This window comes from Gymnogyps californianus, chromosome 2, assembly GCF_018139145.2.
Source record: "Gymnogyps californianus isolate 813 chromosome 2, ASM1813914v2, whole genome shotgun sequence".
Taxonomy (NCBI): domain Eukaryota; kingdom Metazoa; phylum Chordata; class Aves; order Accipitriformes; family Cathartidae; genus Gymnogyps; species Gymnogyps californianus.
Window position 1 is genome coordinate 124,411,154 of NC_059472.1, and position 144,179 is coordinate 124,555,332.

At 41.6% G+C, this 144,179-nt stretch overlaps 1 protein-coding gene across 1 annotated transcript; it reads right to left on the bottom strand.

Moving 5' to 3' along the window:
- Nucleotides 1-37,683: 37,683 nt before the first annotated feature.
- On the bottom strand, nt 37,684-85,473 carry LRRC3B (leucine rich repeat containing 3B). The gene is made up of 2 exons (XM_050892305.1): nt 85,333-85,473; nt 37,684-38,930 (listed from the first exon to the last, which is right to left on the bottom strand). The coding sequence occupies exon 2, from the start codon at nt 38,765-38,767 to the stop codon at nt 37,988-37,990; it is 780 nt and encodes a 259-aa protein (XP_050748262.1). The 5' UTR covers nt 38,768-38,930; nt 85,333-85,473; the 3' UTR covers nt 37,684-37,987.
- Nucleotides 85,474-144,179: the final 58,706 nt, after the last annotated feature.

Consider the following 144,179-nt stretch of genomic DNA (forward strand, 5'->3'; position numbering starts at 1 on the left):
ACCTCTCACTGTTAAGTGTCATAATTGATCACCAATTCCCTCCTGGAAACCTTTCCTCTTCCCTATTCAAAACTGCGTTGCCAAAGAACACAAAAACCTCTGCCTTTGCACAATTTCCCACAGGCTTGCTGAATTTCAACCTTGTCTGCTCTGTGGCTCTTGATTCAGAGCACACAGGTGGAAAGGCCCAAGATGGACCCTACCAGGAAGAAGCTGAGAGGCCCTGGTGAAGCAAGGTGACGTCCAGGCTCACCAGTTGGGAAGGACAGAGAAGGCTCGTGCAGGACTGAGAAAGGAGTGTGACAGAGCATGTGAAAGAAGGAAGTTACAGAAATTTGAAATTATAAGAACAAACAGAAGTTTGAAATGCCATTAGATGTTTGCCTGGTTTTAGTTGTTGAACATTATACATCCCATTCTCTCCATGAGCTTGCAGGGGTACCCAATTCCTGTATCAATTACTGGTTTTATGGCATACTGGGCACACTTACTTGTGCGTATGTGCTTCAGAGCTCACCAAACTGGAAGCCATGACGGGAGGTTTGCTCCTTGCCTAATAGGCAAATCTGGTCTTGAAGAGGGCTGTTTGGCTGTTGTAGCAAGTGATGCAGGCAAACCTTGTAAAATGAAACGTTCAATATTCTGTGTGTGGAATCATACCCTTTTTCACAACATCTAGAATTATTCCCCTGACTTTTCAGGGCTCTTTAGCCTAAATGCTCTGTGAAGTCTGTGAGCAACTAACAGTCGCTGCTTTTTTTCTGGAGCGGGAAGAGAATGTACATTTTTGCATCCATTTGTGTGGCTTCTGGGACTTTTTCTGCTTTTAACATTCTCTGGCAATGCCTCGTGCTGAGTCTGCCTTTGGCGGCAGCCACTGCACCGAGGGACCATGCAGAATAAATAACGAGGCAGTGCTGAGAGGCCTTCCTTGATACAAGTTGCTGTAGGTAGGGAAAAGAAGGCATATTTTCTTAGCGCAGAAAAGGCCCCCACGGCTGCTGATGTAAGAAACTGATCCATTGTTGTTACTCTCTGTTCTGGGAAGGGATGGAAGAGCTTTTTGATATTCTTTGGTTTCTGCTGTGTAGTCTGCCACAGCAGTCAGTATTAGCAAAACCAGACCTGTTCTCATCTGTTCAAAATATCGCTATTATTTCTGAATGCTGATTACTCAGGAAAACTGCAAGGCAGAGCTGTGTGAGTTTCAAAAGCAAGGCAACAAATTGTTGTACTGAAGTGGCAATGACACGGAAAATGGAGGCAGGGTACAAGCAACCCACTTAAGGGACCTGGAGAAGCTGTGGAGAAAAAGGATTGTGGCTGAAAAAGAGCAGTTAGCTGAAGAAAGCATTTACTCAGCACTTGCTAGACCCCATCTAGAGTACTGTGTCCAGCTTTGGACCCCCAAGACAAGAAAGGCACCGATGACTTAGAGTGAGTTCAGCAGAGGGCCTCCAAGATGATCAGGGCAGGAACACTTGCCCTGTGAGGAGAGGCTGAAGGAGGGGGGCTTCTTCCAACAGGAGATGTGATGGCTTTGGAGGACTTAACAGCAGATGTCTGATGCCTACGAGGAGGTCACTGAAAAGATGGAGCCAGGCTGTTCATAGTGGGACATGGCAGGTGGACAACAGACAGTCGGTTTCCAACTAGATATAAGGAAAAACTTTTTCACTGCAAGGACAGTCAGGCAGCAGAGCAGGCTGCCCAGAGAGGTTGTGCACTCAGTATCCATCCTGGGAGGCTTTTCAAGACCCAACTGGATACATCCTCGAGCAACCTGGTCTGAGTTCAAAGTTGATCTTGCTTTGAGCAGGAGCTTGACTAGAGACCTCCTGACCCTTCCCACCTGAGTTACTCTGTGATCCTGATTACCAGCCACTCCATCACACTAGATGTAATGGCAGCTCTGCACAGCTCACTGTACACCTCAGTCAGCACCCAAAACTCGCAGCCACTGCACTGACTCCTAACCTCAACAGGCAAATGCTCAAGCCTCCAGGCTCTAGGACCCTTGCAATATTTTCATTTTCTTAATAGAGAAACCTTGAAAAGTTGACCTCAATGTCTTCAGTAGAGTCACAGCAGTTTAGGGCTGCAGAGAGCCTGAAACAATGCTTTCAACCCAGTTTTCCCTACCTATGCTATATTAAGCCTGAAACCTCCTGCTCTGAGGGTGTCGATCCTCTTAAGGGTAGGCTGGTGTCGGGTGCTCTACATGGCTTGGGTGGGCCAGCAAAGCCAAAGATTGGGGTGCCAGGAGTGATTCGAGATGCTTTTTTCTCTCAGACTATGACAGAAGAAGTGCTTTTAGTCTTTTCACCCCCTTTGGCTCGCTGTTATCATACAGACATAATGGTTACCTGCTTTAAACCTCCTAATGTAGTACAGAAGTAAATGTAAGCCACAGAGTTAGTGCTATGTAACAGTGTTAAAGAGGGAAAAACAACACCTATCAGAATTTAAGCACTGTAGAAAACACATGAAGGAAGGTAAAGAAATTACAGAAAAAATGTCTGCCAGGTTTAGGACAAGAAGGACTTTTTGAGCCATAGTACAAGCAAAAGAAATAATAAACGACCACCTTTGCAAAGTGAAAACAGGACCATTCATAACTGCAACAGAGAAAAGAAAGAAGCCGTCCATAGATATTTCTGTTCTGTACTCAGAGAAAAGCAGATAATACGCCTATGCCACCTTAAACGTTTTCCAGTCCACTGGAAAGCAAGGAAGGTGCTACCATCTCTTTAAGATGAATGTTTAAAAAGCATCAAACCTGGGTAACTTCCATCAAGATACAGCCAATTACTTCGATCCTCTGGTGATGGTACAGTAAAAAGGAAAAATGGGTTAATATAGGCAATCACCTTGCTAGCCTGACGTATGTCCCTTGCAAAATAACAGAAAAACTGAAACAAGATTTAATTAATAAAGACTTAAAGAGAGATAAAAGGTGTGAATATAATTTCATGATAGTCAATATTATGCTATTAAAAAAATTAATCTTGTCAGAACAGCCTGATTTTCTGGGGAATTACATGTTTGACTGATAAACACTGTTGTGTAGACATAAAAGATTTCTATGGTTTAATGTGTTCTGTTTGCTGCCATAGGATAATCTGAGTTTTTAAAAAATGAGCAACTGCAGGGTAAGGTTGCAAAAATGAGCAATTGGTGTCAATAAAGCTTGGATAAGATGAATTTAGAACTTGCTAAATGGCAGATTGCAAAGCTGTTGCTAACATGACATTTTCTCTGAATTAGTCTGTTTCTAGTGGCGTCCCATGGTGGTATGTACTAGAAACAATGTTGACCAACCAATTTCATCAGTGATCTGGAAATAAATGCAACATTCTTGTTGATTTATAACAAATCTGTGAATATCATCGCATATGCTGGTGGACTAGAAATAATGATGAGGACATGACAACTATATGAAATGGTGATTGGGTGTATGGAGTCTAATCAAATAAAGCTTTTTAATACGGCTGAGTTACACAAGCATAGACTGTAGGCTGTATCTGCAGAGTTGGGGAAGCAGCAATGCCGAGAAGAGTCTTGGGGTTGCCACAGTGCAAACGGAGCCCCACTGTGATGTTCTGGCAATACAAGCAAATGTAATGCCTAGCTACATAAACATGAGATAAACAAGTAGGAGCAGGGAAGTAATTTCACTGGAACTGAAATACTGCATGAAGTTCTGATGCTGGCGTCTTGAAAAAGATGTTGGAAAATGAAAAAGGTGCAGAGATGATTTGAGGCCTGAAGAGTTTGAGAAAATGTTTTATTCTGAGAGGGCTTGATCTATTTATTGTGAAGTGGCTTGATAACAGCTGAAGTAGGGAAAAAGGGAAGATAGGGCACAGTGAATCCTTAATCTAGTGAGAAGAGTTCTCTCTAGAGAGAGAACAAGAAAAAAGAACAGGGGGTTAGCAAGCTCAAATGCTGGAAGCCAGAAAAGGTTATAGTACAAGAAGATGCATTTTTTTTAACAGTGGAGTATGAATCGTTGAAAGAAATTACAAAAAGGGATGGTGAATCTGTTTCTGGATCTTCATCTCTAGCAAGAAGAACATATTTTGAAAAATAGGTTTTAGTCAGCCAGAGGTCCCTTGGTGCGGTAGAGGAGAAACTCCTTAAGCATTAAGTTGATTAAACAGACAAGAGCCACTCTGAGATCTTCCCTCCTATTACCCCTTAGGTCTCTTGGAGATGTCCAACAGATGGGCTTGAGAGGGTAATTTTATGCTTGTGATTATGTTTTTGGTTTCACTGCCTATAGGGTTTACCCCCAGCTGTGGGGCTGGCTGTGCTCTAGCAACACTGGTCATACTCATCCTTTTTGTTGCATGCCGTATGGTTATCACAGTCTTCCTTTTCTGAAATGAGAAAAGCCATGTTTGTCTGTTCCCAAGGTCTCCTCTGTGCAGGGACGAACAACCAGGAAAATATTCTGCAAACAGAAATTTGTTTTCTGAAAGCTGGAAGTAAGAAACTATTTGGGAAAGAAGTATGAGCCATTGTGTTTTCTCCCTGGAAGGATCCCTCTCCATATTGCTGAGACTGGCCTTATTACAGCCATCTCCAGCTGGCAGGAAAGTTATGTATGTACTCAATAACAGCAAACATCAATGAAATGAGCCTTTAGAGCTACACTTACTGTGCTTGACTCACCTTTATTGATGCAGTGGGATGCAAACTGCATTTCCAATAGCAGCAGCTGATGGACCTCAGGGCCAGCCAGGAGAGGCTGCCTCACATTGGGGAGAGCAAATTTAACCTGTTCCCAGGTGCCCCAAAATAACCTCTCAAGGGGCCATGGTTACAAGAGGACAGGCAGAGCCTGTACCACTACGGACATTACCCAGCCGAAGTGCACTTTTGGAGTGGCACTTTATCTGCCTGAATAAAATGGGGATAGGAGTCATCGACCTAAATGTAGGTCACCTGGGCTGCCTGGTGACCAGAGGAGGTGCCTGGACAATAGTGAATAGAGTCCAAAGCGTGATTCAGCCCAGCCTAAAACAGGCATCTAAAATAAGGCAGAGGTATGCTCCCTAAAAGTGCCTTCTCTCTGTTGGCTGTGTAGGGAATTTGCTAAGTAGCTCAGCTACAGACTACTGTGCTGCAGATGTCTGCCTTCATTAGCTTTTGGGGTCTTACGACCAACTCAATTCCTGCCATCTGTCAGTGCTGGGAAAAGGCCCTGATGGGCCACAGTCACACTCGTTGTGTACCATGAAAAGGAGCAGATGGGATTTCATTGTCTTCCACATGCACAAAACACACGTTCACACTGGCTGATGAGCACTTACTGCAAGCAGTGCAGGGAGGCGGTCCAGGCTCTGATCATCCAGCCTTTGTTAGCGATCTTTGGACACCACTTATAAGTGAGTGAAAGTAATTTCTGAATTTTTTTCCTGCTCATTACAAATGAGGATTGATCCAGCATTGATATCAAAAGGCGACAGGCTCATTCCACTTACTAACCGAGGGCAAACCAAGAAAGCCAGTTTGAACTTTGCACCAGAGACATGTGGATAACGTGGTGGTACAGTTTGTCTGTGCTTTCTGATTATAGACTGCATCATAAAGTTAGGGTAGGGCTGCCACATTATGAGAACCAAAGTGTCACCAGTGGCATTATGAGATGGCTGAAGGAGGAGCAATAGGCTGGGTCCTGTTGCAGCTCAATGCCAGGAGGCGATAACAGCATTACTGGAAAATTTGCACAGAGCTCTGGGACTATCCATACTCTATGAGATGCAGCGCTATTTTTGAAAGCTATAAAACTAGTCAAGTGTCCTGCAAGCATCTCATTATTTCATTCACTGGGAAAAATATCCTCTCCATCAGAGATGGACTGTAAAGCAGTATAACAGAAGCCAAGATTAGTTCAAGATTCCTGGCATTTATAGGAGTTGGATAAAATTTTATTTGTATGACACTATTCCCTTGCAAATGGAAGACTGAGGTTACAATGTGATGGAAAAGAGGAGGGGTATTTGCACTTGACTAACAGCATAATCTGATACCAAAGCAAAGCCTGGGACTTGCAGATTTACACAGTTCAAATAAATGATAAACTGCCCAGTAAGCCTCTTAAAATGACAACAGTGCTTGAAATGGGTTAACAAACAGTTGCCATGTAAATAATGGCACTGTAGGTGACATCAGAAGCAGCCCTTTGAGAAACTTCAAACAAAAACAGAACACCAATGAATTTTTACATGAAAGAGGACCTTAGTTTGCTAATACAGAAGTAACACATGGCCTAAAATAAATATTTTTCTCTTTCCAACCTACATTTTCTGCCTTCCACTGTGATTCTTGCTTTCACCTCTTGGCTAAGACCAAATTAAGAGTCAGTTGTAAATATCCTTTTTCTGTTGTCACATGCCACATTGTCCTGGTTTCAGCTGGGATAGAGTTAATTTTCTTCCTAGTAGCTAGTATAGTGTTACGTTTTGGATTTAGTTTGAGAATAATGTTGATAACACACTGGTGTTTTAGTTGTTGCTAAGTAGTGCTTATCCCAAGTTAAGGATAAGTTAAGGATCATTGAGTGAGCACTATGCTTAACAATGTCTTCATCTTCTGAGATTAGACATAGAAGATGTGTGATGGAAAGAACCCAAGCGCATGCATTATTCCTGTAGTGAAATAAAACCTGCAGTAGTCCTACTAGAGGCAAGCATCCTGTTGATGGTATCAAATAAAAAGGGACAACTATATATGGCAAGTACAGTATGTCTAACAGAAATGTGAAACAGGACCCTTTGACCCACACTCTGTAAAGTGAGTCCCAGTCAGCAGGCGATGGAGGGTACACACAGGCGAATCAGCGGTGACGTGCAGGATCTGTTCCAGTGGAAGTGAATATTGGACGGGGCCTTGTTACATGGAAGCACAACTGATTACTAAAAACTGCACTGTTGTGAACTGTAGAAATTGCTAATGCAACTCAGTCGCGTGGCCTTTACCATTTGAGTTTATTCCCAAAGGCATCTGCTGGAGCCAAGATGCGGCTCACACATCTTCAGTGCAAAGGTAAAACCTTTTTCCCTGGGAATTGGTTTACTTTTAGTTCATGTTCCCAAAGCCCTGCTCTGTGCGATTTCCTCCTCTGCCATTTGCCCTCAGTGTATTCTTCTCTCCCCCCCAAGTTTTGCAGTATCGTTGCTGTGAAATCACCAGTGTGATCATACCCGACATTATCCTGTCTGTTTTTTCTTCCTGACTGCCAGTCACAGGAAATTCTCACATGAAGGAGGATTTGTGAAGAGACCGTCATCTCTGCATGTTGCCTCTGACTTGTTCCCTTTTTTCAGTTCCTGCCACAGCTCCTTGCTGCTCAATCTCAGTTGTCTGCTGAATCTAATCTGTATCTTCCCCCTGCTCCTTGACTGAAGGTACCTTCAAAGCTGTTGCTCAGCATACAGCAAGGGATTCAGCTCCACCTTATTACCCTCTTTTAAAAGCAATAGCTCTGTGTATAATGTTTTCTTCCCTTTTAAGTCACTCCTTCCTTTGCAATTTGAGGCGGGGTCCTCATTTCTCAGCCCAGCTTTGGACCCTGGGCCTTGGAGAGAACTGACATTGCTGTCACCTTTCCCTCAGCCACCAAAGTCATCTGTGCCTTGATCTGGAAAATGTATATGTTCTCTATCCCGGTCAAATCCAGTAAATGCCTTTCGCCTGACTGTAAGTGCATGTCCATTCCCAGTGAGGTAAGAGCTTGGAGGTAGGGGTCAGAGGATTCACCAACCTGCCCCTACATCTTTCCACCATGAGACTCCAGCAAGTCCCACGTTTTACTGCAGACCCACCCCTAGCCTGTGGTTCCTCTCAGGTCAACTGGGCAGTGTCTCCAGCTCCTCCATTCAAAACCCATTTGTTTCGTCAAAGGGTTTGTTAGCAGGAGTCAAATAAACCCCTTCAACACCTCCTTCAGACTATTTCTCATTGAAAATACCTCTTTTTTTCCTTCTAAAAAGGAGATGCCACAAATATCCTTTCACTTCTTAGTACCGCAGCCCTTGCTGGCAGCTGCTTCCTCAGAGCCAGTGGCATTTGCCAGTGTGGATGTGGGGGACAACCACGCTCCTCGGGGTCATATGGCTCCCAGCCAAGGTGTGCAAATTCCCCTCCTAACTCCACTCGCATGCTGAATCATCCATTACAGGGAGCTGGGAGTCGAGTAGCAAGGGGCAAAAAACCTGCTTAGTGAGGTGCTCTGTGAACAAATTTTTCCCTGCAACAAAGTAGAGAAGATGCTGAAATGTGAAATGATCCTCGCGGCTCCTACTAGGGTTCACAGTGTAGCTGGACTTTATTTTTAGCTCTCTAGCTCTTTTTTTGGCCATTTATTATTTATCTCACAGCTTGGGAGAGGTCACTCTTGCTCATCACTCTCTGAACTTTCAGGTAGTCAAAGACTTCAGCTCGTGCCTTTCCCTGCTTCGATTAGGTATGGTCCAATAAGCCTGACTAATGCTGGCAGACTCCCAAAGCTTGGTTTGCTAGAAAATAAGCCTAATGCCCATTATTTTATCCCCAAGGTCCTTCAGGTTTCCAGACAGCTTTCAAATTTGAGATTAGGAGGCATGAACAAGCCAGTTGATTAATTACAAGAGGTATTTTATACATCAGATTCCATTTTCAGCTGCTAAGGAAAAGGGAAACCTCTTCATCTGCCAGAAGTGTGCCTGTTTGCTCATGTGGCTACTTAGCACGGGAGCAGGCTACTCTCTAAAAATTCTGTTAACAAAGAGGAAAGATTTTCCAGTATTTTTTTCCTCCTTTACATGCATAAGAGAGAGTTACACCTTAAAATCACAAGCATCTCGTTCTGTCATGTGGGTACATGGGGAGTGGGGAGAAATTACACCCCCTTTCCTTTAGTGGGAACCAAGCTTTTCTACTCCAGGCTAGAAAATTAGCTTTGAATTTCTGGTGTCAGTAAGCATGCCACATCTGCCACAGCATGGAGGGCACAATTCAAGGTGGACTTAGAAGCAATTGCATTCTCTGGTATTTGTGACCTGCATGAAAGATGGATAGTTTGTGGTTCACTCTGAGACACTAGCCAGCCCTTATAAGGAATTTTACTTTACTTTTCCTCCCTAGTCTTTTACTAGACAGCAAAGACTTGGTTCAGTATCTGGAGATCTCCAAAATAAAACATTTTGAACCCATACGCACAAAGGCAGGAGGATTCAAACAAACTGCTCCCCCTGCCTTTTTTTTTCCATAGCAGATTCTTCCCTACTTACAAGCACTGAGTCCCTACTGAGTTGACTTCATTAAAACCATAAGAAATGTCTAGCTAATTTGAGGAAACAATGAAGAATGAGCAGCATGAGGCTAAGAAGCAATATGCCCACCCCCACTGTCCTTGCCAGTGATCTTCAACTTTACATCCTGGATGACCACCCAATGAACCAACGTGCCTTTCGTATATTGCTCTTTATTTCCTCAACTCGATTTGTTGGAGGCTAACAAAACCTCAGCATCAAATGAGCACAGCCAGAGTTCATCTTCACCGGAGGGAGGACGGGAAAGCCTGTCACCTGTTTTCCATGAAGGGATGCTGACCTATAGTGCCAGCAGTCATTCCCAGAGTTCGTGTTGTTCCCCTGCTGCCTCTATAGTGGTGTCTCACCCCAAGGCTGCTCAGCCTCCCCACACCAGTGACAAGCTCAGCCTAACCGTGGTGTTAGCAATGGCATCATGGGCATCCCTCAGTGTCTGTCAGGTTACTGTCAGAGCTGCTGAGGTCCTAATCTCTCCCTCCTAACATGGGTCTTCGTGACTCCTGCTAGTACTGACTTCATGGGATTGGGACACCCTTCCTCTTCACGCAGGAATGCTATCCTTGCAGGTGCAGTCTGCTGGTCTTCCTCCATCTCACCAGCAAATGCCCCCCTCTCTCAGCAAGCCCCAGTCCCAGGCTGAGAGATACAGAAGGACAAGGGAGGATCATGCCTACAAAGGGTTGATGTGTGGCATTTCCCTAACAGCATCCTATTCATTTGAGCAACTTCTTGCAGCATTTCCCCGTGGACAGAAGTTTTTAGTTGGCTTGTAAGAACATCATTTTTTCACTAAGTGAATTGGGTTTACTACCAAAGCAGAAGAGGTGGCAAATGAATGACATCTGTTAATTTCCATCCCTGTGTAATTCCCAAGTGCTTAGAAGCTCTGAGTGCAGAAGCCAGCAGGGAAGGGGGCAGGGCAACTGAGCAATGCCACGAAAAATGAAAGCTATCTTGATACAGAACATTAGACTATAATTGAAAGCAGCTGCACTTTTTAATTTAATGCCCATCCTAGATACAAAATGAAAACAGTAGCTACATTTGTAATAAAATAAAGTCTTAAAACAGTCCTAACTAAGAGTGAGATGTCAGATATCATTACAGACCTGGTCTTCAGCTGACTTCTGAAGAAAGGTACCAGGGTCATTTGGCAAGTGCCAAGTGATGTCATATCCTAACATTTCTAAGAAACTCTAGTACTATAAAGCTTAACACTACAATAGCTACAAAAAGGTGTCTGAAAATGTTATGAATGACTAAATGTTAGAAGTTGGAGATCTCAGGAGAATAGATTAATGGTCTGTGCATAGTAGTGAGACATACATGTAGAAAAATTAAGTACATTAAAAAATGAAATTAAATTAAATAAAATTCAAAATCAAAGAAGAGATTGCAGTAAAACACACACTCCCCTCCACCGCCCCACCCAGCTCTGCTGACATAAATGTCAGAAACCCATACACTGGAAAAAAACCCTATGTCCGCTAAAGCAAGGTAACAAGCTAGACATGGAAGACCGTGCCAATGAAGACACTGCATCCATATTTCAAGTGTTCTCGTGACTGATGATGACAGATCCTTTCCTGGCTATGAGTGGTCTAAGAACTAATTTTCTTTGGCTTTCCTTGGGCATACAGAAAACAAGGCAATGAAGCATAGATAATATGGTTGGCAAGTGTCTTCTCTGAATATTCAATAGGACAGATCTTTAGCTTGCATATATCAGCATAGCATCATTGCCTTTATATTAATTAAACATCTGCCCCAGTATATTAATGGTTCTGTTATTGTTCTTTTTAATGGACATTCATATATATTCTAACAAAGAAATCCCCAAAAGAGCTGTCTTAAACCAATGGACCAAAACAACCCACTCCATAGCGGAAAGAAATATCAGAATGGTATTCAAGGGCTCCAGAAACAACTTGAGTAATTCAGCCCGGGATTTGTTTGCAAGAAAAATGAAGATTCAGGGCATGGTTTATTTTATCTCTGCCAGGATGTGCCTGCCATTATTGTACCTCCAGTGTTACCATAAATTCAGTCGCAAAAGAACCCTCTAAGACTTAGTTTGAAGTTTTAGAAGGCAGGCATTCTTTATTACGGCACCGGATGCATGGGGGATCACTCTGCCCGACGTGCATGCCGTGTGTTCCATCAGTTAAAGCTTGTATTACCCTATCACATACCTATTCATCAAATTTCCCGGAACTGATTACCATATTCACATAGTTATTACGCGTGTGTGTTGGGTTGATAAGGGTCTCCTTCGGTGGTCTCTGGGCGTCGTGGAGACCCCTGCCGGTATTTTCATGGTTGTCCTCTGGGTGAACTCTTTGTCTTTTATTCCTTATTTGGTAATCCTTGTGCAGCTTGCCAAATCTTGAACAACTTCTTGTAGGTCAAGATAACCTAATCACTGATGCTTCAGGTCTCGCATCATTCCTATCTTAATAGCCCCATTGTTTCTAGTATTCCATTGTTTCAGGCACTTCACGACCTCTTCTCCGATACTTATCCAACATCATCTTTTTACTTTGGCATTAAAATAAAGCTTATGGCCTAAGGTATCACTAGCCTCTATGCATGCATGCCTCTGTGTACTAAATGAAATCCAGTAATAGTATTCAAAATCACTCCCCAATACGACAGGACCATGGGAGTGCTTAAATTAGATTAACCATCACAGAGCAAGCATGTGTCTCATCCTTTACTTGGGTTCTTCTATTGATCATAACTATTTCTTGTTTTGGTATTCTCTCCAAATATATTCTAAATATAAAATGCTGTGTTTGGCAAGGACAGATGAGGAATCGGGGGTGGAGAGTAGGGGTTGTCATGCTTCTCAGTCAGAAACTACTAGCTCTATATGTTCCTGCCCATCTGATTGCCTCTCCTTGGACCTGAGAGCATTCCCTCCCACAGGCCCTGAAACCTGCACATTTGGAAGCCATAGCAATAATGTCTAGGAACAAACCCTTTTATTATTTCTTTGGGTATTGAAGCTTGCCTCAAAGATCCACATCTTTCTCTGCTATTTATTACCTACTTAACTATTGGCTGTACCTTGGCTCTCCTGTCCTTCAGGCCACTGGAAATTCATCTGCTCTTAATGAGGTGTCAAAAATGATTGATAATGCCTCTGTAATTATCTCTGCCTGCTCTTTAAGAACATTCAGGTGAGACTATCTGTCCTTGCTCATATATGAGCATTTAGTTTGTCACCATCATTTTCTTCATTCTTTTTCACCAGCCCAAACAACTGCTTCCTTAATTGTTTTCTCACCAACTGTATTCTAAGTACAGCTTCGAATACAAAGCAACAAATTCTGTACTTGCACATACCTTGCTTGTGAAACCTCACTAAGGTCAATGTTAAGTGGAAGATACAAATCAGAGCACACCTTAGCCTTAGAGAAATGCACTCTTGTATGCTTCAATCTGTTACTTCCACTTAATATGTCCGGATCCCAAATTAGCTTTGAATCCTGTGCTTTCATCTGATGTGCCAGTCTGTGGGCCAAGTTTCTGTATTAGAAGCCAGATTCTACCCTTTGATGGATGCAGTTTCACTCCTGAAGGCTTTTGTTTGAACTCCATGCACAAAGCAGATGGTAAAATCAGATTTACAACCCAGGACCTTAATTTGGTGTGCATGGAATGCTCTAGAGCACTGAATTTGCAATGAAAAGATAAAATTATTTGCTTTTGAGCTACGTAGGGAAATTCTATCCATTTATTCAGATTATGGTGCCTTGGAAAACATCATTACAAATTAAGTCAGAGGCATGAGTGGGGCTGATAAGGCCCATTTTCACTGAAAATGAAGTTTAAAATAGATGTTGATGTATAGGATATCAGAAAATTTATTGTGGGTTTTATCTTCATAGGAAAGTGGTAGACATTCAAACAAACACAAATCCATTTACTTCCATTTCCCCTGGTTGTAGGTAAGAACCTTATGACTGCATCATTTTTTCACTGAATTTTTAGGAGTGTAAACTGCAGTTTATATCAAATAACTGAAAAATTTAAGGCATTGAAACTGAACAGCAAAAAGTGCATGACATAATTTTAAAACCATCAGGTCCAGTTCGTAGGAACTCATTAGAATTCTTTCCATAGGCTTTAGTGCACAGAAGCATCCATCCAATGTATGTGTTCATGCATAAACATACCAAGGCATATGTAGTGAGCTCTTCAGCCTGGTATTAGAGAGGAAGCTTCACTGATTATGTGTATTAGGTACTCCCCAAGTAGGCTTGTCTTACCCAGTTTCAGACATTTAAAGCATAGACATCTATAATAAGTAACTCACTGTATTCTCCCTCCAGTCAGTGGAATGAGATAGGCATGGCCTATCTGTCACTTAGGCATTGCCTTCAGAAGAGGAGGAACCGTTCTCTAAAGCATCTCTTTTCCTCCCACATGGGAGATGATAACTCCATTTGGTCAAAAGGATCCTTCAGAGTTTTCCTCCTCTGCATTCGCTTGGATTTGATGTAAAATCTGAGCTGGTCATATAGAGATAGGATTTTCCTTGGTTGTTTCAGAAGTCTGGTTAGGGTCAAAAGAGAGATCTGGACAAGAGGCTAATGGTCGTCTGTTTTATTGTCTTACTTGTGGAATAGGAGTGCTTCTACTGGTAATAGATGGAAATACAGCTCTTAGCACCCTTGCTGCCATTCTAAAAGGGAATCACTACTACAGGACGTCCTGCTGTTTCTTCTGGCTCAAGCCTAATGAAATGTGCACTAGAATTTATTACATTGATCCTTCCCTCCATCCCTTTTAAGATCTGTTTTTGCAGTTCAGACGGAGCACTACAAATAATGGCTACAGTTTCACTGCCATCATTTTTTTTTTCATTAAATTCACCCAGTATTATGCAGTAATTGGGTTTCCTGATTTGAAGTCCTGAAGGTTTTCAAGATTCTTTCAACCTATCAGTCATGCTAATGTCCATACCCAAATACGGCTTGTCTGGCCACTAGCACAGATCATTATGCACCCTGCACTTCTGCCCTAGGCAAGTCCCTAAGCTCCCCTTCTATCCTAATCCGGTTACCCCTGGCATAGATGAATCTTGCAGCCATTCTAACTACCCAGTCGGTAAGCAGAGAAGGATCTAACATTGGCACCAATGTGACTTTTGTACATACCACTTTTTTTTCCCCACAACTGGAGAAAGCACATTAAACTACCATTGTTGGTTGGAAGGATGCCATCCTGAAAACAGTATGCTGCTATGCACATTGCTCTGCATAAGCAAGGGGACCTGCCCAAAGTGATCAGCTTCCCGTCTGGTAATTTTTGCAAGGACAGTGATGAACTTTATAGCAGTTATCCATGCTGGAAACATAAACAGACATATACTAGGCACTGAAAAGGAGTGTTTAAATGATTTTTCAACACATCTAGTGATCTTGACTTGTATAAAGGAAAGACAGAATGTTTTGTTCACATGAAGCCAGGCCTGGGAACGTGCTATTTCAGGACAGACATCTTAAATACCACTTTTATGCACAAGTCGGGTGGTGGGGTTTTTTTATTTTTTCTAAAGCACAGAAATACTCAAAAGTACATTGAAACTTTTTAACCACTTAGCTTAATGCTTAACCATTTTAATGCTTTCTTTATTCACTTCAGGTTTTGCTCTTGAAGCAGACATCTTGGGAGGTGGGAGATCTTTCCTTGTGTTTTTTGAAGAGATTTAGATAAATCTGGGACTAAGCATGAAGAGCCAGTACAGATTAAATCGGTGCTTGTTATACCTTCAATAAAGAAGGCAAGAATTTTCTGGACCATCTTAGCCACGAAGGCCAAACTGTTAGAAACCAAAGAAATTCCAAGTAGGAAGAAAAAAGATACACACTCATATCAGCACAATGAATCCCCCCACACACCTTGTTCACTCAGCCTGAAGCAGCTACAAACTACCTCATGTTTGCCACCGGTCATAACACCCACACAATTACTGCAGGTCCCCTGCAGTACGGTAGCTAATGAGGTGCTGATAATGTATGTTCAGAAAGCACCATCACCTTATTGAACGTGAGATTTCAGGGCCTCCTGCACTGAGAACACCTGCACTGGGAAGGTGCCCCAGGGCACAGGGGCACAGCTCTGCCACCTGCTTTTGGGCATCCCCTCAGCCTCTGGTTTTCATGCGAGGCTGCGACTGCAGCTCAGCGGAGCAGAAGTTGCCTGGCACTTCCCAGGCCTAAGTCCTCAGTGAAATATTATAGATATTTTTGAGGTGCAAACGTAAAGCTTCCTCTCTGCTAACTGCAAGTTCTTTAGCTTTTGGCAGATTGTTGCTGCAAAAACAGGCTTTGGAAGCATTAGCAGTAGAGTAAATAGTGCTGGCGTGGTTTAACCCCAGCCGGCAACTAAGCACCCACAGCCACTCGCTCACTCCCCTGCAGTGGGATGGGGGAGAGAATCGGAAGGGTAAAAGTGAGAAAACTCGTGGGTTGAGATAAAGACAGTTTAATAGGTAAAGCAAAAGCCCCGCACACAAGCAAAGCAAAACAAGGAATTCATTCACTGCTTCCCATTGGCAGGCAGGTGTTCAGCCATCTCCAGGAAAGCAGGGCTCCATCACGCATAACGGTTACTTGGGAAGACAAACGCCATCACTCCAAACGTCCCCCCCTTCCTTCTTCTTCCCCCAGCTTTATATGCTGAGCATGACATCCTATGGTATGGAATATCCCTTTGGTCAGTTGGGGTCAGCTGTCCCAGCTGTGTCCCCTCCCAGCTTCTTGTGCACCCCCAGCCTACTCGCTGGTGGCGTGGTGTGAGAAGCAGAAAAGGCCTTGACTCTGTGTAAGCACTGCTCAGCAATAAAGAAAACATCTCTGTATTATCAACACTGTTTTCAGCACAAACCCAAAACATAGCCCATACTAGCTACTGTGAAGCAAATTAACTCTATCCCAGCCAAAACCAGCAGAAGTGCTGAGAAGGCAAATGTGTTACTCTGAAAAAATAGTATGTTATTCAACCACCGGTGTGACTGAAATGTTTTTTAACTTCAGCACTTTCTTGTTTTAATTAAACATGCCCCTTTCTTTCTTTCACGAAGAGAATGTAGGCTAAGAAGCATAATGGTAAAAAAAAAAATTATTCAGATTTGCTGAGGGCAAAGAAAGACTTCTTTCTCAGTCAATTTACAGTGAGTCAGTCTGCCAGGGCCAAGAATTAGCACTAAGTGCAAAGAAACCCAAGTGGGTAATTAACAGCAGTAACTGCAACACCAGAGATGGAAGCTCAAAACACCAGAAACATAAATGTTCTCCAGGTGCTGTCTTTGTTCAGACTGGCTTGAAAACAAGAGCAGTGCACTTTTTCTTCAGAAACTCAAAGTGAACCATTTACCCTTGCCACATAACTCACTCCAACCTTACTCTCAAGTCTTAATCTATCTTAGACACACACCTTCACAATCAAAATTGTAATTGCATGACATTGTTGAGAAATAGATAATTAGATACAATGTTCCTAACGTGTCAAAATCACTGCCATATTTGGGAAGAAGGCTTCAGCTATCACTAGTAAAATTTTATACCCACTACTTACTATTTTATTCCTATTTTCCTCACTGTTCTTCAACAGGGTATTAGATGTTCATTTCATTGTGGGATCCAAGAAGTCATGCTAAGGCTGGCACAGCTCAAATTTCAGCTCAATACCCACAGGAATGACACTTTATAGGTAAAGTGAGGCAGAATCAAAGACATAACATAAGAAACTGATAGCCTTATCTTGATCATGGTAAAATATAGACTGAATACTGTGGAGAATTCTGATGCTTGAATAGCCTGTAATTACCTGAAGTATACTGCAGCCCATCCTAGTACAATAGCAGATTTTTGGGAAGAGCTTCTGTTTCTTGAAATTTAAGTTTCTTTGTGCATATGAAGTTACCCCTATAAATCATATTGGAAATACGTTTAAAACCAGCCACACTTGTGAGTGATTCTAGTTTTACACTGACACAGATATATCAGTAATGCTTATTTTTAAGACTAAACTATAATAATTAAAGAAAAAAAATACACTGCACAAATAAAGCCATATATGACATATAATAAAGTAGATTAGAAACGGTCAGATGATAACAAATCCTGAATATATGCCAAAACCTCCAAATACTCATTCAGATATTAACTGGGTACTTCACACAGAAGACCCTTGGCTCTTGGCCATTACACTTGACAGTACAAACTTGGTAGCTCAAAGTGAGTGTTTTTTGAGGGTCAGGTGGTTGCTGCTTTGGTTCCCTTCCCACTTCTGTCACAAGCAGCCACTCCTACTGCAGACAGAGACCAGAGCCACATCCGTGGCTCTTCCCCGCTCCTCCAGCATCTCGTCATGCTTAGCTGGCAGCCACCTTGCGAATCAAGTGACTTCTGTCAGCCCTTTCAAGAAATGCAGAAGCTGGAAATTAGGAAGGGAAGGCAGCCCTTTTTGTCCTCTCCTGGTGCTAAGGATCCCTCCTGGAGTCAGGCAGAACCTGGCTTTCCAATAAATACTCTTTTAAATATGGTTTTGCTCTCACCAAAGGTTGCCAAAGTAATACTTTTGTGCACAGCATTCAGAGTAAAATAGGATCTTACCATTCATCACCTCATTTAAAAAGGAAAGTATCCTCTTTCTGTGCTTCAGGATTTTGCCTTGGCTGGGGTTAACCCATAGGTCTCCCGCTAGCATTTTCTGCTCAATTAGTTCTTTCAAAGGGATTATTGAATCTACACAGATATTGTGTAATCTAGGTTAAATCAGGAAATAGTATAATGAGAAGCAGTTATATGGGGAAGGGAGGTCAAAAAAAGCAGCAACAGGAACTCAGAAAATATGAGGATATAAATAAAAGGACAGATGCTATCTTCAGTCATGTAATGTGATGGGGACTCAGTAATTGACCTAAAAATAGAGGAGACTAAAAGAAAACATTCTGAAAAGCGCAGTAGAGGCCATAACCTCAGCTGGTGTAATTCAACGTACTTCCACAGAAATGAGTACAGAAGTGAATCACTACAGCAGAATAATAAGAACTTATATATTAATAGAAGAAGTGGCAAAAATAGCACTTGTCAGAAAACATTACTCAAAGCTAAAGAAAAATGCTTATCGAATTAGACCACATTCTGTGAACAGAGCTGTGATTACTATATTATGCTTACAGTAAAGGCAGGCGATGCATAGACTAGGTTAATTTTAAATACAAGTTAAGCAAGAAACATTTGGTAACTACGATACAGATGGTAACAATCCTAAAAAAGAAGGGATCATGTTTGTATTTTCCTCCATGGCAGTATTTTTGGAATGACAATGGCTAAATCAGAACAAATACTTAAGTGGATCATGCTCAGCTGGATATATCTCTGATCAGATTTCAAACCTTGCCAGTTTTGCCTTGGATATAATTATCTCAGGCTCTGGAGAATTACTCAAGGAATTTTACTTACCAGAGGCAACTGGTGATTTTAAAGGATGGGCATTCCCCATCAGTCTATGGACAAAAAGACACCAAAGGCTAAGATTGCCTCAGACAACCTAAACCTGAACTTTAGCTTTCTTGCTTTGAAGCAGGATATTAGATCTTCATTTCTCCCTGTTTCAAAACAGCCCTGCTCAGCTTGTTCTGGATCCCATCCCGAGCAATTTCACTGTTGAGAAACCTTGAAAGACAGAATAGATGAGGAAATGCTACTTTTCTCTTTGGTTGATTTTTTTCACTTGAATAAAAAACTTTCATAAAGTTGGAGAAATTCTGCTCCAAAAGGAGTAAACAGGAGGAGAAACATGCTTTCTGGCTGGTATCATGCAGGCCAAGAATACTGCTAAATCTGTGCTTTAATCACCGACATTTTATGCAACCATCTATAATTAAAAGCAGAGTTTTCACCCGAAATGTATCTTATGCAAGCAACATATGTTTTGTGCAATTGAGTTTAACTGTTCCTATCCACTGAAGGAGCAACTTCATTCCTGGAGAGCTGAGACCGGACCGTTTCCTTACAATGCTGCTGTGCTTCCGGAAGCCAAGCTCAGCATTACCATTGCCACGCTCGTAAAGACTGAGCACGATACCCTTGTTGTTGTTGGAAATTAGCATAGCACCATGAACTTTCACAGTACTGCACAGATTTAGGCCCACTGAGACTGTGACTCCTGTTTAAGCAGGACCATTTGACTGCTGAGACTTCACGCAGCACCAGGATAATTGCATCCAGAAGTGGTTTTCTCCCACGGTGGCTAAATGCAAAGCCCTGTAGCGGAGCCAGCTCCTCAGATGCATTGCTGGGTCATTACATCCATTTTGCACATTCATAGGTGAGCAGCCTTGTAGGAACCATTTCAGAATGGTGCACTTTAATACAACAGAGTAATGATAAATGGTAGAAAGTGCACTATTTTCTGTTGCAATAAGGCTAAGGAATAATTTGATAGCACAAAAATCACACTGTTTAATTGAAACTTTTAATAGTTTTGAAAATATGTTTATTCACAAAATAGAGTTCCAGCCTTCCCAAAGATCAATGAAATCTGTATGAGTGTATTATTTCTTTGAGAACTAGCACAGCCAGAAAGTGTTATGGAAGCGTTATGGTTATTGGCTTTAAATGGAAGCCAGCAAATTTTAAAGCAGCTAAACCAACAGCTTTGATTCACTATGCTTGTTTTGCAGCTGAATAGGCTAAAATGAAATAAAACTAATATATATGCCTCAAGGTTACAAGATAATTTTTCAACAGAGCAGTAAAGTAACATACACAGTTTTCTTCAAACAGAGGAACAAAAAAAAAAAAAGCAGGAAAATTTCAACACTACTTGGAGCTGTTTGCAAAATATCAATGACTTCTCCAGAAAAAAAATAACTTTTTTTCACATCATTTTGAACCAGCTCTCCTCAAATGCTTAGAAATCTCTTTTAAGAGCCAAGCAGAGAGTTGGCACCAACTTGAATTCTGTGCTGCAACATCATGAAACACAGTGCAGTGGGATAATATAATAATAACAACCCTTCTTGTTCTCTTAATATTTTCCCCTTGGTTTGTTTTGCCCAGAAACGTCCTAGAGATTTTTTTTCATTATTTCCTTTTTGCCTGAAATACTGATCTGTTGCTCATCTGATCTGTGAACCAACTACCTCATCCTCCAACACGTGTGTCATCAGCTGTCACTGTAAAGCTCACAGGATGGTGCAAAGTGCTACTAACAAGTCTGACAAGCAGCAAAAATGTATTAACGGTGTGATTATTCATTTAATCATTTTAGAAATATCTGAAACCATGCAACTAGTTACACACTGTGTCACCACTTTTATTACATCCTATTAATGCAGACTTTGTTCAAGTCTTTTCTAGAGTGAGCCTGTACATACATACATGAGTATACTCTGCCCTCTGTGCACAAGAGTCTTCTTGTTCCTCACTGGAAGCTCTGCTATTAACCTTGCAAGTGGTCATGAGAAATGTGCTCAGGATTGTGCAGTGGCACAGAAATGCCAAGGAAGCCTCACTGTGTGTTTGTTTCTCTCCCAGTAGAGACAGGAGTGTCTGAGGCTCTGCAGTAATACAAATTGCAGACCAAGTCTGCAGCAATGCAAGATCTGATTAGCAAATCTGTACAAACTTCTTTGGTTAACAATAGGCAAACTCTTTCTGACCACTTAGTGAAATACATTACAATCGGATTGTTTGAAATCCCACTTATTACATATTTACCAGTCTGTGTGTTCTCCATTTTGACAGAAATCCCTGTCTTAAATGTTGACATTGGACTAGAACAAGATTATCTAGCAAAGTGGCCAGTGGAGTTGGGGATGTTTTGAGACAGGCTCTTAAAACAAGCAGTTGATTAGTCACCAGTGTTCTCCTCTGCAGATATCAATATTGGGAGGATGATGAATACTATTTGTTCTCAAAAGTTGAAAATACTGCATTCATTTAAACAGCAACAGCATTGTTTTAGCTGTCATAATATAAGGCCTCTGGCAAGGTACGTGGGAGGAGCTGACATGTTTTTGTAGGCCAACTGACATAATTGGGAGAAAAACAAACAAGCAAGTATTTTTTGCAGTTTCTGCAGTTAGCAGGAGCTTGTCTGTTGGGTTCCCCCCACCCCTTTTTTCTCAGCTATATCCACAAGTCTAAGAAAAGACAGTACCTTTTCACTTTTATAACAGGCACATTAACAGGGGAGAGAAAGTGCAAATGTGCTTGAGGACTTAGAGAAATGTAAGATCTTTGATAATTTAATTCAAAACCAACCAAGCAAACAGAAATCTTTGTGTGAACTTCAGTGTTCTTTTATGGCAGATAGAGATGATCAGGAAGAGCATACTGCATTCCCCCTTATATAAAGTTTTGCACTTGCTTTGCTCAATGGCATACCCGTAACCAGCAGTGGAACATCTTAGCAGATGTTCCCAACACTGACAGATCCTAGGTGAGAGAAAATAGTTTAGACAGCTGGGTACATTAGGGGACCACATAAAACACAGTTTATCTTAATCCTAAAATTCTGCCACAGAGTGTACATTTTATCCTAGTCTTTCTTAAGGTTTTCTGTTGTTTCCCCAACCTCTTTCCCAGGATAACTGCAAAAACAAGAGAGGAAGGTGAACTCAGAGCCTCACACACCATGTAACAAGCAGCAGAAGTTTGTCTCTGAGCAAACAAGCCATTCTGTTGTCAGCTACTTTTGAAGAGCTTGCAGATGCACAAATTGATCTTCACGCTGAATTTGATGAGCAAAATGGAAGGACTTCAGTATGTCACATATTTCTAAAGCTAGACTTCCCTGGCCAGCTGGTTAATACATAATCCATTAGGATATGATGTCTGACACCAAGACCTTTAGTTGTAATGAGTGGCCAAGCATTCAGATATTCTGAGCCCTTAATCCTCATTCGAGTCACTGAAGTAAATGTAGTTTTCCCCTGGAGACAGGCCTAGAAAACATGATATAAAAGCAATGCCCTCTCTTTAAAAGCGGACATTAGTAAGCTGCATGCATTTTAGAGTTCTTTAGGTCTTGTTCTCACAATGCTGTAGCCCCTCTAACCACATGCACAAGAGGTATAGTTAACACACTGCATTTAGAAAACAACGTCCTCAAAACATGCAACTCCTTTTCCAAACACACTTCCTCTCATTATGGTTCTGGCATGAATGGGGAAGACAACTATTTTGCAGAGCTTGGGTTTGCATATATCTGCAGAGCACCCCCCAACTCTTAGACCCTACTGGGGCTTCTCATTGTTCTGTATTGATCCAGAGGACCGAATCTCGCCTTCAGTGACTGGCAGGAGGAAACAAAGCAAAGTGAAAAGGAAAGAAACATTTGTCACAAACATCCCCATACCTAGGGGTGATCTGGGAGACGAACTGGGTGAGCACCATACCAGCCCTGTGCATGGTGGGGAAGGTTCAGGGCACGGAGGCAGGAGCAGCGCCAACTCTTGCTGATGACCAGATTGACAATCCCCCACACTGGCTGAGAGAGCCCAGCCCACACCTTGCCCTTGCCCCAGCTGGAGCTAGAAAGAGCAGCTCCTATCTGCTCAATTCCCACCCCGCTGGCAGCAGTATCCCCATAGACCCTCAGCATCTGCAAGCACCATAGCTCGGCACAACAAGAAGGGGTCCTGGGCTTGGCTTCACTCTCCCAGGCTGGCCTGCACTTTCAAAATGAAGAATTATTTTTATTATTTTAAAGAAAGATGCTTTGATTTCTGTCTTTTACCTTCTTCCTAAACAAGCTTTTCTAAACTTAGGGTCTTCATTAAGAAGATGCTAAAGAAGCCTTGTTCTTTAAGACAAGTTTTTAATCCCCTTGACTTCTAAAACAATCCGAATAATCCAGCTCTAAGTAAGTCCCTCATTAAGGCCAGATTTATAGAATCTCAATCAGACTTTTGCTTGAGGTTTTGTAAATCTGGTCCTAATACAGATACTTAGAGTTGGAACACAGATCAGCTTGAGACTTTGGGGAATTAAAAGAAATTAAAGCAGCAGATAAAACCTGTACTGCAAATGTTCCTTCCATTGTAGCTGACATGAGAGAACATATATATTTTGTATGGAGCTTGTCTTCCCCGTCTATTTGGTGGCTAAATTATAGCTGCTGGGTAAAGTACAGATGAAGAGAATAAAGCTAAAACCTTCTTGATTTTCTTTTACTTTTACTTTAGACCTATCTGAAAGATCTTTAGTCTAGTCTTTGAAAGACTAGTTTAGTCTTTCAAACTTTCGAAGCCTTGATAAAGGATGCATCAGGGATGTTTATTCTGAGTTCTTGCATCTCCATGAAGAAGCAAAATTGTTATTTAAGACTTTAAGATCTCTTTTATCGGATGTTAATTAGCCACCGAAAAAAAACTACATGCTAGCAGAGTTTGAGATAGTCTGACTTAAAAAACCTTTTCCTCTCTTTTATTAAACATCATCTCATTTGGCTGTGGTAATTCACCACTTCGCTATTTCTCCAGTCACTGTAAAATTTTGCAGCCCTGGTAGGACTTCAATTTCAAAAGTGAAAAACAAGCAAGGGGAAAAAAATAAAACCAAACCATCTGTTTTCTGAACACCTTTCCAGGCATCCTCCATACATCTTTTCCTTCACAGGTGACCTTTACCAAGGTATATTTGTCTAAAAGCTGAGCAACACTCCTGTGTTTCATCTGGAGTTTCTCAGCCTTTGTTGATATCAAGCACCCCAGCAGACAGGTCTCCCGTCCATACTATTCACATCTAAGAATGATGAGGTCCTAGAAGAGGCCGGCAGCAGGCAACAAGGGTTTACATTTATGGTACTCAACTATATTTCATGGAATTATAGTGATAACAGCCCCAGAGAAATTCTCATTTCCTTGACAATGATAATGATCTTAGGTAGAGACAGGAACTGTCTCTAAAACAAGTTATGTATGCCTGCAAAACAAGGTTATTTTTAAATGCAGGATGCCTGCTTGCTAACTATTTCTCTGTAAATTCCTCATAGAAGCAAGGGACATAATACTAGCATTATAACCACTAGAGTTAATTAACCTCTGGTTCAAAAGTACAGTTTTTAAGTTAAGACAAAGCCTGAGACTGATATTTTAGAAGTTGTTTAAATTTTTTAAATCTTGTTGGGTGAGGGAGGTACCTCCAAACTAGGAGGGAGGTATGTCTTGAGTCAACTGAAGAACATTTTTGCATTTTAGCATGAAAGGTACAGCGTCTCACAAGTTCAGTTTTAGAAATTTGCTCATCAGACCCCGTTCACTGGCAAACAATGTGACGTGAAAAAAGGTCGGGGAAGATTTAGCTACAGCAACATGCTAGGAATTGGTGGGAGGGTAAGAAACTTGGAGAAAAATATCAGAAAATATGGTTCAGTACACATCATTTTGCACTCACAAGATACCACTCACCCTGCCATGTATGTGTATGTATTCACACACAGAGAGACAATTATATATATGTGTATATTTGGGTGGACTCATTGCTCCACTGTCAACTTTCCAGAGGATAAATACATAGCAAAACTAACAAACATGGTCATAATAGGCCTTCTGAACACACACAGGCTTCTCGCTTCTTCTGCCTCCATGTCTTTGTGGTATACTAGCATGCTCTTACAAGAAGGAGCAGAGACACAAGTCTCCACCTATCCCTAGTACTTTCTAGTTAGATTATAACTGCTCTTTCTTAGCCCTGCTTTACTGGCCTTGCAGTGCAGCAATAACATTTTTAGTATTGTACCAGATAATTCTAGGGAAAAAACAAAAGTCATATTGGCCTTCCCAGGCTTTGGGCTAAAAGCCAAGAATGCTGCTACCTTTAAGGTGGGAGAGGAGTTCATGTAGAAGCTCCTTGTCCTTCTATGCACTGATGAAAGAATATGACCTTTTCAAAATTCACTGAAGATCATAATTAAAATTAGATTCTCTTTGTTATCTACAAAGCCTTGAAGCTCTCATCATTTGAGTGCTATTCTTCTTGATCTACTTAGCCCTGACAGCATAAGTCAATGCTGAAATAAACTTGTGCCAACTCAAACCCTTGTATCAGTATCTTTTTCTCTGATAGGAATCCCTGGGCACAAGTGAAATAGGAACAACAAGCACCTTCAAACTAGACGGGCTAAATATTTCCCCCAAATTACCATGGATTTCTTTCCCTCATGCTCAGTGAGGATGCTAGCAGTTAAAAATGCTTTCTGCAAGAGGACCTTCACTGTGATAAATGAAACAGCTCCTTTGATTTTAATAGAATTACATTAAACTACTGCAGGTAAGGATCTGACCCTCTATACTTTTGGATTTCACCCAGGAAGGCGTTACAGTAGGGTAGGTGGTGTCCCAGCTTATGAATTTTTAAAAAGACAGACAAAGCAGGGAGAAGCATGCAAGGGATGACTTGATTTATATAGCCTGCTCCCTTCTTCACTACATCTTCCCTGCATTTTGAAAGACAGGTATAGCTGGTTTAAACACCTTTCTGTGGGAGAGCAGAGCATGGACATTATTTACAGTTCACTGCCTGAAAAGAAAAATATCTTTCCTCTTCAGAGCTGATGAGGGCCGGGCAGGGAAGAGCCAAGCATCAGGCAAGCTGTGGGGTGGCAATGTGGCAGTGGCTGATCAACTCAGCAAGCCACCGCAGTGGTTGGCACCTTTTCTCCCCCATCCCACTCAGTGGGAAGCAGCCTCGCAGCAGGAGCAGGGCCAGCAGTGGGATGCCTCCTACCAACCCAGGTCACCATGCCACGGAGGCCTCAGAGGCTGCAAGGGGCAAGGGAGAAACACTCTGGCCAGGCTGGGTCGGACTGGGGAACTGATCTCATCAGAAGCATAAGCATCCTAACACCCCTCTCTCCCAGCTCAGCTTTGCCCCCAAATGGCCTTTGCGGAGCAGGGAGCAGCGTCAGTGGTGTTATGGGAGGTGGAAAACAAGTCATGGTGTCAGCAAGGGTCATGGTGACTGAATGGGGAAATTCCCTCTGCATCCCCCTCTCCCTCCCCAGCAGCTGCCTGAATGAATGCATATCCCCATGCAGAGCATCCTCTCCAGGTAGTCATCTTACCTCAGCCTCTCCCACCCCTTCCTTTCCTCTCTGCAGAGAGATCAGGGCTTCTCCCATAAGAGACTACCAGGTTTCTGGGTTTTACTGGCTTTTCCAGGCATTCCTGTAACCCCTTGCTTCAAAACAGGTCCTCCTTCATCCACCCCAGCTACTCCTTTCTCCCTGGGAGCACAAGGAGCAGATTCCCATCACCCCTCGCCCTGCCCCTCTGCCTGACCTCTGCTCTCCAACAGGAAAAGAAGTTTACATGTGGAAATGCATAACGTCTGAGAGACAGGTGGGAAATGCATAACGTCTGAGAGACAGGTGGATAGTTTGCCACTGAAGGACACGGAGAACCCTCCGGAGCGTAGCTGTCAGGTGAACAAGGTGTGTTTTGCTCAGAGGCAGGTGCCCCGCAGTCAGGCAGGGATGCACCGAGAACTTGGCTGACTCCTTGCCCTGGGGAAGTGGCCTCAGACAGAAGCAACCTGGCAGGCTCTGATGTGACATATAACATGCAGTAATTAAGTGCTTCTGCATTATGCCAGTGATAAGTAATGATTTAATTACCCTGCCTTCATTTTTACAGAAAAGGTTCCAGTATTAGGCCAGTAAGAGAACAGAAGACAAAATAATCACGAACCTTTTATATCAATACTGGAACAGCACATGATCATGGCGAGTACTACGTGACCCCCTCCCACCCACTCTCCAACAAGCCTGTGGATATCTTCCCCGGGATATTGCTGCCGCCCAAGCCCATCATCTGTATACGCACTAACCCACAATGTCAGGCATATAAATCCCCGCTCTCCTACCAGCAAGCCCTAGCTGAGTTGAATGTTACAACACCCATGCAAGTGCACACACACATGCATGGGGACAGGAGGCTGGAACAGCTGAAGTCCATGTGTCATGAACGAATGTGGTTTTCCACAAGGGATGAGAACTGGTGTTTCAAACCAAGTTCATCAGAAACAGCTTCATCAGGCCAGCAGTGAGGGGTGCCATCTGCTCACTCTCCAAATCTTCAGCCAGACCATGCAGAGCCTTTCGCCGGCATCTTCTCAGTTTATGCAGAAAAGTCGGTTCTCCGTTGTGCTCAATTCAACACCTGCAGCAGAAGGAGCACACTCATCAGACACCCAATACCGTGCTCATGTAACGTGAGCAGTCATCATCCATACGCCTCTACCAGCTAAAACTGACTGCCATACGTATAGTCATCACCATGCTGTGTCAAAACAAATCTACTGGCATCAGAAGGAAAAGCATTTCAACACTCATTAAAGACTTGCCTGCAGGATTTTCCAAATGTAAAGCCTATTTAATCATTGCATTTCTGTGGGTTTTCAGGAAAAGCAGCTCAGCTCTGAATGACTCACCCTTCTCAGCCCAAACCATTTGTTCTCTGTGCTAAGTATGGCATCTATTTACTCGGGCAGTCAGGGGCCAGGCATGAAATGTGTGTCAGGTCTCCTCAGGTCCACAATTATGTACTGTAGTGTTTTTAATGAAAGACCTTTCCTCCACACCCTCAGGAGAGCTTGAAAATTTAGAGCTTGTTCCTTCCAAGACAATTCTGCTCACCTCCACAGTGGTGCTCACAGAGGACACAATGGTGCAGAACAGCAGTAATTGTGGAAAAACACTGGAATACAAGCATTTAAACAATAATGGTGGTGTCCTTGTTTTGGCTGGCATAGAGTTAATTTTCTTCTTAGTAGCTGGTACAGTGCTGTGTTTTCGATTTAGTGTGAGAATAATGTTGATAACACTCTGATGTTTTAGTTGTTGCTAAGTAGCGCTTATCCCAAGTCAAGGATTTTTCAGTTTCCCATACTCTGCCAGCAAGCAGGTGTGCAAGAAGCTGGGAGGGAGCATAGCCAGGACAGCTGACCCGAACTGGCCAAAGGGATATTCCATACCATAGAACATCATGCTTAGTACATAAACTGGGGGGAGTTGGCTGGGAGGGGCGGATCTCTGCTCGGGCATCAGTCAGCGGGTGGTGAGCAATTGCATTGTGCATCACTTGTCTTTTCTTGGGTTTTATTTCTCTGGGTTTTTTTTGTTATATTCCTTTTCATTACAATAATAATAATATTTTTTATTATTATTATTGTTAGTACTATATTTTATTTTACTTTAGTTATTAAACCATTCTTATCTCAACCCATGAGTTTTACTTTTTTTCCCGTTCCTCCTCCCCATCCCACTGGGAGGGGGGAGCGGCTGCATGGCGCTTAGTTGCCGGCTGGGCTTAAACCACAACAGGTGGTTATCTTCCAGAAGCTTGCTCACTCTAGCAATTTTGCTGTAAAGTAACGTTGTGGGTGATATTGGCTGAACTGTGACCCATTACTTCAAGATAACAACATGCAGTCAACATGCTTAAATACCATTTTTTTTACACTGAAAAAGCCTGCCCTTGTACAAACACACTTACAGATTCCAGAGAGGTCTATGTACAGTCAAATACAAAAAGACACCATCTGTCTTTTATCATATAAACAATAAAAAGACAATCGTCATTGCTGTTCACCACCAGCATAAGGAAAGGCTAGTCCCTCATTGCCACTCCAGAAGTCTGAAGGTGCACCACTGCAGAGCTGTGTGATGCCATTATTTAGAGGTTAAACCCACATTAACCCCTTCAGTACAAAAGCAATTGCTGGAACAGTCACTCAGTTCACCCCATATCAATAATGCATTTATTGCAGAAATGCTGATCCCACTGAAGGCAATGGCAAAATTTCTGTTTTACATACAGCCCAAAGTGCATTCCTGGATTTGGGAACGAAGTCTGCTAACAAAAAAAGCACAAATTCAGGTTGAGCCAGGAATTTTGGTACATCACAATGTGAGAACCCAAGATATTGATTGATTTTCTTTTCTTATCTAAAAATAAATTATTTTCAGCATTGCAATTTGCATCTAGTATAATGCAACTAAAGTTTCAGGGTTGCCACAGTTTTTGAAGAGAAATAAATGTTTCAAGGTACCACAGAACTTGTCTTTTGAAAGAATACCTTTATACGTTACCCAGCTCTTCTAGATTGTTTTTTTCTACTTCAGAACTTCAGAATAAAATACAGCAAATTTCACTTTGTTCATTTATTGATCAGCCATTTTTTAAAAAAGCTTGTGTATACACATCATATCTCATTTTCTTTGCAAAAAACCCTAATATATTAATCAGTTCATGAATCTTGTAAAAACCATAAGAAAAGACTAAATCTATGCTCACCCATGCACGTATTTCCCAGTGAGGTGTACCATTAATAGCAATAGGAAATAATTTTTGGTAAGTGAAAACAAGCTTGCTGAAGATTCAATATGAAGAGCTATGAAGGTCACTCAACCACAAAAGTAATATTAAACAACAAAAGACTAAAGAGAGGGGAAAAAATGCTAACATTTTGAGTATAGCTGCGATGTGATTAGACACCCCTTTCTTGAAAATCAAACTGGCTGTGCTGGTGTTTTTCAGTTTATAGTACTGGAGAGTTTGATGTCCCAAAACTAATTTGTGTCATTCAGTAGAAAAGTAGCCATGAATTTGGCTTACCCAGGTAATTCAGCTTCATCAACATGTCAGGATGCCCCATCAGAAAAAGAAAAAAAGTGCCCTATGCTATTAAGGGACGAGGTGTCTGGGATCCTGAGCTGTGGTGTATCTGCTACTAGTGGTAACCGAGTCACTTCAAGAGAGTTCACAGATGTCATCCAAACAGCAGTTTCCCTCCTTTTACATACGGCCTAAAACAATGCGGCTGCCAGTGCTGAGGTGGGACTCTGAGCAAACTGCTCTCAGGGTGGCATTCCCCAGGTATGGTGTTTCCCAAAGCGCTCGTCCTTAGTGACTGCACGAAGAAAGATCTAAGAGGTTGTGTGTTCTGTAATAGCAACCAGAGCTGTCGCTTCTGAAATAGGGTAGCAAAAAGGTGTGTTAGTTGCCCCATATACAGCCACGTTAAGAATATAAAAGACAACATCTACTTGAGAGTCTGAAATCTCTCTAGCATTACCTTAATTCAACATCAACTCTTTTCCTTCGCCACTAAATTTAATTAACAGGGTACAGAAATATTGTCTAGAGAGCTTATTTGTTGCATTCACAATTTTTTTCAGCCAACTTTATATGCCTCAGTATTCTCTGCTGCCGAGATCTCCACTTACAGGAGACTTTGCTGAAAGTGAATGTTAATCTGACTTAGGTACAGAAATAAAAAGTTGGTAAGCCACGAAATGCAGCATTGAGCACAATGCTAATCCTCAAAGGAAGAAACAAGAATAGGTTGTGCTAGGGCTTTTTTTTCCTCCTTTTTGTCCAGCTTTGATTTATGAAGAGGACCTGAAAGTTCTGGAGTTTGTTTTTCCTTTCCAACTTTTTCCTTGCTTTTTTACATTAAAAACTTTCAGAGCATATCTGAAAGAGCATGGTCTCATAGCCACACCTATGTAAGGAAAATGTATAATTTTTAATATATACCTAAATATTTTTATGTAGATATGCAAATGGGCATACAAACAGACTTCAGCGCAGATGAGATTTAGGTAATATGTTAAACTTCAATTGCCTTTTAAATACTAGTACTGCCAGGTCAGCTACTACCACCGTTAGGGCAGATGTGTTTAAAAAGACCTGTTTTTCCAAATTAAGATGGAACTATGAAAAAGTCTAGTGATCACAAACCCTTTGCTTATGAGGCAGAGACTAATAGTTGTGAAGGATAAAGACATCCAAACAGACTGTTCAACATACGGACTTTTTTTGCTGGGTTTTTTTTCCCTCAATGCCCAGTTTAATCTGCCACTAACAGGCTTTGGAGATTGTTGCATATTTATGAAATCTGCTTGCAGACTGCCCCACCAAACCAGAATGACGGTCACAATATGCATTTGAAACCTCACAGCAGCGTTAAGAAAAATACAGATGTTTGAATTCCCAAATACTTAACTGCTTCTCAAGTTTCCCTGCAGTAGGGAAAGCTTAAAACCATCTCATTTTTCATTCTGGAGATTTTGTTGGATTTAGCAGCTGTATTCGGACTCACAACCATCTCAAGAAATCTCTTCCAAGGGGCATAACTATGTCCTAGGAGAAAAACACAGCCAAACACACTGTAATGCCAAGAACCTACTCATTAACAAGTGCAAAAGAGGAGAACAGATCCAGGGACACTAGCCACATTTGTACTCTCTGGCTTTTAGAAACAGGACTGTTTCTTATGAGCTAAAAGGCATTACATCATCCACCTAACCATTTTTCTTTCTAGAAAATCATATTGCTTTCTGTGAGCCAGAAGGAAAACAAAAGGCTGTTCACAAAGGTCTGTAACAGCTTTACATGGTAACCAATGGATTTGACTAAGGATCTCAGAAAGAGGATGAGCTGTGCCAGTGTCACCCCATTTTCTTTCACGTCATGTGCAGCTGGTGCTGGGACCAGGGGGGCATTGTGAAAGGCTGAGGACGGAGGTGTACTTGGCTCAGCAGCAGTGTGAATCATGACTTCAAAGCAACAAAGCAACCTGTTTCATGATTAAATAGGGGAAATGAAAGCATCCAAAGGAGTTGCTGTTTTATCCACGTGCACATGTGTGTACACATATCTGATGCACTCATGCACATGACTAACCACAGGGAAATATGAGTGAATTTGAGATGTATGGATGACCTGCACACATACATACTCCTGTATGTATTGGCATGCAAAAACCACGTACTTCATATATTGCCATGGTACGGCATGTATACTCTGTGTTTAATACTTGTTGGCTGGTTTCACTCCTCAAATTAACTGACTCGGGCAAACCAAAACTAAAGATGCCAGAGTATTTCCCTGTCATAAGTGGCACTGTGAAGTACTCATACTTTCATTAAGTCATCACACCAGTTTTCACCTGAAGAAACAGACAATGATGAAGGGATTTCGTTGTGAAAAACAAGGTTTTAGCCTTGTTTTAATGAAGAACCTATAGGGAAATCCCCATCCTTTTTAGATGGACCACCAGGTGAGCTGTAAGAGTGGTATCAAAGCACCTTGATGTGTCAGGGAAGATCTCTGAATAACTTTCCCACAGGTCCCCAATGAAAAGCTGTCACTCCTTTAGTTAACACAGTCTTGGCACAACTCAGCACGGAGCGCCCGAACCCTGCCTGGCAGTTAGTGCTCTAATTCACAGCGAGGAGACACCAACAGTTAAATGTGATTTTGCTTTTCCTGGGCTTCATTCCCACTCCATGCATGTGAAACCTCCTGGTTTGCACAACAAATGCCCCCTCCTGCCTCACAGGGAGGGCAGTGCAGCACGGTTTGCATCCCGCCAGACGGATGAGAGCGTCGGTGCCATAAAATCAAGCCCACCTTCCCTTCTTCAACAAACACCCACAGCAGCACCTCAGAGAGAATAAGAGAAGCACAGACTTGTGAGCCTTTCCTAGGGAAACCATCCCTGCTTCCTGGGATGAGCAGGGCTTTCCTTTTTGAGAATTTTATCTACGTCAATGTTAGCAGCGTTAAATAACCTCTGGCAACCTTGACTTCCGTGAACTTGTGGAGTCCTACCTTTGAATGTGTTTTCTTCTCTACAGTATCCTGTACTTTATCATTTAAATGCATGCTCTCTAACAAAAAATATTAAAAAAACCCCAAACCCAACACCTGCTGCCTGCTATTGTTTAATCAGAACTGCTCTATTTTCTGTTGCAAGAAACAGAGATCAGTCCTTCTCAAGTCACCTTTTGTGTACTACTCCAGTTATTACCATGTCTTCTTCTGGCATCTCATCCCCATGCTTGGGAATGTTTGATGTCTTCTCCTATGGAAACAACTTCATATCCTTGATTATCTTACTGCCTTTCTCTACATCTTCAGTAGTTTGGAGACTGCAGATCATCTTTTTTGGAGATGAGGAGAACCTGAACTGAATGCAATGTTCCAGATGTGGGTTCATCACAGATTTTATTCAGTGGTTTATCATGCCATTCCACCATGCTGTTTGGCTATCTCCCTCCTAGTAATTTCTGGTGTTTGTCATCGAGGAGCTTCCCACTGTGCCTCCAAGGTGTTTTTTCCATTTGATTATAGCCAATTTAGAGAATATCCTTGTGTTCATAGCTAAGGATGTGCCATCTGCAGTACTTTGCAATTATTCACACCAAATCCAACCTTCATTTTATTATCATCTGCTAACTTAGAAATGTGAGAACCTTCTGTATTTCTTCACAGTTAGCTGTAGGTTGGATTGCCCTCAATAACTGTTTATCATCCACAAATGTTATCAGCTCATTAACTCCCTTTTCCACATCACCCAAAACCACATTGTACAGCATTTGTCCCATTCTGAGATCTTTGGGACACCTTCACAGAAATGTCAGTAACCATCCTCCTTCAAGAAAACAATTTCTTCTTACTTTTGTTTCTTATCTTTTAACCAGTAACTAATTTGTAGGATGACTTTTCCCCTTCTCACATGCTAGCCTAGTTTCTTTCAGAACATTTGCCCAATCTATCCACAGCGCTCCCTTAGTACCCGATTAGCTCTTGGCCCTTGCTAAGGTGGGATTCCTGTTTCTGATTTCCTTAGAAAAAAAAGTTCCCATTTGTTTTGGCTATACTATGGCTTTACATCTAACCCCACCAGAATTTACAGCCTCTTCTATCTTCCTTCTTCAGATTTCACTCCTACAATTTAAATACTATGTTTTTAACTCCTGAGAATCTTTTACTCTTGTTTAGCAATGCTAGCTTTTTTCCAGGTGTGGGAGTAGAGGGCCACGCTTTTTAAAATTGATTTAGATTCACTCTGAGACCCCACTGCACATCTAAACATGCTGCAAGTCTCCACGATACCTTCAAGCATTTTAGCCTCCAGCTGCTCCTTTTACTTTCCCTTTTTTTGCTTGCTTCCTAATGCTTACGATTTGATTTGCCCTTTCAAACTGAAAAACACTGCGGTGGATTTTCTGTATGGCATCTCTTTGGTAAACCAGAATTCTCCTCTTTCCTCCCTGGGAAGACCAAAACCTGCACCACCATGTTTTCTGTTCGTGCTCAGCCCCTGAAAGTTATGGCAATTGTGGTGCAAAATCTTGCTATTGAAGACTTAAAAACATAATGTATATTAATGGTGAAGATATCTGTATCTAATTCTGTACAAAACTGAGAACAGAATAAAAGTATAAAGTATGAGCCTAAATACAAACAGCCCAAATGCACCATCACAGATCTTACCCACAGAGCATAATAACACTAGAAAATCAGCAGAGAAAAATCAGCATTAGTTTTAAGAAAAAATTAATGTTGAGAGAGTTATCGTTTACCCTTTAGAAAGAAAAACTAGGAAAGTTTCTTAAAAAAATCAGGGTAGAGAAATTGATCACATTTAAGTTATTGAGCCCTAGCTCTACTTCTCCTGAAGCATCTTAATTTAAAAAAAATTAATAATCACTGTGTTATGCATTTCCCTCCTTATTTTCTGTCATATGCTATCTCCTGTGAATATGGAAACATCCATTTCCTCTCATCTGTATTTATATGCTAAGGTATCACAGCTAAAAATATATGAATTTACTCATTTTTGAGCAAAACTGGTTTTATAAATAAAATAAACTCAAAGTTTAAAAGTTTGTGCCATTGACTTCAAAGGGCAGCATGTAGGCTTTTCTACAGACAGTAGTTTTGGACAGAAAGGTGTGCAGTAAACATAAAACCAAGTATCTTCTTATGCTAAAGGTTTTTATCTTTCTTTTCTGTTTCTTTTCAATGAAACAAAGAGATATAGCTCAAATATTTGAGTTGACAGGAATACGAGCACTGTCAAGTCCACATAGCTGAGGAACAGTGACGTAATTCATTTTCCTTGTCAGATAAATTTCGCTTGATGAGTTTGCATCTATTGGTTGTCAGAGCATTGCCTTGATTCTCAGATTTTAAACAGAGATTTCAGTATTGGCTTTAAAAGAAGAAAGGAAAAGTTTTGTGAGGAGAGATGTTTGATAGGAAATCAATTAAAGAAAATCAGTAGACCTGGAGAACTGATATGAAACCATCCCTCCACAGCCTTTCTACAGAGTACTGCTTAACTTGGTTTAAATTGTTTTTGGTCAAGATTTAAACATGTAGAGTCAGAAGCTCAGCTGGGGCAAAACTGTACCAGCTCCAGAACCAGTCTTACAGATCAAGTAGTAAAGTGGAAAAATGGAAAAATTAAAGATAAAATATTTATAGTTTTGTCAAGTCAGTTTTGGGGAGAGCTTTAAAAAAAAAAAACCAAAACACACTGCTTGAAAGCAAATTTTAAAAACCTGCGTTTTTAAGTGTTTTAGGATTGCCCAGATTTTTGTAAATGTTGCTGTTTAAATAATTTTGTCCAAATTTTGTGGAGAAATTCCTGCATTTAGTTGTGAACAAACAGCACTGAATTCTTGATTAAGCTAGTACCTCCAGCTCAGTCCCTTCTTTTAGCTAGTCTCCTCTGCTTTTTCCAAAAGTAGCATAATAGCTGGGATCCGAAATATTGCTTGGGGAACACAGCAAAAGAAACAGGACAAATTTTACCCTGAAGGAGATTTTAGAGAAATTAGGAGAATTACATCAGGAATGAACTGGCTCAGCCTACACAGAGGCACTACATGTCCCGTTCAGCCGCGTTTGTTATATTGCCAGTACAATATAACATTTTATCTGCTCTCTTCAGATTCACATGTGTATTTAGCCCTACTGCTTTTGGCTCCTGCAGGAGGCCACGCAGAGCTCGGGGGGCTAGGGGTGGCACTTTGGCGATGCTGGAAAGTTCAGCAAGATAGAGCTTGAAAAAAGGAAGGTATAAAATGCAAACTAGGCAGGATGTGCAATCAACAGCCTCCTCTCCTTAGAAAATAAAATTTTTACTTAATGGGGGGGGAAAGGGGGGAGGCAGAAATATCAGAGAGCAGATATTTTTTGGACTGACTGTGCCCTTTACAAACATTAACATTCTCTTAATATGCCAAAACCTGTTCATTGAGATAAAACCATGCAAATAGCTAAGTCGGTCACAAGAACAGCTACTCAGGCAGGACTCAGCCCACAAAGATGACATAAAAAGTTGACTCTATGCACATTTAAAACAAAAAAAAGTATTTTTTTTCCTGTTCTCTCACCTGCTTTGAAACAAATTTTAGATATTCTTTTAACAATGTTCTGAAAGAAGATAAACAAGCTTGTGCCCTCTAAAATATAAAAGAGTGTAATTGTAACAGAAATAACGGATCATCAATGGAAGATATGACTCTGGAGGTTTTTTAATTTTTTAAGGCTGTCCTTTAACATTTGTTTTTGCAAAGCAGCATTTTATACATTTTTTAATCCATCCTTCTGCAATCCATATTCCAATGTCAGTTAGACTGGATCTATAGGGACCCAGAGACAAGTATCATTTTTTTATGGTAATAAAGGACAAGAGGAATACATTCTTGTGAATTTGTTCCCCTTGAAACCTTTATCTATGAAAAGAGAAAACTATCATGTTTTTAAAGACAGCAGAGCTTTAAAATATCCATTTCATATCCATTTATCTGCATGGGCTTTGTATTTTCCTAAGCATTTATCCATAAAATCATACAAAAATATTTTCTAACACACAACAGAATATGCCCAGCCTATATATTCACTTATTTCATTCAGCTTTTTAAAAAAAGCTGCACCCTAAAAAATAAAGCCACTTTTAGTTACAAACCAATATACAGATTAAAAAGACTAATTTTATTTAACTTTTTTTTTTTTTTTTAAATCATCGCTAGTGGTACTCTACTTTGAACAGTATACTAAGTTTGCTCTTGCCTTCTCTCTGTCCTCCCCAGTGCTGGGGACACCTGCCTGAAGCTCATGAGAGGCAGTAAGTGGGTGTAAGACGAAAACCCGCCGCATTTCCCCACTTACCTTTCTTTGATGTCCTGCAATGCAGCTCCTTCATGTTGGCTCCTCCCCAGCGCTGCTGAAATGCCCTCCAGGGTCTTACCCAAGCATGGGTCCCTTACACCTGTAGTCAGGGCACTCTGCTCTCCCCACACTGCACCCCTCTCCCATCACGGCAAGCAGCCCCAAAAATGGGCTACTATTCACCAGCTCTTCACCTTGCACCCCAAGGAGAGAAGTGCCCTTCGGGGACCCTCCGCTCCCGGACCTCTCACAGCCCACTTCATCATCGCTCCTCTCTTCTACCTCGCAAGCACTGATCAAATCAAGTGTGCTCTGGCACTGGACAGGTTTCTGATCAATAAATTACTCTGTTTTACATGGTTTAAATTTAAGCTTTTATTTGGTTTTTAAATTAAAAAAATAAATTTCATTATTAAATAGTGGAATGGGTCTAAACTAATGTTTACATATTTCACTTGCTTTAGGATACCACCAGAGAAATAATTAAAGTATACCACCCAGACAAAACTTTCTGTTAGAAAGCTCAACAGTGGCGTAATTCAGTTAAACAGGAAAAAAAACCCAAAAGTCTTAATGTTTACAATGAACGTTAGAAGTAAACCTCTGGTTTTAGCGTCATCCAAATCTAGTTTCCGTCACAAAGGCAGTCATTGTATTCAGAATACTATACCACAGTGCTAATGTCGTCGGCTTCATCTGGTTTCTTTTGCCTGCTTGGCAGGGATTTCAAGTACTCAAGGTGCCTCCTTGCATCCTCCTGATTTTGCCGGACGTAATAAACCACATATGAGATCACCATGGTGAACCAGCCAAACATGGTGACCAGCATGGCGTAATCGGTAGTCTTTTTAGGAAGGTTGCAGAGGTCAGCATCGTTGGCAGCATTGAGGAACGGTCTCCCCGCGTGTTCATCCAGCACAGAAGTCTTGCAGATGACATTGTTGGCCGTCTCGTGGTTGGAGGCCATGCTCCTCAACACCTGCTGCAGCGTGCAGTCACAGTGCCAGGGATTGTTTGCAATTCTGGCTCTGGCCTTCAAGTTGTTGAAAGCGTTTTTGTGCACGCTTTGAATTCGGTTGTCGGACAAATCCAGAGTCTGCAAGGTTTCTGCCACCCCTTTAAAGGCATGTTCATCTATAAACTCAATCCCATTTTTTGATAAATTGAGGACTCTCAGTTGGTGCAAGTCCTTAAAAATTTCGTTGGGGATAGACGTTATCTGATTGGAGTCCAAATAAAGTAAGACTGTTTCTGGAGGAAGATCTCTGGGTATTTCCTTGAGGTTTGCATTGCTACAGCTGACGTTCAGACCTCCGGAGTGAGAACAGAGGCAGCCTTTCGGGCACATACTGGCAGAATGAAAGCACAGTATCATGAGGACAAAACTTTGTAAGAGCAGACACATGGAGAGGGAACGAGTTAACCACAGGTCTACCAAATGCATGCTGGGGTGTCAGCATAATCACATGACCATTTCTCATTCAGCCAACAGTGGTGGGAAAAGGATCGGCAAAGCTGAAACGTGGCTTCATTTTCTTCGGTGGGATTAGTAAAAACTGACTAATATGTGGGCTTCCTCATGGTCAATACTCTTCTTAGAAGCACACCTACAGAGAGGAAGGAAAAAAGTTCCTTATACCATAAACTCCAATCCCAATTTTGTTTTCATTAAAAAAACAGAAATAAAATGAAGTCAAAGTGAAATGCAACACTAAATAAATGATCTATTATCCCATCAGTGCACCAGAGGACTTATTTAGGTAACTCCTATTAGCATTAATCTGAGTTTAGTACATAAATCCCCAGGACATTTTTAAGAGGACAGACTGCACTTATTACAAATTGCACAGGTTTGGGCTTTAATACTTATTAGAAGAGACACTGGTTTGTTTTTATCACAGACTTTTCTAAAACAGCTATAAAACTAAATTACATTTTCCCTTGCTAAGGTAGAAGATGCCTTAACAGGAGCTAAGAGTTGGATCTCCAGCAACAGCGACAGGTAAGTGAGGAATCTGTGGTGGTTAATGTGAACTTATGTCAAAATAATTTATGCTCTTTTAAATCCAAATCAAAGTACTTCAGCAAGGAAATATTTTTACTATATCAAGGAACAGAAATTCAGTAAACCAAATGCTGCTGCAAGACACCACAAACATCCACCATCTCCTTGTTTGTCTCCCCCTCCTCTTCTGCTTTTGAACGCTGGATTTCCTGTACCTTCCAGCATTTTGTGAGACCCACAGAAATAATTTCTACTTCCAGTTTTCTTGAAAATTTTCTTTTCATTTCACATAGAGAAAAAGAAAGAAAGAAACGTAACAATTGCCAAAAACTCACACACCCCACCTCAAAACCAAATAAAATTCACACAAACCTATGTATGAGTCAAACAAAAAAAATCTTATTCACGGCATGTAATTTGCTAATAGAATATATGAAAAATATTGTTTCTGCTTCTCCCCTCTCAAGTTGGCTTAAAAACAGTAAATATCCAGAAGCTTTTCCATTTTCTCCTTTAATTGGAGCACAAATATAGAAGTCTGAAATGCTGACCTATAAGGTTTCAAAGACAACCTCATTTATTTTTTCCCCTATTATGGTAAACTATGAATTTCTAACCACAACAGGTCCATTTGTTTTCATGTACATGTCCTCTGTCTTTGTAGCAGCTTGGATATTTGCAGCCTTCAGGTTGTATTTACATATAAATGAATTTTTTTTTTTTCCAAACCCACACTGTAGTCCACTGAACAACAAAATCCCTGCAGGGAGGATATGTGTGATTTTACAGAAAAAAGAAGAAATTGCATTGCAATCATTTTTGCTTGCAGAACTCACATACTAACTCTAGTTTCTGGCACATTGCAGTAATGTGGATCAGATGTGTCATGAAGAATTTCAAACTCATAGCTCAAGTTTTATTTAACCCTTTTCTGGGGCTTAGTATGTCAGTAAGCCCACAGAAAAAAAAAACACCAACCCAAACCCATCTTAATAGGATGTACATTATGTGTGATTACTCCATTGCTATGGCTCGGGAATGGCAAAAGGTCAGCACACTCTCACTGCAACTACTGCAAAGAGTAGTGTATCACCAGTACTCTTCAACTTATTTATTGATCAAGAGAGAGATTGCCCAAGAACCTAAACAGAAAGTTTACACTTGGAATCCATAAAACTTCTACTCTAAAATTAAAAAGAAAGGAAATTGTTAGCAAAGAGAAACTGTGAAGTTAACCCTGGAAATGTGAAACCATTAAGAAGGGAAGTAAGCAGAGCACGAAAAGCTCCCTTGGAGGATAGAGAGGTGAGGTAGCACCTCCACAATCAATGAAGTCCTGCAGGACCTCTGTGGAAGAAACAGGGTTTACGTGAAAGCAGCCTGTTGCACTGGGTGCATCGTTGCCATTTCTCCCTGCAGCTCTTTGGTCACTGCAGTGTCTGGTCTTCAGATCAGATAGAAATCGGCTACAGAAGTAGACAAGCTCCAGAAGTTGTTTTTTCCCAGCCTGCCCAAAAGTGCTAAGTACTTGCTAAAATGTGCAGCTCATTCGGAGCCCAAGCTGGAGCTGGCAGCTGCTCCCCCTGGGTGCTGCGGGAAGAAGGCCCCTCCCCTGGAAAAACAGCCACCTATTTTCTTTTCCCTTCATGTTTACGTGTCTCACTACTGTGCTGCACCAAAAGAGTAGATGAGTGGTCCAGCTCATCACCACCAAATGAGCATCATCTCATCACCTACTACTTGTATACAGTAGCTTCCCACCAACGATACTGGGGTCCTACCGCAGGAATGGACTGGGGTGAAAGAGCGAAGACCTGAAGTAGTCTCAGATGCTTAATTTTGTAGACGCATAAAAACCACACTGTTCTCACCGGAGTGTGACAATTAAGTATCATATTTGCTTCATTACAGGCTAAAAAAACCTTGCCAACCTGGAATTACACCATGGATCCTGCTGAGTCCTGCATAGCGCAGCTATGCCACCAAAGACCATGTGTCAAAAAGGCTCCAAGCACCAAAGACAATGTGGAACGTCTTCATCCCACTGAAGACAAATGAAGCTCTTTTTCTTCAATGTATTAATCTGTTTGGAGTGGAAGAAGTAGGATCATTACAGACTAAGCAGGAAAGTGTTTAATGAAGCAATGCCTCTTCAAAAGAGATAACTAAGTAAATGCATAAAGAGGGAGAAAAACTCCCAATGTTTTAAGTTGTTAGGAAGAGCAAATACAAGCTTAAACCTGTACGTAACAACCCAGTCAACAAAACTTAGCTGAGCAAGAATAAAGCTCAGCAAATTCTCAGAAAATTAAATGGAAGCAACCCAACAGGACTGAGCATCAGTCAGGGGAAACAGAGCTTTGTTTACTTCCATAATCACAATATCTGATCCAAGGGATATCTGAGGTTTGGGTTTCATCAACAAACTCATAGCATCCTAGTGACTGCAACAAGAAAAAAAGAGAACTAGGATCCACCCATTTATAATGCCAACAGGAAGATTTTTGGCTCCTTGAGCATCTATCTAATTTTGTCTGCTTGGAACATAATAAATAAAGAAGAAGGTAACAAAGTTGGAATGAAGACAAGAGATACCTACCAGACAGAAACACTAAAGACTACAGAGAAAGGGATGGAAGACATAGAACTAAAATAAATGTATGAATTAATTAGAAAACTGAAAATAAAGGAAAAAAAGAAAGATAAATTAAAAAGTAAATGAAGGCACAGGGAAATGACAGCAATACTACAAGCACAGGTAACAGCATGGTATGAAAAGGCTTTTTGTGTACATTTCTACATAGAAAACCTAACATGTAAGTCAAATATTGCAGAGCAATAAAACTACAGAGGGAAGATTGCACAAAAGAATTCTTTACAGTCTTGCAATTTAAACTGGTTTTCAAGCTTTCCTCTTCTCATGCTCCCCCCCATTCACTCAGTACAAACATCCAACAGTGTAGGAAAATGCACACATCCTGAAATCCTCAAGGAAAGCATGTTTGCTTTTAATACACAGTGAGATTTCTACTGAGCTTCAGGTGTCAGGTACTTGCAGATGTTTGCCTTTCCAGCGAGCAAGGTGCAGAGACTGTATCTTAGCACCTGAATGCAATACTACTAAATTAGGTATTTGATTAATAACTCCTCCCCACAAGAATTCAGTATGGTAAAGAAGCATTAGGGCCTCCAAATATCTGCCTGGAAAAAAGGGCCTGCAGACTTAGCCAAGTCACACAGAAAGCCCATGACAGGACTATTTTCAATCTTAATTTATGCTGTTGTGTCCTCAGAGCAAGATGTAGGAGTACAGGAAATCCTAGAACCATCAAACAGAACAGTACAAAAGTGACCCTGTGAAACAGACTGAGAGTTTTTTTGTTTAGGACTATGCTAAGACAACAAAATATGCATTAAAAAATAATCAATCATATATATATAGTTAAAGTTGTCTGACTTAACAGAAGAGAAGGAAAAGGGCAAGGGGAAGTAAAAGTGGTTTCTACTCTAGCATAGAGACTTTCAGAGTCCACATGGCACCTCTTCAGTCACTACCCAAGTGCTCACATGTGTGTGAGTAGTTCGTCACTGGCCCTCCACATCGCCTCTGCCCCCACAAAAAGTGAGAGTGGAGAAGCTGCCAGTCCCTTGCACTTGAAGGCCAGCCACTGCTGAGGACTCAAAAGCAGAGGCCAAAATCAATCTTAAGCCTAGAGTATTTCAAACACAGACACCCTCAACTGTCCAGACCACCTTGCATCTCCACCAAGATGAAGTCAGCAGAGCCCCTTGTTGGTGACTCTCTTCCTGGAAATTAGTGTCTTCCAAACGCGCGAGAGAGACTCACTCCCTGCTTGTTCATTAGATGCCTTCTCCATACACTCTGTATCTAGATTTCAGTAGGGTGCTTCAAAGATTACTCTCTAGCACTACAAAAACTACCTATGACAGCCAAGTACCTTTGTTTAAGTCACTCCAATGTCACAACGCTTTTTGTCACAACATTTTCAGATGAATTCCCAAACATTTTAGTTGAGGAGGGTTCAAGAACATCACCCTTTTCCTGATGGTTATTCATCAAGCAAGGTCTCACATTATAAAGACTTGATGCATTTAATATAAATGTCTTGATGGGATGATTTCTGTCCTACGTCACAGCAATGAGGGCCACAAATGAAATCTGTAGAACAGGATCACACAGGTCCACACCAATGTAAGACCCCCAGACTCACACACAGCACCATCACTTGTCTTGCTTGTGGTCAAACACTGATGGGAAGAATCAGCAGCAGCTCTCTGCAGTCAGGCCACACTGGCCTTCACTGAATCACAGATCATAGAGACTCTTCAGTGGTAAGAGACAGGGGAGGATTTTTAATTTTTGTTGTTGTTATCATTCACAAACAAGCAGAAATGGGAAAATGGAGAAAGATACGATCCTAAAAAACATTCTTGTTCCCTAAGCCAACCAGCACAGGCACTGTGCAGAATGCACACTTCTAGCAATAACAACTGGACAAATATTGCTGGTCTTTTGGAAGATGCTGTTTCTTTGGGATGCGATATCATGGGATGCTGAGAAAAAAGACAGAAGGTGCTATGGCATCAAGCTGCAGCTGAAGCACGGTCTCCTTTTGAGCACAGGAGGAGGCATGCTTCTTCCCATCATGTCCCTGTCCCTACCCCCTACGCAGTGTTCCCTCTCTCTTCCCTCTTCCCACTCCAAGGGCCGATCACAGATATCCGGCACATAACTGATCAGGCCAGTCAGCTGCATCTGCCCCCTTGGAGCCCAATCCCAATAACTGGAGAGTGCACCACTGTCAATGGGCAGAGTACAGTCCCAGCCATACAAAAAGTTTTTATCCCCCTGTTTAGCTTCAGAGATTGCATGGCACAAAGCCATGGCACAAAACGAGTTGCAAAAAACCAAAAGGCAGAAGTATGCAAGGCGCCCAGCAGAGGAAGAGGGACTGCAGCAGTGTCCCAAAAGCATGAGTGATGCTAAAGGCAACTGCAGTAGCACTGGGATCCTGGGGGAAGCAGTGAGGGCACAGGAGCAAGGCAAGCTTGTGGAGTCAAGTCTGGGGGCACAGTATGAAAGTGAGAGCATAGCTGTCAGCCACCTACAGATTTTTATGTGGCTTCTAGGGTCAGGAAGTCTGGCTACAAAGGGTTTTCACTGCTGATCTCTTATGCCAAGTGATATTTCCATCTCATGCATGATCATCTGTGCAGATTCCATAAGCTAAATTATGTCTTCACTGGCATTGAGCAACTACACCATCCTCTTGTCACGTGCAAAGAGAGCTGCATGGCACACACGTCTCACTGTGAAGGAAATTCAGTGATAGCAACTCCATTTTCCCCATCAATAATGTAAGATACTAGAATAATGTCTCTTCTTGTCTTCAAAGCTGGATCCCCTGATGAAAAAGATGGCATCCATTACTCCAGCAATGTCAAAGGGGTCACAGCTAACTAGAGATGCTGGGCATCTGCACACACATTTTGTATTTGTGATTACTGAAGGTGCCATGATTAGAGAGAAATTTCTTGTTACTGTAGCTTATGTGCTCAAACGAGCCAGCAAGAATGGGAAGAGACAAAAGGAAGAAGCCAACAGATCAATCACAGGGGGTGGCCTGTCGGCTGCATCATGATTGCACTCCATCTGTCTGGTCTGTCACTGTTCGACCACCAGAAAAATCGGAAAAAATTATGTACAACCCAGCTTCCCAAGAATGTGGATTGTAGGGTCCGGTGCACAATTCACCTGCCCAGCCATACCACGCTTCTGATGATGTACAGCTGGAAAACTTAAATGACCTTGCTATTAACTTTAGGCACAGTATCTGGAGAAGCCCTCATTTGAAAACAGAACCCAAATGGCACCGCAGAGCTCCACACGCCTTGGGATCACAGAGTCCACCACAAATGTCGCTGTTTTTTCAGTTAATACCAAAGGTGTCCCTGTGAGCAACTGTTGGCGCTCCACATTGGAGATGCACTGCACATGTCGAGGTGCCTCCCATCCTCCTCATGTACAGCCCATACGACTCACATATGAATCTATAAACTGCTTGTATTTGTGTGTGCAGCTCTACCACCTTCAAATGAAACTCTCAGCTCCCAATAATCCTTCAAGAGATCCCTAAAAAACCAGCTTGACTTTTCAAGCCCAGTCTAAGTAAACTCCTACCCTTCAGAGTAACAACCTTCTTGTGTGCCAACAGTGGAAGTTTGATACAGAATTAGAAAAGCCCAGGAAATAAAGACTCCTACGGGACTCTTTTTTTAGACATCCTTTAGAGCAAACTTGCACTTTGAATAAATATTACAATTTTATGACTAAAAATCCATTAAAAGGGAATACTGTAAAAAGATCATTGTTTTATCTGACTTCCAGAAAATTACTGAGATGTTTTATAGTTTTGAAAGACCTGACATTATTATAACTTTTTTTCCCCTCTTTAAGACATTGACTATGTTGGTATATAGAAAAGATGCTCATTGATAAATCTAGTCTCCTATTCTCTATTAAAATAGGTCTTAACTTTGCCATATTGAATACTTTTGTTTTAAATCAGGTTTAGCAAATTACCCACTGAAATAGAAAATACTCCTCTTTTTAATGGATTGTTTTCCTTGAAATCTTCTTCCTGTAATGCCAGTCTGTTACAGCACACACACACAGACCTGCCCTGCGCTCCACACCCATGAAGAGCTGTATTTTATGTCTTTGTACTCCTTTTTTTTTTTGCCATTGTCTAGTTTGCCATATACTAGTTTATCTCTAAAAATATTGCCTTGTAATTAGTATTGACAAGACAGCCATAAGCTGGAGACTAAAGGCTACAATTCACAGGTGATTAGCCCACCCAAAAAGTCCAGCTTGTTAAAGGACTGAGGACAGGACAATTTTACCTGAACCAAAGAAAGAGATTTGCCACCACTACTCCCTGGTTGCAGGGAGTTGCAGGCGGCACATTTATGAAGCATCAAAACAGAGAAAATATCCATGGGAAGAACTATTTCTATACATCCTATCCTTAATCAATCTTATACTACCGGTTAGTACAGACCTTCCAGTAAGCTACATGTTGGGTTGTCCTGCGCATCTGCGTGCTGTGTTTGAGAGCAGCTGAGCCTCTGGAGGCCAACAGAGACTGTGCACATTGGGGGAAAAACCTCCATGAAATCCTGCCTGGCTCCTCCAACACCTGTGGGCTGAATCTGACCACAACTGTTTAAAAACACAAGAAGATTGATGTAAAAATGCTGAGCCTCCTTCTTCTACATCTTACTCGAAACCTGTTCCAGGATTTAGGCAATGGCTCAAAAGTGACAGTATCAAAATAACAGTAATTATTAAAAAAAACCTGAAAAAAACAGTATTGTTGTTCACTTCCCTATGGACATATGATAAAACAACACCACGGCAATGTGACTGACTGAGTGAGTACCGGGTTGGAAAGCGAGGAAACCTGCGAGCTGGAGCTGAGCGGGAGCAGCAGGACCCGAAGAAGAACACAGCAGCCGTTTCTGATCTCTGTGCTGTCTGTGCGCTACAGAACAACAAATTTCACGGGTACCAAGTGAATTCCTCCAGACAAACAACACAATCCTTTAAAACAACGTCGCTTGTGTACTGTCAGCAGGGAAGGCACCGTGGCACGCCACAGCTAAGGGCAATCTCACTAGCTGCACAGGCAGGCTCCGAGTTGGGCAACTTGACCCTCTCTGTGGCTCTGGGACACCTTCAGGAAGTTCAATTTAGCAGATGGAACAAGAATCTGGTCTCGAGTGTCGGGACAACCTCTGTCTTTCATGCATCTCTCCCTGGCACTCCTCAAACGCGGTGCGGCTGCCTGGCTGCTTCACAACACAGCTACCTTGAAGGTAGGCAGTTAAAATGCTATGAAGCACCAAACCAGAGAGATGCCAAGAGCTGCTTGCAAGGTGTCAGGTGATTTAAATTCCCAGATGAAAGTCTCTGGCAGTGGAAGATTTTCAGGATCTCAGAACACAGCAAGATGAAATCCTAAACCAGTAAGAAGAGAAATTAATAGAAGCCAACAGCAAATGAGGTGGGGAAAAAGGGGTGCAAAAGATCACTGACTCAATGAATAATTGAAATCTCATGATTAATCAGTGTGAGCCTGAACTCCACTTACATAATGGCTTCATTATCTAATGAAACACCAAATGTACTCAAACCATAATATTCTCCCCTAAGAAAGGACTCAGAATGCCAGTCGACATTTTGTTCCCCAAAACCTTCCAGTATAGACATCTTTCTAACAACTGCTCACGGCAAACTGCTTCCAGTTGCAGAAGCAAACCGTGTAGGTAAAAGTTTACAGATCCTAAGCTATGAATACCCTCTCTTAACAGTCACAGAGTAATAAAATGGCTGACGGGAGCCAAATGAACATTTTAAGCTATAATTACTTTCTGATTGTGAGATCACTGAATGTATCACTCCTTATTACAGATTAACAGCTTAATTATACTGTGTGGGCAAATGAATCAGCACTTTAAGACTGATGGGTTGGGTTCACGTTAAAAAATGTATTTGACTTTTCTCCGTTTTCACGTCAAGTCAGGAATTATTTTATAACTCTCAGCTGATAAATAATTGTGTGAAGCTTAGCAGATATAATAACAGATCAATGACAGAAAATATTACCAATTATGTCCTATCTTTCCTATGATGCTTTGCTCTTGGAAGTCTTCTGTGGCAACACATTTCTTGGAATGAAACTTTATATGCTTGATGGAAATTAAAGAAACAGCTGTCGGGCATGCTCTTAGACCTCTTTCTTTCATGCCCTAACAAAGACTGAATCACTTGCTTTTTAGAAGATGTTCAGTGCTGCCTACTTTTCCCAGTTATCTCCTGCATCCTCTTCATATGACTTAGGCTACAAAAGGCTCCCATCCCTTCCCTGAGCAATATACCCTGCTGGGAACTACAAACAACATTTTGTATGTGTATCTATGCCATTTGAAAAAGGAAACAAAACATTACATACACTTACAGTGCATATGTAGTGGCAACATGAAGTAAGTTAAAAATGAAAAGCCTAAGATCCAAGATAAATACCATCATCTCTTGAACATCATTTATCACTATATTTGCAAGAAATTGGCTTGACAATGCATAGAAGAATGAACAGAGGCTCAAGATATGCCAGTTACTGCTCAGCAAACATATTTGCAAAATGGATTTTTTACCACTATATAAGAACATGGAAGAACCACATTACAGACACTAAAGAGAAATGCTCCAACACAGACAAATGACTGTCTGTAAAGAGTTCTACAAAGCCGTATCATTTGTTTCTAGATTAATTGTTAGTGTGCATTAGAGTCAAAAACATTTTTAGAGTTTGGGATTATATTCTACTGAGTCTCAGTCACATTTTCTGAGACAACATCAAGAACCATTCTGTTTGGCAAGAAAACCCGTTCCAGCAGCAGCTGAGTCAATCCTCCATATGATCTATACTAGAAAAAAAAAAATACTCTGAAAGCTTAAAATAACCTGAAGTGGAAATACTTTGTCTTCCTTGGGTAAAGAGACCCAGACTAAAGTCTGTTCTGAAGGCTGGTTATGAACTGAATGCATAGGAGCCCTTCACGATTAGGCAATGCAGTAGGTTTTCAATAAATCTGATAGAATCCAATGGAAAATGTTTTCAACATAAAAGGTCAATTTCACAATATTTGCTGATTTATTTTTCTCCCGTATTATAAAATAATGTGATCAAAGTGAAAAAGACAAGTGCTTGGTTGGAGCCATACCCTGACTCTACCCAGCAGCTAATGATGGATGCTCCTTCAACTTAATACTGCAGTACAATATCAGAGAAAATGTCTTCTTGATCTCAAAATAATTACACTGATCACCTCAATGATTACCAGCATAATCAGTGACAAGTCTTGCAATTTAATCTTGATAACTGCATCTGGTGACTGCAGATGGTGTCCTTCTCCAACTGAAAATCTCATTCTTATTTTGCAAAGTGTAAATCTAACCCCCAGTAACAAAAACTGTGTTATCAGAAACTAACAGGCCTTTAAGGTACCGCCTTGCAAAGATAAGCAAGATTCAGACCATCTAGAGACCTTTCTTCCACTTTTAAGGGCGCTTATTTGGTTCTGCATACTGCTATCTTCAGGCTCATTTGAGGTTCATCCAAATGCTCCTGCAACTTAGTAGGCAGTGGGAAGAGAGAAGTTGTAATTAGGCTGGGGAAGCTGTGCTGACAATAAAGTCAGCAAGGCAGAAATAAGCATGCAAACCTGAAGGGACCATTCAGCAAGGAACATGCTAGCGGCTTTATGAAGTTGACAACAGCTGCATGAAGCAGCCAGCAAGACAGCTGCTGGCAGCAGATACCTGGGCACTAGGGAGTCCTAGAAGAAATAAGATGTGTTACAGACTCCAAAGTAAGACAGGGAAGGGAGGAGGAGAATGAAGCAGAGCATGACTGGAAGTTGCTTCTTCCACCTGACGCTCTGCCGCAGAGCAGGTTCCCAGGAACTGCGACAGGTCACCGCAGATGAGACCATCTCTTGGGTTAGACACCTCAAAAGGAAATAGAAGGCAGTGCTGCAGTGGCAGTTTAGCATCCAGTTTCACATACTCTTGCTTTTAATTGGGATCTAGATTATCCTGTTGTGTTAAACCACAGGAAACCAAGGCTGTTTCTCTCCATGCACAACTGCCCAGTGACACAAACACAGAGCAATAATCTATGGCACAAGGAATTTGCAAAGAAAGAAGCCAGGGCAGTAGAAGCTACTACTAAAATGAAACAATCTGATTAATAACCACAAGATGAGACCACAAAGAAAAAGAACATACTTCCAGAGCAATTACACTGTATGAAAAAATCTGAAAGGGGGGGAAAAAAACACAAGCTAAATTAGCAATAGGGGACAGCACTTTAAAATACAGTACCTCAGCAGTTATTAATTCAGCTCCTTGTGCTTTGAAATATGCTCGTTGTATAATAACAGGACCTTTAAGAGGCATGCAGAAGTAGAGTATCTGATTTACAAAAATGCAAGAAAAATAAAATGTGCAACATTTGTATATAAAGGAAACCAATAAAGTTTTAAATTCCCAATTAAAAGCTCTAAACTTAAAAGTGAATGCTCAACGCCACAAAACCACAATTTTCTATTAAAGAAATTAAAATTGTGACGTCAACGCATTTCAGAAAATAGCGAAAGAGACAGCAAGTATGGAATAACTATGAGATCAATAAGCAATTAAGCAACTTTAAGAAGACATTCAAGTGACCTTCTGGAATCAAGTGACAACACTGAGTTAACTACAAGTCATTTGGGCTTGCCGAAGAAAGTGGTTGATCGGTGATATTGGTTTTGCTGTGTCAATGGTTATTAAACCTGCACACTGCCACTTGCATAGCTGAGAGAGCAAAGAGCACATCTACAACACCACACACATCTATACGTCCCATTTCTGCACCAAAGGTGTCAAGCAAAGGTATCATAAACCTCTACTGTATCAAACCACTCACCACTAAAACCACATCCCCACTTTTAATATTTTAATCTATGAGCAGCTTCAAATAACTGTAATTTCTTTTTCATCAGCTTGCCAGAGAAACTTATCTTTTTTCTTTCAATGAATGCCATAGTACCGGGCTAATAATAGATTTTATTTCTATATTTAGATATCATTATAGCTCTAAAAGCTGAACATGTGACAGTCTGGAATAGTTAGACACAGGGATTTTGTACTTCCATGAAAGCAAGATTAGCAGGTTCCCATCAGGATTCACTTTTAGCTCTGCTGGCTGCTAGCAGCATTAAGAGGCCAAGGAAAAGACTAGCCTAAGTACAACCTCTCCAGCTCTGCTTCAGCTGAGGATCTCCCAAGCAAGCAAAATCTAGCAGCAGAAAGCTTCAATGCCATCTTGTGCCAGCAGCATTTCCCTAATTAAGAGTTTAAGGCCAGATGGAGCCATTAGATCATCTAATCCGACCCCCTACCTATCACATGACGTGTCGTTTTACCAGTAAACCTCATATTGAGCCCAGTAATTTAGGTCAGACTGAAGCATGTCAGAACTGAGGAGACGGCTGTGTGCCCAAGGCAGTACCTTTTGTACCCGCTGTTCTTGCACCATCCTGTACCGGGAGGTAACAGGATACCTTCAGTGCAGTCTGAATGCACCCAGAAAACTCAATTCCGTCAACATCCATCATAATAGTTAAACAACTCTAGCAGACATATCTGCTCCACCAGTATCTAGACACCAAGCAAGAGTGCCTGTTTTCAAAAGAAAGCCTATACTGAAAGATAATGTTAGACTGCTCATCATAAACAGTTGCATGTTACCACTTGTCTCCAAATGAGAGTTAGAAAAACTGGCTATTCTTTAATGTGCTGGTGAGTTACATCAGGCCCTCAGCTGCCATTAAAGGACTTTGCAAATTACATGTGTTCCACCTAAGCAACAATCAGCATGTTTTCATTTTGAAATGACTGCTCTGGAGCATCCCCAAGGCTTTCCAGGAAGTCAGGTAAAATCCTTTTATTTTTTTTAAAACCATGCAGTATTTTTCCAAAGTCATAAAAAGCTCGCTGTATAAGTTTCTCTTCTGAAGACATATGATCATAGCACATTGTTACTACAACTTGATGTAGGAGGCTGAAATCCTTTAAGGGTTCTCTGACCCTTACTCAGCAAAAATATTTAGCCTGGTTGCAACTCAGCAGCTTGGTGAGAGGCGAGCCTTCAATGTTCAGGGGGCTGAAATACAAGTTGTTTATCAACAATTGCTAAATAATAGGAACAGCTCTAAAGAAAAAAAAAATGGATCGGCCTTTCTCAGTGGAAATAAACACCAGTCTTTACCAGACTTGAAATCTAGCTGTGCTAAAAAACAAAAACAAGGCACAGCTGCTCGATACTGAGTGAGCAGAGATTTTCCAGTCAGTCATTCTTCCCAAGGAGAAAAGAAAAGAAAGGATGAGCCAAAAGAAAGTGTTGCAATGGCTGCCTCCAAGATGAGAACAAACCGTTGAGGTCACATTTATTCTAAGGGAAACGAGGTCTTTATTAGCAGCACTAGAGCACGACAGGAAGAGACCGAAACTCAGTTCAATAAAACCCTTATTTTAAAGACAAGAATACATCAGCTCTTTGTGTGTCCCCATGGAGGTTATACAGCCAAGTTGACTTTGGCGGAGCTAGCCGATACAAAAAGCAGGAGTTGTGAAGGAAAAAAAAAAAATCTTGATTAGCTGGGCAATGATCCAATGAGCAAGACACTAGAGGCTGCAAGTTCACAGCCGAAGAAGCTCAGGTAGAAATAATTTATAGCAAATTAAGTTAGGTCATGATAATGAAATTTAAAGACAAGTGGGACATGATTTATTTTACTAAGGCTTGTTGAAAAGCGAAAACCAAGCAGAGCTAATTTAACTCTGGTTACAGTTGGTACTGGCACCGAGATAAACTTAACTTGACATATTTAGAATGGGAAAGAGAATATAAGAAGAGGATTTTGAAAAAAAAAAAATTTATGCCATTTTTCCAAATTGCAGGGGGGAGCAGGACAAATTGGGTCCTGCGAATCACTACTACTTGTTTCCCAGTTTTAAAACATTTTGGCACACAGCCCTCAGTGGCAAACGCAGTGGAAATACCTGATTGCAAGCGTTGGGACGGGATGCTGCAAAACCCGCACCATCAAGGAACAGGAGGGAGGATGGAAGACCCTAATGGGACAAGGTCTCGTAAGAGGTGCAGTCCCCTCGCAGGTGACTAGAAAGCAGCAGCCACGGCAGGAGGGATGCTTTTATTGTTGAGGGCTTTGCGAGTTACCTCAACAGGTTATCTGGCGGCAGCCCTGGCTTTGGCTTCGTTTGGCAACAGATGCAGTGCCATTATGTCGACTGTCCCTCCTGCCACCCACCTGCCTCTCCCTCCCCACACTGTGACAAATGGCAGGCAAGGGGAAAAAAGAAAGAGCCACTTTATAATGGATGAATGCAGCAGTTTGCAGGAGGGGGAAGAGACAGACTAATGAAAAAGCGTTAATATTAAAGTAATAAAGCTTGTGGCCATTTTTCAGTCTGAAACGCACACCACCATAAAACAATGCTTAAAGGCACTTGCTTCTGTTCCAAACCACCTGCATGCTATGGCACCCTGCTGTTAGCACAGAAGTTGTTTACTACCAGTCTCATTTCAGTCTGATTCCAGGAGAGCCATAAAGCTGAATTTTCTCACTCAGCACAAGAGCCCACGTGGCCTTGGGTTTTCTTTGGTATGCCAAGGCCCGCCGTGTCACCTGTGATCCCTGCCCGGTCACTAACCCACTCATTTCTAACAAGATGTATAAAAGTCATGTCGGAGCAAAGGGAATCTGTCCCTGGCACATGGCACACGTACGTCCCTCCTTCTCCTCCGGTTCCTGCAACAGCAGCTACTCTCGGTGAGGTGTGTTGAGCATAACTATGATGGTGGCTTTGTCTGCCACCACATGTCACTTGTGTACATACACTGCCCCGAAACGGTCTGGGTGGTAGTAGGTAAAAAGAGACTAGTATTTCCTCTCCTGAAACAATTCCTTCCAAAAAAAGAAATGGAAAAGCAATGAAATATAATGGCAGAGAAAACAAAAAATGGGAATTCTTTTGAAATTAAGACTTATTTTTACCTGTTGGCTTTTTTTTTCACTTGCTTGACACCCACCCACCCCCCCCCCCCCAAATAAAAGCATATGAATTCAAAGCTTTTTTTCTCTGTCAGAAACAAACATTAGGATTTAGGGGCTCTTTACAGAGATGGCCCAGCTACAAAAAAAGTCTTTGTCTCACTGGCAGGACTACTAATTCAAGGACAAAAAGACAGAGGGTAGAAGCGTGGTGATACATACAGGAACATTCAAGGCTGTCAAAAAAGCCTGTGGAATTGCAGGAAGAGGAAAGAAGAATAAGAACCAGAAACTGCTGTCACGCCTGTGCTCTCACCGTGAAGGGAGGAAGACAGACATGGGAGTTCCATGTGAGAGACCACACTGGCTCATGAGCCGATGGGTGAACCCCTGACAACCTGGAGCCCAGTGAAATTGCCAAGCGTTAGCAAGTCTATAAATTATACAGTCTTTCCGGGAGCTACGTAACAGGCCATGAATCGGCCCACCACCAGCAGCATCAGCTTCCCATTGACTAATATGGCAGAAAGAGATGCACTGACACAGTAAACGACCCATACAGTGGTATAGTTTTACCCTGTATCTACTACACATTTTCACTGAGAGAGTAATGAAAAGCATCCTGCTAATTGCCCCCCCCCCCTTTTTAAGAATCAATTAATTTCAAAGGCACCTTTACCTCTTTTATGCATTCAAATCCCACATCTGAATACAAGTCAACAGTCCAGGACATCCGAAGAAGTTCAAATGGGCTCTGCAACACCATTATCAAGTCCCAGTCTACATACCATGAAGAATGGCAAAACAAATAGTAAAGCAAACCATATCACTTGAGAACAGCATTTTCAAATCTCTTTTTCTTCATGCTCCTCATCACAGGCAACATTACATTGCTCATACTCCTTCCCTTAGTTGCCATAGATGCAGTGCCACAGTGCTGCAGCAATGCTAGTCCCACCTCTGTAAGCTGGTTCACATTTGAGCACCTCCTGCACTCCTGACTCCTTCCCTTCTTGCTTTCACAGCCCAAGGTACCCTCCAGTTCCACCCTGCCCTCCCTTACTGGACAGTGAAGTTAACAGACCAGCTCACACACAATAAAATGGACTAAACTGTCACAGCGCAGTGGTGCCATACACACTTTCAGTGCCATTCATGTTCTGGTCCAGGGTAAGTTTGCCTGCATCCCAAAAGGATGCTTCCCGAAAATGTCAGATTTTCCATCTCCAGCTGCAAAGAGGAGCCCATCCTTGCAAACCTGCATTTCAAACCTTGCAACCTTTGCCAGCCTGAGGAACAGTCCAGTATTAAACCTCAGTCAACACAGTGCTGTCAGCCAATTTGCAAGTTGATCCGTGATAGATGAGCTGTTTGAAAGCAGCCCGTGTTCACATGGCAATAGCCACATGTTACTGCACCACCAGGGCTCTCACGGTGCTCTGTGCTCAAAAGCATCTGCCCAGAGCACAGAAGGGAGACACTCATAGCCATGGCATTGATAGTCCCCCCATATTGCCAACATTGTGGACATGTGCCCTCATCAATAGGGCTGCCGCAAACCTCAGCCTTGTGCCTGCGCTGAGTGTGAAGAGATAAATCGAGGTAGTCTCCTGACTTCCACAGCCACCACAGAGAATGTGGAGAGCATGCGCTAGCAGCCATGGCATGACTGCGCTATGGCAAACCAGGAGACTGCATGCTGGCAAGCACATGGTTACTCCGGGCACGAGTCTCAACAAGTCCTAAAAGGCTATTATGATGGGTCACTTCACCTGCTTTCCTTTTCATTGGGATATACAACTTCTCCTTTCTTTTCACCAAAAAAAAGTGTCATCTTGCAAATAACCATTCTAAAATTCTTTGAAGTTGCAACACTGAAATGTACTTTGGCAGATGCAAACACCTCTGCAAACAGGGAGAAGTGGGAAAGTCAACCATCAGCCCTGGAGGTGTCTTTCAACTTCATCTAACAATATTAACCCACCGGACCATCATTTCATATTATGAAGTTACTTTTACGGTTGCACAAACAACTTCGTTAAGAATGACTGATTAGCTCTCTATCAGTGATTTTAACAGCTGCCTTAATATGGCAATCATTTATTTATAACAAAAAAAAATACTAGCCTTCTCTTACAATCAATGTTAGTAGTAAGATGAGAGAAAAAATAGCCTATTTATAACCTGCTAATAATTATTTTAGTTAAAGTTATTAAAATATTCCCCAGGCAAAATTCTACATTCTACCTTTACTTATTAAAATGGTACATGGTGCATATGGCTCAAAACTTGATGGTGGATGAAGACAAAAAGAGAAAAAAATCATTTCACATCTTTCCCTTTACAGTGGCATTCTTTCAGTTAAGTCATTTCTTATTTCTGCTGCATTTTTCATAGCGTTTGATTCAAAGGTGTTAGTGACACTTCAATGGATCTTTTAATGTTATTGGAACATACATGTTTTCTTATTGAATTTTATGAAAGTCATTTTTATAAAATACGACTTTTTAAAAACTTTAAAAAAAAACTTTTAAAACCCCTGAGAGAAAACAATTTGTATAAAACATTATACAATGTGAAAAATTTCAATCAAAATACAAAATTTAAATAAGATCAGCATTTTTCTGTCTTACTAAAAAGATGGTATTTTTTCTTCAGCAGTTCTTCCACCTGGAGCTTTCAGTCAGCTCTCTTCAAAATGAAGAGAAGGTGCTTATTCAGCGCATTAATGGTTACAGCCCCTTATGAACAGATGAACAAAGTGGCCCCATTGGATGCTGCTTGGCTGGGCTTGCGTTCAGGATCTTAGTAATGATCTGAAGCAGAAGCTCAGATGGTTGTGGTGAGATCATACCATGTGTTTGTAAGATGAGACACCTAATACGGGGTATGTTACAAATGGTCTACCATGAACAAGACACACACATTGCAACCCTGACTTAACAAGACGCGTTAACAACAGAAGATACACTGAGGAAAATAAACGACCTTTTTTGTCTAACAGTGCCAGCAGAAAGCAGCCCAAAAGATGGCACAGCTGCTCTTGGGAATAATTACTGCAACATCCACAGTCTCCCACTAGTTTTGAGGCAGTGCCACGGTTCCCACCCAAAGCCATTCTTGCTTGTGTGCAGGATGAGGAGCGACCCTGGCAGACGTTCACGTGATGCTACACTGAGTCCTCACTGCTGTGCAAACCCCTGAGAGCTGCTGGTTGTTTAAGGAACCCTAAGAAACTGAAAGGCTTTTTTAAAGTTATTATTAACTTAAAGCTGGCAGAGCCGTGCTGGAAGTGTAGATGAATGCTGCCAAAGGTGGGTGGCTCCTCAGCTCTGACTCCACTCAGTGGGGATGTCCAATTTCTCTTTGGAGGGCAGGGCTGACTAACCTATGCTCCCCACTGGTGACACATGCTCAGCACGAAAGGGACGATCTGTGCTTTGCACCCCCGTAAGCGGTGGGATTCCCAAGCTGCTGCAGGGCTTGGAGCTCAGAAGCAGCCAGGAGCCAGAATCCTGCCTCCCGCCGATGGCCACACCTGTACCCTGCGAGGCAGTGGCTCCCAGCACCCTGGTCCTGTCGAGCTCAGGAGCTGTCAGGTTCCTGTTGAGCTGGAAACAGCATCTTCACTTTTTTTTCTTCCCTCCTTTTCCCCATTTGACAACTGCACAGAAACGCTTGTAGATTGGGACTGTTACACCCATGCAAGCTTAAAACAACCTTGCTCAGGCACAGACGACAGCTCTCGATGGCAACGTGAACGTGACTGCAGACTAATACACCTTGTTGTTCTGACACATGAAAACCATCTCTGAAATCCCTGCACTGCCTGTAGTCACTCGTGTTACACATCTCTGCGCAGCCAGCACTCAGCCAGGCCAACACAGGAGAGAAGCACACAGAAAAAACTCCCACATTTTTGGTAGATTCATACTCCTTTGTGCACTAGAATTTTTCTTTTTCAGTGTAATCATGGAAAGACATCAGTAGTTTAGCTTTAAATATAAGTCTATCAACAGACTTTAAACTTATTTAATACACGCATTCTGCAAAGAACTGGTTTGCATTTAAAGCACATTAAGTGTATCTCTGATAGCTAGAGGGACAGACTACTACCAGAAAAAAGGCAGTCAATTTAAAAGATATTTCTTCCTTCAATATTCTGTTCTCAGAAATCCCAGGCCCCTGCAACCAGTGAGAAAGTCTGGAGCAATGAAGACTTGCTGTCAGCAGAGGAGGATCCAGTTAAGGGACATTTAAACAAACTGGACATACACAAGCCTGTGGGTCCTGAGGGGATGCATCCACGGGTGCTGAGGGAGCTGCCTGACGTTAACAGGAGGCTACTCTCAACTATTTTTGCAAGGTCATGGGGATCAGAGGATGTTCTTGAGGACTGCAAGAAAGCAAAAGTCCAACTTTCAAGAAGGAGGATCCAGTAAACTACAGGCAGGTCAGCCTCACCTCCAACCCTGGGGAGGTGATGAGCAAATAAATCTGGGAACAATTTCCTTAACATATGGAGTAAAATAAGGTGATTGGGAGTAGTCAGCATGGATTTATGAAGGCAGAAATCACATCTGACCAACCTGACAGCTTTCTGCAATGAGATGCCTGGCTCATCTCACTGAGACGAGAGAGAAGTGGATGTTATTTATCTTGACTTCAGCAAAGCTTTTGATGCTGTCTCCCATAACATCCTCATCGACAGACTGATGAAGTACAGACTAAATAAGTAAATGGTGAGGTGGATAGAAAACTGGCTGAACTGCTCAGCTCAAAAGGCTGTGGACAGCAGCACAAAGTCCAGCTGGAGGCCAGTCACTAGTGGAGTACCCCAGGGGTCGGTACTGGGGCCAATATAATTTAACATTTTCATGAATGACCTAGACGATGGGATAGAGGCCTCAGCAAGTTGGCTGATGATACAAAACTGAGAGGAGCAGTCGATACATCAGGTGGGTGTGCTGCCATCCAGAGGGACCTGGACAGGCTGGAGAAATGGGCTGACAGGAACCTCACGAAGTTCAACAAAGGGGAATTCCAAGTCCTGCACCTGGGGATGGATAACTCCATGCACCAGTACATGCTGGGGGCTGACCGACTGGAAAGCAGCCTTGCAGAGAAGGACCTAAGGGTCCTGGCAGACACCAAGATGAACATAAGCCAGAAATGTGCCCTTGCAGGAAGGGTAGGTAACAGCATCGTGGGCTGCATTAGAAAGAGCATCGCCAGCAGGTTAAGGGAGGTGATCCTCCCCCTCTACTCACCACTGGTGAGACACATCTGCAGAGCTGGGTCCAGTTCTGGGCTTCCTGGTACATAAGAAACACGGACTGAAACAAGTCCAGCAAAGGGCCACAAAGGTGATTAAGGAACTGGAAGATCTGTCGCATGAGGAGAGGCTGAGAGAGATGGGACTGTTCAGCCTGGAGAAGGCTCAGGAGGGTCTTATCAATGTGTATAAATACCTGATAGGAGGGAATAATGAAGACAGAGCCAGACTCTTCTCAGTGGTGCCCAGCAAAAGGAGAAGAGGCAATGGGCACAAATTGAAATGCAAGGAATTCCATCTGAAAGTAAGAAAATAATCTTTCTTTTTTCTTTCCCCCCACCTATTGTAAGGGTGGTCAAACCTGGAACAGGCTACCCAGAGAGGCGGTGGTGTCTCCATCCTTGAAGATACTCAAAAGCCTGCTGGACAAGGCCCTGAGCAACCTGCTCCAGGGGATCCTGCTTTGAGCAGAGGGCTGGACTAAGCGATCTCCAGAGGTGCCTTCCAGCCTCAGCCATTCTCTGATTACTTCAAGCAGGTTAAAAAAAACATCTGAAAGAACTACAGTTCAAGAAAAAATAATTGAAAGCAGTGTAACTTAAGACAGAAGTAATTCTAGGCCTTGCAGCACAACATTTAAGTCCTACTGAAGCACATTTTTATTTCCTGTTTATGTTACACATGGTTGTACAATCTGTGTTGCCTGTAAAGAAGAGGTGCGCTTCATGGGGTGCTTCACTTGCAACAGGGAGTTATAAACACATACCCAAACCCAGAATTTGGCTGTAGATGTTTTCTGTCACTCAGATAGGGTTTATTAAACATCTTACCATTGAGTACAGTTTCCATTATGACTAGGGTGGGTAAACAAGTCCAATTACAGATGTTCTGTTTTTAAAATATTAATTGTAAGGCACATAGTGTAAAACATTAATTAAAATTATGCTGGTTTCCACAACAACAGTGCTTCCTGAGAAATGGCTATATTAGCAAACAAACATTGAAGATATGCAATTATTGTATTGCTCTGTAACTTTATACTCTAAATCAAAATAGTGCTCTTCTTTTTTCACTCATACCAACATCTAAAAGCAAAGGACCAAAACTGCAAATATTTATTCATTTATGTAACTGAACTGAAGTCAACAAATTGAATTACTGAATTGACAGCAAGACAATTTCCCCAATAAATATGCATAAACTTATTTGGAAACTCTTGAAAGGAGAAGATTTTTAAATGACAGCAAGTCACACATGGCCAAACTTTTGGTAAATAAATTCATAAGTACCTAATGAACCAATTAAGTGATTAACTGATTTCAATGCATCAAACACTAACTTGGGTGCCTACTTTCACACAAGCTGTATCAAGAACACTGCCCTTAAAAAAACAGAGAGAAGAAAAAAAAAGTTTAAGCCTTTTTAAAATGCTTTTAGGCACCAAAATGACACTCAAGCTGGCCAGAAAACAAGGGCAAATTTTCATTGTGTTTTCTGCACCCAAATTACAGAACAAAATCCTGTAAAGTGTAGCTAGAAGGCTTAAAAACAAAACAAAACAAAAAACAAAACAAACCCTCTGAACTCTGTCCCTACTTAAGTATCTTGTAAACTGTCCCAATGATTTCAGGACGAGCTGAACTGAGCAATAGTAGAACAAGCTTTCTAAAATTCCACCTTTTGTTATTAATTTTAAGAAGTCAGTCAAATGGATTGTAATAGGAAATACATTTTTCCATCCTTCATTTACAATCCTGTCTTAGAAAATCTGAGGCCAATTCACATCCCTCTACAGGGATGCGATGCATGCCAAGGGAAAAGAAGAACTCTGCAGGAACAAGCCACCAAGGTTTTTTCCTGAAGCCTCCTGTTGGGTTTTGTAGCCTTAAAAGGAAAAAATGCTTTCATCCTGCTGGTCCTCAGCTTGCCAAACCAAGAGCCCCCGGGTCTGCTCAGTATCTTGTGATTGCATTCACTCAGGGATTCTCTGTGGCTTTCTCTTGCTATCTTCCAGCAGAGCGAGCACAACTGTTTTCATCTCCTGGTATCAGTCAAACTTTCTATCAGGCTATTTGCTTAACTTAGCAATCCCAGGGGCTCCCAGGAGGCCAGACTCTGAAGGAAAGTTCAAGTACTGCAAGTCGTTGGAGAAGCAAGGCATACCACCTCTGCTCCATAATTCAACAGGTCCAGATAATCTGCAGGTGAGAAGGGGAGCACTACTGCTGACCAGCTTTTTTCCAAAGCCACGGAGGGAGTCAACCATGGAGATAACCTCCACACGTAAGCAAAGGCGCTACATCATGGGATCATATAGTTCATGCCTTGAAAAAAAAGCACCATCTCAATTTTCAAGTTCACAGTAACAAAAATACCTTTAAAATTCAAGGACTGATAGCACTGATAGCAGACAAATTCCTTTTAAATGCCCTAAACAATTTGGGTTTACATTTCAACGCAATAAGTTTAATTTCTACTTCTACTTTCTTTCTTCTACTTCTACTTAATTTCTACTTTTTACGCTGAAGAGAAGCTCCCTTAGGCACCAAGCCTAAAAAAGGCAGCCCACCACATACTTGCCCACAGTCGTTACCTCTGAGTGCTGACAACCACTGCTTACTCACTGCTGCTTACAGCGCTTCTCAAGGAAGGAAAGGGCTGACGGCAAGGAAGCAATTAATTCTTTTAATTTATTTTTTTAGTTCTTTCTGGTCATAAGGCTAGACTGTTTTGAAAATCGCTGTTTGTATATTTCCCCCCAGGGTTTCACAACTTTCTCTTTGTCTTTCACCCTTCTCCACAAAAACATCCATTCTTTTCTGGTTAGCCTTATTAATTTGACCATTTGGATTAAACCCACTTAAAAAGCTAGTTCCTAGACAAGTTTTCTATGTTTCTACATGTTAACCTATTTCTCTGTTTATTTCACTTGTGGTATCTTCATTTCATTTGATTTGATACATGAAAAAAATGGCATACACAAAAATTAATGCTGAAAAGAACCCCAGAGGAAATAATATCAGAAAGCTACAAAAACAGAGGGTATATATGTACATACGTTAAGGAAAAAAATACAATTAGAGTACCTATGTAAAGGAGCCAATAATGAGTTAGTTTGATCTTTTAATCTCATCTGAAACCGTGTTTCAAGTAGCATTCTTTAATTCATAGGTCCATGCATAAGAAATTCAAATGTCCAGATAACTCATAAAAATACTACTTAATACAGTGTATTCATGCATGACTACATAAAGTAAGCAAGATTCAACACTATGGTAAAGAGAAGAAATGAAGTGTAAAAATATTTCCCCTTACAACACCGAATGGAAGTCACACTCATTTAAGTAAATATTTTGCTATATTGATAGAAGCCAAATCCATGTTTTTTTCAAAGCTTTGCTTTAGTTGTTGCTTGTAAACTACCATGCTTTTTTTGGTCTGCTTCATATAAAATGACACAAAAAGTTTGTGTTCACATAACACTATCAATGAAATGCTCTTTGCTTTTTTACAAGTTGTTTGTAATGAACATTTTAGCTCTCTCAAAAGGTGAAGAATACAATCAGCCAACCTCTTTGTGTATGTCCTGTGAGAATACTCCTCCTCGGTAGAAACAAATTTCACTAGCCTTAGTCAGCAAGCTGTAATGGCATGTGGTAAAACTATGATACGCACCAAAAACTTACAGACTTGTTAATCAGTAGCAAGATACAACAGAATACGCTCTCGGAAAACTACCCAAATTTCCCAAACAGCATTTGGATAGCTTCCCTTTTTGAACGGGGACTTGATGCTTCACGTTCAATCCGTGCACACCATTTTCTCCTTCCTCCCTAAATTCTAAACATTTTTCTTACATTTACTTCTTCTGAGATTCAGTAGTGACAGTTTCTTCCTTACACTCCTACATATATTTTGCACAAGCTGTTAAAAAGAATTAGTCCAAGCTCCTCTTTCATATCAGTCACCATTGGCCAAAAATTTTTCCACAGAATCTGGTACACAAGAATCCAATTGACTTCAGAGTTGCAAAAGCTCAACAGCAGCCAGACTATTATATAAAACAGAGAAGGGAAGTGTTTATAAGTGATACTCGACCATGCAGTTGGACGGAAGGCTGTTTTTTCTGTGCTCTGAAGGAACCTAACAAACCGACCTTAGAGAAATCCCAGTTCTGACCCTCACCACCCAGCTTCTAACTTGTGCGAACGTGGCTTGGCAGCCAGGCTGAAGAAAGGTTTTGCAGACTGTGGTCATGCAGACCCTCCAAATGGCCACAAGAAGTGTTTATTAGGAGAAGACAGGTCCCAGGTAGCTAGCAGGGAAGGTGTATGAACACAGCATTTGGAAGACAGGTTGAGCATGCCCAGTGTAAATTCTTTATGCTGCCTTTAACTACTGTAAGGGCATCACTTATAAGCAGATAACAACAAAAATATTGCCTTGTACACTTGCTTGTTGCACTCTGCACAATACAATAATCCAGGCTAGTTCAAAAGGACACCATCAGCAAGAGCGCTGGCTGAGACCTTTACCTAAATAAAGAGATTATTTATTTACCCTGAGCATAAAGGTACTCTTCAAATTCCATGACAAGTCTTTACTGCAAATTCCCCCGTACCATTCAAAGCCAGCAGATAAAAACTTGAAAAATGAACAAGTTAGAATTACCTCGAGAAATTAAACCTTGTGGTCTTCACAGACCTACCAAAGCAGAAAGATTAATATAAGCATATTCCCCACCCCCCAAAAAAAAGGCAAAAATTCCACCCCCACCCCCTCACCCTCACCCCCCCAAAAAAGGCAAAATTATACCCTGGTAATTCTTTCAGTTGCAGTTCACTAATATATCTTTTAGTAGTGAACAGGAACAACCAGTTTTAAGGTAACAATCTAAACTCAATGTCCTATTTTTTAAAAATTAAATAAAAATACCAGAAGAGATACCAGGAAGAAAAAAAGTGACATTGGAAAACTGACAGATTCTGGGAGATGAAATAATTCAAGTCTGAATGTCCTTCCTTCACCATGTGCTAGGACCACATGGCACGAGGAGAAAAATCAACATGTGCGGAATCTGAAACCTGTGCCACAGAACAGAAGAAACTGGTGGATAATAAAGAATTAACCTATTGTGCAAGTGCTGATTTCTGCATATGTTTAAATCTGGAGGCACGCTACCCCCTCCTGCAGAGCTTTCTGCCAAGTACAGGAACCATGGGGAAAATGGCGTAATCCCCAGTAATGACCCAGTGTGAGGAGCCTATCTGGGACATACTTAATGCTGTCCTCCATGCTGAGGGTGCATTTCTAATAAAGAGTTAGTCACCATGTCTCCCTCCACCACCCATCTTTTCCTCTTCTGCATAGCCTGCTCTGCAGAGACAGGCATTCACACCTACGGGATGCTGCTAAGTCATGTGGGGACATGGCATGCAGGAAGATGCTCTTCTACAGAAAACTCCTGCAAATACAGTGGACATCCCACTAGGATTTCTTTCTTTACATGGATTTCTACAGGATGTGAGATGGATGTGTCTGGTGGTTTCGCTACACCCTGCTTCTGAATGGAAGCACCACGCTGCTTCTGCACACCCTGACTTTTCTCATGCATGGTAGAAAGGGGCAGACAGCATCTTCTTACATCCTTTGCATATATTGTGAGGCCCAGCAGAGGCATAATAAAACAGATAAATGATTTTAAAAAAAATTGGTTTACTTACAGCAACCCTTTATTTTCTTTTTATTTTTGTAAAATAAATTTCTCTGTGGAATTGCTATTTACCCTGAACGCTGTAAACATTTCTAGTTAGCTCACTCCCAAAGCTCATCTAAGAATGAGATAACATCACGTGCAGCTATCCGGTGAAGCAAAGGAATGAGTCATCAGTCTGCAAGCTGAACAACAGATGGAATCATAGATTCAGACCAAGGTAAGCACAGTAATGAATGAAACACCAGTTTCTAAATTACACCTCTGGAGAAAGCAGTCTAGGATGGCAACTCATAAACATACCTACCTAGCCTAGCATTAAAAAGCATATAGGGAATCCAGTGGGCCACTTAGAAAAAAACTCCATGGAATTCAAGGGGGGGGAAATCTCCCTGAAAAATGTTTGAAACAGCTGAAGGAATTCCATTACAGCAGCGTACACCTCTGTAACTAACTTGGTCAAGTCTTGTGTCCTATGTTCTTATAGGTTGGTATAAATATTATGGATTAGGAAAATGTCATTTTTAAATAAACTAAGTAATTTTAATTAATTTATAGTGAACTCTGTTAGTTTTACTCCTACTAAGATTAGTACAATTTTCCTCACAGAATGAAAAAAAAAAAGACAATAGTGCAAATGCTCTCTCATTTTGTATTTAAACGGTTTCTTCTTTGACTAAACAAAGATAGCAGTCTCTCATAAAATGAGAGTACTTCCCACCAACCACACTGACAAAAAAGGCTCAAATTCTGTTTGCAGTTTTACTGGTCTAAATGCAAATAATCTAGGTAATAAGTTTAGATTTCTACCAAAGCAACTGAAAGCAAAACATGTCCCCAGAGATCTATAGCCTGATTAGTGATGATAAGCTGAGATAGCACAGCCCCAGCTGCTCAATATTACACAAAGAAAGAGGTGGGCAGGTTCAGAGAAAGCTGCACATATTGGTTTCACTCCTATTCACAATTTACCCCTACTATTTCACTCACCCACTCTCTCTTCATCAAAGCATGAAATGCCAGTTGCTTAGATTTAAGCTGTTCAATATTCAGCTACTGCCATCACAAATTACTAAATAAATTAACAAAATGCCACCATTCCACATAGTAACTCCCAAACACCAAGCCAGCCCAATGTATTTTCAGATGTTTCGCTCTCCTCCTGAACTCTTCTGCCCTGCCACCACCTAACCAGCCGCAGCCCCTGCACCGAGTTGCGACCACAGCTCCTGCTCCTTCCCTGCCCCAAGACAGCATACCCTTCACTGAGGACCGCTGTGGGTGCAGTACACATCAGGGGTACTTTTCCCCCAAACTTTCACCTGCACCTATACCTCACTGAGCATTGCATCCCATGAATTACCTTTAGTTACTGCATGCTACAGAGATCATGGTTACCGCTCTTCTGGGAACCCTATCCACAGGCAGTGCATGGTTGCCTGAGCTAGCTTAGCCCTCAGTGAGAAAGGGAAAAGAGAGCGGGAAGAAGGAGAGCCTGGGAACAGGGCCTTCAGCTTGGCTCTTCAGGAAACTTCCTCACCCGGTGACTCTGCTGGCTCAGGTGCAAGATTCACAGGTTTAATTTCGGTGGTTCTCTTCCTAATAACACTTTATTTTAGCCCAGACATGTTGCAACATACTGTGCACTGACTGCGCCAGTCTGGGCAGGGTGAACATGCTCAAAGCATACAGCTGAGAAAGGTGAGGACCTCATCAAGAAAAGTAATACCGAAGATATATTAAGAGGACAAGTGCTCAGAATGGGGCAGTACAGGATGATACGCCATTTAAGGACTTCCAACATATACCAGCATGTCCCAAAGAGGGAATACTACTAAATTTTTGTATTGATACCTCCAAACCTATGCTTCAACAGCTTAATAGGAAGATAATTTTGAAGGCTATAAAGACTACTTCCCTTCTTCTCCAACCTGGACCTGCTTCTTCACTTCCTGATTTTTTAAGGTAGCTCAGCTTCCATCTCTGTTTCATGGCTTCTAATTAACTTATTTCTCATTTTAAGTATTTACAGCTTGGGAGCAGAAAAAGCGAAGGGACAGGTGATGACCAGAAGGAACAAAAACTGGCTGTGCAGGATACCCACCCCAGGAGCTGGACCACCTCATCTGCAGGCAGGATGGAAAGCAGCTTGGGGGTGTCTCCTTCCTGTTCATGAAAACACGAGGGGCTGTGAAAGATTGCTTTCCCACCAGACTGCAGCTGTATCACACCTACCACGCAGTGACCCAGAGCACCCCTGCCACACACACAATTAAATTCTGTCAAGCCACTACTGACCACCCGTAGTGCACAGCACATGGCACGCTTTAATTTAGCATTAGCAAAATACCAATAGCCCCTGGAGAGACTTGGATTTAATTCTACTCCAAAACCATGTTCACTGTACTAGAAGCAAAGCAGCAGCAGTGAATAATAATTATTAATTGTCAGCTCTTTGAACATTTTCATACCTATACCGAATGTCTTGGAAAGGATAGCTCCTCTTCCCCAACAGGAATGCCAGAAACAATATTTTTCTGAAAAGGAAGGTCATTTCAGATTGCAGATGCTAACTCTACATTTCCTTTCTAAACAATTCAGATTCTGGAAGCAGAAGAAACAAGAATTCAGTATGTAAAACTGCAGCTCAAATATTTTCAGCAGCCCAGCAAAATCCTCCTGCACACATTCTTGTGAGTTAAAAAACAGATCTGCTGCGAGGCACAGCATGTACCTCATGGCAACAGTGCAGATTTATGTTTCTGCTCTCTGGGAAGTCACTGCTATGTAAAAGGATATGACTGGCTTCACAGGTCAAGGTAAAATCTATTGCTCTGAAACGGGCTGAAAATGGAAAACAGATCTAGCAGCCTAAACACACAGAGCTATCAGAAGGGGTTGAGGTACGACATGCCACCACTGGTTTATACAGTTTAAATAGCACAGTCAATGCCTTTCTTCTCCATTTGACAACTTCTCTTTTTGCTTTACATTTTCCTTGCTTTTCAGCCCTTTGGAAACCTCACTCACAAGGGGGAAGATGTCACATTTCCCCTGGAACAAAGTTCGCTTATGACACATTGTATAATTCCAAAAATACATAATGCATTAATTTGACACACTCCTGTCATCAAGACCTTAATTTCTAATATCTTCTTTTCCAGATACAATTAAAAAATTTCTCTACCTCAGCCATCTAATTTGTATCACTTTAAGAGGGTGAGTTTCTTCCCACTCACCCCAAGGTCATTCACATGGAAGATTCCCAAACCTCCTGGGGAAAATCCACTTGAGTCTCTTCTTGAACGTACTATGTTCTCACCCTAGCAAGTGACTACTAGTGAGCTGCTTTTCTCAGCCATAACTTTGTATTTTAACTCCTGTCTTTTCTTGACTCATTTATCCCCTTTTTCTGTGTATTAGTTTTCCCCCCTACTCTTGTGTGCCCATTAACTCTTTCCTTTCACCTTGGTTTTGCTCTCTGGACCTGTGTGTCCCTCTTCTTCTTTACCACCAGACTACCATGCATGCTACAAGTTATCTCAAATTTTGCAAAGGACTACAGCAATGATTTCTGTGCAATACTCTACCAGTCTAGGAGTGCTGTCTGGCGATTGTTCAAGTAGAACCCTAAAACTTAAGTGGGGCATTTGTAAAATAGATGTGCTTCTGCTATATAAACTTTATGACCTCCTACCTTCCCTAGAATTACAGCTGCTTCTTTTTCGATGTAAAAAGGCAGGGACAGAGAGAGATAGGATATCTGGATATACTGAAATGCTTTATAATGTCTTCTGGTGGACAATTAACTGTAGTCTGTGAGTCAGAGAACTGTAAGAGATCCACTTGCTCAGAGGTTTGTGATCTTTCTGGTGAGTTTTAGGAGTTATACACCATCTCAGATAAGTTGGCATTTCATCTTCAGAACAGACCTCACCTGGTTAAATATTACATATATCTTGCAGAAAGCAGAGGAACTATTGGCAGAGCAGTATTAAAATGCAACAGACCCTTTTTTTCTGTTTCTCGTAATACTGAGCTAGCCCTGCAGTGACCTAAGATGAGGGGACAGCTGACTAGGAGGTGACGGAGACACAGCACTCTCAACGCCACCACAGGCAGTATTGTCACAATCTGACCCAGCATCTCTGTCTTTCCCTTATCTCCCTCATTGTACATCTTTTTCTCGCACTGCAACCCCAACTGTATGTACACACAAATCGAATGACCTGGTGCTATGTTTTTTCACAGAATGTCCAAAAGTCTTATTCCCTGGTTTCAGAGTTAGATGGTACATAGAATAATGGGAGGGAACCCCAAAACCCAGAAACCCACCCCAAACTGTAAACTGATGTTGCTGACATCAATCTTGCCTCTCTAAATCAGCCCTAAATTAAAATATCACAAGGAAAGGATGTTTCGCAGAGATAATAAATACTGGTAATTCTTTTTCATAGCCTTCAATACACAGCCATTTGCACTTGTGAAAGACAATTACAAAACATTATTCTGATTCTGTGCATCACCAAAGCAAAACAGTGAATGTAATGTACCAGCATACTCCCTTTGCACTGCTCTCTCTGACTCTGCAGAGATGTCTGGGAAAAACACAAACCAATATTCATAATTTTAAAGATTCCCTTTCTGTGTCCTCTCCCACTGGTTTTTGTTCAATCCCTTCATGGTCTCACCATCGAAAATCAGAGCACCATTCACTGTCATGAAGCTGCATATCCTGGACATAAAGGAAAACCAAAGCTCTCCTTTTTGGACCAAATTCCTTAGATGGGAACATTGCCCAAGCGAAAGCAGCCTGGCTGAGCCATGTAAGAGGTTAGGAGGCAGGGGGTCGCATAGCAATCTTAATATTTCTGGACGCAAGTTCAGGAAAGAGAAAGCAAAGGCAGGTGCTGGTAGCTGCAGAGGACACCTGAGGAGTTGCTCCATGGCATTGCATATGTGGGCCAAGGCTGATCTTACTTTTCCTTCCCACGTGGCTGGGCAAGCAGCCCAGCTAAATGCACACAGCACCGGCATGGAGACTCGGCTCTGAATGTGCTCTTTATACCATATACATTGGCCAACTGGACCAAAAATACTCCCCAATTCTGCCCAGCACCAAAAAAATGAATGGAGCTGAAGAGCCACTGCCAAGCTGGAGAAAATGACCCTGACTTGGGCGAGCAGCTCCAAAAGAAACAGAGGAGGAAAGACTGGAAGATGTGTCTTCATAGGGCCAAACATACTCTTAGTCATGTCTTTGTCAGTAACTACTGTTTTTCTGCTAAGTTTGCATAATCCTTTGCACAACAAGGTATGCTTAACATATGATTTTTTAAAAATATTTTTAAAAAAAGAAAGAAAAATCTTTTTGCAGATTAAATTAGTAAAGCTATGAAGGCTGAAAAACTTCAGATTATAGATTTTACGCCGGCCTACTTCATTACAAACCTTGTGTGCAAATTAATTACAGGAAAATGTTACCTAATTAAATTTATTATGCTTTGATTTTTTTTTTGTTAACTTATTTAATTAAAAACTTCTCGATTTATGTAATTTATTATGGCATGGCCATAGTTAATGAAGCTCACAAAAGGTACTGTTGGATAAATTCACGCAAATGAGATGAAGCAGAGCAGAATGAGGGATTGTGTTCTCAGACTTCTGAGGCAAAGAAGCCTGAAATAAATGCAAGTTGTGAGTGTTTGGAGCAGAGGGTGCATTCATTGTAATTATTTCAGACTGCATGCTGATTGCAAAAGATTAACATAAATAGGAGTTGTTATTGCAGATGTTTCTATTCTTGCTAGGAAATCCCTTGAATACAGGAAGCACAGAATAAAAAATGTAAAGATGCTGTACTACAGCATCGTAACTTTTGTTCTATTCTTTTTTCTGTTCTGGACATACCAGAAGAAACGTAAATAAAGCTGTTCATCTTCAGGTCTTGAAGGAAAAACACCACTCCTCTCCAGCAACATGACAAAACATCTAGATGTAACCTCACTGCTCAGCAGTGAGCATTCTGACACGTTCCCTCCTCCCTCCCAGAAGTGCCCTTAGACTGCACGGCACTAGGTTACCCTCTGGAGCCTACGTGCCCTGCAGCTACAACCATAGTCAGTACAATAAAACTCATAGTAATTAACAGCTTTTAAGATCCTTGCTCCTCCATTCACAACAGCAAATTGGACACATAAATAATTCACATGTCATTTTGATAATTCCAACTCCCTTTCTACATTAAGGAATGGCAAAATTTCCATTCAGTCTGGAAAAAAATACACAAAGGTGGTCTTTTTGAAAGTTTTCCAAAAAACAGAAGTGGGTAAAAATGTCTAACGACAGTACTGGAGGTCTGTATAGTACATCTCATCATATCTTCTGCTTCACTTCCTCACTTCTCATAATTTGCCTTCTTGTCTCAGTAGGATCACAACACACAGAAACTAAGAAGAAAAGCAAATGGCTCAGGGCAGGGGTTTTTGACTGTAACTTCAATCTGTTCAGGTCTATCACTGCAACACGTTTTTAAAGAAGAATTATTATTACTCAAGCTCTTCAGTTATTTATGGACCAGCTGTATTAAGTACCCTCCACACTCACAGAGATCGGTATGAGTCAAAGATGCTGTGGTCAGTACAGTATCTGTCTATAGGCTGAACTTTATTTCCTATGGTTCTGCATTAAACATGAAACAAAAAGGTCATATGGGCCTTTCCATAGAGCAACACACATGTGCACGTACGCTATGTTTCGCAGTCACAAATGGCAGGGCAGTCAGCTACACCACCACGGGCCAGACCCCAGAGCTTCACCCCACTGCCTGGAGACCAAGGGGGTGCAAGCACCTTCCCTTTACGTTCCTCAGCCCCGCGCTTGCTCCATACCGGATGGTGCCAGGAACGTGTCGGACCTAAACCCTGCTTTCTTGGCCCGGGAAGGACAACGTCCTCTGCTGCCTGGGACTCGCTGTGCCGCAGGGCCAGTGTCCACCAAGATGGGCCTGGGACTCTGGGCACCTCTGCTGCCCAGCCCCGCCAGCAGATGGGCCTGGTTCCTTCCCAAAAGAGATGAGGCCATGGAGGAGGATGGTTGCATCGTGACCAGTGGTTTGAACGCTGCTAGGAACCAGAAGCCCACAGAGCACGTCTGTCTCGCAGCACAGACACTGCTACAGCACCTAGCTAAGACAGTTTTAATAGCAAACTCCACTGACAGCACAGCATATCTCATACTCCAAATCTGTCCCTCTATTTCAATGTTATGAAACAGTATCATCGACTGCAGTTCAGGTACAGCTTTAAAATAAAATGTACTAGTGCAAAAACAACAGCCCTCTCTAACATTTACAGAGTGACTTTCAGTGGAGCTGATCTCACAGGATTTCTTAAGTCTTTCTAAGCCAATTGTATAATGCCACAGGTTTTCACAAGCATAGCTAAGGGTAGAGTTTGGGTCTCCGTATATATGATTTCTTCTATTCACTGCCAGCTGCAAGGGGTCAAACACTGACAGAGCACAGAAGCAATTCTACATAACAATGTTGCAGAGGAAGGAAAGCGTGGTCTGTGGCAGTGGCAGAGGGAATTCACTGCAAGCACAACGCAACCGCTGGGGTCTGAAAAAGAGGGAACAAGCAAAAAAAAAAAGATAGAAATGCTGTTTCCCCAACACAGAACAGTAGGGGTGCAATAGAAATTTTACCATACTTGCCGGGGGGAGCAGGGGATTTATGGGCACAATTACAAATTCTGCAAATCCTTTCCAAAGGACTGTCCTTGAACAACTGAAGCAAGATCCCAATCTCCCCAAACTAACTACATAACAGGGCTCAGCAGGAATGAAATGCATTGTATGACTGTCACTTCTATCATTTTGAGCAGAATCTTGTTTTAGTAACCTGTCAGATGACAAGGGTAGATATGAATTCAGTAGATAATATTGAAGTCCCAGAAATAGTTATTTCAAGTATTTTTATATCGCACATTAGGAACAATACCTCACTTCCCATTTGGACATATGCTGTGTTCAAATCAGTATGAATAACATCCATTTTTAAGGTGTTTTCATTATGATTTTGCATAAGTCTATCACAAACTGAGACAGCATGCGCATTATGGATGTAAATCTACTATGGCTTACACCCACCTTAATCAAAGCAACTTCAGTGAGCTCAGATTTATGCAGGTTTACCTCAAGTCTTTAAATGTGAGTGATTCTCAAGCAAAAAAAAACCCCACAATACTGATGTTTCCAAAACAAATAGCGACCGAATCACTAATGGGAACACCCTTGTACAACCCTGGTCTCAGATCTGAACCTGCGCACATTCCTGTGGCTCTTTCTCCTTGTAAAATCCAGCTCCATCCCCAGCAGACCCATCCGTCAGCTCCGGCACGGATACGGGAGGACCAGCTCCGGGCACCTGCACTGAAAGTCTTTTGCTGCCCTGCTCCGTGTAACCCTTAGCCCACACAAGGCGTTATGTTGGTGCATGGGAAGAGTCCTCTGTAGCTGACACCTCTGAGAGACAGGAAAACATAACTTTCAAAAACCAGCAGCAATGAAAAGGGAAGAGAGACAGTAAGATAAAAAGAAAACAGTAAAAAGTTTAGGGACTCTAAACATTCTCATTAGTATCCAAATATTTGCAAGGAAAATTACACAAAGTTTACTTTTTATTAACTTGCTACACTGCTCTGCTATAATGAAACATTTCTCCACCCTTGATTGGGAAATGCAGAGGTGCTGTACTTGTTTAAGCCTTTTGAAGACTTTTCTAATCTATCACTTGAGAACAGCTTACCTTCTTATTCAGAATGACCATTTTCCCCTGAGAAAGGAAAGACCTATCCATCTCCCATTTCAGACCTCCTAAGCTGACTCACATCTTCTAAAACTCTTTTTCTTTGTTGTGCCAACATCTCTAATGGACTTTGTTCTTTAAACACCACTTTGGTTCAGAGAAAAATTAGAACAAGGTTTTAAAAGTTCTGGGGAAGGGAAAAAAAAAGAAAGGAAACGGCTGGAGTGTTAAGAGATTTTTTTAAACCCACATTGCAAAATGCCACATGGGACTCCCTCATTGCTGAGAACATTGAAATCTCACCTGCTCACCCTCCCCTAAACCATGCCACTCACTAAGGGAAAAGAATTGAGCACTTTTTCTCAGTAAGGTTTTGGAGAAGACCTCCTGACGTCCTGAATCACAACCTTGAAGGCCTTATGCAAACCATGGCAATTAAAAACATCCTTGACTCACACTGATGATATTAATGTTAAAAACTCAAATGGTGGTATTTTAGAGTGCAGTAAGCATAACTAAGTTTGGCAGCAGCAGGTACTGAAAACTTGCCATCGTTCCTCTTACACCCTGGACCAGCCACCCATCCTATAAAGAAACTCCTCTTTGGTAGAAAAGCCCAGCTCTTGAGCAGACTTTTAAGACGATGACTTCTGAGGGAAGCCCATTACTGCTGATAGCTGTGAGCCCTTCACACAGATGCCCAGAGACAGAGCTCCTGTCTGAGATGCTTTCCTGGATGGATTAGGAGCTCCATGACTTGCCCTTTGTACCAGTGTCCATGTTTCAGCCCTTACAAATCCCCATGTCCCATGCACACTCAAAACGCCCATTTTCTCTGGGCCCAGGAAAATGCCTCCATCAGGGCTGCCAAGAAAGTAATTGTAGGCTTAGCAAGGATATGCTTTAGCATTAGCTGGATGTTTTATCTTTTACCTCTCACCAGAGGTACAAATCTTACAGGATATGTTTCAGCATGTCCTGATCTTTCTGCCCTTCATCTCTTCAGATGAGCCTTCTTACACAGGTATTTTATTTGGTACATCCCTGCCAGCTCTTTATAGACAGCACATCCCTCTCATGCTGCCCCCAAGCCCGACAAATGCAAGCCCAAACTGAGGAACACCGACCCCGTCACATCTGATGAATTACTGCTGACAGAGGCTGGCGCTTTTGTTTGGTTCGTTTAGGGTTTTGGTGGTGGTCGTTGGTTTTTTTTCTGGATGGGCAAGAAAATCAAGCTCCCCCTTCAAATGAACCCAGGGTCAAACCCCTAATGAAAAATCCAAGGCTTTCACCAGCAAGGGGAACTACAACACAGCGTAAGGATGCAAGGTGAACTTTACAATGTCCCACAGAGCCCCTGAGGTAAAGAGGGGTGCCCCAAAGCCGTGGTCTGACACGGTCGCACGTGCACCCTGCCCTTGCGGCGACGAGGTTCACAAGGAGTCTGCAAATGCCTGCTTCCTTCTACAACGCTGACATCGAGACGCCAGCACTGCCGCTGCTGTAGGGCAGCAGGGCACCTGACTTTCAGCCCAGTGTTTTCTTTGCTTGTTATCACAGTCGCTGAATAGTAATATTCTCCTTATCGCATCTGAGGAATACAGTGTTCCTCTTTAATCTGAAAAAGTACAGGCTATGGCACAGGAAGCAGGTTTCAAAAGGTTTACACAGATGGGCTTTTTTTTTCCCCCATTCTGGTGTGAAAATGATGAAAAGATAATATAATTACATTTTTTTTTAATATTGAATTTGTTTGGGAAGTGAAGACACAGAGCACTTGCTTTTAATTTCCTTTTTCCAGGTTCATTCTTTATTTAGTAAGAACTATAAAAATTCTTTTGAAGAAGTAATATATTCAAGACTAATAAAATTGAAGTGCAAAATATTTTCAGAGGCAGCTTAGGTACAATTATTAAGTTGTCAAATAAAATCATCTAGTCTAAGTTATACTGGAGAAGGGACAAAGTTTATAGCTAATTTCTCAGACCAAAAGGGAACTGTTTCCAGGAGCAACCCTTCTATCCAAGATGCCGCTAGGTAACTCCAAGAACAGTCAGGTATATGGGTGAAAACAGTGAACCTGCGTACAGTGTCAATGTTAGCAAGAAGTCCACCTCTCACCAATCTCCAATTTTCACTACCACGAACTTTCCACCGCTACAGTCAGCCTACCTCTACTCACATCAACTGACCACAACAAGCTCAGAATCTGTAATTAAAAACAAACATGCTTTTTTTCCTAGATGGCAATAGTGAAGTGCATTTCCCTGATAGCTGATCCTTAGAAATTAAATCTTTCTCTGTCAGCTGTGGTATTTAAGTCACTAAAAAGTTACCCTCTCAGTGCCCTTTACCTGCAACTGACTGGTCCAAAACGAAGAAACAATGTGGATGGGCTGAGACCGAATGCTTTTAGAGCTCCATTAGCTCCTGCATACACACATCACATCTGCCAGTCACAAAAATGTCATTTCTACTACAATACAGGTATTTATTAAATTCAACAGTCTTTTTAACCCCTTGCCTAAAATATTTTTAGAAGAAAGGTAATAATAATATTTAAAAAAAAAAAATTGAGGAAACTACGGATGCATAGGAAATTGAGAAGGCTACTTGGAGTAGCCAAGTGAATGGAAGAACACATGTGGTCACAGAATCAGCCCCCAGCTCCCCAGTGCTTTGCATTAATGAAGCAAGCCGGATAGTATTTTAGTCTCCCTTTGCAGAAGCCCAAGTGATTACTCGGGATTCAAAGCTGCACTCCACAGCTTCTAGAACCAAAATTTAAAAATAGCAGTTTTAGCCCATGATTAAAATTGCTTCATTAAAACAACAACCAAGACCCAGTAACTCCAGTCAACAAGACTCCTTTTGGGGAGCCCACAGAAAGCCAGAGCTTACCTGCTCTGCAACTCCACAGCAAGAGGAAAATAAAGGACCTGTGCAACCTGCAGTGTCCTCATTCACCTCATGTTTTTCTAATGATTTCCCAGCCAACTCAAACATCCATAAACTTTTAAAAGCAATTTACTTATCATCAAAGCATTGCTTGCCAAGTCATGCATGCCACAGTGAAAAAAATACTCAGATGACAGTGCATGGAGCTGACACTGCATGGAGAGCGCTTCTCTCAGGGAAGGCTAGGTTCTTCTTTGGAGAAGGGGCAGAGTCTGTAGAAGTATGTTTGTGGTGTGGCGATACAGCCACACAGAAAGTCCCAGTTGGGATGGTATTTTTAAACAAACTAATCCTGAAATTAATGCAAAATATGTTTTATTGGATCTGACCTGCAGTCTGATTTCATATCAAGAAAGATCCCCAGCACGACAGCTTTTTGAATGTAAAAAATAAATACACAAAAAAATAAATGCACAGTTTGTATGTAAAAAATAATACAGTGAGCCAAAATCGGTGGCAAAGGTGTAATAGCAAATATCGCTATGGTGAGCTTGCAAGAAAGAGCCGTTCTCAGGCAACAAAGACTGAATGCGAGAGGGTACATCAATTATTGCTGCACAAACCAGATCAAAAGAACAGCCCGCAGCTGATACGTTCATAGTTGTTCATGCGGCATGACAATGAGAAGGGCTGAGATGATATTAGACAATACAACAGCATGCATTCGAATTTTTAACAGCTTCATGCAAATTTTTTTTTTTTTTGCTCACAACCAAGGGAAGTTGCAATGCTACTGACACTGCACAGTTGACTGTTGTTGTTCAATGTGTTAAAAAAAATCTGCTATAATTAAGAAATTGCTTGGCCTCTGTCCATTTTGTTCCACACTGCTGCCTCACACTTGTTTAAAGAACTGAGAAAATTTGTTGAAAATGTGGCAGATAGTGGGAAAAAACCCGTTAAGCTTGACTGGTTCAAATTAGGCGGTATTTGTACAGATGGAGCACCTGCCATGACTGGCAAGAACAACAGTCATGTCGCTTTGCAAGAAAAGTTTTTGGATTGAAAGTTATTGAAATACCATTTGTAACCATCAGGAATTTTTTCTGAGCCAAAGATTTAGGTTTCTTACATGTCTAAATCCTGTCATCTCCTACTCTAGCAAAATAAGTATTTATGCATGAGAGCTGCCAATAAGCATACCATGTAATTGATGAAAATGATGAGCAGAATACATATACAATGTCTTTTGTCAAAGGGCAAAAACTGTGAAAGATTCTGGAAACAGAGAATGACCGATACATTTTCTTAACAGAGATTATTAACCCTTCGACGACAACAGTCTGCTTAAAACCAAGAATGGGATCAGAAATCTGGTCTGTAGGGACATGACATCTCAGCTTTGCAGCCTCAAGACGTACTTACAGGGAAAGGATTGCCCATTTACTGCATGCTGTCACCCACGTGCTGCTTTTAAGTCAAAGCTGAGATGTTCTTATTCCATTTAAACTGGTGTGCTTCAGTTATTTGCAGTGTGCGAGAAGTGACAACTGAAGGTCTGAGAAATACTGTGATCTGATGTTTTGGGAGTTGTTTCACTCTAAGTTTGAAGATCCTAGAAGACAACAATTTCCCATTTGTATCCCATTTTATAACGTGATGTAGACCATTTTCTTTGAAACAGTTTGGAATCTCTCAGCTTTAAATAAGAGGAGATATCCTTGCAGCAGCAGAGTGAAGATCAATACTCTTATCTACAGAACAGGACCAGGCACACTGAGAGAACAGCAGAATCTGAAAATGAGTACTTAAAAGCAGTTCTCCTCTGATACATGCCTTCCCTTTTAGTGTTTGTGCAGATCGGGAACGACACATATTCATGAACAGTAACACTCAATTACAAACTTTGTTAAAAATAGACTGTTCAAAAGTCACCAATTCTCATCTCAATGACTTGGTGTCAACAGAGCTGAAAACAAGGGCAAAAAGGACGTTTAGAAACACTATCAGACTATTTGAAGGTTGCAATGGCAGTTGTATTCTGTTAACTTCATTTCAGGAGAAAAGAACTAAGGGTCATTCTCTCTTTTGACACTAATAACAATAAATTATGTTTAATAATACAGAGGAATCAAGATAAATTTTAAAGACCATTTGCAGTACACCTAGGGGAAAAAAAAACAAAACAAACAAACCCTAGCCAGACTTGTTATAAAGACTAGATTTACTGATTCCCAGTCTTGTGAACAGTCTCCTGCCTTTGAGTATTTTCCCTCTTCTGGAACTTCTACATTTGCACATACTGATTCAAGATTTTTGTTCTTGGCAAATACCATTTTTGCCTAGATGGAGGAAAATATAACAGAACATCACTATTTCAAAATAAAACTTCAGACTAAAAAAAGCATTACAGAATCTGTTTTTAGAAGTGTATGAAAAGGTTTGTTGGTGTTGTGGGTTTTTTTTAAAGTAAGAGTGTATTGAAAACAATACACAAATACTGCTACATGAAGAATTAAAAATAATTTAAATGGAAGTCTAAATAGATTGTGCCAATTTTCATTACCCAACACAAAATAAAAATGGGTAAAAAAGTCAAGAATTAAAACACCGGTAGCTTAAACTTATTTTGGTTTTAATGTTCATAAGCTGAAGTTTCATCAGTAAGATATATAAACACCATTGCTTGCTTAACCACATATGACGTAGCAAGCAACTTCATATAAAATTTTTGTTGTAGTTCCTCTTCTAAGAGGAAAAAGCACTTGCCTCTGTTCTTAACGGAGGAGGAGTACTTGCATGAACTGAACACTGTACACCCAGTGCTTTTGTTTCTTTTTAATTATAATGCCTTTACAATAGCAAACAGCATAGATTCATTTGAATGTCCAAAGGCTTCACCCCTTAGCTGCAAATTATTCACATGCACATAAACATGTGTACTTTGTAAGTATTACAAAAATACTTTGCATGAAGCAAATTCTGCCAAAGCGATACACATTTGTAATCTAGATGAGGGAAACAACCCTCACGTGCTTTTCACGTGTCCCGCTAACTCCCAGTACAAGCATATTAAACACTCAGTCGTTCAAGCACTCTAATGAAATGCTGAATATTCACAATCTTTACATACAAAATATCTTTAGTTAGTACAGTGGCAAAAGTATGTAACCCAGTTTTGGTAAACTGCAAAAAAATACTCCCTTTAAAATCAATGCTATTATTTGTTGGAGGAAGAGGTAACTTTCACTGCAACTTTGACAGAAGAGGAAATGATAACACCATTAAAACTAACAACATCCACAAAGTATACCTCTTAAGACAGCCTGTCACTAAGGCATGCCACCTTTAAAAACACACGCCCTATTAACTGAGGCTGTGCGTCCAAAGGATGAAGCAGGAACATGAAGTGACCCCCCAGGAGAACACTCTGTGTCAGACTTCCATAATTTGAGTAAAATAGAGGTTGTTATGTAAGCACTGCAATATACAGACTTATACAGATAATATTTTCCAATTGAAAACTCCACGGAAATTTTAAATCCATCCCCTGCCCCTCTGATCCCTTCCTGTCCACCTTCTACTTTCTTTATGCATTGTTTCCCTTTCCCAACTTTCTTTTTATTCTGTTTGTCTCTCCTTTTACTGTCACTTTATAACCAGACTTTTCATTTATTGTTCCTTAAATAATTAAATAGTCTCCATTTGCTTTCCTGCTTCCAAGCCAGAGTAGCATCCCATTTATGTGCTATCACTCATTTCTATCACCTTTCACTTTCTCTTGTTATCATATCTTTATAGTACTATTTGGCAGGCAGAGATCAACTTTTTCTTCTCAGAGGGTAAGTTAGCAGCTTTATGAAACTGTTATTAATGTAGGACAAAATTCATTTAAAACACACACTAGCTAGTTGAACTGACCCTGAAAAGCAGAGGTAAACCTTAATCAAGTACATCAAGATCTGTAATGCTAATTTTATCTCTGTTCAAGTAAAAATTCCAATTATCCAGTTCAATGTATCTCTGAAAAGGCCTTTTACCAGCCCGTTTACTCGAGAGGCATTTTTATCTCCTCTCTTATCTGTGGAGTTGAGACACAAAAAGCCAAGTTCAATCCCTCAGCAAGGCTTCTAGTCTGTCTCATGGCAAGCCCATGGCACAGCAGGGAGCCGAGCCAGAGGGCTATGCTGCAACCCCACCGACCCCTTCATCCTTTGGGAAGTCTGAACTACCCAGTTCAGCCACTGCCTTTCTCCTTGCTGTCTTTTACTTTTCCCCTATTTTGAGGGCATCTGGCCTTCTTCATCTGTTCCCACTTCTCTCTCTCTTTTTTTCATCTCTATAAAAGTTCATACCTTCCACAGAGAGGAACTTGATTTTAATTCGGCTACCATTGCCTTGCCCTCGCTGACAGAAAGCAGAACTCAGGAGCTGTGCTGATCCTTACGGTAAAAGGCTTTTCCCATGTCCAGTGTTGAAGTCAGTGCAGAAAGAAGCTAATTTAAAAAAAAAAATCTGCTCACTGAAGGTACTCAGTAAAGCATTTAAATATCCAGGGGGAGAGAAATAAAAGTTACTTTCTTGTTCCGTAGCAGTAAGCATTGTGCTTATTCTTCAAAGTTCAAACTAAGTCCCTGTGTAAAACAAGCCAGCACCGGCTAAAAATGCTGCTTAGTCTACAGAGGTAAGCAATGCAAGTCATCAATGGCAAATACGGACACCAATTACCCACAGAAATCTTCATGAAGCAGGAGCATACATCTTTAATCGTTGTGAAATAATGAGATCCTCCTCCACAGTGGGTTTGGCAATTGTTTATCTAAACCATGAGCTCAGATGAAGCAGCGACTAAAACTGATACCACATCATACTGATTTTTCTCTGGGATGCACCCACATGTCCGTTGTACATCCGGACTAACAAACTGCACCAGAATGATGGAAGCACAGGAACTACTTTACGAAAAGAGCTAGATTAAAACTAGAAGCAGAGATTTAAATTCACCAGAAGAGAACAACTCTAAATTTGAGGCTACTTCACCCACAGCACATTGGATTTAAGAGTAGAATGCACACCTTGTTCATGCATGTATTTACAGACTGTAATCCATTTAAAAATACTTATTGAATGTGCTGAGAAATTCCTATATCCTTATTGCTTGTAGTTTCTGTAGACATATTGACATTTGATTCATACCAGCACCAAAGTGCTCTACCAAAACTGCACTTTCTGGAGGTTACTTTTAATAAATAATATTTAAAAAGGCTTGGCCAAACAAGCCAAGGTAAATGCTACATATTCCATGAACTCAAATAATTTATTCTTGGCTCAAAATACCATCATTTTAAAATAAGGTTCTGTTTAGCATTATTATAAGTTTCTAAATTTCATAGCTCCATAAGAGTTTTCTCCAAATTTACGAACAAATTTTACTGGATGAAGCAAAATTATAAAGACTGTTTTGCTAGCCACAGAACACTAATTTAATCTGCATTCTCAAGTGAGGGCTGATCCAAAGACCATGCATGCAGATGACAACAAGGACAGTAGTTACATGTTACAGATCCTGTAAGTCATCGCAAATGCAATATTCTACTCGGAGAAAAAGTACCTTCCTTAGTCCATCTTCTGATTAACTGAAATGGTAACAACAAATATTTCTACACATATTCCTGCTTGCTTGAATTATTCATTTCATTAAAAAGTTTAAAATCTTCCTGCCAGTGAGCCACGTATCCCTTGTGTTACTCTCATAAATATTCCTAGTGAAGTGACAGGAAATATCCTTAAAAGCAAGATTCAGAAGTACCTTATTATTTAACTGAACATCTAAAGGTGATTTTGTAATAAAGCAATAAATTTTCTCTGGGTTTAGACACCCAAGTTAGCACTTCTGAGTAAGGCTGAATTTTATAAATTTCAGTTCTACTGCTTGGAGGTTATTTCTTGAGCTGACATATCATGCGTTTGCTCTGAAGTTACTCTAACGCAGCTTCTGCATGAGCAGGAGGAGTTTCCGACCTCCCAAAAGATTTGAAATATGGACCCCGTAAAGCACACGGAAGAGACAAATCACAATATATCCTTAAATTAAGTCTTGCTATTCTGTTTATCTGTGACAAAACTCTCATGGACTTTATTAGCACAGGACTGGATCCAGAGCACGAACTTATATGCCTATTAAATGATACTTCTTTTTCGATTAATCTCTCATTTGAGGCAAAACACATTGATTCTTGCTAGTTGCAGATACAATCCTCCTTCTCATTCACTCAGGCCCTGATCTCCAAGATACTGAGCAGCTTCAATTCACCCTAAGGCAATGGAAAACCACAATCACCCACAGGAGCTCATCTTAGTTGGACTGAAGTCAGCACAAATTTTACAGCAGACCTCAGGGAAGGCAAGATGAGGGCTCAGTGACCCAACCAGCAATAGCTGAATAAATGTAAGAGATCTGGACTTAACCCCAAGTTCTTCTCCTACCGAAGTCAAAGACCTCTCATTTGCGCCAATGGGCGCATCCCCACATAGTGCCTGGAATTATAGTGCCATAGTATGCTGGAACTACCTGACAACGGGCCCAATCCTGCTGTCTTGATTTGTCAGAATATCACCTGTAGGAGTAATCCCATAGAAACCCACGGCAACTTGCACAAGTAAGGGCTACAGAATCAGCTAAGCAATCACACTGTTATAATTAATTCCAAGCAATTTTACTATTTAGAAACTAAACTAGAAAATTAGACTCTGAACATACCAAAGGCATTGCAAATTAGTTCATTCTACAGCTTAAATACCTTCTTTCCCTCTAAATCAAACTAGAAGCCCATTGTGTGCCTGTCCTTTTTAATTAAATTACTAAGAATAATATCAACGGGTAAGCCATATGAACACTGTGGTGCTCTATATCAAAGCCTTCAAGCTACCGCTTTCAGTAGGGTGTGACGCACACCTTGCAATTTAAATGTACAAATTATTAGACAGATTACCACAAGAAGAAATTGTTGCCAGTTATTTTTCAGCATTCAGAAGAGGCTATCCTAGTCAGAGTCTGCAGCTCTAAAAGTACTCATTTTCCTTTCCTTGCCAAATCTGTAACATTTCCTCATGGTTATTATTTTTTTTAAATAATTACAATAACCTCAAAATCATTAGCTTATTTTGTCATTTTCATATATACGTAAATACCTCTGGGCTCACTTCTTTGAAAAGAGCACTGAATGTTGTTTACCTGGTTTTCATTCTGACTCTTTAAGTAGTTGGTTTATTCATGCCTTTCAAGTTATTTGGCTGGTTTTTATTCTGTAATCACACCATTTCTACTGTCTAGGGACATTCAGAAAGACGGGGTGATAAGCTGCAGCCTGAACCACTTTGCGATTTTTCTAACAGATACCCTAAAATCTTCTAATTTTTGAAGGTAGAAGCCAAGAAGGAAAGAAAAATTCCCGCTGGCACATCCGAGACATTCTCCAGATTTTTGGAGAGGGGAAATTCTGGACGTGTAGATCGCCAGAAAGGCGAGAGAAGAGCCTGCAGTTTCCAGAGCTCAGGCATACCACACACACACACAGAGTACCCATTACCCGCTCACTGCAAGCGATCATGACATTTATGTGCGGGCTTTAAGGTCGCGGCCGTGCCCTGCTCCGGGCGCCGGGCCACCGCGGAGCCTCCCGCCGCCGCGGGAACCCCCCGCCGAGCCGGGGGGGGGCGCGGCGCACCCCGCCAAGCGCCCGCCGAGGCTGCTCCCGCCCAGCTCGCCCGGGGGGCTGCACCTGCCACCCGGGGAACCCCAGCGCCACCCGCGACGGTCCCTCCCGGTGCCTTACCGGGCAGCGGGCGGCCCGGGGCGGTGCAGCTCACCTGGGCGCAGCGGGCACAGCCCGGCTGCCGCCCGCTACCATTTGTTGCTCGCGTTCAGAGGGAGCTGCCCTCTCCTCCCCATCACAGCCACCGCCGCCTGCTCCGTAGCAACTGGTCCTGGTAGGTCTCAAAGTGGAAAAATCCCACGGCAAGACACACGGCGTCTTCTCACCGCTCCCCGCCTCCCCCTTCCCCGCCAGCCCCGCGCCCCGCTCCGCGCCCCGGCCGCCGCCTGCATGCTGATCAGCGCGACCTCCGGCAGCCCGCCCCGCACACGGCCGGGGAGCGCAGCGGCCAGGCGCCTCGGAAACAGAGACCTATGGGGGTGCGCTTTTTTTTCCTCCCCCTTTTCTGATGCTGCTCCGGTACGGGATCGGGGGGCGCGGGTCTTAAATCCCTCGCTTGCTCCCAAGCGAGGGGGTGGCAGCCCCCTCCCCGCAGCCTCCGCCCCTCGATTCCCTCCCCACCCGCCCGCTGCCTCGGCGGAGCCCCGACCCCGTCGCCCCCCAGCACTCACGGGGCGCCGGGGGCTCGCCACCACGGGCCGGGGAAGGGAGTATCTCCGCTGGCCCTCGCCGATCAGCGCTGGGCAAGGTGGCACGGCACGGCGGTAAGCCCCTCGGCGGCAGCAGCAGCGCTGCTCGCCTCCCTCCCTCCCTCCCCGTCGAGTTTCCTCCCGGCGCTATCGCCCCCCCCCCCCAGCGCGGCCGCGGGGCCCCGCAACTCACATCGCGGAGCGGCGCCTTCCCGCAAAACTTCGCGGCGTGTCGCCCCCGGCGGCTCAGCTCCGCTCGGCTCGGCTCGGCTCGGCTCGGCTCGGCTCGGCTCGGCTCGGCTCGGCTTGGCTCTGCTCGGCGCGGCTCGGCCCGCGCCCCAGCGGCGCAACAGGCAGCGCAGCCTCACCTGGCGCGGGGCCGCCGCGCCATGGGAGCGACGGGCGGAGCCAGCCGGCGGGGCGGCGGGGCCCGGGCGCAGCCACCGCCCGCCAGCCCTGCTGCCTCCGCCGGGCGCGGGCCGGGCGGCTGTGCCTGCCGCGCCGCCGCTCCCTCCTGCCCCTGCGCTGCGGCTGCAGGCAGGCAGGCAGGCAGGGAGAGAGGGAGGGAGGGAGGAGAGAGCGGGGCGGGGAGGGAGGGAAGGAGGAGACTCCCCTCTCGCTCCCACAGCACAGCGGGCAGCTGCCCCCCCCCACACACCTCCGCCGCGGGAGGGGTGATGCTGTCCGTCCTTCCCCGGGACTGATTTTGGCTCTCACCCCCTAGCTCCAGGGGCAGAGTCGGGGGCCGCCCCGGCGGAGGCTGGTGCGCGGGCGGGCAGAGGCGCTGTCTCTCCCGCGGGGTGCGCAGCCGCCCGCGCCGGGGGCCGAGGGAGAGCCCTGCCTGCCGGGAGCGCCGCCGGCCCGCGGCGGGCGCGGGTTGCGTGCAGAGGGTGCTCCTGCTCTCCCCGCTGCCTTCCAGGTTCCCCAGCAAAACATGAATAAGGTTAATTGTTTTGCCAATCTGAATGAAAAGCTGTTATTGCCAGCGTATAATACTTGATTGGGCAAACTTGCTACTGCACAGTTTTTGCTACGGTAGTTGAACTTACTCTGCACCCAACTTAACCAACCCTTTGAACTGGTCTTGCGTAGAACCAGTTATTCAGACCCTGCTTTGGGTGTACCATGATTCTTGCTGGGGTGACTTTTCTTCTCTGAGAGGTGCTTCTGTGAAATGTGCTGTTGCAGCAGTTGCATGGACTGTCAAAACACAGGCTTGAAGGCACATCACCAGTTGGTTGCCTGTCTCACTCAAACATGCGTTCTCTGTTGTGCACTTTTCTACTCTGGCTTTGCAAAGTAAACTTTCTATTTACCTCGTGCAGCAAAAGATTCTGTTGCCTGTCTCCAGTTGAGAGCACCTGGGTAGAAGGGTTTTAGAAAGATTAATCTTTGCTTGGTAGCTGGTTTGCTTTAAGGTGAAAGCCGCCTAAGATGCAACATGGAACAGAAAATGAATCGGCTTGGATTTCCTCTGCGCTTTTTTTGCCTCTAACTATACAAACCTGTTTTATCTCCATATAGGCCATTGTTAAAAAGAAACTGCTGGGTCAGAAGGACCACTGCTATGGCCACAGATAGGTGGTCTTTTTGGCAGGGGGAGAAGGAAAAACATGCAACTAATACAATGCTAAATGCCATTCTCCATCGTTGAACCTCAGTCCTGGGAGTCTCTACCCTAGTAAATATTACCTGCCCAAGTAATGTGTCTGAATCATATTAGCAAGAGAATGTAGGACCAGGTCTTTGTATTATATCAAAACCTGCTTTTTTGCTCCTAAGAATATTTGCAAATTGGCTCAGGAACACTTTTATGTATGCCTATCATTTTACATTCTTATTAGTATAAGAGGAAATAGCAAATATGAAGAAACTTGATAAAAATCACTTTCGTCAGTTCCATACACATTGCTCACACTGACTGACTCAACCCAGCTTTGAAGACATAATCAGTTAAAAAATAAGAACTTAGTACACGAGCGTGCATTCCTGTTTACAATGTGTTGGATCGTGTCACAAAGTCGGTGACCAGAAGAAGCCATGACTGGACTGCCAGCCTTGTATTATTTGCAATGGGAAATGATTTCCAGGCTTTGTGAGTTTTATTCCTTTGACTGAAACTGACTTAGATTAATTTTAAGGCAGTAGAAAAATATTAACCATTGCTGAGAACCCAAAATCTAAAGTGCAGGAGCTATTTCTTCAAATTCAGCTTGTGTTTATATTTTCACTGTTCAGTATATAGGCATCTGACAACTGGGTATAGCACCCAGGATGGATCCACTTGGTTGCTCATACCCACAATACTAATATTCATAAGACAAGCATTGCAAACCTCCTTGGAGTGACTTGCTGCTGTTAAATATTTTTTTTAGTGAAAAAGAAGATCAGCAGATCTGCTTTTCATTTGGCTCAACAGTAAAAAAAAAAAGTTTATTTGATTAGATAAAAATGGATGTTAAATATCATAACAATGTAAGGGAAGACTGATCTTAGCTTGCATAATTTAACTTACTGCATTAGCCATGATGTTATTCATCCTATTGATTTAAGTGTGATTGCTTGTGTTAAGGAAAAAAGAACTTCACAAAAGATAGAAATACTTATTTTTGTTGTTGAAATTGCAGCTTATAAAAAGTTTTTTGATCAGCTGCACATGAATAGCTGGTTTGCAGGTTTGTATTCAAAGACTCACTCCTGAGAGCAGCTACGCATCTATAACTTCAGTTGAAATTAACGGGTGTTTAGTATATCTTTGAAAAGGAAAAGGAAGTATTTTTTGTGGGGAAAATTACTGTGAAGGGATGCACAGCTACTTGCTGTTAAAAATGTCGCAGATTTTTAAGAACTGAAATACAGCTGATGTCATGCCCCCCCTCAGTTGGCTGTGTGTGCAGTAGAAAGAATATATTCTTTTATTCTAGGTGGAAGAAACTTCTTTTAGCTCCATGAACAAACCCACTAGCAGATTTGCTCATTAGCTTATTGGCATCGCATGTCCATTTTACGTGATAAGTAGAAGTGAAAGGATTAGTCCTCTGTTAGGAAGGAGTATAAGTTTAAAGGATAAGGAGAAGGTCATTTGGCTGCCCTCAGATAAGAAAGGCACTGCTGATACTTGCTGACTTCTACACATAGTTATGAAAATTAGGGAGCATAAAATAATAGGTGATACCAGATGGTTCTTAAGTTTACTTCATAAAATAATTTTGGTAAGTGTTTATAAATATTTAAGGGCCCGGTACTACCAACCTTTACACAAATTATTTTTTCTAATGCAAAAAACCCTACATAATTCAGCGACACTGTTTGTGAGTAAGGGTTATTCATACAAATAAGACTTTACAGGATTGGATCCTTAAAAATTTATAAACATTAATAACATATTTCAATGGCTAAATTAAAGAATCATGTGGTACCATCTATTCCTTTTAGCTTCCGAGATATTAATAACTTTGTACAAAAATCAGCAAAGAATACCACTTCTCCCAGTGCTGAGATAAATCGAGTGCCCTTCTCCTTATCCATTAACTAATATTCCTTTTACTAGAGGATCAATTCTTTCCATAGCCAACAGTGGTATTGTTGTGGTTTAACCCCAGCTGGCAACTAAGCACCACACAGCCGCTTGCTCACTCCCCCGCCGGTGAGATGGGGGAGAGAATCAGAAGGGTAAAAGTGAGAAAACTCATGGGCTGAGATAAAGACAGTTTAATAGGTAAAGCAAAAGCCACATTCACAAGCAAAGCAAAACAAGGAATTCATTCACCACTTCCCATTGGCAGGCAGGTGTTCAGCCATCACCAGGAAAGCAGGGCTCCATCACGTGTAACGGTTACTTGGGAAGACAAACGCCATCACTCCAAACGTCCCCCCCTTCCTTCTTCTTCCCCCAGCTTGATATGCTGAGCATGACGTCGTATGGTATGGGATATCCCTTTGGTCAGTTGGGGTCAGCTGTCCCAGCTGTGTCCCCTCCCAGCTTCTTGTGCACCCCCAGCCTACTCGCCGGTTGGGTGGTGTGAAAAGCAGGAAAGGCCTTGACTCTGTGTAAGCACTGCTCAGCAATAAAACATCTTTGTATTACCAACACTGTTTTCAGCACAAATCCAAAACATAGCCCCATACTAGCTACTATGAAGAAAATTAACTCGATCCCAGCCAAAACCAGCACAGGTATGAAATTCATATTGTACATGTAGGTGCATTAAAGAACTAAATCTCGCAACAGTCTTACCTCTAGCAGCATGTTCTTAGGAGTTTAGAGGGAATATTTCTTCTGTTCATGGGCCAGAGTGGGATTTTTTTTTAGAGGACAGTGCAAAGACGTGTCTGCAGCACATTCTCCTTGGGATTAGTCCATGCTCAGAGGGAGGACACACGCAGGGCCCAGAGCAGTAGTCTGCATTTAGCCACAAAAGCAGCAAAACGCATGAAATTTTGCATCCTGGGAATACTAAAAGCAACACAAACTACAGTGTTCACACTATAGCTGTATTCCTAAATTGGATACCTGCTTCTTCTGTCTCTCTAGGCGTGATGGTGCCAACAGTCTTCATGCTTCTCTCAGCCCATAGGTACTGCCACTGCATGTATAGGTGATGAGGTTTTTCCCCAAGAAGATTAATAATGGAGAAAAGCCATCTTTGCAGAGGGCCAGTACAAATCCTTTGTGTCTCTTAATCTCGCTTAAGCCCTGTGCTAGCAGTGTGCAGACCCTCTTGATTTCTAAGCATTGTTAGTCTCACAGGGTTTGAGGACTGAGCCTTAAACACTCTCTTCAAGAAGTACCAGTAGCTTCTGTTTTCCTGTATTTGGCAGGTTCTGTCACTTTGAAAGATCTCACTAGTTTTGCATAGTCCCTTTTCTACATAGTGAAGAGTTGCACTGTATTACAGAAGAGAGTTTCTGTTTTAAATAACAGAAAATCCTTAGACTGTCAATAATTCATTAGCTCTGAAAGAGAAACAGCAGCTGTAAATAAGCTCAACTAGTTCAGCTCATACTCCACCTAGCTCTGATTTAGAGAAAAATATAAGTAGGGAAGTATATTTTTCTGCTATGTGCCATCCATTACTTGAAATTTGTGTTTTGGGCTGCTCACAAAATAGCATGCATTTCTGGGATACTTAAATATTTGAAAAAGAACAGGAGAATAAATATATTTAATGCTAGTCAAAACAGGTTAGTGGAAGTTAGGTCTTGTCAGACACACTTGTGGAATTTTTGGTTATTTAGAAGATTTATATAAAATACTACAGGTCTGCATGAGAAAAGCAGCTGTATTGATAGGACATACTTGGATTTCTGCAAGGCAGTTGACTTAATACCACATGACATTTTGATTTCAAGTGTTGCATTACATGGAATTAACAGGTCACCCATTACGAGGGTTAAGAAGTGTCTCACTGACAAATTTCAAAATGTAGTCTTCTAATGGGGAGGTTTCATCTGTGAATGTGGGGAGCTTTCCCAGCAGAATCAGAAACAGTCTTCACCTAATACTATTTTATATTGTTTTCAGCAGTCCAGGCCATGAGATAAAATCTTTGCTTTAAAGGCTTGCATATGACACAATGTATTTTAGCACAGTAAATAAAGAAGATATATTACTTCTGCAGTGATTTGATTTGGCTAAATGATCACTGTCCAACAAGCAGCACACTAAATTCATTTTACTACAGTCAAATGCAAATTAATACCTCTGGGAACCAAAAGCTTGTAGGACTGGACACTGTCTCCGAGAGCAGAGACTCAGGGAATGATAAAAAGTGATTACCCTAGATAATCACCCCTAACATGAGATCTCAGTGCAATGCTGTGGAAAGGACTCAGCACAGTCCTTGCATGTTTCCAAAATATCAAGCACAGTTCTGGTGCCTGCACTTTAAAGAAGATGAGAAAATATTGGAGAAAATTCAAATATTTTGCGAGTCAAGCACAAGTCTTGAGATGGCAGGCTTAAAGAGCTGGACATATTCCACTTAAGAAAAGATTGAGAGGATACAGGGAAAAGATAACAGCGGTGAGCTTTTTCGCTCTTGCTGACAAAAGCACAACTAAATCCAGTGACTGGAAGTTTAAGGTTAGATGTAATCAACCTTGAAATCAGATGCAATTCCTAGCAGTAAAGGTAATTAAACTCTGTGAGAGCTTACAAAGGGAGGTGGTGCACTCATCATTGCTTGATCTTGTCCTAAAAACTTGCTGTCTTTCTTAAATACAGGTTTTACTTTAGCTTCCGAGAGAACTTCTAATGGACAGAGCAGCCTCAAACAGGGAGGGAAGGAGAGTCACCTCAGGCTAGATCCCCTGGTGATCCCTCTAGCCCTACAGCCATTAGAATGACACATCTGCGCGACTTCTTCCATTATGGCTGAAACAAGATGGCTTGAATTACACCCTGTCCACTCAGACATTTGCAGGTTGGCATTAAGGTACTGAGTATAATCAAATCCCATACTTGAGAGCTCCAGTTGGCTGCCTACAGCGGTGAGGAAGAATCCCTTCTCCACTCCTCCCAGAGGATATTTGGCCTCATATATTCTGCAGTAGAAGTTTTTGCCTTCCCTTGAAGCATGTATTATTTATTTTGCTGTAGCCAGGAAGAGAGTAAACCAATGCAGAAAATTATGTTAGACATCTGATGCTTGGGTCTGAATTAAGCCGAGTCCAGGATCAGTAGAGATTTTTCTAGCTCAGATTGGCAAGGATGGTGGATTTTTTGCATGGATTGTTTCTGTGATTGTCTCGGCATATGACGCCTAATCAGTTCTCAAGTATTGCAGGGATCTCAGGTACTGCTTTAGACACATAACGGTTTTGTTTCTCAAGGACTAAAATACTATGGGCTAATAAAAGTAATTGTCTCAATCTTGAGGTACATGTACAACATTTAATAGCCTCTGATACACAGGACATCAGACTAGACAATCTGATGATCTCTCTTGGCTGTAAATTGTGAGGAAATGTAAAGCTTGTACATAACATAATAACAGCCCCTACTTTTCCAGGGGTCCCAGGAATACAGGTAGTTACACCATGAGTCACAAGCGCCAAACAGTCTCCAGTACCACTGGTCGGGGAGAGACAAATCCATGGAGAATTCAAAAACAAAGCACCTCCCGCCAAAATTAAAAAAGACGCCAACACAAAATATTGCCATTTGCTTGCAGGTCTTTGCCTTGCATGCGTGGGAAGAACTTCTCAGAAGTACCTGCCTTTGGTAGGAGATACCTGGCCTTACAGCTTCCACCATCCATAGTCCCTTCCTGCCTACGCTGATAGGACAGGATTGCAGGACAGCCAGACAGCTTGGTCATGGAGAAGCCCTGTTGAAAGCAGATTTCTGAAGACTTCCAGCCCTAAGCTATGAGATGTTTCATCTTTGTGACAGGTGAAGGTGCTCAGCATCCCTGCGTGAGAACTCGGATATTTAACACCCTTTCTGGCAAAACATTCACAAAGGCACCATGGTGTTTTGGTGTGGTTGCAAGGTGCAAGTGGCTCCATCTGGAAAACCATTACTGAATAAACATAAATTAGCTGTTCCTCTATGTAGACTAATATAACTAGTGATAACTTGTTTTCAACCTCTTACTCAGAGTCATGGAAAGGAACGAAAGAAAATCAACTTAGACTGGTGAAACAAGACAGAAAAGACATGTACAAGTATCATACCAGTATAGATGCACATCTCCATGAGTTATTGCCTCTGAATAATATACTTATAAACGAGTGTTGTATTAATCACTAATAAGTGTAATGAATAGTGTGACACTGCAGATTATTCATAAACAAAATGAATAAACCATGGTGGTATAGATCCCCAAAATGTTTGCACCTGGCAGCCTACAAGAGCACAGTAGGTACAGCTTCATATAATGCTTATCATCACAGAATTGTAGATACTTTTTGTTGCTGCAGAGTAGGAGGAAAGGACACATTATAGCCTCAGCTCATCAAGATATTCTTCTTGGTTTAGATTTATCACAGGTTTCTCTTAAACGACAGTTTTATTTAAGAAATGGGCTTGTCTCATTGAGTGTATGTGCAGACTGCAAATGAGGTTTTCCAAACAAATCCTCTATTGCATAATTCTTGCTGTCATTTTTAATAGCTAGATGGAAAAAAAAAAAGCTTGCATAAAGAATCATTGTTTATGATGGGACATATAAGAAGCAACCAGCACTATCGCAGAAGCAGTTTGCAGGGTGTCTGGGCAGAAAATGAGAAACTTTGGTGGATTTATTATCTTCCTGAAACAGAAGAAAAAGAGATTTTTTAAAAGTAATCCAGCAAGAACTAATGATAACATAACAGGTATTCATTCCAGCCATCTGAGACTTGGACATCTGAGACACTATTCAGAGGATATTGAAGATATTTCTTACTTTATGTACAATATCGTGAGGACTTACAAAAACTTGATTGCTCTGGAAGAACTCACATGGTACCCAGGATCTGTTATCTTCAATCTTTCAAAATAATCAACTTGATTGATTAGGTTTTAGATTGAATTTTTTTAATTATGTCTATTGTTTTTATGTAGAAAACAGCCTAATTCACTGGGATATTGTGCGTATTTACTGAACATGCATATTTTGCCATACATTTACATGGCATTTTACATTAATGGAAAGAGAACTATGATGTGCCCCAAAGAAGCTGCCAACCTAAGATCCTGATCCTGCAGGTATTTATACATCTGCTCAATGTTACGCACCAAGAGTACTGCCATTGACTTCAACTGAGCCTTTTAAAGGATTTAAAGTTAACTGTGTGCCTAAGTCTTTTGCTGAGTGACACTTTTAACAATACCTACAGACACACCAGGAGAACAAATCCCTCATGCTTAGGCACTTAGTTTCCACCTAGATAAAATGGGAAGGTATATGCAATTTACTTTCAAAGTAAATCTTGCTCACAAGATGGAAAGTGCTGTATAAAAGCTGTTATTACCGTAAGATCACTATTTTTTTTCCTGCAGCCAGTTTGTTGAAAAAAAGTACTTTCATCTTCCATGAAGTTGTCTTGCAAGACAATTATGTTATGGTGTAATAACAGGTATGTTATGTTATGGACAAATATATTATGGTGTAATAACAAGTATTACAGGGGAAATGATGTGATCTGTAGTAACATATATGTATATATCTCCTATGTGTGAAGATTTCCTTCTCTTCACATATATCAGATGTCCCTTGTTATTGCTGTTCTTTGGTGCTGGACATCAGGGAGGACCAAGATTGAAACCCTAAGAAGATGCGTATTTTTCCCCCCTCATAAATTAAACTCTGAAGAGAAGCTGACAGAGATTTAACATAGTCTGTGATTCTCATAATTGCTCTTCAACAGTCTCCTTTTCAGGGGAATTCCATAGAAGACAGTCCAATATGAACCCCCCATTGAATTAAGCTTTGCCAGTGCAACCTGGATGGAGAAGCACCATGAAAGAACCAGAGGTCCTGGGAAAATGAGAAGCATGAACAATGTCTCTCTGTTTTTTAGGAAGTGGGACAAGTATGACTTTCTGCAAAGAAGCCCACTAAGGGATTTTTTTGTTACAAGGCACTTATCTTAGACAAATTGTGAAAGCTGAAGTTACTGACTCTTGATAGATACATAGTGATCCACAAGAACAACTGTAAAACAAAACAAAAGAAGAAGATTGAGTAAGCAGAAACATTTGAAGCATAAATGCCTCCTTTCTTCCGGCTGTCAATAAAATCAGACTTTTTTGCTCTTGTTTAACTGGTTAAAAGTTAACTAGTTAAGTGCACAAATTCTGTCTAGAGTTCTTGTTAACTATTGTGCTGAAAGGCACTAAAGGCTGTCATCCAGACAGTGTTTAACCTGAATAAACATTAGACCCCACTTAAAATCAGTGGTCTGCCAAGAACTCTTTCAGGCTTAGTGGAGTATCTGGAACTGTTAGTCAAACCCGATCATTAATCAGAGGGGAGTAATTGCCCCAGATGCCCAACAGGCCAGAGAAGATTCCTCATGGGTGCAGGGTTTTTCTGGTTGCAGGGAATGTGCCTGGTCACAGGGTTTGTCTAAGTTGTCTCCCTCTCTGAAAAACAGCTGGAGCTTAGACCCTCTTTATTTTGCTATTATATTTTAAGGGAGCCAATTATACTGTGGCATGTTCATTTAAATTCATTTAAATTGTAAAAAAGTAAACAGGATTAGACCAAGGATTTGGCCTGACTCTTGTCAGCTTGGGGGAAACAATGAGAGGAGGTCCCCAAATAATACTGCTGCCAGCTAATGAGTTGATTCACTAGGAGAACAGTCTTGTGATGATAGTCATATTAAAAGTGCCTAAAATCATTAGAATTAATTTTAAAATGGTCTCTGGGAAGCAGCTGGGCAGGGACTTAGAGGAAGAGAATGAGAGAGAGAGAAAAGTGAGGACATTAAAATGGACTGATTAATAAAATATGAATCCAGACAAAGCTGTGCAGCTGGGGTTTTACACTAGCATTTAAAAATAGCCATATATATTATTCTGCCTCTGGACCTGTATCACTTTAAATCTTTTAGAAACATATTAAAATTACTCAAAGAGGGACCATTTTGAAAAGCTCCCTAGAGTTATGCGTGATAATTAAAAAGAGGTTCATTGTAAATCCTTCTGTCTAGTTCAACAGTATTATCTGCTTACAGACAAACCTCAGAGGGCAAAGTCACAGCCTTGATCTGGCAAAATTGTTGTCCAGTGATGATGCATTGTCTGTGCTTACAGAAATGCAGCATGAGCACAGTAACAACAGATCTTATATATGGATGCTACAGTGTCAGGAGAAAAACATCAACTACATCATTGTTTATACTAATGAGACATTTCTGAAATAGCATTATTTGTCTAAAACCGAGGACAGATCAATTTCAAAAGTCAAGGAGAACAGGTAAGGGAAGAGTCAGCTGTACTTCAGTTTTCCATTTTAGAACAAATACCATTCTCTAGATCATACAGAAGCATTATGAAAATAAGTGTAAAAATTAATTTGAGGGAATGAGTGGTTGAAAACATTTGGATGGTAAGATCTCTGTGTATATATGAGTTCAGAAGATCATGATCTTAGAAATAATATGATTCAGTAAAAAACAGGGTGGAAAGAAAGCCTTTAATTCATCTGGAACTGTATACTAAAAAAAAAAAAGAACTGAATTTGAAGTTCTTATTAGTCATCACTGAGGCAAGACATGTATCTGTATTTGACCTACAAAGAAGCAGATTTTTTTAAGCAGCGTACCACTGTTCCCTGTTGGGCATGCAAAACTGCTGCATTTTGGAATAGCATCCACCCGATGTAGAGGGCTGGCCCAGGCCTGTGCAATTTTCTTCCACTTAAGCCTTCAGGACAGAGCTGAAGTAAGACCTTGATCTTTTCTTCACCCTAAAGTCAAGGAGTGATTTTCATCCTATTCCTTTTTTCCTCACCCTTATAGTCACATGCAAGAAGGAGTTGGGCAGCACTTCCTAAATGTGCTGGGGAATCTCCTCGTGGAGAGGTTGTGCGTGCAAATATTGTGCACACTTTTGAGGGTGAGTCAAAATGTGGCCCCTGTTCATTACCACAGAACAATAATGAAACAACATACTCGTTTTCATGAGAGATGCATAGGCCCTTCCATGCTTCTTACAGTTTAGTTTGAATTGTTGCTTTCGTTATGAACATATTAGTTCAGGGTTTTAACAGAGCCAAGCAGCTCTGCTTTGGGCTACTATTTGGCACACAACACCACCAGTACAAGAGTAATGGTTTATTTGGTCAGTTTAATAAAATTCAATATCTCAACTGTTGCCAGGCTCAAAGACAAGCAAAAATGCATGTGGAGGTTTTCAGATTTTACAAACCGTATTCAGATCGTACAAGGCATCTTTCCTTGCCTTTAAAAACTAATGACACAAAAAGATGAGAGTTCCTAATTTGAGGTAATTGCCTTGCCAAATTAGGCAAAAAATGTATTATAATATTGGCTGACATACTAATGGGTAAAAATAATGTTCAGAGATAGCACAGTAAACAATTGAAATTCCATGGAATTTGGTTTTAAATATCTGTTGATGACTGAATAACAACGTGAGTCATCTGACATGGCGGGGTATAATGATGAATTGCACACTGTGCTTCCTTTGTAAGGTGTTTTGAGATGTCTCAAAGAACGCATGCTTCACACCGAAGTACAATTCAGTAACAAACTAAACATTTTTTGGTCATTATAGATCTTCAAAGAATAAATCTTCTAAAGTACTAATTAAGCCTAAAATTATTTCAAGAAAGAGGAGTTTGAAAACTGTTGCAGTATGTATGTAAGAAACATCATATACTGCATACACTTGACTGGAAATGCATTTTCCCTTTTTTTTTTTTCTGTGGTAGTTATTCCCTATGTTTTCAGAACTGAGAATGAAGTATGTTGGGAGCTATAATACTAAGAGCCTTGCAACTGAAAAATTTAATTTAGAGGCTTTGAATCAGATGATTGGATGACTAGGAAAACTGGTACTGGGCTACGTACTCCTTAACCGCAACTGTGGTGAACAGCTTGTTCAGAATCGGTCTGGGTCCCAGGTGACCAAAGAGGCCTTGCAGGGGAATCACCGGCCTGGGCTCTAAGTGGCCGCTTCTCCACATTGCAAATGAGCAGTCACAGCTTGGGGCTATTGCATAATCATTTTCCCAGTCTCAACAACAGCAGAGTAGTGAAGAACACCAGATAACTCTTTCGTAAGCCATGCTTACCCATTGCTCATTTATGCAACCCTTCAAACTATATCATTTGTGGCTACTACAAAGTGTGCATGTGCTAACTATGTAAGTATTCCCGGGCAGACTTTGCACTACAGCTATCCTGGCTCCCATGCCATCAGCAGCGCCCAAGCTAGCTACTTTAAAGCTAAAGTGGTCCTGTCCACATAAGCTACAGCCACTGTGAACAACCCTATGCTCTCACTAATTCCCAAGGTCCAGCATGTCCTGCTTGCTGACCCTAGGTCATCAAGGGCTGCTCGTCCGTAGGGACAGCAGGCACAGAGAGACAAGGGAAATATTTCAGTCTCTCTGGAAAGTGATGGTGACTTGTCAAGATCAGGATCATACTGGAGCGAAAGAAGGTAGCAAGGCTGCACATTTTCTTCCTTTTCTTTGGAACAAAGAGAGAACTATAAAACCAGCTTAGTTCCACTGACTTCAGGAAAGCTATGAGAGTCTATACCAGTATCTGCAACTGGTAGCTTTCATAAGCATTGAAACACATGCACAAAAACACTGCATTTGTGTTTTAGAGGAAAATTCTGTATTGAAAAAGGCAGCATATGTTTTATGAAACAGCACCATTTCTGCTGGCTGCATACCTTACAGTCCCTTTTGCTGCAGATTGCTGGCAGGGCTGTACTGCACCAGGTGTGGACGCACGCTCTCCTCTCACATCCCCCCAAACAACATGTGGAATGAAGGAAAAGGAACTACTCCAGCTCAACTTTTTCAAAATGTATCTACCTTCAAATCTCTTTGGCATTCACAAACAGGCTCCTTTACAAATGCCTGGCAATTACACTCATACCTATTTTTAGAGTTGTCTAACACACTTCAAAAAGCAGCAAGGAATGCAAAAAAACAGGACTACCATGTGTCACTTTCTTTAAAAAACAACACTTCGGTTGCCATGTCTTACTACTTTACTGCTTGTAAGATGGGTGGTGTCATCCTTGAGATTTTTCCAGGCACTGATTCTAGTGAAATTTAGTCTCTCAACTATATTTATTTCAGTTTCTTGGGAATGGGAAACCAGGAAATGGTGGGACAAGAAAAACACACTGTTGGACAGAAGATGGAATATTTGAGAAATGTTAGCTCTGTGATTCACTTGCCTAGGACAATTGTGTGACCTGGGAAGTAATACCTTGTGCCGTAGTGTCTTACACGACATGAAGCCCAAAAAGGCTGCTGGAAGACTGTAACACTGCACCACAATTTAACAAAGATTATTGCATTTTGACTATTTCTCCTATAGGGATGGAGACTCCCCATATTTAACACATAATGTGTTGTGCTGTCTGTGGACTTCTTGATAATTATAAACATGGTTTCATAGATACCCCCAAAAGTGCTTGTAGGCTGATCATTAATACTGGTTTTGTGTATACCATATTTTCAAAACCTACATTTCAGTAAAATCAGCACAAGTGAAGGAACACTTGGAATTTCCTGTGGCAACCTGTCTTGGTTTCAGCTGGGATAGAGTTAATTTTCTTCCTAGTAGCTGGTACAGTGCTGTGTTTTCGATTTAGTGTGAGAATAATGTTGATAACACACTGATGTTTTAGTTGTTGCTAAGTAGCGCTTATCTCAAGTTAAGGATTTGTCCGTTTCCCATGCTCTGCCAGGAGGCAGGTGCACAAGAAGCTGGGAGGGAGCATAGCCAGGACAGCTGACCCGAACTGGCCAAAGGGATATTCCATACCATAGAACGTCATGCTCAGTATATAAACTGGAGGGGTTGGCCGGGAGGGGTGGATCGCTGCTGGGCATCAGTCAGTGGGTGGTGAGCGATTGCATTGTGCATCACTTGTCTTTTCTTGGGTTTTATTTCTCTCTCTTTTTGTTATATTCCTTTTCATTACAATTATTATTGTAATAATATTCTATTATTATTTTTATTATTGTATTTTACTTTAGTTATTAAACCGTTCTTATCTCAACCCATGAGTTTTACTTTTTTTTTCCAATCTCCTCCCCATCCCACTGGGAGCGGGGAGGAGTGAGCGAGCAGCTGCGTGGTGCTTAGTTGCTGGCTGGGGACAAACCACAACAGTCCTTTTTGGCCTGCAACGTGGGGCACAAAGGGTTGAGATAAATACAGATCTGACCAGAGCGTGTTAAAATGAATTTGTTATAAGCATTCATTATATTAGTTTAATAGTCTCTGGTTACAATGTTGGTTTATTGGCTCTTAGAGTTGTGTTATGTACCACCTCGCTTGCCGTATATAGTCCCTGTGCTGCTGCTTATCATCCATCGGAGGTGGAAGGCTGCTGTGTGGAGTCCTATACAACAAGTTGCTGAAGGGGAAGGTGAATGGAGTCAGTTTGCAGAGGTGAAAGCCATCCAGCTGGCTTTAGACATTGCTGATTGAGGAAAGTGGCCAGTGCTCTGTCTCTGTACTGACTCATGGATAGTGGCAAATGCCCTGTGGGGGTGGCTGCAGCAATGGAAGCAGAGCAACTGGCAGCGCAGAGGTAAACCCATCTGGGCTGCCGCATTGTGGCAAGATATTGCTGCCCAGCTAGAGAACCTGGTTGTGAAAGTACATCATGTAGATGCTTATGTACCTAAGAGCTGGGCCACTGAAGAACATTAAAACAACCAACAGGTAAACAAGGCTGCTAAGATTGAAGTGGCTCAGGTAGATCTGGATTGGCAAGATAAGGGTGAATTATTTACGGCTCAGTGGGCTCATGACACCTCAGGCCATCAGGGAAGAGATGCAACATATAGATGGGCTCGTGACCGAGGGGTGGACCTGACCACGGACACTATCGCACAGGCTATCCATGAATGTGAAACACAGGCTGCAGTCAAGCAAGCCAAGCGGTTAAAGCCTCTGTGGTATGGAGGACGATGGCTGAAGTATAAATATGAGGAGGCCTGGCAGATTGACTGAATCACACTCCCACAAACCCGCCAAGGCAAGCACCATGTGCTTACAATGGTGGAAGCAACCACCGGATGGCTGGAAACATATCCCCTGCCCCATGCCACCACCCAGAACACTATCCTGGGCCTTGAGAAGCAAGTCTTATGGTGACATGGTACCCCAGAAAGAATTGAGTCAGACAGTGGACTCATTTTGGAAACAACCTCATAGACACCTGGGCCAAAGAGCATGGCATTGAGTGGGTGTATCACATCCCCTGTCATGCACCAGCCTCCAGGAAAATCGAGTGATACAATGGGTGGTTAAAGACTACATTGAGAGCAATGGGTGGTGGGGCCTTCAAACACTGGGATACACATTTAGCAAAGGCCACCTGGTTAGTCAACACTAGGGGATCTACCAATCGAGCTGGCCCTGCCCAGTCAGAACTTTTACGTACTGTAGAAGGGGATAAAGTCCCTGTAGTGCACATGAAGAATATGTTAGGGAAGACAGTCTGGGTCACTCCTGCCTCAGGCAACGGTAAACCCATTCGCAAGATTGCTTTCGCTCAAGGACTTGGGTGCACTTGATGGGTGATGCGGAAGGAAGGGGAAGTCCGATGTGTGCCTCAAGGGGATTTGATTTTAGGTGAAAATAGCCAATAAATTAAATTGTATGATGTTAATTGTTATATAACCCTGCCACTGTATGTCATCATTACTGTAATTGTTATATGCTATATCAGTGGTATTACAGTAAGAATCACTTAGATTAATGAAGAATGAACTGTGATAAAACTGAGCTACGTGCAGTAGTGATGGAACCAGGACTGACTTCAGCGTGCAACAATCCAACACTACACACCATTCTCCTGCTGTGCCCAATGTCACCTGCCTGCCGCACCACACCAAAGCCCGATCCTGTTCTGCCGACTGAGCGGACTTTGCACCATCCCTCCTGCCCAGACAGACTGTTATGATAGATGGAGCCCAAAGTCATGGACTGAATGAACTCAACAAACATTTTATAGGGATGGCCCATAGACTGCAGGACTGATATCTGTGGGTATATATTAAGAAACAAGAAAGGTGGTGGTGATTAATTGGGATGTACTGGAGAGTGTGGGACCTGGGCATGATGTAAATGGTATAGAATAAGGGGTGGATATTGTCTGGTTTCGGCTGGGGTAGAGTTAATTTTCTTCCTAGTACCTGATACAGTGCTGTGTTTTGGATTTAGTGTGAGAATGCTCAGTCTTTTTTGGCCTTGTTAAAATATGAGTTGGAATACTCCAGACAGTCTTCCCTTCTAAGTGAGCACAGGATGAGGAATAGCTGTTCTGCATCTGTGGAAATTCATGGGATTTTGATCATATGAGAGAAGAGGACTAACTAGGAAATGAAAATGGGTCTGTAATGCAGAGGAGGTGCTTGGAAGAAATCCTTAATTTTCATGCTATCCAGGATGATAACAGAGCTTGGCCATCATTTGCAGCTGTTCTGGGATATATCACAATGAACAGAGATTAGCTGTTATTATTCAGCGTCTGCTTCAGTGTCCTCAATATCCTATAAAATTCTGAGCTTTACCTAATTGGGCTAGAAGGAGAAACAAACCAATAAATCTATTTTTATTATGATTATGTTATACCAGTCTGGGAGTAAATGAATGTTAAATATAATGCCTGGGAATACTAGCTAATCATCTTCCAATCATAAGAGTAGGTATTAAGAAGCAGACTGGGATATAGAATTGTTGTTCAAAAAGATTGTTTTTCTTAATCTTATAGCAGTTAGAATAGCTATTTATTATTAGTCATTAGTGCCACCCATCACCACCAGGGCCAGAGGTTACCAGTGTTGTTGAAGCAATGCTTAGCCCCTTTCTTACATAGAGCAGCAATTGAAAATGCATTATACTGATGCTCCAAAACCGGTGTTGGTTTCTGATAAGCTTCCTGATGGGAGTAAAGGGATCAGCTTTAACGTAGTATGCCCTAAAGGGTCTGGGATTTGAGAAATGCCCTTCACTTCAATGTCCTAGTGCCCCTGGGGAGACCAGCAGAGATTCAGTGTACCCTCTTTGTAGAGGGAGGTACTGGCTGAAATCCTCTGTAGTAGGTGTAGATCTTGCTCTGAGCCATGAGCTTTGTTAATGTTTGAGGCATCCTGCTCTGCACTCACATCCCCCTCACAGTTAAGGCAGGGTGGGCTGCAGGAGATGCATTTATGGGCGGCTTTCTTCTATGCTTACCCTGTGAATTTTTATTACTGATGTTGGGATAGGTGCTTTGACCTATTTTTGGAACTGGACATGTAAAGATGTATTTTCAAACTGTGAATCTAAATAATAACTATACATGATGAGGAGAAAGAATGAGGACTGCAGAAGAAAAACAAACAGCTGCTATGTAGTAGACTCCTTGTCTCTATCCTCAGTGGTCCAAACTGTATCACCTGGCAGGAGACCTACGGTGTGGAGAGCTGTGCTGGCATGCAGGCAGCTGTATGGCAGGGTGCCTGGCACCCAGGCAATTGATCTCTCCTTGCTACCAACTGCATCCACAACTGGCCTCGGCCCAGGGGTGGAAGGAACAGACTCACTCCCAAAATCCGAACCGACAGAAGCCTGTGGTCAACAAGCCTTAGTCAACATTATACCCTGTACTCCTGACAGAGGCACAACTCTCATTTTTGGCTGGGTCACTGTCCTATTTGATATGTCTCTTCACAGGCAAAGACATGTTCTGGCTGAATTAGGCAGGTGCCGGTGGCCTGGGATCATCTTTGCACCTTCCCTCACTCTTTTCTCCACAATAACTTGCTGTGGGTAGTGTTCTGTAAGACACTATTACTACTTATAAATAGCACCATAAGTAGAACAGATACTGGGATACCAGCTGCATAAGGAGCAGTCCTGAACAACCACTTTAGGTTTATAGCAGAGAAGGAAGAAGGTTTTGAAAATTTTTTGTCATTGAATATTGGGATCTCTTTTTTCCAAAAACTAATCATGGCATACTATAGCACAAGCTTTCCTTGGAAATGCTGCTGAGAAGACAGCTGAGGATGGATGCTTCTCTGTGCATAGCGTTATAATAGCTGCATACAAAAGCATAAGCACGTTACAGCTTGCATAATTACAGCACTTAAATTCACTGACCTTGCATTTTTAGCAAAAAAAAAAAGGGGTGAGGGAAGAAATCGCGGAGCTGCCAATATTGAGCTTTCAAGAACACTATTTTCCATTGGTGACATTATTGTGAATTTTTTAACACTGTTATAAGGCGAGTTGCCTGATAGTATTCTAGGCTAAGCTGTACAGAAGAGAGGTATATTCATCCCTAACATTGGTGGCTGCCAGCTCCATTCTGTATGTTCAGTAAATTATTGCATAAAAATTTTAAAAAGAGGCAGGTTGAAGACAATTGATTGTTTAAACAATATGTTTGATAATATATACTCAAATATAGAATATATTTCGTAATATATACTCAAAGCTCGGAATTAAAATTCAATGTTCTATCTTAACTGTACATGACTGTGATTCAGGGCTGCCCTAATTATCATATGCATTTTCTTTTTCCATACATCTATATAGGAATAATAATTGATGGGGGAAAGCCCCCAATACTCATCCTCTCAGAACTGTCAGAATTTATGGGCTGATGCTAAACCTGTACTAGTTTTGTAAAACATTGGGCACATTTTCAGATATAGTAAAAAAAACCCACAGAGATTAAGTAAAATATGTTAATAACCTGAAAAAAGTAAGCATATCAAATGGGTTTTATCTTGCTTGATATATGTAAAATGTAATAATTCAGTAGCAGTTCAGGCATTAAACTTTATTTTTTGCAAGCTGTAAGAATAAAGAGATAAATTTCAGTTTGAACCCCAAAAAACCCTCTCATTCATAATATAAATAGGTTCTCTGAGTGAGAATCTTTGCAGAGAGTGACTGTTAGAAACAATCAGTCATCAAAATGGGGTCATGAAACACATGAAAAGAAATTTCAAAGGAATAAGCGCATCTGTAATGGTTGGGGGGGGTTGCTTCTACAGATAATATTTTATATAAAGCAAGCCCTCTTCACTCTGCTTTTCTTATCTGAAAGAGAGAGAGGGTGCGAAAAACCTGAACTTGAAAACTGACAGAATCTTACCATTAAAACGGTTGCAACCAGGAATCTAATTGCCTTGCAGAGGAGCAGCGGGATTGCATAAAACAGGATCACTCCATTTCCAGTTCGTCATGCTATCCAAACAGCTTCAACATTTCTGTATTATTTTCTAGATGTTTGCACCACCTACATTAATAAAGATGATTATGTCACAGTCAGCAAGCAAAAAACAATGTCTTCAGGAGGAATGGTTTCTTATGAATGGAAAATGTTTAATACATATACATCCATCCCAGGGGTCCACCACCTTTCCTCAGGAAGAGCTTGTAATTGGTTTCATTCAGGAAAGCCTTTGGGATCTCTATTAAATTAGTTTTACTGGGTAGGCTCTGTCAATCCAACAATTTTCCTAAAGTAAAATTTTTAACCTCTCTGTTGCTCTCAAAGGTATTTGGTTATTTGAAAAAAAAAAAAAAGCGCGAGAGAAAAGGGGTAGCAACTGATGCTGTTTAAATAGATGTCAGCTCCAGCTGACTTGACCTACACTGTATGGATGATTCTTTTCAGAAGGCTGCTTTGCAAATTTCAGAACCTGATTTCATGAGCTCATGTTTGGAAATATTTCTGTAAAATTTTGTATGCTATCCCTCACCATCCATATTTCATCTGCAGTCATATCCCTCCTTAGCTGCTTCTGACTGAAAGTCCGTTTGATCTCATGCCTGTCCAGCAACATAAATGCTACTATGAAAGGGCATGGCGTGGGGCTCACTCTAAGTTCTTGATGAGTTACTGCTTTTGGAAGACAATTTATCTGAGATGTGTTTTAAGCTCACGACTTTGTTTTTCCAACAGTTCAGTAGTAGTCTGCCATGGTCTGTAGGCAGGGATTTGAGCAAGCCTGGCTCTGGTCCAGAGGAGTCTGTGTCCGAGTTGAAAAATTCCCTTGTGCAGCATCCACAGCTTAAACTCCCTCTGACATAGCTCAACCCAAACTCCAGCACTCTTTGGAGAAGAGCCTGTGTGTGCCTTGCTGCCCAGACAGCATGGCCCAAGCTGGGAAGAGCATGCTCTAGCCCAGTCTGCCAGCAAATATCCTGAGTTAAGCAGAGCATGGCTGCTCCAAGTCAAGGGTGGGCTACAACCAGCAGTAAGGAAAGAAAGTGCAGGGGTAACAGGGCTTGGTGGGATTATGCCTGCTTTCAAATCCTGGCCTCTGTGAGGACTACATAGCTATTCTTGTTGGAACCAGAATTTTCTCTTAATATAGGAAAAGGACAAGAAGCAGTTGGTACTGTGTTTCTTATCCAGTGACAACATTGCAGTGGGGACTCTAAGCCTTTGTCTGCTACCAAGCTAGAAGTCCTTCACCAGCTAGAGACTGAAACAGCGCTGATCTCTATTGTACCCAGACACAGCAGACAGCTTTAGATAAATGAATTAATGTTTCAAAATGGATGCAGTACTTTACATTCTTGCATTTAATTCATCCAGCTGAAGTCAGTGGAAGCTGAATTAGCTCATGCACTTTCAAATAACTCATCACTCATGCGTATGCTCCATGAAGTGCATCTCCTACTGCTCTATTCCATGGAGGCACAGTGCAATGAGGGCAGTACTCAGAAAAGAAGACAAGTGTCCAAACTTCCCATGTCCTTTTCTCACTACCAAACATATCTGGGCTAGGACCTTGCCCATGCAAGTTACTGCAGTGTCACTGATTGCAGCTGGTCTATGTTAAGTTACTCAAGACTAAGATATATAGAACCTCAGGATAAATGAGCAATTGTCTGCATGTAATTTTTAATTGAAATGTTAATGTAATCTCCTATGCAGCAGACAACATTTAAATCAGGTTTTCTTCAAATTTGCTGTTGCTGGAAACATATACACACAAAAAAGCCCACAAATAAGATCTTGAATCTTAACTCAGATGGGAAAATTCACAGGCCATTCTCTTTAATTAATTTAAACATCACTAATTTAAACTAAGCTCTCCTGAGTAATTCCGGTAACAGCACTTAAAAATAATGCTCCTGTGAAAAGCTCTGCTAATTCAGAAAATGATCAGAATTAATGTTGTTCATTTCACAAAAAAGGAAGATTGTCTCTGTTGTGGCACATGCAGGAAATTCTAGTCTATTAGCAAACAAGATCAAAAATGAGATCATTAATACTGGCTGAAACAAACAAGATTTTTATATTTAAATATTGAATAGTAGGTCTTATGAGAGCCTGAAGGGGAAAAGAGAAAACAAAGCAAAAAAGATGTGTACCCACAATGGGAGAGAAAACTATCCTTCATGATAATTGTAGACAACTAGTTAAGTAACAACCACTTTCACATTTTATCATTGCTATAAATACTTATCTATTTTTTATTAAATTGATGTCACAACGGCCAAAATTCTCTTCCCATCATGGCAAGCAGCTGCTGGTCAACTTGCATTTTTAGTTTCTTCCTCAAATTTCTCATAGATCTGCTTCCAGGCTGCTCTGATTTAATCCTACACACTGTAAATGCCTCTGGCTTTGGTCCAGTAAATAGAAAAATTTTTTATTTAACCTGCTGAATTTTTTATTTCCTATCAAATGCCATTGTGTGGCTGTACTTCAGTGAGACCCTACAGGAGTACAGTTTCTGCAAGAGCAATGCCATGCAAAGGGGATCAAAAGCATTAGAAGTTTTTCCTGCAGTGACTGATGAGATATTGAAAGCACATCTTTCAACAGAAGTCTGTACTCTTTTGCCTTTACATGAGTTCAGCATATTCAGTGCAACGGAGTTGGTTATGTTTTGGATTCTCTTATCAAGGGTCTGTTGTTCTTCCTAGAGTGTAATTCAATTTCGTTGGTGCATCGGGGAGAGCCATTCATGCAAGGAGCCAGCCTATAGGCATGTATGATTAGATGGTCTTGGCTGACTGTCAATGGTATTCGTTTGTGAGATAAAATATAGAGATTTACATCTGTAAGAAGGGTTGGTCTATAAGTGGACTTAATAAATGCAACCAGCTAGTTATATGACATTTCAGTTTCACACACTCAAAACACTTAAGTATGCTATCAAAATATTCCTTAGCTAGATTCATCGTAAAAATAAATCCATTGTTTCACAAGTTAGTTTGCTACCAAACAAGAAGGTATATAAAAATAACTCATGCAACATTGTAACTACCTGTTGCTCACTATGACCATGCAAACTCAACCAAGCAAAGGTAGGGTCCTGCCTTCTGGGATGATGCTCGGTTTTGTCCCTGGTCTTTTGGGGGTTGGTAAAATGGGGTTATTAATCAGTTTTACTTAGAGGTTATCACCACCACAACCATGATTAGACCTGTTCATTTATTCTCTATTTCTGTTCATAGGCTCCTGGTATTTATTAGCAACCTTGAAAGAGCCTAGACTACACAGTGGAGTAAGTATCACAGACAGGAAGAAAGTATGTGGGGTTCTGAAGGGAAGAGCAAGATGGCTAATTTTAGATATTTCTGTTATTGAACATGTAAATATTATATATAGGCTACCTGTCTGGCACTTCTTCCATAACTTACAAATCAAAAGAAAATTCTGACCTTTATTTGTTTCTGTAGAAATCAGCAAGAGGTCATAAAGGCATGTGTGTGCACGTGTGTGTGTGTGTGCATGTGGCACTTTTTTTAATCTATGTTGAAATCTGTGTAGTGTTGAAAATATAGCATTTGGAAAGACAAGGAGGTTTGGGGTTGTTATTGTCTTAACATATTGCAGTATTCCTTTAACTTTCTTCATTTACTTCTAGAATTGATTTTTGTTTTGCTTTTCTTTCTGATATCAACTAGAAAAGTAGATGCTATGGGGGAAGCAAGACAAACAGGAAGAACTCTGATCTTTTTCCTCATTTAGAAAACTGAGATTACATTTCTATTTGAGTTGTGTTGAGTTGAGAATTACATTCTATTGAGTTTGCATTTGAGATGTCTTGGTTTTCAAGTGCTTCTTAGAGCAAAGAAAAAACCTAAAAAGTAAATATCTTTCCAAGGCACTTTCTTGCAAATTGGATGGCAGTACAAGATTTCTACATTAAACTTGGACTCAAGTATCAGAAAGAAAATGTAATTTAAAAAGATTTCTCTTTTAAGTATGTTTATATTTAGATCTTGCCAGGAACTTCAGTCCAATTAAACAAATTCTGACACTAGATTCTTAGTTGACTTAGGCTGACGTTGGTCTATTGCCCTTTATTTAAAGAAAAATCAACTGAGATGCTGGAAAGATGAATAGTATATCCTTGCCTTGTTGTATTAGAGTATATGGGACTACACACTCACAGAGTATGTTTAGATATTAATTTTGGAAAGATTAGCTAGAACCTAGCCTTTCCTGGTTTGTACCTGATTAATTCCAAGGTTGAATACTGAAATGCTTTCTTAGGCAAAACTCTCCTTAACATTTTCACTAAGTTCTAAGATAGTATTTAAGAGTTTGAATCCAGATTTACAAAGGCATTTAGATACTTAAAGATGCAGATAGGCATCAAATAGGATTTGCAAAAAAGCCTATGCAGGATCTGGGGCTAATTCCCTTTGAGAAGTAATGGGTATTAGACATCAAACAGATCTGGTGTTTTGGAAATCCCATTGGGCACTTCCATGCAACGTTAGGTGCCTAACGGTCTTCAGAGTTTTTACTGTTGGCCTTCCATCTGGAATTACTTTAAAATCTGGCTCTTAGATTAAGAGAGAAGAAAGAGCAAGTTGCACATTTATATTAACAGATAAAAGAAATGAACATGTAAAAAAAAAAATTAGATGTGCCAACCTGTAAATATCTGCTATGTAAATTCTGGTTGTTCACATTTTAAACTACTATCTAAGCATATATCATGAGTTATGAGGCCAGGAGGGTGTAATATATAACTAACAGAGAAATAGATTACCTACCTTTACAAGACTGTTTATAAGAACACATCTGATTTGTCTTGACATTTGAAATATATTTATAGCACATGAGCACCTTTTTCATTGCAAGCCGAGTACAACTATGTGAACTATTACATTTTTCTCCTGCTGAAATCCAGAGAAATGAAATTGCTGCCTTGAGCCATGTTTTGAACTACTAACCACTGTCACTTGGAACAAGCAAAGCTTTAAAACTTACACTGCAAGACTTCTCCAGAAGCTACAATATCCCCCTCCAAGCCTCTGAATCAGCTGCTGATGGGAACAGACTTTTTTCAGGTTGCCCCACAAGGTATTTACGTTTCAAGTCAATCACTGCTGAGTTCACTGTGTGTCAATCTTACCCGAGTACAACAGTAGGTCCCTAATAAGTATTTACAAGAAATGCTAGTGTGCCTAAAATGTTAGTGTGTGCCATGACCATGCACGTGAAACAGCCCTGAGCATAAAGACCTGAGAGATGAATCTTGCTGTGTCCCTGTGCAATGAGGTAAACAAATCTTTGCCTTTCAGTTTTTTTAATCAAACAAATAAAACCAAGAGAGATTTCTTTCGTTCTGTAATTTTATGTGTGTCAGTGCCGTGCCTTTCTCAGTTCATTTGTTGTGATTTATATTTTCAGAAAGCATATGGTTGTGCTGCATGAGAAAGAAATGTCTCTGTTGAATTTAATTCTCTGACTGCAGTAAGTCTAGATGAGCTCAGTGTCTTAATGTGATGATGACTTCTTGTTTTTGTAAAACCACTGTGTACAGTGGCTGCATTACTTATAGTAATTAACTTTGGTCTCATCCTGCAAATTCTTCACTGCGTGGGAATTGCCAGAAAAGATTTTTTCTTGCATGTAATAAACCAAAATAATACACTACAGGCAAGTTTCTATTTAAAGATCGTGCCATAGGTCAAACTCTGCTTTAGTTATGTAAGTTCAGATAAAACATCAAGAAGTTCAAAAGGAACAGGAAGATTTTCTAAAACTTCAGCAAGACTCCTGTAAGCACTGGCATTAATACACCAAAATATGACTGAATATCCAAGGTGGCTGGAATTTTATCTGCAGATCTCTCTGGTGAAGGTGAAGGAAGGACATCCACGGAGGACGTGAGAAAAGCAAAGTGCAAGGATTAAAGGACCAGAGGTGGCCTGAGTTCCTTTGGCTGGGAATCTAGCAAAGCTGGGCTCTGGGAAAGTATACTATAACTGCAGTGTTAATACTAAATGCCAACAGCAAATGGCCAGCAGACAGTACTTGTGTAGCAGACTAGGGAAAAAAACCTAAACTCATGTGTGGCCAGATCATAACTACAAATGTGTCAGCAGCACCGTGCCTTTTGTACTAGGGGACTCGTCACCACCTGAAACCAGAAGCCTTCTCCAAAGTAACTAAATTGGGATTAAGGCCTTCAAGATTAGGGCAATTGTAGGCAATGTGTTAGAAGCAAAATATATCCCAAGAAAAGCACATTATACATGAATTTTCCTTATGGACTTCGAGAAGCAGGAGATGCAAAGAAGCCAACCGATCAGACAGTCTGCTTCCCTCTGATGACAGGGGCTGCTCTTCACCCGTCCTTCCCAGTGTTTGGTACTGGGCAGTCAGCCTTATTTTAAGCACATCAAGCAATGACACACTTAGTCCTTCCCTTGCAGGACTCCATTCCTAACCTTCCAGCCCTCTATAAAAGGAAACTTTTTAATATACATGCTGAACTAATGCAGCATGCGATTTTGGGAGTGTGCCATTTTGTTTCTCAAATTGGCAAGAATTACTTTTAAATTCAAAATAAAAAAAGTAGGAAAACCTTTCCAGTTTGAAGGCAAGATTTTACCTAAGGGAAAACTCATCTTACAGCCCAGTACGACAAAGATATCTGCTGCCTGCCCCAGGTACTGAGTTGGAATTGGAAGCGCTGCCTTCCCACACCTTTGAATTTTCAAAGGTGATAGTAACAAAGTGACCCAGTTTATACGTTTAGCTTTAGCATCCTCATGTTGCTGAAAGTAAAGAAATTATGATTTTGGCAGCAGGAGGTTGGAGATGTAGCCCATTCGATTAGATAAACTATGTTGGGAGATTTTTGGCTTAGCCAATGAGATCTTATATTCATCTTAATGGTGTTCCTCAGGCTGGCTGTATGGATGGTGGATCGGGGTTTCCTGAATGGGAGGAAGAGGAACTGGGGCACAAAGGGAGCCCGTGAGAGGAGACTGGGATACCACTGTCCAGACATGATGAAAGGGAGGAAGAAACAGCATGTTTATAACGCTTATCATGGAGGAGAGCAGCTGATCCTGACCCAGCAGGGAAGAGCAGCGGTACCTGAAGGCCTGGCATCAGGAGGATGTGCTATTGCAGCAAGTGCTGAAAATGGGGACAGACAAGCGCAGCACACCAGCTTCAGGGGGTGGGAGGGGAGTCTCCAGTGGCTGCAGGGGGAACAAGGTCCTCTCAGATCTGCTTTGCATGAAACGCTTGCTTGTTTCCCAGCAGTTCACTTCTGGTTTTGTACAGTTCACTCTGCACAATCTGCACAGTCACCGATGGTCACATTAGCCAGGGAACCACGTGCTGTGTACAGAAGCTCTCTCGGCGCACGCACACAGCAGTGCAAGCCAAGCAGTCTTGCCATTTTCCATACAGCTACTGTTACAGGCTCCCAAAACATGTGAGTTATTTACTCATTACTGGCTGCCCAGTCCGAGGCATGGTGCTTTCCAAATAACACGAAGACACAAATCTCTCCCTACAGAACACAATCCAAAATAGGAAAGGTCTTGTTGGAACAGTGGTAAGGGACACCAGATACAAGCAAAGGGCTCAAGGCAATTAGCAGTGATCACCCTCTTAAAATACTTCTGCTACTGTTGTCATGACACAGCAACTTTCCATTCTCCCATTGCCTTCATACCACATTGCCATTCAGTTCAGCTATCCCCCCATTCCATCTGCTGGAAATCCCAGCTACAGTTTTCCAAACAGCTCAATGTTTTTATTTCTCATGCAGCTAAACACAAACATCCTGCAGTAATAACATGTCTTTTCCAGAAAAACTCATGTGTAAAATTAGCAGGATGAGAACTTCAGAACTCCTGTACAAGGCAGTCATCTTAACTGTTTATGTGGCAATGGACTATCTAAAGGACAGAAGAGTTTTCTTATTTGATTACATCTCTTTCTTATGAATAAGCCTCTGAATAAGAGGAAAGCCTCTCCTTTCTACCCATCAGGAGCTACTACATAGCCGTGGCACGAGCAGGTGCCATCCCACACTGGCTGATGAGTGAACCACCCGTCCATGGCTAATGTGTCAAGCAGTGCCCAGCATATTCACAGGGAATTGCCTCTTGAAAAAAGCTAATGGGCCTCACTGTCTGAAATATGACCATTTTCTCAGTAGTGGTAGAAAAATATGCTGCAAAGTATCTCAGTAAACAGACCGACCTATTCTCCTGGGCAAGATGCTGAGAAACTGGGTTAAACACTGTGGCTTGTCAGATGTGTTAATAGAGGAACTGTATTCTCAGCGCTGATCCTAAGAAGAATACGCAGAGCAAATGTCACTTTTACAGCCACTAATTGAACATGACCATGGCTGATAGCACTTTCGTATCTCCTCTGCCTACCCTCAAAGACTATGTCCTGTTTGTTTATTGGAAATAATAATGCTTCCCCAAAAATTCATCAGGGACTGCATCTCTCTGCCAATGGGGCCTTGTATGTGGAGTTATTATTCTGCATTTGCCTCTCACACTTGCCTGACCCAGCCAGTTTGAATCATCATGTTCATGTAGCATTTCTGCCAGCAGAGGAGCGAGTGCAAATCATGCCTAACTTTGCATTTGGTTATGCCACCCCTCAGGGTCATCAAAGCAACACCAGGGAGGTTTGTATTCAAACTAGGTGACCCTAGGTAACTTTTCGTTTTGCATATGCTTTCAAAGCAACAAACCACCCTGGGTAAACTGTTGAACAAGTAGTGTTCACAAGGAGATAGACAGAAGGAAGTAGACAGCAAGGAAAAATAGCATTGGTTGAAGTGAAACATGTTGGGAAAACATCCCTTCACAAGGCCTGATAATATGAGATGAAGATCTTCCGCCTATCGGGTTATGACTCCCACTTATTTTCGTACGTGGACCTGCCCAGACCCAAGCTCATGCGCCAAGACACCCCTCAGCTCTCAGCACATCAGTGGCAGCCATCAGAACCACAGAAGTTAGTCCTAACAGAAGCTAAGCTCAAATTTAACACTCTAGTTTAAGTGCATGTCTAGAAGCAAAAGATAAAATTTGCTTGTAACTGCAGACAGCTTTTTTCTAGCCTGCTGGAAACTGGCGGATAATTATTCCTGTGAGGTTTTTGTACTGCAAGTAGCCCCAGAAACACCACATTTCAGCAAGATGGCTGCCACCAGCAATAGGTCTCTAATGCCAGCTGCAATTAAAACCTTGAAAAATAGCATGCAGTATCTCACAGTTTATGAATAATGATAAGTATGTTATTGCTCATAGACCCTTGAGCTCAGCACAAACCTCAGGTAATTTTTCATTATCCTGCAATCCTCTGCACCTTCAAATCAATCACAGTTCAGCCATGGACTTCTAAAAAGGCAGGGTAAGATATCTCAGGACATGCAAAAACCTACCTGCTCTGAATACACAACAAGGAAAGCACAGCTCATGCCGTAGCAGCAGCACTAGCATAAAGCAACATAGCCTGTATCAGCTCAGCTAAACTACACCCGCTGTTGCATGATTTATAACAAAGCATTCTCAGTGGTACAGTTGGAAGAAATTAATTCTGGAAGGTAAGATACAGATTCAAAGAAGCTGTTTTTCTGTTAAAAAAATTAAAAGGCTATAATTCCTCTCATCTTATTTAAAAAAAATAAAAAAAGCCAGCTGTGAAGGGCATCCACAGTTTTCTTTATGCACAAGCAAAGTCAGTCATGGCCTTGCACATCTTCAGGCCATATGAAGCAGCCAGAGAGAAGTGGTAGTAGCACATGGCCAGATCCTTTTTACCAACTGGTAGCTGAGACCTGTCTCAATAAACAAGTCAAGATCCCTGTTACTTCTATATAAAACTAATAGGAGTTACATATATGCATGTAGAGGGACTAACTCAATATATATATTCTTCCCAGTATGTTTTGAACAGGGTGTTATTCTGTAAATACCTATACTCAGAGGGATGGCTTCAGGCCCTGTTAAGGCTATGCTGTAGCATCAGGGCTCAGCTCAATAGCTATGTGGTGAGACCAGAGTGGTGCAGGGCACCCAGCCAGATGGTTGAGCATCTCCTGCCCATCTTCTGGGGGATTCCCACAAGCACACCCGCAGCATCCTGGAAGAGATGCCACAGGGCTGCTGCAAGCAGGGAGTACGATATCCTGGCAGCAATGGATGAAATCCTGACTCCCCTTCATGATGTTGCATTCCTTAATTTCCCTGTAGCCAGAGTTTTGATGGGTGCCTTTGCTAGATCACAGCAAGGATCAAATGCCACCTGTCTCTAAAACAGCCTCCAAAGGCAGTTCAATGTACATGGGTAGAAGCAATAGAATGATGTAACCCCCTCAGTCCGCTGTTTGGCCTTCAGCTTGTAACTACTGCTGGCACCCTACCAGGCTGTGTGTGCATGCAGTCCTCGAGCCTCCAGCCCCAGCTCAGAGGTGACCATAGCGCTGGCCTCCCTCTGTGACTGCCCCTTGGCTGCCACCTCCACCTGCCTGTCCTCACTCACATACAGCTGCTTCTGCTTGCACGCCTCAGGCAGCGGTTCCTTCCCTTCCTTCTGCTCAGAGGATTAGCAAATCAAGCTGGATACTAACCCAGAAGGCAACACAGTGCCCCATAAAGAGCTGACAGTGCATGACAGTGTGCTGTGCTATGTCCCAGCTGTGTACTCAGTGACCCCAGGTCTGAAACAACACAGAAGGCATTGAGCCCAGTGCCCCTGGTATCTGACTTGGATCCATGTAAATGAATGATTAACAACTACTCAAAACAACCCACCTGAACCATACAAAACATTTTAGCTCTGTATTTCTGGAAAAGGGAGTTTTAACACTCACACTTGTACCTTTTATTGCAAAGCCTCAGTTCACCACTTCAGGTTGAAGTTATGGGCAGAGATATGCTATGTAGGACCACAAAATATGGATATTTTGGGATTCAGTTTGCTTGGGTGCTATGAGATGGACGTTTTAGCAAATGTAGTGCATAGCAGATAATACTGCCGGTCTTTCTTTCCACCCACAACATGTTTAGCTCCAGCAGCAGCAATACGTACTTCAGGCTGCTGGCCGGCTGTAATAAGATGGAGCCGTATCTCAGGAAGAACAAGGTGGTCTCTGAAAGTCTCCTTTTTCTGAGGCTGCCTCTGGACCTGGTGACTATTACAGCTAATAGAACTGAAATACAGAAGGCATTTGTGGTACTAAAAGGCTGTTAGATGAATGGCTTCAGAGCAATGGTTTAACAGAGAGGAAAATCTCACAGTCATTGTTTGGGTTTATTAAAGGAGGGAAGGTCTGGGACCAGTTCTCTAAAGAGTTAACATCCCTCAGGGCCTGAGATACTTCTCCTGCTGCTTGCAGAGACCCATTAGAGACAGCATCATGGATGAGAGGTACAAACCCTGCTCTGGGTCTCTGGCTAGAGGAGGAAGGAAAAGCCGTGGAGCAGTGGGAGAGAGCAGATGGGGATGACAGTTTTTTCTGCAGCTGAATTACCAGGGGTTTGAGGTGTTGTCAAACCCTGATGGTGGTGAGGCTGTCTGTTGCCTAATTCAACATTACTCTGGTCTGTTACAGGCTGGACTGAGGCCACTAACTCGTTTCATATGACCAACATAATGTGGGCATCACATCTGGTTACATGAGTAATATGATGGCCAGCAGGAGCCTAAAGGTAAAAGGTTCAGTGACATTTTATTTTCTCTGAGTTCCTGGAAAGATAAAATAAAACTAGGAAGCAAACATCCGAATGAAAGAAATCCAAGTGGTATTTATGGATTTTTTTGCTAGGCAATGCCATTACTAAAACAGACTCTCAAATACATGGCATGCTCTTAGGGCCCTCCCTATTCCCCCAAGACTGTCTATTCATTGGTGTATGCCTGTGTGTGCTTACCTTGTTAAAACCACCGCAGCAGTGTGTCATTGAGCTATGGAAAATGTAAGTCTATGGGAAGCATTCAGCTCTGACTCATTATCTGTATCTAACCGCAGGATCATGAACTCAAAAACAGAGCAACTCTCGCATCAGCGCAAGTAGCCTACAGCATTCTTTTCCTCAGTAATTTTGTCATGTGGCATATAGTTTTGTTTGATTTTTCATCCTAAACATGGTTACTGTAACACTATAAAGTAACTCGGTTGCTCTTCTCCACATTTCTGCACAGAATTCATCAATGAGTGACAGAGCACGGATGAGAGAGGCAGGCTCTTTGGCAATGTCCTTGTTAGGCTGCTGGCAAACTGCCTTGCTCAGGATGAGGAACAGCAGCTGAAAACAACCAAACACCAAGTCTCCATCATGATGCCTCAGGACTGCAATGCTGTTGCTAGGGACCCTGCTTGCAAAGTGCCATGGTTGAATAAAGTAGGTCAAGAAAATTACCATTATAATGAGACTCTCCTTGCTGTTCTCTAGTCTGCCCCCCACCCGGCCCTGCGCTGCTGTAGGACCTTCCCCATTGCTTGATCTTGCCTTCCTGCACGGAGGCTCATCTGCACAGAAATGGCAAGAAACTCCATTTCAGCCTAGCCTTCAGCCTGGTGGGAAAGACTCACAGCTTAAAAAAAATGGGGAGCTGTTGGGTGGAAGCCTCCAGGCTGAGGAAAGCCCACACTTCCCAGGTGACTCCTGCAGGCTATTGCTGTCTCTTCCCCTTCCATCAGACCGCTGCTCTCTGGTGTAGACTCAGTACTGAAAGGATGAATTTAAGGATGGATGTATTTAATGTGAAGCCCTGATTTAGATGCCCATTAAGATATAGACATGTCTTGCTGTTTTTCTTTGGCTGACCAAGCATCTCCTTCTTCACTCCCCGGGAGCACTGAATATTTTCTGTGGAGGTGCCTGGTCTTGTTACACCATCCACCAGAAAGACAGGCACATATTTCTGTGAGAATATACTCATTTAATGAGTTAACACTAAGCGTCTAACCTAGGAGGTCCCAGATGCCACACAGTTACCCTATTACAGCCCTACTGGTACAAACTTGCTTTATGACTTAGGTCAGTTTGCTTAGGGGCTGCTTTATGAATCAGGCAGGGTTCAGGACCAAGACAAAATACCCAAAAAGTACCAACCAAGAAGAGCCTCTGAAAGGCCCTGTTAGCCAGGAATAGGGCAGTTCCTCCCCTGCTCCCTCCTGCGAATAGACTTGTTAGCTGGCCTATATCATCACTGTGGTGTTATCTCAGTAGTCCAGATGGTAACAAGTATTTTGGAGGGCAAGGTGGAGAATGGTGCCTAGGCTTGATTCATTTCTGCTCTTCCCATTTTGAGAACAAAGATATATTCTCTCTGCTCCTGCGCCACTACTCAGGAAGACTAAGATCGGGTTGTTTAGTCCATGGCACAACCCAGCCCTTAACCCTACCTTCCTAGCCAGCCATGTCTGAGCATTGCTAAGCAAATGACCCAATCCATTACATTAAGAAAGAAATTGCTCCTGTCTCTACTCTGTCACCGAAATGAAAATATTAATAGCTACTTACTCAATAACTATGAATTAGATAATGTTTGTACAGTGCTTACCTACTAAGAAGAGCCAGGAAGTGTTAAGGGTTTAAAAAAAAAAAATGCTAAATTGGAAAATTGCATGAAAATTAACTCCTATGAAAACAATAAGCCTTTTATGCTGTACAATGACTTTTTATTCTTAGCAGTGTTGCTGTTGTTGAGATTTTCCATTTCCTTCATAAATGCCAACTGTCTGATGAAAAGGCTATTTACTAGGAGTGCTGGTGATACATAATCTCTACCTTTATCTCAGAAAGGTCTTGGGTGGAGGGAGAGGCAGTCGTATGTTCTCTGATAATGGCAAAGCCCAAAGTGAGGAAAATAATTACACATGTATTTTTGTCATCCTTTTGCCTGAGGGCATAGACAATATTCTGGATCTAGCTCTTTTGTTTTCATGTCAAAGAGAAACAGATGATGCTAGTCAAGTACTTTCTTTGGTGCCTTCGTCTTTATTTACAAAGACTGCACGGGGAGTGCTATTTCCATGAAAGCAGCAGAAGCAAAACAGAATCAATCACCATGTTCAGAGATCCCTAAGTCTGCCTTCCCAAAGGGGTTCGTGCTAAATATCACTGCTTCCATTTCCTCTGATGGAGATTCTCTCTATTTTGTTTTCCTTATCTGTTCTGTTTTTCTCCTCACACAACCATTCTGGAGAGCAATTCCCAAAACTTTGCCTTTGCCACCTGCCTCAGGGAACCCTCCTCAGACCCACAGCTCCATTGCTGCCAGGGTGCCTAGTGAGCAGTGATTTCCCGGAACATCTTATCATGACATAAAGTTCTACTTAACTGCTCCATCTGATGAGCTCAAAACTCCAGGATATGGTACAGCTGTTCCCTATAAGCAGGTACGTAAGTGTAACCAAAGACCTGGTTCACAGCAACTATAATAAGCTTGCAGCATAAAAGGAGAACTTCAGGAAAGAAGAAAAAGGCTACGAGTTTCAAAGTATGAAGTTTACAGCTAGAACAAGAGTCAGATGCCATCTGTTGTGCTCTGAGACTTTGTCATCTTGTTTTATTTTATCTCACAGCAGTTGCAATTGTCCTTTGATTCTGACAGCCTATTGTGCTATTTTCCCATGAATTCTATTTGGATTTATATAAAGGGTTTCACTGGACCAGATTTCTTATGTATGTTGAAGTGTTCCTTGGTCCTGCTGTTATTTATCTATTTCTTCCCTAGGTTTTTTAAGTACCTGACAAGAGGACTCCAGGTACTGTTAACTGTCCTTTAAGGTACTTCTTTAACAGAAATGCCAGTTCCAATCAGATCAAACAACCCAATAGTGAAATCAACCTTGTACATGTTCCCCATTTTGACCCTGTCCAGTGCTGCTCTCATGAACTATGCCCTGTCCTCATCTCCTGAGGATGAGGACAATTTCTTTAAGACCTGCAGGAAAACAGCACCAGACACCCACGCTTTCATGTTTCAAAATATTCCACCACAGGTACTGCTGCTGGCTACAGCTGTTGCAATGGCAAGGACAGCAGGAGAATGTAGAGGGTGCAGTTGTAATGTGTAATTTCCTTTGGCACCCTGCGCTTTCTTGCTATTCTTTTCAAAGCTAGGGCATTTAGCACAACACATCCACTTTGTACAATGCTGGCAAGAAATCTCTGTATTCGACAGTCATTACTGGTCATCAGTTCTGATCCAGCTGCTGGCAGAAGATTCTGGGGACAGAAAAGAGTGGTCCTATATTAATAAGGGATTTTAGTAATGAAATTCAACTACCAAAAGTGCAGTCACTACCAGTGATAGGAAGCAGCACTTCCCACTGCTCCCCAGCCATTCTGCTCCATCACAGCTGCCAGTGCAAAATAATCTTCAGAAATAGTAGTGAAAGCAAGGAATTAAGGAGTCATATATAGCGCTTATAACCACAGACTCTCCACAGGAGACAAACCAGGCCAGGAGACTTGTCAGAGACAGGAGATGGAGCAGCCCTTTGCTGCTGTAAGTCCAAAGGAACTGCTGGATCAGGGTGCAAATGAGAACATCTTCAGGCTGGAAATCAAACCAGCCTCGAACAGCGTCTACATATAAACACGTTCTTAGCATTAGCTAGGGCATGAATAAGACCAACATCCATAAAGAAGAGAGGCTCTCGGCTGGGTCAAAGTCCTGCCTGCCACATCTGGTGTTTCATTGGAGAAACAACTCTAATCCACTAACTCTGAACTCATCACGTGTAAGGGTTGCCATGGGGACATGGTGAGATTGTGCCATTTTAACATTTCTCTTCCAGATTCCTCAATAAAGTGACTATGTAGGCTTCTAAGCAATAAATATGCATATAAAAATGTGAATATACAAACCAACCCATCAAGCAACTTCAAAGCTGCAATATACCCCCATCCTGGCAGACTTGAATATTAGCTGCTATTTGCACAGTCGCTGTGGGAGCATTCACTATCCCCAGACTCCTCTCTGCCATGAATGCAAATAGGAAAAATGTTTGGGTGAATGGCTCATAAATGCAGCTCTCTTTCACAATGGGCCAAGACAGGGAAGGAGGGAGCTGTGAAATGTTTAGGAGAAGCTTCTGGACATCATCTGTAAAGCTCTACCTGTGCTTTACTTACGACACCTTTTCAGCAGACTCAAATTCTTTAGTCTATAGTAAGATGACACAGTTGATGTACAGAGCAGTAATCTAAACATCCTGCTGAACAGGTGGGAGGAAGGGGAGACAAGCCTGAGAGCTTACCCAGAAATGCTTGTGGCTTCTTAGTATTCAGCCTTTTTTCCTTGCCAGGCTTTATCTGTGAGAGGATTTACTGAAAAAAAAAAAGGAGATCAGGGTGTAGGAAACGAGGGAGAAGGGAGAGAAAGATGGCAAAGAGGCAAGACAAAGGGAGAAGAGTGCTGCGGTTAACATTAGCTGATGCAGCATATGATCCATGTCCTGTGACAGGAATAGGGCTGAGTGACAGTACAGCAAGTGGCTCTCCCCTGGCACCCTTGTCGCTGCTAAATATGACTCTGCTAGGATTTCAGGTATGAAGAATGGAGGAGTCTTCTGGGGAAAATTAACAATACCACTGGAGTCAGTGAAATTTCTCCAGAGATACCGTAAGGCAAAATGGTGCCTGGTGAGGATGTCCTAGCTAAGTGGAAAATGGTCTGTGTTGATCCTCAAGCCCAGAAACTGAGGGTATGTTCACATGGCAGGCTGCGCTGTGGCACAGAGCTAGCACAAGCTCAAATCTTCATGGCAGCTTTCAGTGCCCTGCAACCACCCTCCAGTGCAGTGTCTTGGACAGTCCATGTTGTCCTAGCCTTGAAGCATGGGTGGCAGCATCTTGAGAACATCTCTGAAGGGAAACCTTATGCATGTCCCCCTTCCCACTGCTACCCAGCGCCTCTGACCCATGGGCACTCTGGAGATGCCTACTCTGAGTTACGCATTGGGGCAGTCCTGCTGGCGGCATAAACTGGTGTAAACCTGCCTTTAAATCTAGGGGTCAAGGCAGGGTGACTTTAGGAAATGCTTTCTGACTGTCCTTCTTCCCAACGGATGGTTCTGAGAATGAAATTGAGAAAAACCTCCAAGCCAGAAGGAAGCAGGATATATAACTATGCTACTTTGTGCATCCTGCTTATCAGCACTCTGATAATGTAATCTTGTAGATCCACTTCAATTTTTAATATGTAGATATTTTTAAACAGGTATTTAAGTTGTTAAGGTGAGCCTGAGTCAGGTGAATAAATATTTGGCAGGTTTTTGATGGCTGAATGGGATTAGAATACAAAATGTTCTTGACAAATTGGATAAGCTTTGTGGAAAAAAATCAAGATGGTACTCAGCAGGGATGAGTGTAGTGTACTACATCCAGACAGGCACAGTCAACTAGGCAAATGAGTATAGACCCAGCTGGTCTATAGACAAGTTCTAGAATAACATCTAATAATTACAATGGATGATAATGTTTACATGAGTCAACACTATTGGGAAGGGAAAACATCACCCTGGATTATAAAAAGAGGAGTAAAACCTGAAAGACAATCTACCGTTAAGACCTCAGCTGGAGTAGTATGTGCAGTTTTGGGCAAAACACTTCAAGAATGATCTGGAGTAGCTGGAGAGTATGAAAAAGAACACCAGAATATCAGAAGTCTAAGAAACATCACCAGTGAATAGTGACTGAGCTAATTTGTTGCTTATCCCAAAGGAAGCCTTAAAATATATACAAGGCAATTGCAAAGGGGAAGGGAACAACTTGTTATTGCCTGTTTAGATAAGACGTAATGGGCCTAAATTGCAACAAAGATGATTCAGAGGCAAAATTAGGAACTATTCTATGTCACTAAGGATAATGGGGCACAGGAATAGATATGATGGATCTCCATCACTGGAGCCTTTGACTAAGAATTATGGAGTCTTTTGGAGGGTGGGATAGGAAGGAAAGACATGTAAATAGGTCTGATATGCTTTTTAAGCCTAGCCAATACTCATCAGTGTATTTTATTGGGCAATAATTCTCTCTAAAAGGTTCTTCGTTTTGTTTTTATGCAGAAATATGACATAGAAAAATGAAGAAACCAGAGACTCAAGAGGTTTTCGGCTCAAGTGTAGGTCAGTGCCTATAGGTGTTATATGAAGACAAAAGAGAAGCAATTATTGCTAGCTGAGTCTTGCCACTCTCTAGGGGAACTGTGTAACAGTGCAATTACGGCAAGGAGTGAAATACCAGCATGACCTGAACAGGCTCATTATCAATGAAATCTCAAAATGGCAACAACAATTAATAAAATGCACCATGCAGTATGAAATTCTAGCATGAATTTAAGCTAGCTAGAGGGGGGAAATAGAAAGTAAGTAAGGTTCTTTGATTCACTTTATCCAAGGCACCAACATAATCTTTTGATGAATGATAAAGCAAAGACATTTGAAAAATTTTTTACTGTCTTGTGTGTGTGGTATGTTTCTTAAGACATTGGGTTTGTTCAGGTAATAAAGTAATTCAACAGATGAAGTTATATTAAAGCAACTCCCTTATCAATCAGAATTAATCCTCCACATACAACATTTGCAGCTAAGTTCTACAAGGAGGTAGTGTGATATGGCAATGAGAAAACACACTGGCTGGAGCTAAAAATACCATAACCCACCCTTGAAAGTTAGCTCTGAGATGAACAAATTACCCTTTTAATGAAGCGAGAGACATATATTTGACTATCAAACATAATATTGAGTAATTGGTACTAAAGAAAATCCAGATGTTACTAATAATACGTTTTTTTTCTCCATGAACTCTAGTACTACATAGGTAGAAAGGATACAAGTCAGTATAGTGAAAAGATTCCTACTAGCTCCAGTGCCTAACAGCATCAAAGGCCAGATCAGTGAAACAGCACTAATTCATGCTAGATACAGCAGCTGGGATCAAGACTTCAGCACACCAAACTGAGTTTCTGGTTTAGAGATCGTGAATCAAGGAACGACAGTACAAGCAGTGTCCGTAATGCCTCACTGAGCTTTCCAGGGTTTAAAAGTCAGCTTGATCTAGTAGGGAAAATACATCATGGCTTTATCCACAAAAGCAAAAACATCAGTGTACGGTTCGCTGCCCTCCCAGCTACCCTAGCAAGGGAAATTAGTTGCATCCACGTGCCCTTTTATTGTTTCCCAATAACGTATCATGTTAGACCACATAGGCACCAAACAACATATTTGCTCAACAACAGTTTGCTCAAGACTGAAGCACTGTTCTGATGGCAGAAGGGCTGAGGTGCTGTGAACAACACCAGTGGGTAGCAGCACTACGCACGACTCCTGAACACAAGCCTGCGCAGGGTGGCACGTCCTGGTTAAGCATCGTTTGGACTGCGAGCCCTGCGGACCAGATATTCCTGTTTCTTCAGTGACTCGCTTTGTGCAGCAGCTTTAGCAAGGGAAGTCCAGGCAGCTGCGGTGCTGCCAGCTCTCACAACACATCGCACTTCCATAGTCACCAAACTGCTGTAAATTGATTCCCGTTTCCTCTTTCTAACATAAAATGCAATTTATCTCTCAGAGGAAGAGATTTATGAAAAAGAAGAAAACAGTTCCAAAATTAACTTTGGTCACAGAAAGCAAAATTTTAATTTGCAGTTCAAAGCTACCTAATAGTAAATGGTACCCAGAGGAGGAAAAGCATGCAGCTGTCAGAAAGGAGTCCAGAATTCAAATAAAATGTTTCCAGGTAAGCTGGCCAAATTTATCATAATTACTTTTGGGTGAGCAGACCAAAGCCTATAATTTGGGGGCAGCATCCTACAACTATTATGTGTGTAAACAGATAAATACTGTAGGCCTGGACTGAGACTCACTTTTAATAAGTGCCATAAATGAATAACTAAGGCAAAACATTGTGGCAACTTTTTTTTTTTGAGAGAGAGAACACTTTTTTTTCCCATCCGGAGAGATAATTTCATTGAAATTCAGACATGCAGAAGCTCCATTATCAACAGCAGCAATGCTGCCTTTTATGAGCCCTTTTAGAAAATGCTTATGTGTCCTAGATGTGTAAAATACATTTTCAAAAGCAATTTATGCCACTGCGAATTGGCTGTCTAAAGACCTTGGAGGATTTGGGGTTTAAGGTCAGATTTTTGAAGCCTCAGGGCTTAGGTCACATTTTTAAAGGTAAAACTCCAACACCAATCACTGAAACAGTTTTTGAAGTTCTACATTTCGTTTCCTAAATCACTCCTGTCTCCTTAAAGAGTTGCACAATACTGATGTTCAGGTTAGGGTTAGACGCATTACTTCGAGGAAATCATTAGCTGAGGTTTCCCCTGCAGGGAGGGAGCCCTCAGCTCTCCTCACAGGGGAGCTGGCAGGGGCCGGCTCGCACTACGGGCACTTGGCAAGTGCCTCTGGCCCCAGCCGCCGGAGAGGAGGACGCAGGCTTGGCCCTGCAGTGTGCCAGAGCCCTGGGAAGCCGTGCTGCGGTTCTCCTGTCAATTGTGATTCAGCCCTACTGACATACTGTCAATACATCTTTTCAGCTCCACGGACGCGTTGCTAACGCACAAAACTCCTCTGCTTCTCCCCCAAACGGGTTATCAGGGTTCTACAGGGAGGAAATCGCATGAGAAGACACAGCTGCAGCACACGGGAGAGCAGCCCGTATCTTCTCATGAACAGTTTTTGCTCCCTCATCCTGTTGTACAGACCACGACACAGGCGTATCAATGGTGAATCCACGGCACTGAGTACGATGAAGTAAAGAAACACACATGCTAGATGGCAGCACAGAGAGCCCTTCCTTACAGCATGTGCTTCTGACATGGGTCCTTCTGACATAGGGAACAACTGTACTGCAACAGAGGAGCAAACCTGGACCACTTTACTTTGTGCTTATCAAAAACCCAATCAACAAAAATCTACAGTCTCTGTTGAAAATGAAATTACATTTGAAGGAGTAATATAAATGTAGGCTATCCCCTTGGCCATGGCAAATTTGTTATATTCCGATTGTCCGGTTTTGCAAGGAAGGTTTATTGGATTATCCAGTTTCACAGAATTTGTCCCATTTAATTTTGTTATAAATATTAAGAGAGCCAGCACCCAAAGTCCTGAGGCCAGGGAATGGGAGTTTTCATTTGTTCATCTGGCTTTGATGAACACTGAGTAGTTCCATTTTCATACTGCGGTGGTAACACTTCAGCCAGCATTATAACCAGGAGAGACGATTGGCAGGCATTTAAAATGAAGGATTACCTTGTGTGGTTGAGGCAGAGGAGCAGGACTCCGGAGACTTGATTTCTGTTCTTTGATCAGTCACACAAAACCTGCATGACACTGGGCAAGACAATTAATAGCTTTGTGTCTCTGTTCTTCAGAAAAAATTGAGGGGAGGAAAGGGGTTTTTTCTTTCACTTTTCCTCTCTTTTCTCCACACAGACAGCCAGCTCTGCAAATTGTTTCTTATTGATTGGTACAGTAAGGACCTGATTTCTGTTGTGCAGCTCAGTATTTCCAAAGTACAAAACAAAAAATCCTTTTACATTTTCAGATCTGTTTTTACATGAATACTGAACAGTGACCAAGTTTTCTTCTATATAAATTTGGCTTAGGGATTTCATCACTATTTTTCATTATTATAATTTGCTAATACTTACCTGGCAATGATTGTAAGCCTCAGAAAACACCCGAGAAAATGATTTTACAAATATGATTTGTAAAAATGAACTGTATGTGTGTGTGGGTGAGAGATTGTTTTTATGGATCAAAGTAATAGTAGTAGTTCTGCTGCAGCCATGATGGTCAAAGGATGTAAGCAAAGCAAGTTTTCTAGAGAGGTAGTATCTGTTACTAGCACAGCTATATGAACTAGACAGCACAGGTAGGGTGCCAAATACACAAGCCCTAGTTCAAGTATACGGAGGTACACACAGTGCTCGGGTTGGGAATTCTGAAGTACCTATGGAAAATTCAGAGGTCCAGCCTTCTGCTCTCCCACCGTCTTCTCCCTCCACAAAAAGTGCCAGTATCTGTGCTGAAATACCAGCGAACGGGCAGATACTGCCCCCCTTCAAACATTGCGTCTGTGCACACAACATTAATATATGAATAGCTATTACAGTGGTCAGAAGAAGAGCTTGTTCTCATTTTCGCATCCCCACACTGTAGCTGACAGCTCAGCACTTGATCTGCAGTGATGGACTGTGACTGTGCCACAGTTTCCTTTCAACTTTGCTTATTCAAGACGCTGATTATTTATTTGGACAGCTCAACATCAGAGAGGAATAATTTACTGTTGTGCTCCTCACTGTACTGTATCAGTCCTCCCTTAGCTGCAGCTTATGCTACTGAAAAGAAAATCTATTCTTATTTTAATTTTCTGCATGGTTACAGGAGAGAATCATTGTTGCGGTTATGATTTAATAAACACCAACTTGGACCTGGTCCAGGCTAATAGATGGGTACCAGGCATAACAGCAGGAGAGGCATAAGAACTACTGGTTTTCAGTCTTAGAAAAAAGCTTAATACAGCAAGACATCAAGCAACATGTTCGCTTGTTCCTAGTTTGCTTGTAATGAAATAACCCAACTACAGATTTGCATCTAGAGTCATACGGTTGCTCAGGTTATCCTACCTGTCATTGCATACCTGGCCCCTGTTAGGAGGAGACATCACAGCCCATTTGCTGTTCTTTCAAACAATATTTCAAAGAAGCAAGCCATCTACAGAGTGTTTTACTAATGCAAAAGAAACCAAGCCATTACTAATTGGTGTGAACCTGTGGCCACTATTCGTGGTTAGACTTCAGCCTAATTTGACAATGACCTTTTGCCTGATGATGTTAATTTTGCTTCCTGCAGTTTTTCATTAAAGGAAGATAATGAAAATACAAGCTCATTGGTGTAAATCATTGAAGACTGACTAGCAATGCGATAAAAAAAGCTAGATCCTTCCTCTCCTATTTTTTTCTTGTTCTTATTTTGACGTACCCTTAAAAATTCGTATTTTTGAAAGTGGAAGACTCAGTGGCCTGCAAAAATAAAGAAGTCTTCATAAGGCACCATACTGTGTTTCATGAGAAGCCCCTGTTATATCGCCACCGGCAAAATTCAGAAAGAGTAATCTGTAAAAAGATTTCTGAATGAAGACAGCATGTGCAAACAGAATGGCACTGTGTGTCTGGAAAGCCCATGCTGTCAGCCAGGACTGAACTGCCCCAGCAGTGCTGGGCATGCACGAGATCTTTAGTCACCAGAAAGCTCCAAGATGATCTTCACTACTAGCTTTTTGTAACACTATTGCTGAAACAGAGGGTGTAGGGTGTATCGCTTATCAAGGATTCATTTGCGTGTGTCCTTTAATGCACTGCAGTCTAGCCTGCTGTTCAAGCAAATGCATTTCACAGGAGTGCCTCATAAGCAATCAGTACATGCATTAGATGGGGAAATTGCAATGGTTTCGAAACTGAAACAGTTTCATACTGCGTTATCACTGTCAGATATGCTTTAAAGACCAGATCTTTCTTTGGCAATGCCAGAAAAAGTGAGTTTTCTCACTTACATTCTTCACTTGGAAACAGTGAGTTATTGGAGTCTCTGGTTCTCTTTTGAGCAGGATCGGCTTTTGTCTATTTTCTAGACTAGGGAGTACTTTTTCTGTGCTTCCCCAAGAGCTATGTTGCTCCTCAGTAAAGCAGCAAGGGATTTGGATTGGTTGGGCCATTTGACTAGAACAATTCTGTTGGTGCTAAACTGAAATGTTTCAGCTGTCCAAGTAGTTTCCTCACTCTATCTAACTCCTTCTAAAGGTAAAAACCTAAACTAAAAAAATAACCCCAAAAAAGAGAAAATGGCAAAGCTGATTAATGTAGTTACCAGTTTATTAAAAAATATATTTTGTTATTTCAGAATTCTGGTCACCTATAGCAATTGAACGAGTACCTCTGATACTGTGAGTGAAGTGGGCTAACCTGAGCACACTGCAAGAAATAAATGAATAAAACTTGAACAGTAACCTCAAGCTGTCCTCCTCTAACATGCTAAAGTTCCCATTCCAAATGTATTTGTAAACATCTTATATCTGTAATGCAATTTTGTTGAATAATTGCAATCATAAAATTCTTATTTACAGGAAAACAACAGTTCTAGAGATCATTGATACTTCCAGTTTTGCCAGTAACCTGGATATTGCCTTGAAATTTAGCAAAACCACAACAGGTTAGAAGTGGTTGAAGATCTGCAAACTGGGCATGAAGATACAGCTTTGTCCTTCTAGAACTGTGTTAAATGACGAAGGTGAGTTAGTATTCAAACGTGCACCATAAAACCATTCAAGGTGTGGACTGCAGAAGCATTTTGAGTGTCCTAACTACGCCCATTGCAGCAAGCAATAACACTGACAAGCTTGGAGCAAAATTTCAGCGGTTGTTGCCAACACCTAAGGCACTGATGATAGCTCTGGACCTTGCCTACACTATTCCTATGGCCCGTTATTGATTTTGTGGGTTTTGATTTCTGTATGGAAGGTCTTAAGTTTATGATACAATATTGGAGAGTGTTTTGTGACTTCTGTTGCCTGCAGGGTCACCGTAGGGTATGTGTCTGTTACATGGTCGTCAGTGAAGTAAGAAACTGGACCCCCTGACACAACACATATTTCCAGCTCTGTTCCTAGATACCCAGGGCAATGCCAATATTTTTTAAAATCCGCTCCACAGACGTTATGAACAGAAAGTAACACAGATGTCTGTGATTTCTTAAATATTGTATGGGCGAAAAGCTAGACCTTCCTTCCTGATCTTCACACCCTACTTAGGCAAGGCTTTTGCTGAAATCTGTGGCAGTTTTGACTGAATAAGGGCAGCAGGATTTGATCTCATGATAATAATATAAAAATCTGCATTCCAAACAAGGTGTATGCCAAGAAAAGTCACAGAAATCCCTTGTACAAGGAGTTCATCATCTTTTTTGTAAAGGAAGAGCAATATGGCAGAGAAACAGACTGTCAGATACTTTCAGAGTCAATGTTTCCAGTACAACAAATATTCATTTTATACAATGGAGTACAAAGCTATGAACCATCTTGTATGTGAAGTGCAACATCAAGAAAAAGTCAGTTTTCAGACAGACAGTCAGAATACAGACAGTTACATGTTGTAATCTCAACCTTCTACCAGTTCTATTCAGATTCACTACTGGAACTAACTCCCAGGTTAGTTTCATCATCGATGGTCTAACACTTTTTTTTTAGTGTACAAGGGATTTCTAGTTAAATAACATAACTCTATTATGTCTTTATTAGCTATGTTTTCTTTATTTCTGTCTGACTTCAAGTATTACAGCAGTTACAAGCCACACAAAGCAAGAAAGAAGGCATTTCTATAACTGATCAAAGCCCAGTGCTCCATCTGCTCCATTGTCCTATCACCAGTAACTAGTAGTTGCTGTGACAGGGCACAAGAAACCCTGATTACTGAACAATTAGAGAAAGATTCTCTCAGTTTTGACTGAGACAAGGCAATAAGGCTATTCTGTAGGTTGCATTGACTATCAGGTGGAAGCAAGTGACAAAGGCCAAGTGGAAGCAAGTGACAATCAAGATAGGTCAAGATAAGGAACTAAAAAAAAAGTAAAAAAGGCATCAGTTCAAAGGGTGAAATGGATGGGAATGTGGTCCAGGATCATCAGAACAGGCATCAGAACAGCAGGATACGCTCCAGGAAATGAGTGGGCAGAGCAAAAGCCGGATCATGCAAATAAAGACTTTGCATGCACTGCCACTTAATTGGTGCCTAACAGTGAGATCCAGACCTGGGCAGAGTAACCCCCAAGTAGCTGCTGCCTATGGGGCAATTCAATTCCTGAAAGCTCATACTTTCTTACCCTCTAGCGAAGCTAGTCTGTAACGAAAAGCCTCATGAAACTGTCAATATTTTTTTTCCTCGGCCATCATCCTTTTTTTCTTTTTTTTTTTAAGTCCTATAATTCTCCCTGGCATTTCCTATAGGAAAATAGCATGCTGAGAGGTTTTTTTTTTTTCTTAAAAGGAAATTATCTTGCTGACATCTCCTTGACATTTAAAGTGAGCCATCCGACCACAAGGCGTTCCTGCATGAGGACCCCACAGCAGGAGGCAGAGGAAAGGAGCTCTCTGCTCCTCTCCTGCAGTGGCAGCAAAGCCGGGCTGCCTGTCCCACGCCGTCTTCCCAGTAACGTGCATAAGGGCACCACATACGTGCTCAAAGACGTAAGAAGGCAGACTCTCTGAGACTTCTCAGATGGGTAACACGTATCAAGATCTCATGGCTGTGACAGAGACAGCTGTTTTTAAAACCAGGGTTATAATCCAAATGCAATTTTTAGGATGAAGTCTTGCTTTTCTATTGATCACAGCATTAAAGCCTCAGTCGAGCATTAGGTGAGGACACCAGTGTGTGTTTCTGAGACTGCTGAAATCTTTGCAGGGGATGGGCTACACAGAGACATGGGAGGTGCCAAATCAGGATCAGAGTTTTAATCTTTAATTACTAAGGAAAGAAAAATAACATAATAAATTTTTCTTCTCTGTGCATGGGTGTGCACACATACACATTTCCCTTCTGGTGAGTAAATATCATACCCTGACTTTGGTCCATCATTTGCCATATGATGCGTGAGAACATTTTGTTGCTCTCTTTTAGGATTTATTCCTATTTGGAAGAAAATGGAGGTTAGTTGTGAGCAGTGCACCGCTGCTGACAAATCTGCTAAGCCAAGTGCTTTGTTCCTCTTGAGCAAGTAAGATGAAGTAAGCTGTGCAGAGTGGGTGCTGCAGGCTGAGGCCCTGAATAGATGGCTGTTAAGAAAACTATTCATTTGAGCTTTTGGAGGCATTTCTAACAGGAGCTGCCCCTGTGATTCATTGCTTCTCTTCTAATCTCTCTCACCTGCAAGTCACCAATCCATCTGGCTGGCGGCAAACTGAAGCATAAATCTCATAAGTAGCCCAGTTTTTGCATTCCCTGGTTTGCCCTGAAGTTGAAGATGCTTTAAAACACATTTTTTAAGCATTTTGGAAAGCACTAAGTATGACATACTAAATAATCAGTGGAAAACTTAAAAAAAAAAACAACAAAACCCACCAAACTTTTTTTTTTTAAATTTAGAAAATATAATTTAAAAGCTTTTGTTAAGTTTAGTGTAAAGCATGTGAGAAAATCTTTTTTGTCATAGGCATGCTGAGCATCAGCCAGAAGTGAATCTAATGGACTGGGAAGAGTAGCTATGGAGATTTGCATCTCTAGAAAGGCAGTGTCAAGAATTAATGCCTATGGTTACGAGTAGAGCTGACCAAAAATTGCCTCATAAAGCACACTTTTGTATGTTTATTTGTAAGCTGTTTCCCAAACCCAGAAAGTTCCTAGAGAACCACTCAGTTTTGATGGATTTTGACACCGGTGGGCAGGTATTTTTACTCTCTATTAGCTCACTCAGGTGGTGCCCAAGGCTCGGTGCAGGAACCACGAGGACTGTGGGTTTCATGGGTTTCTCCAGGCTCTGTGGCAACTCTGCGTTGCTCCAGAGCTGCCTCGTCTGGAAGCCCTGAAAACCTGACTGGAAGCAATGTTTGCTTTAGGAGAGCTTCACAGGTCTCCTGTGCTTCTGCCAAGGGCAAGCACCACAGGTTTCCTGCTGATACCCGTCTCATTCCACCCAGAAACTACCAGGGGAAAATAGGTCATCGCACAGTTCATGTTTGAGCATTTCCAAAACCACAGCTTTTGCATGTCAGCACATCCTGCAGATCCGGGACTCATTGATTCAGCCAGGTCAACTGGTGAGCAGCCACATTTTCTGGTCTGCAGGCAAACCTACCACACCTAAAGGGAGCCCATCTGTATACACTGATCATCCTGAAACAACATTTAACAAACTAACTTCCAATCTTGCAACACAGAAGATGCTACTTCATTACAACTCAGAGCCAGAAGCCTGATAGAACAAACATTTCTGGTGAAGAATCTCATCATTTCAGTTTGTGAAATGTTACACAACAAAGTAATAATCACGGCCTTCCTGGAAGGACAGTTAGGTAACACATTCATTAAAGCTTAGTTGAAGGAGCCTCTCAGAGATCAAAGGCTTCATCTGCAGCATTCAATGATTCTTGCAAAAGTGACATTCAAGACCTCTGGATATTTTTAAATATCATGTTTACTATTTTTCCTCGCAGAAAAGGAAGAAAATGTACGGAACAGTACCGATTACTGCTTCACTTCATCTCATTTTCAGTGATCTTAAGTTAAAAATGCAAATATTCATATAAAGAAATACATGAAACTACATACACTGATTGAACAAGGGGAAAAAAATGATGAACAACAATACTGAAGTGTGTGGCCGACACTTGACACCACAGCAAGGATTTCCTGTAAAATTCAAAGACCTGTGAGACTGCATGCCTCAGCTCTTTTCAAAGGAACCTAATGTCATTAGATGCCAACTTCACTGATCTTCCTTCTATGGCTTTCATCTACCCCTTCCTGAGTAGCAGCAAAAGAACCCATTTTTTCTTCCTAAATAGCTCATTTTCTGCTGAAACTTAAAAGACTGCTTATAGAATGGGATTGATAACGCTCATTCAGCAGTGAATAGGTCTCCCACTGCTCGCAATGCTGTGGGAATACTTTATATGTAGGGCAAATGTAATTTATCAATAGGGATATCCACTTGTCATAGGAAAAGGGTGTGAGCACATGTGTGAGGGAGAGGATTGCAAGCCAGTTCGGCTCTCCCACTATCGTACTGTCCTCCCCCTGCCACGTAGCCAGGGCAGCACCAAGGAGTATGCAGGGAGAGAGGCGCCCACCGCACCACCAGTTCCCCCTTCTCCCTCTAACCAGTCAGATGGTGAGGACAAAAAGCTCTCGTTAACATTTTCTCTCTTGCTCATATTCAGGGGGACAGAGAGGATCAAAGAGTGAAAGGGCAGCCTCTTCCCAGCTTGCCAAGGACTGCAGGTGCAGGAGCTATCCCAGGCTATCACTTGTCAGCCCTTTCTGCCTGCTAACAGTAGGATTTATGAATGAAACCCTTGGAGGAGAAACCCAGAAGGACTGTGCCTGTTATTCAACAATATTTTTCAGAGAACAAAGAGATTTTTTAAAATAAAACAATCTGTATATGCCACAGCACCAAACACAGACGGCACAAGGGGACTCAATAGCTAGCAGTCTAATGAGCTCCCTGATGGTTATCGGACTGGTTAGGTTGTTAGGGCCAGGAGTATCCTGGTAGCTCCATCAGTGCCACTCACACTGGGGAAGGGAACAGAAAGAGGAGAAAAAATGAATGGGAATAAGACAATGAGAACATAGCCAGGGGCTTAGAAAAAGACCTTTAACAACATGGTCATTATATTAGAAATCTAGAAGCTGCTTTAGGCAGCACTTCAACAACTCATAATAGCAAGAGAGTAATATAAAAGAAAGATAAAGCCTTTTGAACAACACAAGTCTTTTCTTTCCAATCCTTGAATGGACAAAATGTCTATCTGGTAGTTTTCCTGCTAGCTGGAATCATATCCTTTCCTTGCAATACACATAGTTTATTGCGGTTCAGTTTGTCCCAGAAACTATAAGACAGATCAGTATCTCATTATTCAGGTGCAGTAAAAACACAAAGCAAAGAAATATTGTTGCCCCACAGTGTTAATAATCTGAGGAGATAAGATAAAAGGTGGGAGAAAAGAATTATCACTTATGAGAGAGAAAAGAGGGAGGGGGCATACGTCTAGCTGCAGTCGTGACTGCAGGCGGTAGGTGTACATACTATTCTGCCTGGTGCTACATGGGGAGAAAGAGAGCAGTGAATCCATACCTTTGATTAGGCCAGCTTAACAGAGACACAAAATGCTGAAAGAAAATAAAACCTTCCTGAACGACCGGAGTTTATCCTCCACAGAAATACTAAAAATAAAATGAAATGCCTTGGAGCACACTGCATCAGTTTGGGAAAAAAACACATAAATGGAATCTGAGAGTTAATCTGGAAATGATTTTTCTATGCAGATTTGTTTTTCACTGGAAGGCGCTTCAGCAGTTTTTAAAATCTGTTTTAGCTACACAGAAAACATCTAACAAACCAGAGGACTAGTTTTTCATCTCCTGACCTGGGGGCGCTTACCTCAAAAAACAAAGTTCACAACCCATTTATCTTCACAGGTGCCTGAAAAGGTAACATGCCTCAGCACTTCGATGCCTGCTGGGTCTTCCAGCAATGTGAGAGCTATCCAAGGAAGATCATTGCTTGCCAGAAATAATGCTCTAAGGAAGCTGGTTGCGGCTCTGTTAGTTCATTTTCTCTAGGGTAATGCCAGCACTTCCTCCAAGGTACTATCATTCACAGAATAGCTTGAGAGAAGCCCACATTGCAGAAATCACAACCACTACCCTCTGACAATACTGGTCAAAAAGCCCATAACCACTCTGTTTCTCTTGTCATCTTCCAGAACATAATGCAGTAGTAATAACGTGCTCAAAGTGCCACAGGCACTGCATCATTGTATTGCAACACTGACTACTTGTCTCTCTAAAGCCATCCCTACAGGACATTTCATTACCAGTACTGTTTTAAAGTAGTGGAATGAAAAACATCTAGCACATGTTCTTCAGGGCCTTCAGGGTTTTTTCAGAATAAAATAAAGTTTGAAGAACCCTTGTTCTCTTGTATGCAAATACTCCTGTTAGGGTAAAGAAGTAATTTGCATTGCAGCACACAGAAATGCATATGTGCCTGTATGTGTGGTGAATAAGAGTAGGAAGACTCTAAAGACAGAGAATAACACAGAGCAATAAAAGCTGTTGAGGAAGGTGGGAATGGAAATCCTGGCTGAGAAGATACAGGATATACAAATAAACTGAAGAAACACACTTCTGTTTCTTGTCAGACTAGTAAAAACAGGACGAAGGAATAACCCCATCATGTTTGAGATGCACTGAGAGCATTCTTATGCCAAACACCCATTCAATGTTAGCAGGATTCAGCCTCAGGCTGCACGCGAGGAATAAGGACAAAGAAAGGTATGTTTTAGATCATTTTCTGTATACATATTCTTTTTCAAAAGACAGAGCTTTTCAGTAGTTTCTTCCCACCTAACTTTAGACATTTGCTTGAATAGTCTATATTGGAAATATATTTGATCCTAGCTTCCTTCATAGTCAAAGGAAAGACATTGGCTTGCTCGGAGTATGGTTAAGCTCTGCAGACACCTATGGGGATTATCAAGGAAACCTAAGCCAGGTATGGCCATATCTCAAAGGCAAACAGAGACATTGGGCAGTGCATGGCATGCCTGGTCATCCTCACTATCCAGATGAGAAGACCTGTTTGGTGGCTTATATTGGTTTCCCACCCATGTATCAATATGCCAGGACACAGGGGAAGAGAGGGTGATGCACGCCCAGGTCCTGCCTGAGCAAACAGGGATGCAGCCTGGTTTCTCCCTGACCCACAGACACATCCTATGCACCTAACTTGAATCTTGGGTAAGCACCAAAACGTAGGCAGCCAAAACTGAGCCTTTATGTCTAATCTGTATCTAGAGTAGCACCGCACCACTCCCACTGACACCCATTTCTCCCGCCTTAGATAAGGATCTGTACCTACACCCACGTAAAGAGGCAGGGATTGAAGGGATTAGATGCGTACACAGTGGAAAAAACACAGTAAAATACATAAATAAAGTACATTGCCTTTCAAAATCTATTTTAAAACCTGTGTGGGTTTCCTCTGATCTTCTCTCCCCCTCACCTTTTTCCCCCGTTAGCACAATTGAATGAAGAATAAAAAAACAACGCAAAATTTCAAACGTGTCATTTTAGCTGCCTGAAGCACTTTTAACTTACTGTGTTTATGGTACAGCTAAAACAGAATCTGATAATGCCAAGCAGTCTATCATCGTAGGTTGCACCAAAGGATTAATTGAAGGTTTATGCTGCAGAGAGCTATGCTATTCTTATAAACAAAAACCCGTTACCTCAGTTACCGAGGCTGCAAGTTTTTGAGTTCAGCGATTTGCATTTTTCATACACTTTTAGTGACTAAGAAGGGGGGTTGGAGCAAGCTTTAGGGGACTGTTATGCTGGAATCACTTATTTTACATTTCATGGCAGATGATTTATATCCTTCTTAAAAAAAAAAAAGTAGAGGTAAGCCTGAAGAACAAAACCCAAATCAGTATCAATACTGTGTTCAATGCTGTGTTCATTTTGTTCTCCTCCGTCTCTATTCCTTCATCCCACACAGACCTCCTGGCAGCCTTTATTATCTGAATTCACAAAATAGGCTCCCTGTTATCACTTTCAGTTTTTGCTTGAAGACTTGTTTTAGCTGCAGTGTCCACTATGTGTTAATCAGCAAAGCCCATGGAAGAGAGCTTCTCTCCACTCTCATTGCAGCTTTCGTGCTTCTTCATGCAGAGCCTTAGCTTTTTTTCTTCCAGTTGATGAGCCTGAAAACTCTTAAAGATGGGATTTTCTTATTCTGGGAGCTTACACCAGGCTGAAAATACCACCATCAGTGAACAGACCCTAATTATGGAGGTTATCAGTGAATGCTATTCAGGGAACTGCTGAAATCATGCTGAAATGTAGTTCTACATTCATAGTTATTAGGCAACAAATTTGGAGAAGTCTGAACCATTTGTTGTTGCTTTTGCTGTGGTTGCTTGCTTCCTTATTTGATTGCAGATACAACTCAAAGAAGAGAGAATAAGCCCAATAGGATATTTGTACTTTTGCCTATGACACCCAGACTACAGAAAGTCAAATAAAAATGATTTTGTATGAGGAGTTGCAAATCAATGCTATTGTATGCTTTTGAAAACATACAGTTCCATTTCATAACTTTTGATATAGGACAAGTTTGTCAACTTTTGAGTAAATTTCATTTGATGCACACTTCAGGGGGGGGGGGAAATACACAAAGCTCTCTGGATTTTGTAGTATTTCGGCCTCAACACCTGCACCATTCTGTTCTTGTGCCTCGTTTGGGATAGTGACAGTCAAAGTAACACAGCTTAACACAAAAAGCTTAGTGTATGAAGGTATTGTCAAGAAATGAAAGAGTAACCCACAGGATTCTGTAGTAACCTGCCAAAGTCCTGATGTGGGGAGACCTACACACTAGCTCACAGGATAGGAGATTGTGATCTGCTGCCAGGCTAGCTGGAGTATCCTGGGAAAGCTGAGCCAGCTCAAGCCAGGCTTGACACAAGGAGCAAGCCTCTCCCTTCCTCCAAGCCCAAGTTTGCCTGCAGAGGCCAACTTGCAACGGATCACCAGATTAACTCTGGAGGACCCAGCTGGAGAGGTGCTAAGCTGTTGCAGCAGTGCTTGACATTGAGGCAGTTGCGCTTGTGAAGCACCTCAATTTATGCCCTGACCGCCAGAGCACTTCACACTTTGCCTCTACTCCTGCCATGCAGCAGAAGCAAGCGGTGGGACCAGCCTTCAGCTGGTAAAAATCAGCATCATCCCATTCATTTTGTCAGAGCAGTACTAAGTCACAGAATACAGCCCTGCTCCTGCCGGTCTGTCACTACCAATCATCTTGCAAAGGAAAACATAATTTTATATTGTTTGGGGTTTTCCAAATAAAACATATGCCATTCTGTTAAAGGAAATTACATCAGTGATTAAATAAATCCTGAACTGCGTAGTTATAATCTTGTCACTACTGTATAGAAAAATAGAGCACAAGTGCCTGCCATAAGGTTAATTGTGTAACTCAAGTGCAGTGGGGATTTCCTAACCATTTAGCGTACCACAGAGGCAGTTTCCTGGATATATAGCAATAGGTCATGGGAAAGGCCTGCTTCTTGGGCACAATGGTACCTGGCAGATATATTTGAGAATTTTCTAATAAAGCCTGCATTTAGGACTGCCACCTGCCCAGTGTGCTGTATTAGTGATGATGGAGCTGGCAATGCTGGTCACCGTTTTTGTGGCTTTTCTCCTGCAGAATCAGTATTCAGAGACAGGGGAAGAAGAGCAATGTGAGTTTCTGGGAGTCTGAGAGTTATTTCAGAGCGTCGCCACAAAATCAATGAGAGCCACATCCTTGGCCATGGTCATCCATGGCTACTCTGACATTGGCTCACTTCATTGTGAGGAAGGTAATCAGGCTTAAGGAAGTTTGGGTCTGGCAGGATGAAAACTAGTTATCAAATCTCATGGTGTGGATAAATGTGACTGGACTCAGTGCCACAGAGGCTGATTTGACTGCTAGAGCATGTTGGGGTTAAGTATTTCTCACTAGTTCTGGCTGATGTGAACAAAGGAAATGAAAATTTTAATGACTTTAAAATAATGGGAGGCCAGGAGTGATGTAAGTAAAAAGGAGGAACAGTAAACAGAAGTGGGGAAAAGGAAAACTCAAAACGCCCTGGTCAGACTAATAGAATTGTGTAGATAAGTGAGTCAGGCAATTAAACATAACAAAATAATAAAACAGGGAGAGAATATAAAATAAGAAAAAGCTGAAAGTTAAGATTTTTTTTTTTAAAGAGGCATTATGATAAGTGCTGCTGCCTTTCAGTCTAGCATAAGCCAGGAGTAATTCTATTGCCATTAGTGAGCAACATGAATGTTAGCAAAAAATTCGGATTTTATACCGGTGCAATATGTGAGTACATTTTGACTACTGTAACCCAAAGGAAATTATTCCAACACAGCGGAATGAAAATTAATTTCAACCACTGTCTATATTTCTGGTTGCTTATATTACAAAAAGAAATAGGTTTGTAACAGATGTGGAAAAGGTAGAACTGAGAAAATTGAGGGATTTGAAATTACTAATTACTTAAAAACCAAAATCATACCAAGGAGAACAGAGATGGATGCAGAGGAGATCCATGGTGAAGGCATGTGATTCTGTTTTGTACTTCCAAGATTTTAATCTTTTTAAACTAATACAAAGGACAATAATGATGCTAACACAAGATATTCTTGATACAAAGTAGTTAAGTGAAAAGAAGCTGACATTAAACACATGAGTTCAGGGAGAGGAGAAAAGAGGAAAAGGCATAAGAAGGTAAAACAGTTATGCAGGGGCCAAAAGCATTTTGATATTTATGTAGATAACAAAAGCATTAGGACTCCTTAGAGAAGCATTATATAGATAAGTTACGGCACTCCACATGAGAACACAATACCATGGAGCAGCTCAAAAAGAAGAGGGAGAATGTCACGTTGTAATACCGTTCCTAGGAGAAGGGGAAGGACAAACCAGGGCTGGCAGAATTCATTAGGTCCTGGAAAGTAAAGTGGGTACCTCCTAACCAAAATCAGGGCAGATTATCATAATGCCTCCTGTTTGCTACTTCACTCAGTAAAATCTGATGCATAAAGAGAAAAAAAAAAAGAAAAGACTTTTCATGCTATCCATTCTCAGACTGAGGGCAACTGAAAGAGGTATGAGTTGATATGAAATCTAGTTGCTCTGATTAATTTACCATGTAATATAGTGTTTTCCTCAGCTTTGAATTTACTGATAACATAAGTAAAGGCAATAGTAAATAATTAATATACTGAATAGCCATGAAAATAATATTTTCAGCTAGATGATCATCTAGTACCAAAATAATCTTTGATGTATTCTGCAATTGTATTTGAAAGGTTGAAGACTAATGAGGTGAATTGAGCAATTCTTTGATGTTACAAGTTGAAGACTCTTTCCAGAATCCCATTATTATTTTAAGGGCAAAATGACTTGTCAATCAGGGTATTCAAAACAAGACTGAAGTCATCTGGCAGGCTAGCTAATTCCAGTATAATGCCATAGTTTATGTTCAGAGCAGTATTATGGAATAGACAATAGCTACTGTAAAGCTATTTGAGCTTTATTGAGCCGATTCACAAAACCCTTGCTGAATACATATAAAAACCTTTTTCATAAATCTCCAATAAGATTAAGTCAGAGTGACTTTTGCCCAAATATGAGTTTGAAAACAGAAAAAGAAATCATAGGTTTAGGATATAAGAATTAGAAAGAGAAAATAGAGTTATAAGTATGAAAGCCAGTCAAAGTCACCCCGAATTTGAAAGTGTTGGCTCATGCTACAGTGTCAGATTGAAGAATAGTAGGATTGAAGAGAAACCAAATACTGTTATGTCTGGGAAGACCCTAGAGCTGATGTACCAGGTATGCAGATTTGTCTAGGCAGTGCACTTGTAGGGTGTTAAATGAAAAAATGTCTCCATCCTTTTTTGCAACTTATTTGCAACAGAAAATGTTGTTCAGACATCTTATGGTTCTCACATAGTTTCAAATGGTCAGAGGTGTCATCCACAGAAGTCTAGGAGAAGGCCAATACAGTTATCTTTATCTTCTGGTCAGACCTATTAGGAATCTTATGTATGTAGTGGCTTTGCGCAAGTTCTCCGCTCTGCTTCAAATTTCTCCCATACTAAATAAATCACACTAAGTATTATTCTGAGAGATAATTCCTTCCTGTGTTGTTGCACTTTCTTATGAAAGCTTCAAAAAGATGCCAGCATTTTCATATTTAGCCCTCTAAATACCTGTATAAATCTAATTTATCCATTGCTTAAAAAGGCTGTATCTTCTCTCTTTTTGTGATCTGAAAGTCTACATAGAATTAATATTTAAAGAATACGGCTGGTCCTCCCTCTTTAATAAGTAAAAGATAGTTCATTATCATGCATTGTCTGTGCTTAAATCTCTATCTGTTGTTCTCAAGATGACATCTAAATCTTGAGGAAATAAGCAGTAGAGTCACTCCCTCTTAGGCAGATACACTGATAGTAATTCATCCTTATCTCAACCGCTGTAGCACCCTTGCAATTAGCTAAGCATGATCCTTCTTTCTGCAAGCCAGTCCCTGTCCCAAAAGAATTTATGTTCTAAATGGTCAAGACAAAGAGAAGTGGATAAAAATAAAAACAGGAATTCTGTGTATTCCTTATACACAGAATAATTCAGTAGTGTCAAATACAATTTGACTCCATGCTATTTTTCTTGTATGTATTAACGTGATTGTATCAGGGGTTGCTTGTTCAGGAAGAGGGTAGAAGATCAGCATGAAGGTTTTGGGAGAAGCTGGGGCAAACAGCCCATGAGCACAAGGGATGTAATGTTGAGGGTGAATGGTCCAGGAAAACCCAGGCAATGTCGGCATTGTCATTGCCAATACTGTGTCACATCTCGTTGGCTTCTTGCAGTTTCTGCACATGAAAAAAAGCATTTTAACTGCTAGAATAATAACAGAAGCTATGGGCTCTGCAGTCTGGATTTATTCAGCTCTTTGCAAGCCCAGCTGAAAAAATGGAAAAAAGTGCTGAAAATATCAGGCAATAAGACACTCTTCTGTCCATCAACAAAACGTCTGCACGTCTGTAGAAGGGCTTTTGCACTTTTCAGTATGACAAAGCGGGAGATGGCAGATTGCAGAGTCTGTCCCCGGAGAGGAGGTTTCCTCTGCAGTGACACTGTAGAAGTAGTTTCTGTCACTGTAACACAGTACAGGGAGCATGCCCCACTCCCAAAAAGGCTGGTGCACCATGCTAGCCTGATGCAATGGGAAGAATTTTCTGAAGTGGACAAGCAAGTATATTTTTCATAATATACATTGGCACATTTTTCAAGAACTGTTGCTAATCACAACTAAGGCAACAGAGGCTAAACTCTTCTTATAAAATAAAAAGTGAACAAATAAAAAATCAGGTTTGACTCTTCTGACTGACAACACACTTTTTTCCATTTTGTAATAGATACTATGGACACTAGTGGACATAAGTAGTGCCTTGCTAAACTGTGAAAAATAGCAAATTCTCTCACACCACATAGGTAGAACAATATTCAAGTACCTGCTGGTATTTTTCCTTATACTTTTATCAGACTGAGCATACTGTATCAACAGAATATCACAGCAGGTAGAAAGAGCGCAAAGTAGTTTTGTATAGACCTGCTAATGTTTGTGAATCTGTTCCTTTTTTCCCTATTAAATAACAGTCCTGATGATTGTGCTTGGCAAGATTCTTTTTCTTTTACACTTTAAACTCATTAAATTTAATGAATGTATTAAAGGTCAGAGGCACAAAGGCAGCATTTACCACTACAGTACAATGTAAGAAAGCTGAAAAATATCAGCAATAATGAACACAGGCAAGAGACCTCTAATGACATTGCATTATTTAAGGCCATTTCTCCGCAATTTGAACTGTGTGTTTTGCTGAAAGTACAGCTAAGAAAAGTCTAAAACAAGGACACATAGCATACATTGCAACTAATCCATTACTAGAAGAAATCTAGAAGGAATAATTCAAATTTCTAATATAAAAAGTACCAATAGCAAGCAGTAAGAGAAATAGAAAAGTGAGTGTGAGTACATATTACTACACAATTTTTTTTTTTATTGCTTCCTAATCATGACTTCTAACATATTATGCAGTCAAAGACAAAAGAAAGTTAAGTTCAGAATACTAAAATGCCTTCTCTTTAAAAAAAAAAAATCTATAACACCTTGGAGAATTTGCTTGAGCTTGTGAATTTGACCTAGCGTGGTCTTTCAGAGTGTTTGCATAAAATTGCACTCTTCAGTTTGAATGTGGAGCTGGTTATCTTCTCCACTGTGCTTTGCTCTTCTGTAGAATTTGAGCTCCATAGGAGAGGATGTGAAAAATATTTTTGCATAGCACAAGACTAGCTAAAATGTAGAAGTCCAGTGATCATGTCTTAGTTAGACAGAATAGCTACCTGATGGCAAATCAAGTTCTCAATGGGAACATCAAGGCTAGTGATAACTGAGCAGTGTACTACACGGTGGGGATGCTGATCATCTGCAGAGACTAACTTGATCAGAATTCAATAAGAAACACAACTGAAAAGATACTTGGGGAAGACAGAGATATAAACCTTTCCTTTTTAACTCTGGGGCAGGCAAGGAAAGAAGTTCTCAACAGAAAGGAGGAGAAATTAATGATATGGGGAAGAAGTTATGTGCAGGAAGGGACTTGAGCATGGCTGGTGTTGCCATTGAGGGGACCAGGATCCTGACCCAGCTCCAAAGAACACTCAAGAGTGTGAGGAAACTGGTAACAAT

Bases quoted from the DNA above. Each gene is read 5' to 3' on its own strand.
- LRRC3B (XM_050892305.1), bottom strand. From the start codon at position 38,767: ATGCATTTGGTAGACCTGTGGTTAACTCGTTCCCTCTCCATGTGTCTG.